Raw genomic sequence first — 119,935 nt, forward strand, 5'->3', positions numbered from 1 at the left:
CGGACGGGAGGGATATAATACAGAAACCCGACCAGGCCCAGATCCCCGTTATTCGTAGGAGAAGGAAACAGATTTCGCAGAGAGCGATCAGTGCCTTGTGAGGAGCAAGTGACGAGTGGCTAATCTGCCCTTGCCTTCCGTCCTGCTAGCTAACATTCAATCGCTGGAAAATAAATGGGACGAACGGAAAGCACGTACAAAAAAGAAAGCCCCTGCACATTGACTCTGTATATAGCCCCACTATTGTTATTTACTGCTATTCTTTAATAATTTGTTATCCTTATCTCATTTAAAAATATATATTTTCTTAACACGGAATTGTTGGTTAAACTTCTTAGGGCTGCAATCCCGTTAACGGGATCGATATGACAACAGCCAGTGAAAGTGCAGGGCGCCAAATTCAAAACAACAGATCTCATAATAAAATTCCTCAAGCATACAAGTATTTTATACCATTTTAAAGGTAATCTTGTTGTTAATCCCACAAGTGTCCGATTTCACATTGGCTTTACAGCGAAAGCACCACAAATTATTATGTTAGGTCAGAGCCAAGCCACAAAAAACAGCCATTTTTCCAGCCAAAGAGAGGAGTCACAAAAAGCACAAATAGAGATAAAATTAATCACTAACCTTTTGATCTTCATCAGATGACACTCATGGGACTTCATGTTACACAATACATGTGTGTTTTGTTCGGTAAAGTTCATATTTATATCAAAAAATCTCAGTATACATTGGGCGCGTTATGTTCAGTAGTTCCAAAAACATCGGGTGAATTTGCAGAGCGCAACAACAATTTACAGAAATACTCATCATAAATGTTGATGAAAATACAAGTGTTCTACATGGAATTAAAGATATACTTCTCCTTAATGCAACCGCTGTGTCAGATTTAAAAAAAGAAAACCATGCTATAATCTGAGAACAGCGCTCAGAGAACAAATACATATCCGCCATGTTGGAGTCAACAGAAGTCAGAAATAACATTATAAATATTCACTTACCTTTGATCTTCATCAGAATGCACTCCCAGGAATCCCAGGCCCACAAATGTTTGATTTATTCGATTATGTCCAAATAGCTACTTTTGTTAGCGCGTTTGGTAAACATCAAAACTCACGAAGCGCGTTCACTAGTTGCAGACAATGTCCAAAAAGTTCCGTTACAGACCGTAGAAACCTGTCAAACGATGTATGGAATCAATCTTTAGGATGTTTTTAACATAAATCTTCAATAATATTCCAACCGGAGAATTCCTCTCTCTTCAGAAAAGCAAAGGAATGGGAGATACCTCTCATGTGAAATGCGTGTGACCAGCGTGTGACTGCTGGCAGACCTCTGACTTAATCCACTCTCATTCGGCCCCACTTCACAGTAGAAGCCTCAAACAAGTTTCTAAAGACGTTGACATCTAGTGGAAGCCTTGGGAAGTGCAAGATTACCAATATCCCACTAACTTCAATAGGGGCTGAGTTGAAAATCGACCAACCTCAATTTCCCACTTCCTGGTTGGATTTTTTTCTCAGGTTTTTGCCTGCCTTATAAGTTCTGTTATACTCACAGACATCATTCAAACAGTTTTAGAAACTTCAGTGTTTTCTATCCAAATATACTAATAATATATATATATATATATATATACACTGCTCAAACAAATAAAGGGAACACTTAAACAACACAATGTAACTCCAAGTCAATCACACTTCTGTGAAATCAAACTGTCCACTTAGGAAGCAACACTGATTGACAATACATTTCACATGCTGTTGTGCAAATGGAATAGACAACAGGTGGAAATTATAGGCAATGAGCAAGACACCCCCAATAAAGGAGTGGTTCTGCAGGTGGTGACCACAGACCACTTCTCAGTTCCTATGCTTCCTGGCTGATGTTTTGGTCACTTTTGAATGCTGGCAGTGCTTTCACTCTAGTGGTAGCATGAGACGGAGTCTACAACCCACACAAGTGGCTCAGGTAGTGCAGCTCATCCAGGATGGGACATCAATGCGAGCTGTGGCAAGAAGATTTGCTGTGTCTGTCAGCGTAGTGTCCAGAGCATGGAGGCGCTACCAGGAGACAGGCCAGTACATCAGGAGACGTAGAGGAGGCCGTAGGAGGGCAACAACCCAGCAGCAGGATCGCTACCTCCGCCTTTGTGCAAGGAGGAGCAGGAGGAGCACTGCCAGAGCCCTGTAAAATGACCTCCAGCAGGCCACAAATGTGCATGTGTCTGTTTCTGACCGTTTGAGCAGACTCCATGAGGGTGGTAGAGGGCCTGACGTCCACAGGTGGGGGTTGTGCTTACAGCCCAACACCGTGCAGGACATTGGCATTTGCCAGAGAACACCAAGATTGGCAAATTCGCCACTGGCGCCCTGTGCTCTTCACAGATGAAAGCAGGTTCACACTGAGCACGTGACAGAGTCTGGAGACGCCGTGGAGAACGTTCTGCTGCCTGCAACATCCTCCAGCATGACCGGTTTGGCGGTGGGTCAGTCATGGTGTGGGGTGGCATTTTTTTGGGGGCCGCACAGCCCTCCACGTGCTCGCCAGAGGTAGCCTGATTGCCATTAGGTACTGAGATGAGATCCTCAGACCCCTTGTGAGACCATATGCTGGTGCGGTTGGCCCTGGATTCCTCCTAATGCAAGACAATGCTGGACCTTATGTGGCTGGAGTGTGTCATCAGTTCCTGCAAGAGGAAGGCATTGATGCTATGGACTGGCCCGCCCGTTCCCCAGACCTGAATCCAATTGAGCACATCTGGGACATCATGTCTCGCTCCATCCACCACCACAGACTGTCCAGGAGTTGACGGATGCTTTAGTCCAGGTCTGGGAGGAGATCCCTCAGGAGACCATCCGCCACCTCATCAGGAGCATGCCCAGGCGTTGTAGGGAGGTCATACACACTACTGAGCCTCATTTTGACTTGCTTTAAGGACATTACATCAAAGTTGGATCAGCCTGTAGTGTGGTTTTCCACTTTAATTTTGTGTGACTTCAAATCCAGACCTCCATGGGTTGATACATTTGATTTCCATTGATAATTTTAGTGTGATTGTTGTCAGCACATTCAACTATGTAAAGAAAAAAGTATTTAATAAGAATATTTCATTCATTCAGATCTAGGATGTTATTTTAGTGTTCCCTTTATTTTTTGGAGCAGTGTATATATATATATATATATATATATATATATATATATATATATATATATATATATATATATATATATATATTAGCAACTAGGACTGAGGAGCAGGCAGTTTACTCTGGGCACCTTTTCATCCAAGCTACTCAATACTGCCCCTGCAGCCATAAGAAGTTAAGGGCTTTGTAAATAAGCATTTCACTGTACACCTGTTGTATTCAGCGCATGTGACACATGCAATTTGATTTGATATGCAATTTACATTTTCCCAAGGACAGAGGAAGTAAGTATTTGACAGCCATGCAGTCTTTGTTATTTTATTTTTTAAATCATCACTGTATGTCTAATAAATCACTGTTTATTTAATGAAAATAAATTATCAAAACATATGAGTAATTTCCCTGAGACTCCTTTGGCCCTTGAAATGCTCAGTCTGATCATGTGCGCATTAGGAAACACATTTAAGATATTTACATACACAGCCCTGATTGGCTGATAGGATGGTCTAGAGCCCACCCCCTTACCCAGATGAACAGTCATTGGTCTATTATAACCAGATCACATTGTTGTGACACCATGTGGGCCAAAAATTCCATACCACCTGAACATTATAATTTTCTCAATTTCAGTGTTATTTTGACCTTATAGTAGGGCCGGAACGATACCAGTATCGTGGCAAGGAAACAAAACACTTAGCGAATTTAACTTCTTTAGGAAAATAGCCCTAATGTTGGAAACAAACATCATTATGTTGTCATCCAGAGTCACATTTATTTATTTTACTACTGCCATGGAAAAACATTGCGATCCTAATATCAACCTGGCCCTACCTCATAGTGTGTGTGGAAATATCATTAAAAAAACTGGAAAATCACCTTTTTAACTGCACTGCCCCTTTAACAATGTTATACCGTGCCAGACTGACTGATCGCACTACCATAATACTCATGGCCTTCCCAGAAACAACCCCTAGCCCCTACTGCCCAGAGTCTAGACACTTGTGGAGATCTGAGAGGGATTGATGGGTGGTAACATGGTGAGAGCTGCACCGTACCCTCTAAAAGGCTTGGTGGAATTTTAGCGGTATTGCTGACACCTGTCCAATCCTCTCAGATCTCCACAAGTGTCTAGGGGTAGGGGCTGATCCTGGACAGGACAATCCTCCGGGTATGTGGTGGACCTACTGCACGACTTGAGGCATTGGTTGGATTTTTCATTCCATTTCTATACACACGGATTTGCACAGGTGCAAGCTGGACGCACCCTATCAGGCTGATCAGACAGTTCTGAGTAGCTGAAGACCTGCTGTAAACAGTGAAAGGATATATTTATCATTGAACAAGATTAGCAATGGTTAGTTAGATACCTAGGATATACCAGTCAGCTAACCATTTACTGTAACAGCAGTCACACTAAATCTTACGCAGAAATGAAGAAATCATACCTTATTTTGGCACTGTAGCTCAATTAATTAATAGATTCATAGAATGGAGTTAGAAGGGTCAACTCCTACTTTGAAAGGACAGAAAGTGTTGGCTGTGCACTTAACCAATGACATGTATTCCACATTTAACCCCACCCATGTGAAAATCTAAATATCAAGTTGTTTTTGGGGTTTTATACAGAAAAACAAAAAACAAGCCTTTAATATTTCAATTCAAAATGAATAAAGCTGTTTTCATGTTCCGATTGCTCCATTTTAATTTGGAAAACAAAATCTAAATTTACATGAACCGTAATCTTACCTCAGGAATCTTGACAATGTTGTCCACGACATAGGCTAATTATCTTGACTACCGTAACAGACAAATGTTTTGTTAATTCTCCAGATCAACATTAATTCCCGCACTTTGGTTGCTGTTCAATCGTGTGCAGTATCACACCTGCTCTTGACTGTCATTCAGAAAATCCTTTACCCACGTAACTAAATAGCTAGACATCTAATGCGCATCAAACAACTATTATGCATTATTTGATTCATCTGGTTAAAGTTGGTCTTTCTGTTAGAAGCATTAGATTTTGCAATCCATACATTATTTGGGATATGTGTGCCCATAAACTGTTGTCACACCGTAACATAGGGAGACATTACAAGGTTAGTGCACTTCCGAGATCTCCATACAAGAGTCCAACAGCAATATTCAGGAATTTTACAGGATCAAATTCAATGTGTAAATTAAATTGATAAATGCTTAGTATATGATATGACAAACAGCAGTATCATAAATCTAAGGAAAGAAAGGTAGAGTTTTATGAAGACTCCAAGCATGAGAAAGGGTTTAAACATGGGTGATTCAACTCATTATGTTGAATGTATCTATGTCCCCCCTTTTATATCCTAAATGTATTCACGTGAAAAAAAAGGCTAATTATTATTAATGACTTTAACAGCTCCAAACAGATGTTCACTACAAGAAATGCTCACTGGTACCCTAGTTTATAGAAAGACCCATAAGCTGAATCAGGTTAGTTACAACTGTGGTTGGAGCGAAAACCTACAGGAGGGTAGCTCTCCAGGAACAGGTTTGGTGAGCCCTAACATACAGCGCATTCGGAAAGTATTCAGACCACTTGAATTTTTCCACATTGTTACAGCCTTATTCTAAAATTGATTAAATGTTTGTTTTCCCTCATCAATCTACACACAATACCTCAGTGACAAAGCAAAAACAGGTTTTTAGACATGTTTGAAAATGTATAAAAACAACGGAAATATCACATTTACATAAGTATTCAGACCCTTTACTCAGTACTTTGTTGAAGCACCTTTGGCAACAATTACAGCCTTGCGTCTTCTTGGATATGACGTTACAAGCTTGGCAGTTGTATTTGGGTAGTTTATCCACTTCTCTGCAGATCTTCTCAAGCTCTGTCAGGTTAGAAGGGGAGGCTCGCTGCACAGCTATTTTCAGGTCTCTCTAGAGATGTTTGATAAAGTTCAAGTCCAGGCTCTGGCTGGCCACTCAAGGACATTCGGAGACTGTCCCGAAGCCACTCCTGTGTTGTCTTGGCTGTGTGCTTAGGGTCGTTGTCATGTTGGAAGGTGAACTTACGCCCCAGTCTGAGGTCCTGAGCACTCTGGTGCAGGTTTTCATCAAGTATCTCTCTGTGCTCTGCTCTGTTAATCTTTCCCTCAATCCTGACTAGTCTCCAAGTCCCTGCCGCTGAAAAACATCCCCACAGCATGAAGCTGCCGCCACCATGCTTCGACGTAGGGATGGTGCAAGGTTTCCTCCAGACGTGAAAATCGGCAATCTTGGTTTCATCAGACCAGAGAATCTTGTTTCTCATGGTCTGAGAGTACTTTAAGTGCATTTTTGGCAAATTCCAAGTGGGCTGTCATGTCTTTTACCGTCTGGCCAGTCTACTACCATGAAGGACTGATTTGTTGGGAGTGCTGCAGAAATGATTGTCCTTCTGGAAGGTTCTTCCATCTCCACAGAGGAACTCTGGAGCTTTGTCCGAGTGACCATTGGGTTGTTGGTCACCTCCCTGAACCAAGGCCCTTCTCCCCCGCTCAGTTTGGCCGGGCGGCCAGCTCTAGGAAGTCTTGGTGGTTCCAAACATTTTCCATTTAAGAATGATGGAGGCCACTGTGTTCTTGGGGACCTTCAATGCAGCATAATTTTTTTTGTACCCTTCCCCAGATCTGTGCCTCGACACAATCTTGCCTCGGAGATCTACGGACAATTAATTTGAGCTCGTGGCTTGGATTTTGCTCTGACATGCACTCCCAACTGTGGAACCTTATATAGACAGGTGTGTGCCTTTACAAATAATGTCCAATCAATTGAATTTACAACAATTGGACTCCAATCAAGTTGTAGAAACGTCTCAAGGATGATCAATAGAAACAGGATGCACCTGAGCTCAATTTTGAGTCTCATAGCAAAGAGTCTTAGTGCTTATGTAAATGAGGTATCTGCTTTTTATTTGTAATGTGCAAAAAATTCTAAAAACAAGTTTTTGCTTTGTCATTATGGGCGATTGTGTGTAGATTGAGGACTTTTTAAATTTATTTAATCCATTTTAGAATAAGGCTGTAACGTAATGAAATTTGGAAAAAGTCAAGGGGTCTGATTACTTTCCAAATGCACTGTAAAGCATAAATGCTGATTCTGAAATTGATATTTGTCCATGTTGACATACTGCTTTCATCTTTCCATGCCAAGTAAGGTACATTATGGTTTCTCTGAATACACATTTTTGTTTTAAAAAGTTTAATAAACTTAGGCAACCTTAACAGCAAACAAATAGCAGGCAACCTTGTACAGATAAAATGCCATTCAAACAATGTTCACAGAAATGCATTATTTATATTGAAAATACTACTCTTATGGAGAGACAGTTAAAACTATAAAAAGTTATTAGTGTCAAACATCACTGCAAAAATACAAAAATGATCTGATATTTGATAATTTTTTAAATAAGGCATGTATATATATTTATTTAACTTATGCTTAATATATTAAATTTGATTACAGCTAACGTAGAATGACGGGCAAACTTCACAGAACACAAACATATCTTATAAATGTGCAGAGGTACTTGATTTGGGTTTAAAATCTTGGTCCCTCTGGCAGGAAAAGAGCCTGTAGTCCTCTCCTCACACTCATTATCTCCTCGTCTTGCTGAGGAGAGACACACAAACACAGCCCTCAAATACACTTGCAACACCTCAGGGGATGCAGTCTCAGTCTGCGCTAATAAAGGTAGCACTTTTGAGTAGGACTTTCAAAAGAGGGACCTCTTTAATATCCCATAAATCTAAGCTGGGGGGGTTCTACTAAACTATATGTAATTGAAGGACATAATTTAGCTAATTGATTTTTAATTTTAAGATCCCTAGAAGTATATAAAAAAATATATTTTTGGCCTTACTGCTATTAGCCCATACAAACGGATTGAATAACAGATTGTCCCCCCCAAAAATCTGAAGGAAGTTTGTTCTGAAGTGTATATATATAATTTATTTTATTTTTTACATGTATTTAACCCCTTATTTGTGGCACTAAACAGTCTCCAGATTTTCTTTCATTCATTTTTTCAACTGGTGCCGGTAACCTTCAGACGAGTCTTGTGAGGCCTGTGGGCATCCTAGAGCAAAACAATCGACGTGTTCGTGAGAGTCTCACCTTTCCACAGAGGGGTCATATTAGTGTGTAACCCAAACTGTTTGGACGCTACAGACAGAAGTTGGCATATCAGCTGTACCGACTTCAGACGAGTCCCAAGACTCTTGTGGGGGTCATAAGAGCCTCATCTTTCCATAGGGGTCATAATAGTTTGTGGGCCGAACCTGTTCGGACACTACAGACAATTTTCGGGATGTCTCATGGTCTGACAAACGTGTTGTGAACTGAGATGCATCCATTACAAAAAAAACATATCTCTAGCTTTAAACTGACAGATTTTTTTTAGGGGGATTTAATGCCGTGCGGTGGAAAGAGACATGGGTCTAATTGTTTTTTAGTGCCTTGCCTAGTCACAACTGTCATTTCCACTCACCATTTCCTTGAAGAGTCTGTCCTGAACTGATTTCATGTCTTTCCTCATCAGGCACATCTGAAAACAGTGGGTGACAACAAATACTTGTTAAGGTTTGAACTCTTCACAGTGGCACACGGCAGAGAAAATGGGGATAAGCATAATGCCATACTGCACAACACAGGACTGAAATCCTATTGCTTAAAACTGAGCTCAGATGAGCTGAGTTTCTGGTAAAAAACAACATTGTAACAGGTACGCCTGTGAGACATAAGGAATGCATGTTGATCAAAACATAAGGTGACATGTACTTTAGATTTCGTGGGTCGGCTGTTCCTCTTTCCCTATTCTCTGTACTTGTGCTGTATGGAATTGTTGTGTTTATGATCAACATAGTGGGCTACAGTTTATATGAAGCGGGAGGCTACAGTGTAGATGAAGTCTAGCGCTAAAGTTTGGATGATCCACACCTGAGAGGTGAAGATCCTCTCCTCGTACTCCAGGCTGTGACACACATCGGTTTGGAAGGTACTCTTGAGGCTCTGCAGTCTGAGGAGGGCAAAGAACGAAAAGGTGAAGAAGAGCACATGAAAGAGCAAATGAGCCATGGGTGAGAGAGAGCGTGCGAGCGGGAGAGAGAGGGAGGATAAAATGAAATATAAAAATACTAAACCTTTACCACTATCACATTTGTGTGTTTTTGTTGTATTGTAAATAAAAAAACACCAGTTGTTCATAAATAATAAAAAACAATGAGGCACATGAATGTATCAGGGACATGACCTCACAGTGGTGTTGCATTGTTTAAAGTAGAGAAGTCAGGTTAGAACTAGGACAATAAACTGAAAATTATTGACACTGACCATACCGATCACTTATTGCAGGAATTTTGCTGATATCGTTCATTACGAAAAGTAGCCTATACTAGAGAACTGTAAAGTTTGAAATGAAATAAGTTTGATAATATGGGGCGATTGTTACAACCATCAAACTAGTAAATCATGTCACATGCACCGAATACAACAACCTCACCGGGAAATGCTTATTTACAAGACCTTAACCAATAATGCAGTTCAAGAAAAAGAGTTAAGAAAATATTTACTGAATAAACTAAAGTTTAAAAAAAGGCTATATACAGGGGGTAAAGGTTAGTCGAGGTCATTTGTAAAGTGACTATGGATAGATAATAAACAGAGTAGCAGCAGTGTAAAAACAAAAGGGGGGGGGGGGGGGGGTCAATGTAAATGTTCGGGTGGCCATTTGATTAATTGTTCAGCAGCAGTCTTATGGCTTGGGGGTAGAAGCTGTTAAGGAGCCATTTGAACCTAGACTTGGCGCTCCGGTACCGCTTGTCGTACAGTAGCAGAGAAAAGTCTATGACTTGGGTGACTGGAGTCTGACAATTTTTGGGGCCTTCCTCTGACACTGCCTAGTATGTAAGTCCTGGATGTCAGGAAGCATGGCCCCAGTGATGTTCTGGGCCGTACGCTCTACCCTCTGTAGCGCGTTACGGTTAGATGCTGTGCAGTTGCCATACCAGGCGATGATGCAACCGGTCAGGATGTTCCTGATGGTCCAGCTGTAGAACCTTTTGACGATCTGGGGACCCATGCTAAATCTTTCAGTCTCCTGAGGGGGAAAAGGTGTTGTCGTGCCCTCTTCACAACTGTCTTGGTTTGTTTGGACCATGATAGTTCATTGGTGATGTGGACACCAAGGAATTTGAAACTCTTGACCCGCTCCACTTCAGCCCTGTCGATGTTAATGGGGGCCTGTTCTGGCTCCACTTCAGCCCTGTCGATGTTAATGGGGGCCTGTTCCACCCTCCTTTTCCTATAGTCCACGATCAGCTCCTTTAGTCTTGCTCACATTGAGGGAGAGGTTGTTGTCCTGGCACCACACTGCCAGGTCTCTGACCTCTTCCCTATAGGCTGTCTCATCTTTGTCTGTGATCAGGCCTACCACTGTTGTCGTCAGCAAACTTAATGATGGTGTTGGAGTCATGCTTGGCCATGCAGTCATGGGTGAACAGGTAGTGCAGGAGGGTGACTAAGCCAGACTACGGTTTGCAACTACACATGGGGACTAAGATCGGACATTTTGAAGAAATGTCCTCTGGTCTGATGAAACAAAAATAGAACTGTTTGGCTATAATGACCAATGTTATGTTTAGAGGAAAAGGGGAACGCTTGCAAGCTGAAGAACACCATCCCAACCGTGAAGCACGGGGGTGGCAGCATCATGTTGTGGGGGTGCTTTGCTGCTGGAGGGACTGGTGCACTTCACAAAATAGATGGCATCATGAGGAAAGGAACATTTTGGTGGATATATTGAAGCAACATCTCAAGACATCAGTCAGGAAGTTAAAGCTTGGTCGCAAATGGGTCTTCCAAATGGACAATGACCCCAAGCATACTTCCAAAGTTGTGGAAAAACGGCTTAAGGACAACAAAGTCAAGGTATTGGAGTAGCCATCACAAATCCCTGACCTCAATCCCATAGACAAATTGTGGGCAGAACTGAAAAAGCATGTGCGAGCAAGGAGGCCTACAAACCTGACTCAGCTACACCAGCTCTGTCAGGAGGAATGAGCCAAAATTCACCCAACTTATTGTGCGAAGCTTGTGGAAAGCTCCCTGAAATGTTTGACCCAAGTTAAACAATTTAAAGGCAATGCTACCAAATACTAATTGAGTGTATGTAAACTTCTGACCCACTGGGAATGTGATGAAAGAAATAAAAGCTAAAATAAATCATTCTCTCTACTATTATTCTGACATTTCACATTCTTAAAATAAAGTGGTGATCCTAACTGACCTAAGACAGGAAATTCTTAATAGGATTAAATGTCAGGAATTGTGAAACTGAGTTTAAATGTATTTGGGTAAGGTGTATGTAAACTTCTGACTTCAACTGTATATACACACTTATACAGTACCAGTCAAAAGTGTAGACACACCTACTCATTCCAGGGTTTTTCTTTATTTTTTACTATTTTCTACATTGTATAATAAATACAAAATTATATCAAAATTATGAAATAACACATATGGAATAATGTAGTAACCAAAAGTGTTAAACAAATCAAAATATATTCAGAATATATATATTTTTCTTGCCTTGATGACAGCTTTCTTGGCATTCTCTCAACCAGCTTCATGAGGTAGTCTCCTGGAATGCCTTGTTAAAAGTTATTTGTGGAATTTCTTTCCTTCTTAATGCATTTGAGCCAATCAGTTGCACTGTGACAAGGTAGGGGTGGTATACAGAAGACAGCCCTATTTGGTAAAAGACCAAGTCCATAATATGGCAAGAACAGCAGTCCATCATTTTAAGACATGAAGATCAGTCAATCTGGAAAATTTCAAGAACTTTGAAAGTTTCTTCAAGTGCAGTCACTAAAACCATCAAGTGCTATGATGAAACTGTCTCTCATGAGGACCGCCACATGAGAGCTGCTGAGGATAAGTTCATTAGAGTTAATTGTACCTCAGATTGCAGCCCAAATAAATGCTTCACAGAGTTCAAGTAACAGACACATCTCAACATCAACTGTTCAGAGGAGACTGCTTGAATAAGACCTTCATGGTCAAATTGCTGCAAAGAAACCACTACTAAAGGACATCAATAAGAAGAGACTTGCTTGGGCCAAGAAACACGAGCAATGGACATTAGACCTGTGAAAATCTGTCCTTTGGTCTGATGAGTCCAAATTTGAGATTTTTGGTTCCAACCTCCATGTCTTTGTGAGACACAAAGTAGGTGACGGATGATCTCCGCATGTGTTGTTCCCACTGTGAAGCATGGAGTGGGAGGTATGATGGTGCTTTGCTGGTGACACTGATTTATTTAGAATTCAAGGCAAACTTAATGAGCACCACTACCACAGCATTCTGCAGCGATACGCCATCTCATCTGGTTTGCGCTTAGTGGAACTATCATTTGTTTATCAACAGGACAATGACTCAACACACCTCCATACTGTGTAAGGGCTATTTGATCAAGAAGGAGAGTGATGGAGTGTGACATCAGATGACCTGGCCTCCACAATCACCCGACCTCAACCCAATTGAGTTGGACCGCAGAGTGAAGGAAAAGCAGCCAAAAAGTCCTCAGCATATGTGAGAACTCCTTCAAGACGGTTGGAAAAGTATTCCAGGTGAAGCTGGTTGAGAGAATGACAAGTGTGTGTAAAGCTGTCATCAAGGCAAAGGGTGGCTACTTCGAAGAATCTCAAATATAAAATATATTTTTATTTGTTTAACACTTTTTTTGGTTACTACATGATTCCATATGTGTTATTCATAGTTTCGATGTCTTCACTATTATTCTACAACGTAGAAAATTGCAATTAGCACAATTTTTAAGAACTTTGACCCAGTTTGAGATACTTTTCTTTAGTTCTAAACAGTCATGTGAATAGTCATGCTATGACCACATCCCGGAGAAACAAATAACTCAGTTCTTTTGAGACAGAGATCCGGCCTCATTCACAACAGAGATACTTGTATTTTTGGTCACAGTTAATTTCCACCAGGTTTAAAAAAAAGATACAATGTGTTATGTGGTCCTTTTGTAATGGAGCAGGGGAGGACTAGAGGCTAAATTGCAATCTTTGCAGTGTGTCCGTTTGAGCGGGGGGGGGGCAACAACATTTTCCCACCTGGGACTTTTCACTCCTTGAATGTGGCAGAAAAACACACACACCTTCTAGTCTCTTTCTCCTGGTAGGAATGGAAAGCCACAGACTGCTTCCTCCAGTATGTCTAAGGAGAGAGAAGTGAACTGATAACACTGATTAAATCAACATACAGTCAACTAAAGCATGGGAGGATTTCCCATAGACAATCCAAACCTGAAAGGGTTGGAATACCGGTATACTGCATTGTCAGGGAGGCCTCTTACTATTAAATACGGTTAATGTAGGAGTTTAACAATGTTAAATTCGTTGTGCTAGGTTGATTTACCATTTTAAAAGGAACTCATATATCCATATTATAAGGGCCCTGGTCAGTTTCCACCACATACATGCGACCAACTGAGCGTCTGCTAAATGACTACAATGTCAATGTAATGTAAGTAATCCTACAGTAAGTTCCTTCTCCATGTTCTTTAGAGTGGATTCGTCCTCCTCCAAGTTGTTGATCTCCTTCAGCAGAACACTCCTGACCTGTTCCAGCTTCTGAGACCTACACACACAGACAGGGGGAGGAGGAAGGGGAGAGATATTGAGGAGACCAAGAGAGATTACATGTCCACAATTTGTCAGAAATTGACATATTCTTGTATACTACACAATGCAATCTTTATTGGTCGATTATACAGACAATGGACATTTGGTAATTTTTGCTGTCACAGTACCCAGCCCCACCACACACACAACAGGCTGGGAGCAGCACAGGGTCAGCCGCAGAGCAGCGCCCCTGGGGCAGGTAAAGGGTTAAAAGTGCCTTGCTCAAGGTTACATAGGCAGTCAGTGGCACCTGAGATATTGATGTCAGCAACCCTGCTGTTGCCAGTTCACTATTTAGTGTACACTAACTGACCTGTAGTTTTGAACTCTCATGCTGATGGAAGAGACGTGCTGCTGGACGGTCTTCAGAGACTGCTTGGTGTACAGCTCCATACGTCTGGAGCGATTCTGACGCACATAACAGAGGTAAGTAGAACATATTTAGGGTCTCCCATAGAATACAAAATCCTATTCACAAAGGCCAAATCACCTTTAAGTGACATCAAACCAAATATGGAGAATTTGAAAAGGCCAGGAAATTTCAACAACTGAACACATGCCCCATTCACTTCCATTGATTGTTAGCTAGTGGTGGCTAAAGTTAGCTGAAGATTGTAGTGGCTGGATTACAGTTTCTCCTGGCTCAGAGACTACTTTCAAGGTAAGGAATAATCTAACATTAAATTGTAAAATCCTGGATTTCCCCTTTAAAGGCCTACGGAACTTTTGCAGGGGAGCTACACCGGGGCATCACCTTGTCCCTCCTCACCTTGTTTTGGGGGCCCGTGGTCCACCCTGGATAATATTTTGTGTAGAAGGTCTGAGAAGCTCAGTTCCGGTGACTTATTAAAAGGACTTTCTCATCCAAAATGAATTAAAATAAAATGATGCTGACACAATTTCCACCTCCAGAAATTAGCTGTGTTGTCAAGTGTTGTTGCCATGCTATGTTGTTGTCTTAGGTCTCTCTTTATGTAGTGTTGTGTTTTGTCTAATATATATATATATATATATATATATATATATATATATATATATATATATATTTTATCCCAGCCTCCGTCCCCACAGGAGGCCTTTTTCCTTTTGGTAGGCCGTCAGTGTAAATAAGAATTTGTTCTTAACTGACTTGCCTAGTTAAATAAAATAAAACATTTAAAAGCCCAAAAACATATTGGTAAAACATTTTGTTAAAATTATTCCTTAGCTAGATCCCAAATGTGATCCTTTAGAGGGTCCAATGTAGTCGTTTCCATTTTCTTTTATAATTTCTGGGTACAAATTAAGTACCTTACTGTGATTGTTTTCAAATAAGATGGTCAAAAAGAAAGAAAAACAACTTCTTAGCAAAGAGCAATTTCTCAAGCTAAAATGTTGCTAGGACTGTCTGAGAGTGGGTGGAAAACTGAAAATGTGCTGTTATTGGCAGAAAGGTTTATAATTCTATTTCTTATCGATCTATTAATTAATTTACTGCATGCTGATGCCACAACTCCCTCCCAACAAACAGTTCTTACACTAAAAGGGCATTATCATCAATGTCTTGGAGGTGATATTTGTGCATCTGTAACTTTCTCACTCATTATTATTCACAAATCATTCAGGACTATCCGTAATCATAGTAGTATCCACATTAATGTAAAAACGTTTAGAAACATATCCTCCTGTGAGTTTGTGTCCAACCAAATACATAGATATCCTTCCCATTGAAGTCAATGGGTCAGTGATGGGTGGACCAGCAGCCATATTGAGTGTACCCATAGCAGTAAAGCGGGAAGTTAAAAAAGCATTCTATTTTCTATGGGTGCAACCTGGAATTTCCTCTGGAGCTCGGAGCTGAACTGGCGACACATGTTGCCCATGTTGTGAGGGGAGCGACCCAGCTCACCCTCCACCTCGGCCTCCACGTCGGCCTCCCAGCTGGATGACGTCACCATGTGGGACGACACCACCCGGCTCAGGTCCCCCTCCGGAGAAACGTCCATGACTAGGGACAACACACAAATGTAGGCATATACAGTTACGAATACACACACATGCAGTCATGAACAAACATATAAAGAGGAATAGTATGCTAACAATAGCACCCACCCCATCTCACACACATATCTACTGGATGTGCAAGTGCATCCTTCTGCAAACTGCTCAGAGTTAAAGCTGCAATATGTAACTCTTTGGGCGACCTGATCAAATTCACTTAGAAATCTGAGTTATAGACCTGTCATTCTAATTGAAAGCCAGTCTAAGAAGCAGTATATCTGTTCTACGTGCTCCATTTCTATGCTTCCCATTCTTAAGTTTAGTTTTTGTGTCTTTTACTTTCGGTTTCGTACACCAGTTTCAAACACATGAAAATACAATATTTTTGGTTATTGAAAATATATATTTCAGTGATTTAGATGCTACAATGATTATCTATACTTGCTTGTTTTGTCACAAACTGAAATTAGACAAACTATTAGAATTTTAGCAACCAGGAAATGGCAGTGCGATTTTTGAATATTGCACCTTGAAGATAAATATAGCTGTTGGTTTGACTAATCATTACTATAACTATGAATTCAAAAGCAGTGCCTTTTGTGAGACCTAGAGCTTGTTCTGGAAAACCATGGGGGCAGGTGGAGCTGTTTGTCCTAAGGTTTTGTAGATCGCCGTACCCATAGAAATGCATCTATTCAAATCTATGGCTGTACCTGTGTCACGAGCGCTCTTGCTGCTCTGGATGTGGTGATATATTTTCGTGGTTGCCAGCGAGGCCCTGTCCTTTGTTCCATTTCCTTTCTTCTCCTCTTCCTCCTCTTCGTCAGAGCTGCTCTGTTCCTCCCATGCCTGGGCCTGAGCGTGGAGGTTGGGCTTGGCTGCTGAAGTGGAGGGAAAGAATTGAATGAAAGAGAAATTAGTTGAATAAAGGGCTATTTTATGAAGTGAGAACTGGTTCTCCAATTATGTGAACATGAAAACCATATATTGTTGAAAGAATATATATATATATTAAATGTCGTTCTCACTGGGTTTAAACAGTTTCCTAGGCCTCATCTTGACCGCCTGCCTCCCTCTTCGTGTGCCGCTCTTTCCCTCCTCCTCCGAGTTACTGGACGAGGGGCGGGAGTTGTGGCGCTTGCGCCCGGTGCAGGGACCTATGAGAGGGGAATCAAACGATTGAACCAGACCAAACCAGTAGAGCCTGACCAATAAACCGGTGAACTGATATTATCTGCCAATTATAATGGTTGCCTGAAGAGGGCGCTCTACGGCTGATCATAGAACATCATTCAGCCCTAGGTCACGACGTGAGAGGAAGTGGTTTGGGGGAGTGGTTTGACGGTGAGTAGATCGCGTACTTGAATAAGTCAATTATCAAAAGTACACTTCACCAACCAAGAACACCAGGGGTGTAATCATTAGCCAAACAGTTGCAAAACTAAAACGAGAGTTTCTATTGGACAAATGCAGGAAAGTCCTTCCCCGTTTCATTAGGTTTAAGAACCTTTTTTTCTCAACAGAATAAACATAATGAAGACGCCCCTGTACTCCTCACATTTACACTTAATTAACGTTAGCTGGCCAGCAATGTAGTTATGCTCTATCTAGCCAGTAAGATACTGTAGTTAGCCTAGCTCAGGGGTCTCCAACAGGTTGATCACGAGCTACCAGTAGCTCGCAGTGCACCGCCAATTTTTTTGAAAGTACATGCAATTCTATGTTCCACTGCAAACTGTCATAAAGAAATTTCACAAGTATCAGACTGCGCAAGCTCCCAGCTACTATCTTATCCAGTGTTTCCCAAACTTTTTATAGTCCCGTACCCCTTCAAACATTCAACCTCCAGCTGCATACCCCCTTAGCACCAGGGTCAGCGCACTCTCAAATGTTGTTTTTTGCCATCACTGTAAGCCTGCCACACACACACACACACGCACACTATACGATACATTTATTAAACATAAGAATGAGTGTGAGTCTTTGTCACAACCCGGCTCATGGGAAGTGACAAAGAGGACAAGGGCACAAATATATAGGACAAGGGCACAAATAATAATCAACAACTTTGGTTTGAGTTCATTTGCACACAAAAAAATCATACAATGATGGAAAAACCAGTGTGTTGTCCTTGTTAATGCAGACAGAGAAAAGCTACAACTTGTCCTGCACATTGAATATAGTTGTGGAGAGTCCCTGTAATCCTAGATTCAGATCATTCAGGTGAGAAAAAATATCACCCAGATAGGCCAGTTGTGTGAAAAATTGATCAACATGCGAGCGGTCAGACAAGTGAAAATTATGGTCAGTAAAGAAAACTTTAAGCTCGTCTCTCAATTAAAAAAAATGTGTCAATACTTTGCACCTTGATAACCAGCGCACTTCTGTATGTTGTAAAAGCATTACATGGTCGCTGCCCATTCCAATGCATAGTGCAGAAAATACTGAGAGTTCAGGGGCCTTGCTTTAACAAAGTTAACCACTTTCACTGTAGTGTAAAAAAATGTTTTTCAAGCGGTCAGGCATTCCCTTGGCAGCAAGAGCCTCTCGGTGGATGCTGCAGTGTACCCAAGTGGTATCGGGAGCAAATGCTTGCAAGCGCGTTACCACCACACTATATCTCCCTGTCATGGCTTTTGCGCCATCAATACAGATACCAACACATCTTGAGCACCAAAGTCCATTTGATGTCACAAAGCTGTCCAGTACTTTAAAAATATCCTCTCCTGTTGTAATGGTTTCCAGTGGTTTGCAGAAGAGGATGTCTTTGTTAATTGACCCCCCATAAACGTAATGGACATAGAGTTGAAGTCAGAAGTTTACATACACCTAGGTCAGAGTCATTCTACAAATTTCACTCCACAAATTTCTTGTTAACAAACTATAGTTTTGGCAAGTAAGCTAGGACATCTACTTTGTGCATGACACAAGTTATTTTTTACAACAATTGTTTACACACTGATTATTTCACTTATAATTCACTGTATCATAATTCCAGTGGGTCAGAAGTTTAGTATAAACACCATGGGACCACGCAGCCGTCATACCGCACAGGAAGGAGACGCGTTATGTCTCCTAGAGATGAACGTACTTTGGTGCAAAACGTGCAAATCAATCCCTGAACAACAGCAAAGGAGCTTGTGAAGATGCTGGAGGAAACAGGTATAAAAGTATCTATATCCACAGTCAAACAAGTCCTATATCGACATAACCTGAAAGGCCGCTCAGCAAGGAAGAAGCCACTGCTCCAAAACCGCTTTTTGGAGAAATGTCCTCTGTTCTGATTAAACAAAAATAGAACTGTTTGGCCATAATAACCATTGTTATGTTTCGAGGAAAAAGGGGGAGGCTTGCAAGAGCCGAAGAACACCTTTGCTTGCTGCAGGAGGGACTGGTGCACTTCACAAAATAGATGGCATCATGAGGAAAGGAAAATTATGTGGATATATTGAAGCAACATCTCAAGACATCAGTTAGGAAGTTAAAGCTTGGTTGCAAATGGGTCTTTCAAATGGATAATGACCACAAGCATACTTCCAAATTTGTGGAAAAATGGCTTAAGGACAACAAAGTCAAGGTATTGGAGTGGCCATCACAAAGCCCTGATCTCAATCCCATAGAAAAGTTGTGGGCAGAACTGAAAAAGCGTGTGCGAGCAAGGAGGTCTACAAACCTGACTCAGTTACACCAGCTCTGTCAGGAGGAATGGGCCAAAATTCACCCAACTTATTGTGGGAAACTTGTGGAAGGCTACCCGAAATGTTTGACCCAAGTTAAACAATTTAAAGGCAATGCTAACAAATACTAACTAACATTCCCCACTGGGAATGTGATGAAAGAAATAAAAGCTGAAATAAATCAATCTCTCCACTATTATTCTGGCATTTCACATTCTTCATTTAAAGTGGTGATCCTAACTGACATAAGATAGAGAATGTTTACTAGGATTAAATGTCAGGAATTGTGAAAAACTGAGTTTAAAGTTATTTGGCCAAGGTGTATGTAAACTTCCGACTTCAACTGTATACCAAGAGCTGTGCCAGGCCAGCCAAGTCTGTTGACTCATCCAGCTGTGACGCATAGATTTCACTGGCTTTTATGCGAAGTAGTAATTATTTCAAAACATCTCCTTCCATGTCACTGATGCGTTGGGAAACAGTGTTGTTTGATGAAGACATTGTCTGTGTAGTTTTTTGGGCCTTTTCCCCCAGCATTGTCCCAGCCATATCTGCGGCAGTAGGAAGAATTAAGTCCTCCACAATAGCATGGGGCTTGCCTGTCCTAGTCACTCGGTAGCACACAATACAAGACGCTTCTAGCCCCTTCTTATTAAATGGTATCTGTTGCCTTTATACATGTCTTACTACTCGAAAGTCGTCTTAATTCTCGCTCAAAAAACTCCTGAACAGGCAGTTAACTGTTCCTAGGCCGTCATTGAAAATAAGAATTTGTTCTTAACTGACTTGCTTAGTTAAATAAAGGTTAAATGGCCCAACGTCCCTGTCTGTTGTTCAGTGCTTTTCCGGGTAAGGGGGCAGTAGCTCTTCGGCTGCATCAGATTCACAACTGCCAGTGTCCATGCTAGCTGGGCGAACAACAAATGTAGATTTACTGACTTGTGGAAGCAGCACATCTAATGCTAGCATCAGTAAATCTACATTTGTTGTTTGCCCAGCTAGCATGGACACTGACAGTTGTGTCGTCGACAACCAATATGTATGTGTCTCTATTAATTTTTTTAACCATTTGTGTCCCGATTCAGGACGCAAGTCATGACTTCACAGGAGAGCCTTTTGAACATACTTTTAAAAAAAATATTAAAATCAAAATGCGTTTTTTGGCAGAAATGCCTTCTCGAACATGTGAACTTTTATGTGCCTTAATATCAAACTTGTATGTCATCTGTAAATATGAATAAATTTGTTAAATTACGAGCCTAGTTGGCTTAGCCACAGAGAAAAAGCAGCAACCTTCCTGCTAGCGATGATTGGCTGAGATAATCAGTGAGCTGGACATGCCGAGAGATGAGTTTGGATTGGTCTGCAGTGTTGCATCTTGTGTCTATAAAATGAGCTGCTCGTAATGCGTAGATAAATCCTTTCTACTGCATTTTAAAAAAAAAGATACTGTTAGCCATGGAGAACTGCAAATATGTTGCTACTGCTCTCAATAACATTGTTGCCCTGAATTTATCAGGCATTATCGACAAAGGTCACTATGAAAAGGTTGCGATGGACTACTTTCTGGACGACGAATGCTGACTCTCTCTCACTCTGAAAATAACATGTTTTGAAATCAGCGGAACACAACGGGCCAAACAACCTGTGCAAACTAAACGGAAACAACACAGGATGTCTTATAAAAGGGGTTGCAGTCTCCCGTAAAGCTTTCATCCATGTATACAGGTAAGAATCTAACAACAGATTCAGATATTATACGTTTCTAATTTTGTCAGAAAGTTGTTTTCATTGCAAGCTAAAGCTTGCTGTTAGCTAGCCAGCTGGAGATCAATGGCTTGCTTGCTAACTAATAACATTAAACCTAACGTTATTTGGTTAACTTTAGCTTGCTATTCCAATCGGTTTGTATTGCTAGTAACGTTACTCTATGGATTGGGATTATAGTTCATTCATTAGCTAGCTAACGTTAACGTGACATGTCTAAACAAAATATCCAAAGTTAAAGCTTGCTGTTAGCTAGCTAACATTAGCGGAGGTTAGGTGGCTGGCTTGCTAGCTAACATTAACTTGTGTGTACGAGGTGTGTGTAACGTTAATTATATTTTCACAGAATGCCATTTTGCATTGCTAGTTATAGCCTGTTAGCTAGCTAACTAGCTAACATTGAACCTATTGGTTAACTTCAGCTAGCTATGACAATTGGTTTGTATTGCTAGTTAAAGCTTGCTGTTAGCTAGCCAGCTGACATTAGATGGCTGGCAAGCTACAGTAGCTACCGTTTACCTGTATGAACTGTGTGTAGTGGATGTTATCTCAAAATTTCGCAACTATTGTATAATAATGCTAAAATATTTGTATCTGGAATCTGTCTTTCAGCATCAATCACTCATCATCATAATCCACCAGTCATACAGTCATCAAAAAGAAAGCTAGCACAAGCAAGCAAAGGCAGCAGCGCAGTCATCAACTACATGCACCATTTCCTCACCAACTACGGAGTTGGGAAAATTCGTGTGGACCTGTTTTGTGATAACTGCAGTGGCCAAAACAAGAACAAGTTTGTGCCTGGTGGACCATGCCCAAGCTCCACTACAATCTGGACCTTCACTTCCTGATCACAGGCCAGACCAAGTTTTCCCCCCGACTGCTGCTTCGGCCTCATCAAGCAGCCATTCAGAAAGACCAGAGTGAACACTTTATCTGAGATTGCTGATGTTGTGAAGGACGGCACTGTGACAGAGGTCAACATCACACAGCTGGTTGGACTGGAGGATGGTACGGTGCTGGTGGAAAGCTATGGCTAGCAACAACACCTGACTCTGTACTTCAGGCCGCTGCCACAGATCAAGCAGTACCAGCACTTCAGGTAAACTGGGGAGGTGAATTGATGTTGTGCAGGGTTGTAATGTCTTCTGATTTTTTGTTGATATTCCCTCTTTTACAGCTTCAATGCTCTGGAGCCTGGTGTCGTTGCCAAGGAGCGTTCGGACTGTCAGGACCAGGTTTCAGCTGCTGCGCAACGCTAACATCCTTCCTCCCATAAATGATTTGCCCTTAAAAGCACCACCTGGACTGGACACAGCTAGACAAACTATCTTTTTGACAAGATCAGGGAGTTTTCCGACGAAGAGGCTATGGACATCACATGCCCTGCACCAAAGTCAAGGACAGGACAGAAACAGGCTCTCCGAATAGATTAGCTTGTTCATGCGTGGTTTGGACGGACCAGTCATCAGCACTATCTGCAGTGTCTCTATTCACATGACTCTCTCCTAACACACACACCATATGTTGCTGCTACTATTTTTTTGTTTATCTCACTGTTCAGCCACTTTACCCCGGATTGCATACATATAACTCTCATCTATCACTGATATCATTATTGATATTGTTCTTGTACATACTGTATATTTTATTTATATTGACACTATCTTTTTCTGATATTGCTACAATGCAAGTAACCATTTGGCTGTACCTTTTACACCTTCTGAAGAGACCATCCAGTTAGCAAGACTGAGGAAAATATTGATAGCTAAAATTAATATTGATGTGTGGTCGTAACACGATTTTGTGACATACCACAACAATATCATGTGACCGTATTAAGTGTCCACCACATAAATATATGGCGCATGCATCTGTTAATGCACTGTACATGTGCAAAAAAAAAACAAAAAAAACTCAGGTTTCATGGCCTTATCACATAGTATTCCATACATAAGTTAAGTGCATGTGTAACAGTATATAAAGTATGCTAATATAATGGTGTGAAGGCATTTGGGCAATGGTGTAAAGTACTTAAGTAAAAATACTTTAAAATACAAATTAAGTAGTTTTTTGTGGTATCTGTACATTACTTTACTATTTATATTTTTGGCAACTTTTACTTCACTACATTAGTAAAGAAAATGATGTATGTTTTACGCCATACATTTTTCTTGACACCCAAAAGTACTCGTTACATTTTGACAGGAAAATTGTCCAATTCACACACTTATCAAGAGAACATCCCAAGTCATCCCTACTGCCTCCGATCTGGCACACTCACTAAACACAAATTCTTTGTTTGTAAATTATGTCTGAGTGTGCCCCTGGCTCTCCGTCAATAAAAAAAAATGAATAATAATACAACTGTGCCATCTGGTTTAATATAAGGAATTTGAAATGATTTCTACTTTGTGGCAGACGGCAGGGAGAGGTGAGGGGAGTGGTTATTGAGGGGAGATATCTTGCAGCCCGCTGGCTCCAGCCCCGAGCCTTATATGGACTTCCTGCCCCAACGAGGCGAGCAACTGCAAAGTAGGCTTACCTGGCAGAAGTATATCATGAGTAAGTATAGCATTTGTATCTATTTATTATTTGCAAACTTTGCAATGAAATTAGCAGCAGCAGAACCATCACTAGACCAGCAGATTAGACGGCACATTCCTCACTTGCTAGATGTGCAATTTAAAGTGTTAGTTTTCTTCCACCCCAAAGAAGGTATTCTGATGCGATTTATGCTTTAACATGGACTCAGAACATCCAATTGTATTGTTTCTCTATGAACCATTGTAATTGAGAGTGAAAAACAAAAAAATATATAAAACCAGTTCAAATAAAACTGAGAACATTAGTTTGAAAAATATAAAACATTATTTGGGGTAAAAAAAAAATAATGTTTTTATAGGGCCCCCTTGGAGTTGTTTAACCATTATTTTACCAGATATATCTTGTACACTAAAGACCCAGGGGAGAGAAGAATGTAAAAAAATTGTAGCTTGCGACATGTTTTATTTAAAAGAAATAGCTCTCATGCTAGAAAAGGTTGGAGACCTAGCTAGCAAGCAATCTGCTACTTATGTATGAACACTCATCCTTGATCCAAAAATAACACGGTTACTGTATGGGCTTATTATGTTAGTGAGTTTATTTATTTAGTTTTCCGAAGTGTGCAATCTGCATAAAGCAGGCCATGTGCTTGCAATCATAAGATTGTTAGCTAGCTAAATTAGAATGTGTGACTAAAACCAGTGTGGCAAGCATTTTCAGTCATCAGCGCATGCCATTTGCAGTTGAACTATATAGCCAATAGATTTTGTATTGAATAACAATGTAACTGACATGATGGCTTCAGCAAGAAAACATTGTCTTAACGAACAGCTAGCACATGCTTGTCATAACCATTAAGCTATAAAAGAACATAACACACTTTAATTGCAAGGTTGCCATAAGGTATTTGTTTTCGTAAAGCACTGTAGTGAATCCACTCAATAAAAATGCTGACGCTGACACCTATTTGGTGACATTACAAACTGCATTTCACTGAATTGGTTGTGAACTTGTGACTAGCGACGTTTCAGATTTACTTTGAGAATAAGTTTAATTAATTCAGCCCATGTTTATTAGTGTGCTTGTGGTGCTTCAGCACAAACACTTCTGCATTATTATCCACTGCCATAGATGTTTAAATTGTACCTATACAAATGTAAATTGAACAAGTGTTTTGAATTTAGTTTGATATTTATAAGAGGATATAGTTGTTTTTGGTGGTCATCATGTAAAAAATTATAATATTCATTTGGAAATAACACCAGGAAATCAGCTTCAAGTGATTTGAATTTTGGAAATCCGTTTCCAAGTTTTCCCACACATAAGAGACACGTGATCGTATACAAATGTAAGAAAGTTTTGAAACTAATATGTTTTAGTAAAATATTTTATCCGTTTGGGCTTATTGTGGTCAATTTGCAGTGTATAAATGTGTAATTATGTTCCGGCCTCAAGGCCATCCGCTCAAGAGAAAATCGGCCTGTGGCTGAATCTAGTTGATGATCCCTGATTTAGAGCACAATTTGTGCCTAAAAAAAAAGTTTTTCATTCCAACTCTAAAATAACAATATATTGGCAGATATATAGGTAAATGTTAACTTTTGCCTCCCTAAAATCATTATCGGACCCAAAAATCCCAAATTGATCGGGCTGTAATAAACCAGCCCAGACGATGCTAGATTACAAGATCAGCTGAATGAACAATTTCTCCACATTATTACCACCCATCTTTCTCTTTGTGGACACTGGTGTTAATAAGATAATTTTCTTTCAGAGCGTTACAGCTGTGGTCTTTTACCTGACAGGTGAAAGCTGCGTTGATCCAGCTTGTGCCTTCGCTCAGAGTATGGGGTTTTCTAGGGGAAACACAGTCATACGTTAACCCAGAAGTTTGCGTTAGAAATATGGTGTTGGTCCTTTTGACCAGATCCCTATGGTCATAAATTGTGCACTACATAGGGAAAAGGGTGCTATTTCAGACACAGCCCTACAGTTATTTCCTGGTTATGAAGTGCTCGGGCAGACACTGCAAATTAGTGCCTACTACCCATAAACCCTGTTTCCCGGACACAGATTAAGCCTAGGTCTGGGCGACAATGCATGCTCATTGGAGAATCTACATTGAAATAACTTTTTATTCTGGGACTAGGCTTAATTCTTGCAAACTGGCCCTTAGTATCCGTACCTCCAGTGCGGTTGTCAGGGCTGCCGGGTTGACCACCTCCACTCGGGTCGATGACATCTCTGACCTGGACGAGGACTGGCTCAACTTCACTCTGGAGACAAGTGACTCCTTGTCGAAGGACTCGGGCAGGCCCAGCTGGCCTGGGGAGCCAAAATTGAGGGCGAATTGATCAGTCTCTCCTGGAGAGGGCTGTGATTGGAGAAGAGGGGAGGGCAGCACTGACTTCTGGAGGGCCGTGGAGGTCAAGAGGAGCTGGGAGGGAGGGCAGAGGAGGGGAGACTGGGCTGGGGAGAGAGCAGGCTGGATTGGGCTCAGCTGGGGTGGCAGAAAGGAAGAGAGAGAGTGAGATATGTAGAGTATGTGGGAAGCCAATTGAGTTGGTCCTACAAATCATACATTTTTTAAAATAATATTGATAACTTAAAGATTGTACAGTTTCTTTCAATTTTTGCCTAAAATGACATACTCAAATCTAACTGCCTGTAGCTCAGGACCTAAAGCAAGGATATGCATATTATTGATACCATTTTAAAGGAAACACTTTGAAGTTTGTGAAAATGTGAAATTAATGTAGGAGAATATAACACATTAGATGAAGTTTACAAACACCTTAGCCAAATACATTTAAACTCTGTTTCTCAAAATTCCTGACATTTAATCTTAGTAAAAATTCCCTGTCTTAGGTCAGTTAGGATCACCACTTTATTTTAAGAATGTGAAATCTCAGAATAATAGTAGAGAATAATTTATTTCAGCTTTTATTTCTTTCATCACATTCCCAGTGGGTCAGACGTTTACATACACTCAATTAGTATTCGGTAGCATTGCCTTTAAATTGTTTAACTTGAGTCAAACGTTTCAGGTAGCCTTCCACAAGCTCCCCACAATAAGCTGGGTGAATTTTGGCCCATTCCTCCTGACAGAGCTGATGTAGCTGAGTCAGGTTTGTAGGCCTCCTTGCGCACACACGCTTTTTACATTTTCTATAGGCTTGAGGTCAGGGCTTTGTGATGGCCACTCCAATACCTTGACTTTGTTGTCCTTAAACCCATTTGCAACCAAGCTTTAACTTCCTGACTGATTTCTTGATGTTGCTTCAATATATCCACATCATTTTCCTTTCCTCACGATGCCATCGATTTTGTGAAGTGCACCAGTCCCTCCTGCAGCAAAGCACCCCCAAAACATGATGCTGCCACCCCCGTGCTTCACGGTTAGGATGGTGTTCTTTGGCTTGCAAGCCTCCCCCTTTTCCCTCCAAACACAACGATGGTCATTATGGCCAAAGAGTTCTATTTTTGTTTCATTAGACCAGAGGACATCTTTGTCCCCATGTGCAGTTGCAAACCAAAGTCTGGCTTTTTATGGCGGTTTTGGAGCAGTGGCTTCTTCCTTGCTGAGCGGCCTTTCAGGTTATGTCGATATAGAACTTGTTTAACTGTGGATATAGATACTTTTGTACCTGTTTCCTCTAGCATCTTTACAAGGTACTTTGCTGTTGTTCTGGGATTGATTTGCACTTTTCACACCAAAGTACGTTCATCTCTAGGAGACAGAACACGTCTCCTTCCTGAGCGGTATGATGGCTGCGTGGTCCCATGGTGTTTATACTTGTGTGCTATTGTTTGTACAGATGAGTGGTGCCTTCAGGCGTTTGGAAATTGCTCCCAAGGATGAACCAGACTTGTGGAAGTCTACAATTTTTTTTCTGAGGTCTTGGCTGATTTCTTTTGATTTTTCCATAATGTCAAGCAAAGAGGCACTGAGTTTGATGGTAGGCCTTGAAATACATCCACAGGTACACCTCCAATTGACTCATGATGTCAATTAGCCCATCAGAAGCTTCTAAAGCCATGACATCATTTTTTGGCATTTTCCAAGCTGTTTAAAGGAACAATCAACTTAGTGTATGTAAACTTCTGACCCACTGGAATTGTGATACAGTGAAATAATCTGTCTGTAAACAATTGTTGGAAAAATGACTTGTCATGCACAAAGTAGATGTCCCAACCGACTTGCCAAAACTATAGCTTGTTAACAAGACATTTGTGGAGTGGTTGAAAAACGAGTTTTAATGACTCCAACCTAAGTGTATGGCAACTTCCGACTTCAAATGTAAGTACATTATTTACCTTCAGAGGTGAATGTATTAAACCAGTTGCCATGATAAGTTTGTTGTTGTGCATACTCCTCAAACAAGTGTGGTATTTTTTTCACTGTAATAGCTACTGTAAATTGGACAGTGCAGTTTAGATTAACACACATTTAAGCTTTCTGCCCATATAAGACATGCCTATGTCCTGGAAAGTTTGCTGTTACTTACAACTGTCATGCTAATCACATTAGCACACGTTAGCTCAACTGTCCCGGTATAGGGACACCGATCCCGAAGAGGTTTTAAAAAAGGTAGTGAAAGATTATCACACCTACTTACAGCAAAATTGTAAAAAAATAATTCTTAAGGTTTCACGAGAAAATCAATTCATCCCAAATGATGAGGAATAGCCCATCGCTACAGTAGAATCACATCTGTCACAACAGTAGTAGACATTCTCATTAAATGTGACTTGTATAGGGTGAATAGTAAAATATCTTCGGCAGTGAGAAAGAATCACAGCCATAGCCTACAGTTCGATCTACAGTTTTCAAAACATTTCAATACTATCGTGCAACATGCAGGAGTAGGCTACGTTCAGTTCGTACCAATACCAGCTACACACACAGCACACAATAGGGATGGGGGGAATTGACATGTGAATTGTTTCCGCGGGCTACGGTCACACTTCCTCAATTCAACAACTATCAAGTAAAAAATACACCTATAAATTCCACCTCAAAGTTTTTTCCTTCACTATTTGACTGAATAATTCAACTTCTGTTGATTGTGGGAAGAAAATCTATCCATTTCTCCAACTGTTTATTTTTGTAGACAAACAGAAATCCCAATGAACAGAATATATTTATTTTGTGGTATCCCAGGAGGTCTGCCCTTGGGTTTGGTGACAGAGGAGAGGTACGTGCAGCAATGTTGCCTCCCGCTGCTGGGAGTACACGGGCTGGCTGGGCACCCTGACACTGATGGCCCAAAGTAGAGGGAATTAGGGGAGAGTGCCAACCAGTTGTGCAGGCCACATAAAGGGAGCACCATGGCACACCGCAAAGAAAACCGAGAGAGAGGCAAAGAGTGAGCCTACGGACGGGAACGAAGCTCCCGGGGGTAAGGAGCCGAATCTGAGAAGGACTGAGCCAAACCTAAGTTAATTTGTTGTTGACTAGTAAAGTTGTGTTTTCTGACTAGAACCTCCCCGTCTCTGTGTTCATCTCTGCACGCTCAACCCAAACGCTTCAATAAGACCCTAAAGCAGATGCTGAAGAAGGTCACCGAGAGAAACGGAAGGAACTGGGACCAGCTGCTGCCCCAGTTGATGTTCGCAAGGTACCCCAAGTGTCCACTGGGTTCTCCCCCTTTGAGCTTATGTATGGCCGCGGACTGCTGGGCCTAGCCAAGGAGGTCTGCGAGGACCAACCAACCCCCCCCCCCCCCCCCCCCCCCCCCCCCCCGCAGCGTGGTGGAACATGTGGAGGACATGAAGGCGATTTGGCCAGTGGTGAGGGAGCACATGTCCCAGGCGCAACGCACTTAGGAACGTGTATACAACCGGGGGGCCCAACCACGAGAGTTCCACCTGGGTGAGAAGGTCTTGGTGCTGATCCCCACAAAGGAGAGCAAATTCCTGACTATGTGGCATCGTTGAGCAGGTAGGCGACGTCAATTATAAGGTCCGCCGGGCGGGGAGGAAACCCCTCCAGCTTTACCATGTGAACCTACTGAAGTGGCACGCATGAGAAGCGCTGTGAGCAACATGGACCTGGCCACAGCAGAACCCACCCTCTGTCGAAATGGGGGAAGACCTCAGCCCGCCCCAACGACAAGCGCTCTGAGAGTTGGTCCAGCAGAATACGGCCGTGTTTTCTGAGGTGCCGGGGTGCACAGATCTCGTGGAACATCATATCCACACACGTACTGGAGAAAAAGTGCATAAACAGACATACCAGAAGCCCAGAGGGCGGCGGTCCAGCAGGAACAGGGCTCCAGCAACCTTTCAGCGTCCTGCGCCCGCACTGTGAGTAGGCTGCTGCTTATTGGGATGATATAATCGTGCACAGTGACATTTGGGAGTCCCATCTCTGTAGGTTACAGGCGGTGGATGTGCTGATCGCGAACCCCCAAAGGTGCAAGCTGGACTACGCCAAGGTGGAGTACCTGGGCTATCAAATAGGCTTTTTTTTGCCGCCATTAGGGAATGGCCAGTCCCCCGAACCCAGAGGCAGGTGAAGTCGTTCCTGGGATTACCAGGCTACTACAGTCGATTTGTACCTAACTCTGCCCCAATAACTTCTCCCCTCACTGACATAACGAAGGCACGCCTACCCCAGAGGGTGCGATGGACGGATGACACAGAGGCAGCTTTATAGGCCCTGAAGGATGCGCGTTGTTAGCACCTGGTACTCGTCGCCGAAGACTCCTGGTCCAGACAGACGCGTCTCACACGGGTAGGGGCCGTCTTGTCTCAAGAGCAGGGAGGCGAGGAGTTTCCCCATCATGCATGTCAGCAGGAAGCTCCTCCCGAGGGAGAACTACTCCATTGTCAAGGAGTGCCTCACTGTGAAGTGGGCACTGGACACCCTCAAGTATAACCACCTCAGGAGGAAGTTCACTCTAAACACTGACCTTGCCGCCCTTGTGTAGACGGTAAGAGGTAAGGGCACAAATGACCGCGTCACAAGCTGGTTCCTGTCATTACAGCAATTTTCTTTCGGTCATCCACAGGTTGGGGGCCCAGCACAGCAATGCTGCCACCCTCTACAGAGAGAGGCAAGGAGTGAGCCTATGGAAGGGAACGAAGCTCCCGGAAGCATGGAGCCGAATCTAAGAAGGACAGAGCCAAACTTAACCAAATAACTTATGTTTATTTTGTTGCCAAAAAAAGTCATGTTTTCTGACTAGAATCTCCCTGTCTCTGTGGTCATCTCTGCAAGCTCACGCAACACTGCACTGTTTACCACAATATATATATATACAGTCGTGGCCAAAAGATTTGAGAATGACACATTCATTTCCACAAAGTTTGCTGCTTCAGTGTCTTTAGATATTTTTGTCAGATGTTACTATGGAATACTGAAGTATAATTACAAGCATTTCATAAGTGTCAAAGGCTTTTATTGACAATGATATTAAGTTGATGCAAAGAGTCAATATTTGCAGTGTTGACCCTTCTTTTTCAAGACCTCTGCAATCCGCCCTGGTATGCTGTCAATTAACTTCTGGGCCACATCCTGACTGATGGCAGCCCATTCTTGCATAATCAATGTTTGGCGTTTGTCAGAATTTGTGGGTTTTTGTTTGTCCACCCGCCTCTTGAGGATTGACCACACGTTCTCAATGGGATTAAGGTCGGGGGAGTTTCCTGGCCATGGACCCAAAATATCGATGTTTTGTTCCCCGAGCCACTTAGTTATCACTTTTGCCTTATGGCAAGGTGCTCCATCATGCTGGAAAAGGCATTGTTCGTCACCAAACTGTTCCTGGATGGTTGGGAGAAGTTGCTTTCGGAGGATGTGTTGTACCCTTCTTTAAACATGGCTGTGTTTTTAGGCAAAATTGTAAGTGAGCCCACTCCCTTGGCTGAGAAGCAACCCCACACATGAATGGTCTCAGGATGCTTTACTGTTGGCATGACACAGGACTGATGGTAGCGCTCACCTTGTCTTCTCCGGACAAGCTCTTTTCCGGATGCCCCAAACAATCGGAAAGGGGATACATCAAGAGAAAATGACTTTACCCCAGTCCTCAGCAGTCTAATCCCTGTACCTTTTGCAGATTATCAGTCTGTCCCTGGTGTTTTTCCTAGAGAGAAGTGTCTTCTTTGCTGCCCTTCTTGACACCAGGCCATCCTCCAAAAGTCTTCGCCTCACTGTGCGTGCAGATGCACTCACACCTGCCTGCTGCCATTCCTGATCAAGCTCTGCACTGGTGGTGCCCCGATCCCGCAGCTGAATCAACTTTAGGAGACGGTCCTGGCGCTTGCTGGACTTTCTTGGGCGCCCTGAAGCCTTCTTCACAACAATTGAACCGCTCTCCTTGAAGTTCTCGATGTCCCGATAAATGGTTGATTTAGCTGCAATCTTACTGGCATCAATATCCTTGCCTGTGAAGCCCTTTTTGTGCAAAGCAATGATGACGGCACGTGTTTCCTTGCAGGTAACCATGGTTGGCAGAGGAAGAACAATGATTCCAAGCACCACCCTCCTTTTGAAGCTTCCAGTCTGTTATTCAAACTCAATCAGCCTGATCGAGTGATCTCCAGCCTTGTCCTCGTCAACACTTACATCTTAACAAGAGAATCACTGACATGATGTCAGCTGGTCTTTTGTGGCAGGGCTGAAATGCAGTGGAAATGTTTTTTGGGGCTTCAGTTCATTTGCATGGCAAAGAAAGACTTTGCAATTAATTACAATCACTCTTCATAACATTCTAGAGTACATGCAAATTGTCATCATACAAACCGAGGCAGCAGATTTTGAAAATGTATATTTTTGTATAATTCTCAAAACTTTTGGCCACGACTGTACAGTACCAGCCAAAAGTTTAGACACACTTCATTCAAGAGTTTTTCTTTATTTAAAAAATTTAATACATCGTAGAATAATAGTGAAGACATCAAAACAATGAAATAACACATATGGAATCATGTTGTAACCAAAAAAGTATTTGAAGATTCTCAAATATATTTTGATTTGTTAAAGAAGGCACCCTTTGCCTTGACAGCTTTGCACACTCTTGGCATTCTCTCAACCAGCTTCATGAGGTAGTCACCTGGAACGCATTTCAATTAACAGGTGTGCCTTGTCAAGTTAATTTGTGGAATTTATTTCCTTCTTAATGCGTTTGAGCCAATCAGTTGTGTTGTGACATGGTAGGCGTGGTATACAGAAGATTTGGTAAAAGACCAAGTTCATATTATGGCAAGAACAGCTCAAATAAGCAAAGAGAAACTCTGAAAATTTCAAGAACTTTGAAAGTTTCTTCAAGTGCCGTCGCAAAAACCATCACACACTATGAAACTGGCCCTCATGAGGACCGCCACAGGAAAGGAAGACCCAGAGTTACCTCTGCCCGAGAGGATAGGTTCATTAGAGTTACCAGCTTCAGAAATCTTCAACTAACTGCACTTCCGATTGCAGGCCAAATAAATGCTTCACAGAGTTCAAGTAACAGACACATCTCAACATCAACTGTTCAGAGGAGACCGCGTGAATCAGGCCTCCATGGTCGAATTCCTGCAAAGAAACCACTACTAAAGGACACCAATAAGAAGTGACTTGCTTGGGCCAAGAAACACGAGCAATGGACATTAAACCGGTGGAAATTTGTCCTACGGTCTGATGAGTCCAAATTTGAGATTTGTGGTTGCAACCGCCGTGTCTTCGAAATGCAGACTAAGTGAAAGGATGATCTCCGCATGTGTGGTTCCCACCGTGAAGCATGGAGGAGGAGGTGTGATGGTGCTTTGCTGGTGACACTGTCAGTGATTTATTTAGAATTCAAGGCACACTTAACCAGCATGGCTACCACAGCATTCTGCAGCGATACGCCATCCCATCTGTTTTTTGTGCTTAGTGGAACTATAATTTGTTTTTCAACAGGACAATAACCCAACACACCTCCAGGCTGTGTAAGGACTATTTCACCAAGAAGGAGAGTGATGGGAGTGATGCATCAGATGACCTGGCCTCCACAATCACCCAACCTCAACCCAATTGAGATGGTTATGGATGAGTTGGGGCACAGAGTGAAGAAAAGCAGCCAACAAGTGCTCAGCATACATGGGAACTCCTTCAAGACTGTTGGAAATGCATTCCAGGTGAAGCTGGATGAGAGAATGCCAATAGTGTGCAAAGCTGTCCATCAAGGCAAAGGGTGCCTACTTTGAAAAATCTCAAATAGAAAATATATTTAACACTTTTTTTTGGTCACTAAATGATTCCATGTGTTATTTCAGTTTTGATGTCTTCACTATTATTCTACAATGTCAATTATTATTCTACCATTTTTTTAATTATTTTTTTATTATTATTTTTTTTTACAAATAAAGACAAACCTTGGAATGAGTAGCTTTGTCCAAACTTCTGACTGGTACTGTATATATTATTTTTTGAAAATGTGTCAGAAGGCCCATTGGTGCAGTATCAGTCTTGAATCTTACCTCTAAGGCACTGGGTCTCTGGGCGCGGAGGCCAGGAGTCTTGCCAGTGGGAGTAAGGGATGGGAGAGAGGGGAGGGATGGGAGAGAGGGATCCTTAGCTTTGCGGTCACTCTTCCTCCCAGGGGCGCTGTAGAAGGAGGAGGGCTGGAAGCCCGCGCTGCTGCGAGGGTGTTCGGGGGGCAGCTCCAGGGCAAGGGGTGAAGAGGGGCCGCTGGCAGGGGAGGCGGACAGGGAGCCCTGCGGGGTGAGGGGCGACCGGGGTAAGACTATCAGCGACCTCTCGGATGCAGCTATGTGGGGGTCAAAACACAACCGCAGATGCTCAGACAGCTGGCCAAGGTATTCGAGGTCAATAGTACATAGATACTTTTCCTCATCCACTTACAGTAAATATGTTATATATCTACTACACCCCTCAAATTCACATCTGGACCTTGAAGCCAGTTCCACTTCTTTTTATTATTATTCCCCTCTAATCAGGAACTGATTTAGACCTGGGATACCAGCTCGGTGCAATTAATTATCAGGTAGAACAGAAAATCAACATTTCTTCGGACTTCGCAGGGTAAGATTTGAATACCCCTGTACTACACTGAAGTTAGTGTTCGATTCAATCCGTAGCCCTGAAGACCTGCGCTACTGTCGAATAGAAATGTAAAGGTCAATGTTCCCATGTTGGCGGAGACTGCATTCACAGTAAACGCTGCATATGTAGGCACAATCGCAAATTACCTTTAAATTGCACTACAGAGCTGATCTTCAGTGCAACATATTGAATTAAGCCCTTAGGTTTCTTAAAGTGATTGCACCAGGGATAAATAACTAAGGGGTGAATCCTAACTAAGTCCAATTTTCACTTAGTCATGCATTGATGTCAATGAATAGGAGAATAAGTGAACATTTTCCAGCGATTGCATAGTGCCAACAAAAAAACAATATAATTATTTTCAATGATTGTAGACAGAACCACAGAATTTGAATCATTATATGGACAGAATACACAGGTGAAAACCAGTTTCAACTGGTCCTTGGTTGGTGTAGGTGGGCTGGGTTTGCCGTGGGTTTGCCTTACCTCTCATCCTCTCGATGGCAGGCGGGGAAGGATTGAAAGAGGCCAGCCGGGCAGCCCAAGAAGACTCTTTCGGTACATTCGTCTGTTCCTTGGCCGGGGTGGTTGCCTTTTTCTTCTTCACCTCGACAGCCTCTTGGCAAACCTTCTCAATCTTTTCCGCTGGTCCGATGGAGCGCTTCTGTTGGGAGAAAATAATCCCATAACATACTTTTATTACAAGTTGGTCATGTAAAAAGTGGTAAAAAAACAACTATCCATTATTTATTCCACAGCAACTAAATGTATTGTGATCTGATTGATTTTAGTCTGCCATCTAAACTAAAATATAACAATGTAACTGATTTCACCTTTATTACTTACTACCAACCAAAAAATTATTATGTCTAGAAGAAGCGTAACGTGAACTCATTGCCTATATTATTTAATTAATACTTTATTTCATTATTCTATTTAAATCAGTAATAGAGCCTAATCATGGGGAAAGGGCATATGTGTGAGGGAAGAAAGCAGGACCTTAGGAGCTGGCGGCTCTTCAGTCTCTGATTGGCTGGCGCTGTCGGGCTCCCTGTAGCTCTTGGCGTTGGTGGCGGCGGCTCTCTGGGGCCTCCTGGCTGCTTGACTGGTCCCTGCCGCCACCAGTGCCGCTCCACGGTTCTCTTTCTGCTCTACACTTCTCTCCTTCACCCTCTGTCTCTTCTGAAAGGCGAGCATGACACACTGTGGCCGACAGAGGCAATGCTGACTGATACAACCATACAAGTACAATTCCACCCATCACTCACCCATTGATTTGGATGTGGAAGCCCATTTTAGGAATCCTATTTCTAGGTTGCAACAGAGCAGTAGTAAGGATGAAAAGTTGATTAACTCACTTTGGATTCTAAGGTTTCAAGATACAAGGCTGGTTCCGATTCCCCATCCCTTCTACCCGAAGTGTGCACTAGCTCATTGAGATTCCCTCTCGTTGATTTAAAACCATTGGATTGTCAGTCTCACCTTCTTTGGCTTGGCTTTCTCCTTCACAGGCTTGGGTGAGCTAGGTGGTAAGTCTGGGGACTCATCTAAAATAGAAAAGAGAGAGAGATAAGGTAGCGGCAGGTCGCCTAGTGATTAGAGCGTTGGGCCAGTAACCGAAAGGTTGCTGGATTGAATTCCCGAGCTAACAAGGTAAAAATATGTAGTTCTGACCCTGAACAAGGCAGTCAACTCACTGTTCAACAGTAGGCCATCATTGTAAATAAGAATTTGTTCTTAACTGACTTGCCTAGTTAAATAAATAAAAATATTAAAAGGGTGTAGGCTATGTTTGACTAGTGAGTTCACTCAACGCAACAGACACAGACTGATTAAAACTATAGGACCAAACCATACAGTGTTGGCTTGGATTTATTCTTTTCACATTGTCCTTAAATTTCCAGCACAGTTCCAGCAACTATGGTGGATGCTTAACCAGGCCAGCCCAATACAGTTTGGCTTGGCTCGGTTAGGTTTGGCTCAGTAGTGTGGAAAGGTTAAGTGACGTATCGTGTGAGCGTACATGTGGTGTTGGGGGCAGGAGGGTGGAGCCGGGGCTGACGGCTGTAGTCGATCACTTTGGGCTTGGGCTTCCTGCTGGACTCTTTGAGCCAGCTGATCTCCATCATGGCGTCTGTGTCTGTGTCGCTGAACAGGTGCTTCTTCACGTGGCGCCGCGGAGCTGCTACCTGGGACTGCAGCGACAATTCAGTGAGGTGCACACACACATGGGTACACATACGCAGGTTTACAAATGTATACATACGCGCACACACAGTCTCACACACACACACCCGACAAGAGTACAGACACCTTCACACACCGAGATAAGAGAACCACACACACACACAAAAGGAGGCAATCTCCATCTCTCCATTCAAAAGTTCTCCCATCATATTGTGTCAATTAGTGTTTGCCTCCATACCTTGACTGCTTGGCCCTTCTTGGCAGTGCTGGGGAATGCCCAGGAGTTGTGAGTAGCACTAGGGGAAAAAACGGCAATGAATCACATCACATTGACATGAGGGATTATTTACCGCAACACTAGAAGACACTATTACAACACAGATGAGACCCAGGGTCTTTCTCAATTAATCTGTCCTTGATTCCTAACATCCTATCTCCTTGACTCCATCTCAACCATATTGTAAGATAATCTCCCCAAGGTCCCTCCCCATGTCTTCTCCAATGAGTTTTGAGAAGGAGGCAAGAAGAAAGGATACAAGGAATCAAGGAAAGACTAATTGAGAGAGCCCCAGTCAGATGTAACCAAATGAGTACTGCCTTCAAATAGCTCCTACCTGCTATCAATGGCAGAGGTGTCCGAGGACATTTTCCCCTCCCCCTAAAGAGAGCAGAGAATTAGAAACCATCATCCACCTGTGCATGAGAATACTATATGGAATCATTTCAAATATCTAAGCTGTGCTTGATTGAGCTTGCCTGTTGCGATGGAACCAATTGAAAAGGCCTGGGTTCAAATGCTATTTTAAATCTTTCAAATGCTTCAAGTATTTGCTGTAGCCTGCCTGGAGTGCTAGGTGGGTGGGTTTGCACTTTGGGGATGCTTCTATTGGTTCCATTGCAACAGGCAAGCTCAAACCAGCACAGCTTAGGTATTTGAACCCAAGTCTGCTAACAAATAGTAGGCCTAATTCATTAATTGGATTTACGTAGATCAAATATATATTTATTTACCCCAGTGGTCATAGATGTATCCACTTTGAACGCAAAGACGTCATCTCTACACAAAGAAACAATGGATGAAATCAACAATACCATTCACAAACAGGAAATAAGAATCAACATTTTAGGCATGGGATCAGGACAAAATAATAAAACAATTATTATTTTGTCTAAAAAAATTGGTCAGTTTCTATGATATTTGAATAGAGGATGTCCTGATTAAAATTCCTGATTAATCAAATCCCCCAAAATATAGATTTAGCTAAATTCATTTTTCAGACAAGTTGTCATGGGTTATCAGATATAAGATACACTGGTTGTGTTGCAGCATGGGGAGAATTTGAATGAAACTGGACAAAAATAAATACCCTTGTTGTTCTGCAGAGGGCTTCTTGGAGTTAGTGTAGGACTTCATATATCCTGGTGCTTTTGCCCTTCCCACCTATGAGGGAGAGAATTCAGGCACTAGCTTGTGAACGCATGAGGGGAAAACACGTCTTATGCAACCCTAACAAATCCTCCAAATCAAATTGTATTTGTCACTTGCGCCGAATACAACGGGTACCGACCGTCCTGTGAAATGCTTACTTACAAGCCCTTAACAATCAATGCAGTTTTTTTTTTTATTGTTAAGAAAATATTTACTAAATAAATGAAAGTCAATGTGCGGGGGTACAGATTAGTTGAGGTAATGTAGGTAGGGGTAAAGTGACTATGCATAGATAATAAACAGCGAGTAGCAGCAGTGTAAAAATAAAGGGGGGTGTCAATGCAAATAGTCCAGGTGGCCATTTGATTAATTGATCAGCAGTCTTACGGCTTAGGGGTAGAAGCTGTTAAGGAGCCTTTTGGAGATAGACTTGGCCCGACGATACCGCTTGCCATGCAGTGGCAGAGAGAACAGTCTATTATTTGGGCGACAGGAGTCTTCGACCATTTTTTGGGGCCTTCTTCTGACACCACCTAGGATAGAGGTCCTGGATGGCAGGAAGCTTGGCCCCAGTGATATACTGGGCCATATGCACTACCCTCTGTAGCGCCTTACAGTCGGATGCCGAGCAGTTGCCATACCAGGCGGTGATGCAACCGGTCAGAATGCTCTCGATGGTGCAGCTGTATAACTTTTGAGGATCTGGGGACCCATACCAAATCTTTTCAGTCTCCTGAGGGAGAATAGGTGTTGTCATGCCCTCTTCACAACCGTCTTGGTGTGCTTCGACCATAGTTTGCTGGTGATGTGGACACCAAGGAACTTGAAGCTCTTGACCGCTCCACTACAGCCCCATTGATGTGAATAGGGGTGTGTTCTGCCCTCCTTTTCCTGTAGTCCACGATCAACTCCTTTGTCTTGCTCATGTTGAGGGAGAGGTTGTTGTCCTGGCACCACACTGCCAGGTCTCTGACCTCCTCCCTATAGGCTGTGTCACCGTTGTCTGTGATCAGGCCTACCGCCGTTGTATCGTCAGCAAACGTAATGATGGTGTTGGAGTCGTGCTTGGCCACTCAGTCGTGGGTGAACAGGGAGTATAGGAGGGGACCAAGCACGTACCCAACGGGCCCTTGTGTTGAGGATCTGCGGGGTAGCAAAACAGTCCTCTAGCGTAGCATCCACGTCATCTCACCACTTCCTTACTAGTCACTAGTACTTCCTGCTTTAGTTTTTGCTTGTAAGCAGAAATCAAGAGGATACAATTATGGTCAGATTTGCCAAAAGGAGGGAGAGCTTTGTACGCGTCTGTGTGTGGAGTAAAGGTGGTCTAGAGTTTTTTTTTCTCTTCCTCCTCTGGTTGCACAGGTGACATGCTGGTAGAAATTAGGTCAAATGGATTTAAGTTTGCCTGCATTAAAGTCCCAGGCCACTAGGAGCGCTGCTTCTGGATGAGCAATTTCTTGTTTCCTTCTGGCCTTATGCAGCTCGTTGAGTGCGGTCTTAGTGCCATCATCGGTTTGTGGTGGTAAATAGACCGCTACAAAGAATATAGATAAACTCTCTTGGTAGGTAGTGTGGTCTACAGCTTATGATGAGGTACTCTACCTCAGGCGAGCAATACCTCAAGACTTCCTTAATATTAGACATCGCGCACCAGCTGTTATTGACAAATAGACACACACCACCACCCCACTTCTTACCAGAGGTAGCTGTTCGGTCTGCTACCACGTTCTGCTACCTAAATTCATACAATTAAAATGAATATTACTTATTCTGTTTAACAATCAGAAAACAACAGCTCAGGCACTCACCATCGATGGCGGCAACCAACTCTTCTCCAAAACAGATCTACCACAAAGGAAAGAAAATTGTAATTATTACACTACAGCCAGGGATTGAACCCCGGTCTCCGGGGGAAGGGAGTGTGTAGTGCTTTTCACAATGCAAATAGTTTAACATCCATCTGTAATAGGCATTTTATTACATTCTCTGATGAAACTGACTCTACATTTTTTGTTAAAAGATATACACGAATTTGCAAATGGTTGTCCTCAAGAGCTTTTGACAGTGATTTGGTGGTACCCGGAAAGGAAATGTTTGGGAACCGCTGCGCTAGACCAAACTTCTGCACATCATTCTACCATGTTATATGTTCACTTGGTTTTGTTTCCTGCAGTACCTGTTGCTGCAGTACCTGTTGGTGGGTGGAAGGGGCCAGCGAGGGACAGACTCTACAGGGGATTTAATGGTGGTGGATGATGTGCTATTCTCGTAGTGGCTGGAGATTAACCTCATCATGGTGCCCGTCACCACCTCCTCTCTCTGCAGAGGATGAGGGGAACATGTGAGAAAGGGTGTTTTATTGTTATTATAACTCCAATATACTATTACTACTACTAAACTTGAGACACTGATAGACCAATGCTATGGAATGGTTATACTACTGTGCCATTGTACAAAAGCAAGGGAGCAAGGTGCAACCCATTGGCTACAGTTCACTGCCTCCATTTAATAAGGAAGCTCCAACTCGGACTGGGACGGGGTATTCAAACAGCTTTGCGCCAAGCTCAATTTCCTATTCAATTGCTCTTAACACTCTATATCCTCACCTTGTCTTTACTGGAGTTTGACCCAGTGGCCTTAACCTTGGAGTTAGGTGTTGCCCTCTCCTGTATATCTTTAGCTGGGGTGGGTTTGACAGGGGCTTTCCCTGGGGTGGCTTCAGTTTCCTGAGACTTCTGGCTCTTAGGTTTCCCCTTGGTCTGACCAGGCCTTCCTGCATCCTGCCGTGACACTTTGGCACCTCTCCCAGTGGGCTCACCTCGCTCCTCAAGCCCTCTTCCTCCCTGGGCTCCATCTTGCTCCTCAGGCCCTCGTCCTCCCTGGGCTCCACTTTGCTCCTCAGGCCCGCTTCCTCCCTGGGCTCCAGCTCGCTCTCGGGACCCTCGGTCCTGTGGCCTACCTCGCTCCTCAGGCACTCTGATCTGGACTCCAGCTCGCTCCTCGGGCCCAGTACCCCGGTCCCTCTTGCGGAGGACCTCCTCCAGGCGCTGGGTGAGCTGGGCGTGGAGCTGCTTGTGGCTGACTGCTGACCCAGGGACCGACCCAGAACCTCTCTGGGCCGATGACGGACGCTCCTGTTGCTCTACGTTCTCAAGTTCTGGAGACCGGAGAGAAACACTTTCAGTAAAACCTCAATGTAGACCTTATTCACAGATGAACACTAACATAAACGGCTAGTGCAGGTAGCTAATGAACGGGTCGTCTTTTAAAACCATGGCAGACGGCAATGAAAATGCATGAGAAATGTTCTTCTGAGTTCTTCAAATCGAATGATATTGTCTGTGTCCGAATACCCATGCTAGCGTACTACATAGTTAAACTGCATACTATGTACTTATCGTCGCACACAATTTAGTATGTACCATTTAGTAAAAAGTATGCAGTATGCTATGGCCGCAATGCAGTTGCAGCTCCTGACTGGGTGAGTAGGTAGGGCGGGGCCGAGGCGGGTGGATTTTATCAAATTCAACAGACATGTATCACATTAACCAGCCTGATAATGGCTCATTTCCAATTAGATTGATTTCTCTAAACTCTAAATATAATAGGAATGGAGTTATAGGCCTACTCAGGCTGGTTATAGGCAGACTACCACATTCAACCTATACCATAGCATCTATCCTATTTAAAAAGTACTGAAGAAAAAAACAGAATTTGGATCCATTTCAACATATTTATTACTGAAGACATGAAGGTCAGTCAATCCTGGTAAGTTTCTTCAAGTGCAGTCGCAAACACCATCAAGTGCTATGATGAAACTGGCTCTCATGAGGACCGCCATAAGAAAGGGAGAACCAGAGTTACCTCTGCTGCAAAAGGATAAGTTCATTAGAATTACCAGCCTCATAAATTACAGGCCAAATAAATGCTTCAGAGTTCAAGTAACAGACACATCTCAACACTGTTCAGAGGAGACTGTGTGAATCAGGCCTTCATGGTTGAATTGCTGCACAGAAACCGCTACTAAATGACACCAACAACAAAAAAAGACTTGCTTGGGCCAAGAAACACGAGCAATGGACATCCTAAATTGAGATTTTTGGTTCCAACCGCTGTGTCTTTGTGAGACGCAGACTAGGTGAACGGATTATCTCTCCATGTGTGGTTCCCACCGTGAAGCATGAAGGAGGTGTGATGTGCTTTGCTGTTGACACTGTCTGTGATTTATTTCGAATTCAAGGCACACTTAAACAGCATGGCTACGAGAGCATTCTGCAGCGATACGCCATCCCATCTGTTTTGCTACTAGTGGAACTATAATTTGTTTTTCAACAGGACAATTACCCAAAACACACCTCCAGGCTGTGTAAGGGCTATTTGACCAAGAAGGAGAGTGATGGAGTGCTGCATCAGATGATCTGGCCTCCACAATTCCACGACCTCAACCCAATTGAGATGGTTTGGGATGAGTTGAACCGCAGAGTGAAGGAAAAGCAGCCAACAAGTGCTCAGCAAACGTGGGAACTCCTTCAAGACTGTTGGAAAAGCATTCCTCATGAAGTTGATTGAGAGAATGCCAAAAGTGTGCAAAGCTGTCATAAAGGCAAAGGGTGCCTACTTTGAATAATCAAACATCTTTGGACAAAGTTAAAACAGAGCGGGGCTGTTCTAGATTCTCCTAGGCCAACGCATGTACAGCATTAGTACAGTATGTATGGCTTATCATGTAGGAAGTGCATTGGAATGAGAGCCTTGGGGCTACTGACGAGGTGTGAGCCAGCACAGAGAATAAGGGAGAGAGGGAGAGCGTGAATAAACCTCAAGAGATTAATAAACCTCAACATGTCGGCTAAAGCGATTGAATTCAGGAATGCATTGTAGGCTAACCAATACCAAACGGCAATTCAGTGAAAAAAAAAATCTCATTGATTTATCAAGACTAGTCCCCATGCTTGTCTCAGAGCAGCACAAAATTATGCTGAAATAGTTGACCACACGTGGGTAGAATATTGCTTCAATATTGCTTCAAATCCTATTATAACAATTGGATGACTTTGGGAGTTTCAGTAAGTAACAATGTGTTGCCTTCATTAGCCTACTTTATTCAAATGTGTCTGTTATTCAGTGATATTTATTCCCATAGTAATTCCATCCAGATGTGGTTGAAGGAACTGGACCAAGGTGCAGCGTGGTAAGCGTACATTTTCTTTATTAACTCAAAATGACGGCAAATAAAACACTACAAAACCAAACCATGAAACTCAAAGGCTATGTGCCCTAAACAAAGTCAACTTCCCACGAACACAGGTGGGAAAAAGGGTACCTAAGTATGGTTCCCAATCAGAGACAACGATAGACAGTTGTCCCTGATTGAGAACCATACCTGGCCAAAACATAGAAATAGAAAATCATAGAAAAACAAAACATAGAATGCCCACCCCAACTCACGCCCTAACCAAACTAAAATAAAGACATAAAAAGGATCTCTAAGGTCAGGGCGTGACAGTTAGAAAACAGTGCATTTGGTGGACTCACAGGGACCAGGCCAAATTAGATTTGTGATGGTAAATTTAACTATTTACAAAGCAAAAGGTACATCAAATATTGTAGCCTACACCTTGTGGACTGCTATGTGTTCCATAATAATTCACCACATTTCTTTCAAGGTAGGATTATAGCAATATTGTGTTATGTTTAAGCCTATTTACATGTATATTTCTAGTATTGTACCTAATGTTGGCTGTTAGGCTAAATGTCTTTTTTTCTTCTCCAATTGCAGACAATGACCCAAAACACACTACCGCCCGGGTTTGCATTACAAATGAGGGCATAAACTGGGACAAGATACCAGCAGAGTAAGTTTCTAACTTTTCAGTCAGAAATTAAAAACACACATGATGTGTCTATATATGGAAAAATACAAGTTTAAAAACGTTGACCAATCGATTGGTTGAAAGAACAGATGACTCTTGGTTGATCAAGATTCATTTTAGTCGGGGACCCTACACAACCCTACACTATTTGTTTGTGTTTCTTACATCTGCAAACAGCTAGGTTGTTTTTTCTTAGCAAGTTGAGCCTAAATCTTATTAGCCACTAATTCTAAATCGCTAGTTAGTTGGCTTGCTAGCTAATAAAATTACTGAGTCAGCACAAACGTAATTAGTTAAACAGCCTGATAATACCAGTGATAGTGTAGGCTCTAAATCGCAAGTCAAATTGCAACATTTGGTTAAAAATAAGGCCTAGATTGTTTGCCCATATCGTGCAACCCTACGTGGCAGTGTGGAAATTATCTCAAATGAGTGCAGGAAATGCAGAAATTGATAAATGCTGCATTTTCGGGGGGCTTGAAGTTTAATTGAACAGCATAAAACAATCAGAATGGAGAATGACCCATTGAAATCACTTAGAATGTATGTGTTACCACCCTAGGGTCACGCACTACTCATTTTGATGTATTCTTTTTTATATTGTTAGACCAGAAATGTTTGTGTGTTATTACATACAGGAATAACTATTGGATATCAGAGCAGCGGTAACTCACCAGCATCAACACCAGGAATATGACTTTCCCAAAGCAGATCCTTTGTTCGCACCCCCCAGGGCAATTGAACTGATTCCAGAAACCCACCTAAAACATCGCCGGTGAAGGAAAGGTACTCGGAGTGGTCTTCTAGTCTGATTTAGGAGGCACGGACACCACCCACCGCTTCCGAGTATATTACTCGCTAATGTTCAGTCTCTGGATAATAAAGTTGACGAGCTCAGGGCGCGGGTCTCTTTCCAGAGAGACATCAGGGATTGTAACGTATTCTGCTTCATGGAAACATGGCTCTCTCAGCATATACTGCCCGAATCGGTCCAGCCAGCTGAATTCTCAGTCCATCGCGCAGACAGGAATACATATTTTTTCGGGAAGAAGGGTGGGGGTGTATGTTTCATGATTAACGACTCATGGTGTAATTGTGATAACATACAGGTAACTCAAGTACTTTTGTTCACCCAATCTAGAATACCACCCAATCAAATGCCGACCGTAATATCTCCCAAGAGAATTCTCATTGGTTATAGCCACGGCCGTCTATATCCCCCCTCAAGCTGATACCACGACAGCCCTCAAAGAACTCCACTGGAATTTATGCAAACTGGAAACAACATATCCTGAGGCTGCATTTATTGTAGCTGGGGATTTAAACAAAGCACATTTGAGAAAAGGGATGCAGAAGTTCGATCAACATATCGACTAGTAGTTCTCTTGCTGCCAAAACACTCGACCACTGTTACTACAACTTCCAAGATGCCTATAAGGCCCTCCTCAGCCCTCCTTTCGGCAAATCTGACCACGACTCCATTTTGCTCCTCCCTCCCTATAGGCAGAAAATCAAACAGGAAGTACCCGTGCTAAGGACTATTCAACGCTGATCTAACCAATCGGAATCCACGCTTCAAGATTGTTTGATCACGCAAACTATGTTCCCGGGTAGCTTCCGAGAATAATATTGACGAATACACTGATTTGATGACTGAGTTTATCAGGAAGTGTATAGGAGAGGTTGTACCCACTGTGACTATTAAAACCTACCCTAACCAGAAACCGTGGATGGCAGCATTTGTGCAAAACTGAAAGTGTGAACCAGCACATTTAACCATAGAAAAGTGACTGGGAATATGTCAGAATACAAACAGTGTAGTTATTCCCTTCACAAGGCAAATCACAGGCAAAACATCAGTATAGAGACAAAGTGGAGTCGCAATTCAACGGCTCAGACACGAGACGTATGCGGCAGGGTCTACAGACAATCACGGACTATAAAAGGAAAACCAGCCACGTCGCGGACACCAACGTCTTGCTTCCAGACAAGCTAAACACCTTCTTTGCCCGCTTTGAGGATAACAGTGCCACCGACGCGGCACGCTACCAAGGACTGTGAGCTCGCCTTCTCCGTGGCCGACGTGAGTAAGACATTTAAGCGCGTTAACCCTCACAAGGCTAACGGCCCAGACGCCATCCCTAGCTGCGTCCTCAGACATATTCAATCTCTCCCTATCCCAGTCTGCTGTCCCGACATGCTTCAAGATGGCCACCATTGTTCCTGTACCCAAGAAAGCAAAGGTCACTGAACTAAATGACTATCGCCGCGTAGCACTCACTTTTGTCATCATGAAGTGCTTTGAGAGACTAGTCAAGGATCATATCACCTCTACCTTACTGTCACCCTAGACCCACTTCAATTTGCTTACTGCCCCAATAGATCCACAGACGATGCAATCGCCATCACACTGCCCTATCCCATCTAGACAAGAGGAATACATATGTAAGAATAATGTTAATTGACTATAGCTCAGCATTCAACACCATAGTACCCTCCAAGCTCATCATTAAGGTCAAGGCACTGGGTCTGAACCTCGCCCTATGCAACTGGGTCTTGGACTTCCTGACGGGAAGTCCAGGTGGTGAAGGTCGGTGGTAAATGTAGGAAACAACACCTCCACCTCGCTGATCCTCAACACTGGGGCCCCACAAGGGTGCATTCTCAGTCTCCTCCTGTAGTCCCTGTTCACCCATGACTATGTGGCCAAGCACACCTCCAACTCAAATCATCAAGTTTGCAGATGACACAACAGTAGTAGAATTGATTACCAACAATGACAGAGACAGCCTACAGGGAGGAGGTGAGGGCTCTGTGAGTGTTGTGCTAGGAAAATAACCTCTCACTCAATGTCAACAAAGGAGATGATTGTGGACTTTAGGAAACAGCAGAGGGAGCACCTCCCTATTCACATTGACGGGACCGCAGTGCAGAAGGTGGAATGCTCCAAGTTCCTCGGCATACACATCACTGACAAACTGAAACGGTCCACTCACGCAGACAGTATGGTGAAGGCGGCACAACAGCGCCTCTTCAACCTCAGGAGGCTGAAGAAATTTGGCTTGTCACCTAAAACTTTTACAGATGCACAATCGAGAGTATCCTGTCAGGCTGTATCGCCGCTTGGTACGGCAACTGCACCAGCCGCAATCCAGAGGGTGGTGCGGTCTGCCCAATGCATTACTGGGGGCAAACTACCTGCCCTTCAGGTCACCAACAGCATCCAATGTCACAGGAAGGCCAGACAGATCATCAAGGACAACAACCACCTGAGCCACTGCCTGTTCACCCTGCTATCAACCAGAAGGTGAGGTCAGTACAGGTGCATCAAAGCTGGACCGAGAAGCTGTTTTTCAGTCTCCATCTCAAGGCCATCCGACTGTTAAATAGCCATCACCAGCACATAGAGGCTGCTGCCTATATACATAGACTTGAAATCACTGGCCACTTTAATAGATGGAACACTAGTCACTTGAATAATGTTTACATATCTTGCATTACCCATCTCATATGTATATTCTGTATACTATTCTACTGTATCTTATTCTATGCTGCTTTGACATTGCTCGTCCATATATTGTTATATTCTTAATTCCACTCCTGCACTAGATTTGTGTGTATTGGGTATATGTTGTGTAATTGTTAGATATTACTTCTAAGATATTACTGCACTGTTGGAGCTAGAAGCACAAGCATTTCGCTACACCCCCAATAACATCTGCTAAACACGTGTATGTGACCAATAAAATGTATTTGATAAAGCAAATATATAACTTTTATTATTCAAAAGCATAATACTGTAATACAGTCTATATTTACTTTTTTAAATACTGTAATATTATATTTGGGCTATATCGCCCAGCCCTAGTTCAATCAAAAGACCTGATTAACATGACCTCAATAACGCAGCCACATGCAGAAATATATATATAATATTTTGTTTAAAAGCTCTGATGAGACCAAGAGAACAATAAACACTTTTCAATGAAAAAACAGAAATCCACTTTGGGTAAAAAAAAATAATAATAATAATTTTAAACACTTCTGTTTTCAAAGATGTAGCCTACGTACGATGCAATACTTGTGATCATTTTAGGAGAACAAAAACGACTTAGCCTACATTTGAACACCACTGCAAAAGCTGAACATGGTCAGTCAATCAACAATGGCCGCAGCGTGAATAAAGTCTATTGGAGACACTGTGCATGCATGGTTCTCATGAGACATTTCAGTAATAGCAGCAACTGTTATGAGTCTGTTGATGAGTGTGGATTTAGTAAGGCGATTACTAAAGCTTACCTAACTACCTACTCATAAATGCTCATAAATCTAAATTCAGTTACATACTGTATTCCTATCAACATTTTTATAATTCTAAAAGTATTTATTTGAAGTTGAACTCTTTTTAAAAAACTAAATAGGTCCTGTACATGTTGTGAAAATAACTGTAGAATACTGTAGGGGATTGGGAGGAGGAAGTTCTTGGGGCAGATTACCTGGTTTGGGCAGTGCCTTCTGGAAGCCTCTCTGTACCGGCAGCAGCATCTCAGATACAGACACTTTCCTCCAGTGGGAGAATCTGTTCGAACACACACAGATGCACGCACGCACACACGGTCTAAAAGCTCCTCTATGAGTAAACATGTCTGATTCAAAATCAGATTTTAAATCAATTGTAATTTGAATGACAGAGACCATGTACTTACATAGTACTCTCTGTTTTCATGGTAGGCTGGGAGTCAGGGACAATGCTGCTGTCTGTTAGATAGAATGAGGGTAAAGGGAAATAAACGGTGTGTTTACAGTCATTACATTTATGTTACATTTATGGGAGATGTATTACAGAGAAAATGTAAATGCCCAAGTGACTGTCACAACCTATCTACATTTGTTTTTAAATGACATGTTGTCATTAAGCAGACACTTATCTAGAGCGACTAAATAGTCAGTGCATTCAATTTAGTTAGGACAACCATATCACAGTCATTGTATACAGTATATAAAGTGTGAAGGAACTGTACCAAGAAGCTCCTCTTCCTCTGCCTGGTCAGTTTGGACCATCTCCACCACTTTGTCCACTGGGATGTGCTGCAAGACGAGTACCGGTACAATAATTAAACTACTGCTACTACCTCCTGCTACTGCTCCTCGTTAGTCAGCTACAACTAATAATGATAGACTTATAGAATTACCACTACAGATGCTACTACTACAACCATAGCTATATATAATGTGGCGCCGGACAACTTGACCGGGAAGATTTTAATTTACCGGCCATTTGAGGAATTTACCGAACCCATATGCATTGGGTGCATAACTCATTATGGCGTCCACCTACGGTGCTCAAAATGACAGAAATCTGATTTAGATGATGATAATGCATCTTAACAGAACAAGTAAGGAAGCAGCCAATAAATGCAATTTGCAGGAAAACAGCGCACCTGATAGCGGTTCCATATGTGAGAGATGCAAATCTCTGTTAAACTTAGAAAGAGGGGGGTGTGAGTATAATTTTTCTTGAGTAGAATTTAAAATGTTAAGACAATTCTTGCGCATTCATTGTTTCATTGTGTGAATCGCTTGCCCGTGGATATTTTTTTTTTAACCAATTCCCCATTACATGTCACCAGTAGTAAATATACCCATCATTTGGTTATACACATTTCTGTTGGTGCATGTATTAATTACAGTCATGTATCATTCTCATTCTCGGAGTGGAAACGTTGTTTGCAGAGTTCACAACCTGCTACACTTGTGAGAAAGAAGTTTTAGTTTATTTCATAACCATAATTTACAAGATTTGTTTTTGTTTGTTTGGAGTGCTCCATGTAAGCAATGAGTATGTGTCAGGTTTCTCTGTCCTGATTATTTCGAGGGAGCGCAAGCGCCTGAGCACACATAGAAGTACCTCGCCTGCTGCACAGAAATATAGGATTTTGTATTTTATTTTTTACATCCACTGCAAATGAGAATATTTAAAACATGATATATACACAGTATATATTCTGGGGGGGGGGGGGGGTATTTTACCCCCTTTTCTCCCCAATTTTGTGATATCCAATTGTGATCTGGTCTTATCGCTGCAACTCCCAACGGGCTCGGGAGAGGCGATGGTCGAGTCATGCGTTCTCCGAAACATGACCCGCCAAACTGCACTTCTTAACACCTGCCCGCTTAACCTAGAAGCCAGCCGCACCAACGAGGAAACACCGTTCAACTGATGACCGCAGTCAGCCTGAAGGCGCCCGGGCCCCCCACAAGGAGTCACTAGAGCGCGATGAACCAGGTAAAGCCCCCCTTGCTAAACCTTCCCCTAATGACGCTGTGCGCAGCACTACGGGACTACGGGTCACAGCCTGTGGTGACACAGCCTGGGATCGAACCCAGGTCTGTAGTGACGCTTCAAGCAATGCGATGCTGCGCCACTTGGGAGGCAAATAATGATATATTAAATCTATAGTTTCTCACCGTAATCGATTTTGAAAATCGTTCCAACAATCTCCCCGTTGATAATCACCAATCCTCAGTATGAAAGAGCAATTAAAGTTACAGAACTAATGCTCCATTGGCCTATAGGCTTTGACTTCCATGCGCTCATTTCTTTAGCATCCAATGGATCACGGTGTATCAATTTCCATTAATGAATAAAAAGCATTATTTTGCAATGGGATTTTCTTCCTCCCGGTCATTTTGGCCAGCAACAGTTTTCATTTATTTTTAGGGGGCCAAAAGCCGGTAATTGCCGGCTAACAGAAACCCTGCTATAAATGTATAATAATTACTCCAATATTACCATTGTTGGAATATCGCAATGTCACTACTATTAGGAGCGTACTGTCCAGGCGGTGTACTTGTACATAAAGCTGACGCATGCTACAGGAACAGGAGATTGGCCCAGAGGACAGTAGCCTTTCTGGCACGGACAAGGCTACCTAGAACATACTTACTACAACTATTGCTACAGCTACTAGTACGATTATCAATGAAAAACTACTATCCGTTGTACTACCACTCCTAACAGTTAGGAGAAAGACCAGACCAACCCTGCGGTATTTCTCTGCCACAGGTCCAGCTCTGGTGTCCTGCTTGGTAGCTTTGCTCTGTGATAGAGCAACCACCGCATCCATCTGGGGAAAAAAATAATAAACTTTTAGGAGCAAATCCCAACTTCCACTCTGTCATATACGAGAGATATTTCAACTGCCGTTGGTGTTAGGACTTCCCCCTCAGTGCTGCTGCCTATGCTACAGGAGGGTTTAGCTTCCATCTAGTCTCAAGTACATTACTCTAAGGGACAAATCCTTACTTAAATTTAAGTTGAATTTTCACTTAGTCTCCCATTGGTATCGATGTGTTAGGGTGAGAATTGCAGTATCTATGTAATGGCAAAGTGCATCTGGAATTTTTACTCAAATCTCCCATTGACAGTGAGAGATTGACTGTCAGTTACACAAAATAGTTACAGTGCCTTGCGAAAGTATTCGGCCCCCTTGAACTTTGCGACCTTTTGCCACATTTCAGGCTTCAAACATAAAGATATAAAACTGTATTTTTTTGTGAAGAATCAACAACAAGTGGGACACAATCATGAAGTGGAACGACATTTATTGGATATTTCAAACTGTTTTAACAAATCAAAAACTGAAAAATTGGGCGTGCAAAATTATTCAGCCCCTTTACTTTCAGTGCAGCAAACTCTCTCCAGAAGTTCAGTGAGGATCTCTGAATGATCCAATGTTGACCTAAATGACTAATGATGATAAATACAATCCACCTGCGTGTAATCAAGTCTCCGTATAAATGCACCTGCACTGTGATAGTCTTAGAGGTCCGTTAAAAGCGCAGAGAGCATCATGAAGAACAAGGAACACACCAGGCAGGTCCGAGATACTGTTGTGAAGAAGTTTAAAGCCGGATTTGGATACAAAAAGATTTCCCAAGCTTTAAACGTCCCAAGGAGCACTGTGCAAGCGATAATGTTGAAATGGAAGGAGTATCAGACCACTGCAAATCTACCAAGACCGGGCCGTCCCTCTAAACTTTCAGCTCATACAAGGAGAAGACTGATCAGAGATGCAGCCAAGAGGCCCATGATCACTCTGGATGAACTGCAGAGATCTACAGCTGAGGTGGGAGACTCTGTCAATAGGACAACAATCAGTCGTACATTGCACAAATCTGGCCTTTATGGAAGAGTGGCAAGAAGAAAGCCATTTCTTAAAGATATCCATAAAAAGTGTTGTTTAAAGTTTGCCACAAGCCACCTGGGAGACACACCAAACATGTGGAAGAAGGTGCTCTGGTCAGATGAAACCAAAATTGAACTTTTTGGCAACAATGCAAAACGCTATGTTTGGCGTAAAAGCAACACAGCTGAACACACCATCCCCACTGTCAAACATGGTGGTGGCAGCATCATGGTTTGGGCCTGCTTTTCTTCAGCAGGGACAGGGAAGATGGTTAAAATTGATTGGAAGATGGATGGAGCCAAATACAGGACTATTCTGGAAGAAAACCTGATGGAGTCTGCAAAAGACCTGAGACTGGGACGGAGATTTGTCTTCCAACAAGACAATGATCCAAAACATAAAGCAAAATCTACAATGGAATGGTTCAAAAATAAACATATCCAGGTGTTAGAATGGCCAAGTCAAAGTCCAGACCTGAATCCAATCGAGAATCTGTGGAAAGAACTGAAAACTGCTGTTCACAAATGCTCTCCATCCAACCTCACTGAGCTCGAGCTGTTTTGCAAGGAGGAATGGGAAAAAAATTCAGTCTCTCGATGTGCAAAACTGATAGAGACATACCCCAAGCGACTTACAGCTGTAATCGCAGCAAAAGGTGGCGCTACAAAGTATTAACTTAAGGGGGCTGAATAATTTTGCACGCCCAATTTTTCAGTTTTTGATTTGTTAAAAAAGTTGAAATATCCAATAAATGTCGTTCCACTTCATGATTGTGTCCCACTTGTTGTTGATTCTTCACAAAAAAATACAGTTTTATATCTTTATGTTTGAAGCCTGAAATGTGGCAAAAGGTCGCAAAGTTCAAGGGGGCCGAATACTTTCGCAAGGCACTGTACATACATCTCCAGTTAGGATTGGGACACTACTGAGTAGTACAGTAAATACAATAAAATAAAAAACAGTGCATTTGGAAAGTATTCAGATGACTTAACTTTTTCCACATTTTGTTACGTTACAGCCTTATTCTAAAATGGATTAAATTGTTATTTTTCCACATCAATCTACACAAAATACCCAATAATGACAAAGCAAAAACAAAATTATGAAATATCATATTTACATAAGTATTCAAACCTTTTTACTCAGCACTTTGTTGCATTACCTTTGGCAGTGATTACAGCCTTGTCTTCTTGGGAATGACCCTACAAGCTTGGCACACCTGTCGTTGGGGAGTTTCTCCCATTGCTCTTTGCGGATCCTCTCAAGCTCTGTCAGGTTGGATGGGGAGCATTGCTACAAGGCTATTTTCAGGTCGCTCCTGAGATGCTCGATCGGCTTCAAGTCCCGGCTCTGGCTGGGCCACTCAAGGACATTCAGAGACTTGTCCCAAAGCCACTCCTGTGATGTCTTGGCTGAATGCTTAGGGTTGTTGTCCTGTTGGAAGGTGAACCTTCACCCCAGTCTGAGGTTCCTGAGCAATCTGGAGCAGGTTATCAACGATCTCTTCGTACTTTGCTCTGTTCATCTTTGCCTCGACCCTGACAAGCCTCCCAGTCCATGCTGCTGAAAAACATCCCCCCACAGCATGATGCTGCCACCACCACGATTCACCGTAGGGATGGTGCAAGGTTTCAACGTAGTGATGTGACGCTTGGCATTCAGGCCAAAGAGTTCAATATTGGTTTCATCAGACCAGAAAATCTTGTTTCCCATGGTCTGAGAGTCTTTTGGTGCCTTTTGGCAAACTCCAAGCGGAATGTCATGTGCCTTTTACTGAGGAGTGGCTTCCGTCTGGCCTCTCTACCATAAAGTGCTGCAGAGATGGTTGTCCTTCTGAAAGGTTCTCCCATCTCCACAGAGGACCTCTAGACCTGACAGAGGTCACCTCCCTGACCAAGGCCCTTCTCCCCCGATTGCTCAGTTTGACCGGGCGGCCAGCTCGAGTCTTGCTGGTTCCAAACTTCTTCCATTTAAGAATGATGGAGGTGTGTTCTTGGAAACCTTCAATGCTACAGATATTTTTTAGTACACAATCCACACAATCCAGTACACAATCCACAATCCACAATCCTGTCTCCGAACTCTATGGACAATTCCTTCAACCTCATGGCTTGGTTTCTGCTCTGACATGCACTGTCAACTGTGGGACCTTATATAGACAGGTGTGTACCTTTCCAAATCATGTCCAATCAATTGAATTTACCACAGATGGACTCCAATCAAGCTGTAGACACATCTGAAGGATGATCAATGGAAACAGGACGCACCTGAGCTCAAATTCGAGTCTCATAGCAAAGGGTCTGAATACTTATGTAAATAAGGTATTTCTCCTAAAATGTCTAAAAGCCTGTTTTTACTTTGTCATTATGGGGTATTGTTTGTAGATTGCTGGGGAAAACATGTCTCAATCCATTTTAGAATAAGGCTATAACGTAACAAAATGTGGAAAAAGTCAAGGGGTCTGAATACTTTCCTAAGGCACTGTATATCTGTAATTAATGCATGAATGTAAATGTAACTCCATTTCTATGGTAAGTCCTTCTGCACCTGCTCCCTCCTGCTGTGGCTCAGTGTAATGCCAGGGGCGGCATTGTAGTAGGGTTTGGCCGTCCTCAGCTCCCCCAGGCCCGACTGGCCTTGCCTCTCACACGACCTGACCAGCTCTATAGCCGGCTTCACTTTGGGCCTGCTGCCTCTGGGAGTGGCTAAAGTAGGAGGGGAATCCATCAAAGACCAACATTAAAAACGCACAGACACACACACACGCAGGTGCATTCAACAAAAAGAAAGCAAAAAGACAAATCGCTTTCAACAGAACTAAATAACAAAGTAGTATTCCATTTTACTCTATTCCACTCTATTTAGGTTGAGGCAGATGTACACTACAGGCCAAAAGTATGTGGACACATTATCGTCAAACATCTCATTCCAAAATCATGGGCATTAATATGGAGTTGGTCCCCCTTTGCTGCTATAACAGCCTCCACTCTTCTGGGAAGGCTTTCCACTAGATGTTGAAACATTGCTGCGGGGACTTGCTTCCACTCAGCCACAAGAGCATTAGTGAGGTCGGGAAATTAGGCCTAGCTCACAGTCGGCGTTCCAATTCATCCCAAAGGTGTTCGATGGGGTTGAGATCAGAGCTCTGTGCAAGCCAGTCATGTTCTTCCAAACCGATCTTGACAAACCATTTCTGTATGGACCTTGCTTTGTGCTGGGGGGCATTGTCATGCTGAAACAGGAAAGGGCCTTCCCCAAACTTTTGCCACAAAGTTGGAAGCACAGAATCATCTGGAATGTCATTGTATGCTGTAGCGTTAAGATTTCCCTTCACTGGAACTAAGGGGCCTAGCCCGAACCATGAAAAACAGCCGCAGACCATTATTCCTCCTCCACCAAACCTTACAGTTGGCACCATGCATTCGGGGAGGTAGCATTCTCCTGGCATCCACCAAACCCTTATTGTCCATCAGACTGCTAGACGGTGAAGTGTTTCCAGAGAAAGCATTTCCACTCCTCCAGAGTCCAATGGCGGCAAGCTTTACACCACTCCAGCCAACGCTTGGCATTGACCATGGTGATCTTAGGCTCGTGTGCGTGCGGCTGCTCGGCCATGGAAACCCATTTCATGAAGCTCCCGACGAACAGTTCTTGTGCTGACCTTTCTTCCAGAGGCAGTTTGGAACTCGGTAGTGATTGTTGCATCTGAGGACAGACGATTTTCATGCACTTTGCGCTTCAGCACTCGGCGATCGTGTTCTGTGAGCTTGTGTCGCTTACCACTTTGAGGCTGAGCCGTTGATGCTCCACTTCACAATAACAGCACTTACAGTTATCAGGGCAGGTGTTCTTGGAAAGATGGCATCCTATGACGGTCCCACGTTGAAAGTCACTGAGCTCTTCAGTACGGGCCATTTTGCTGCCAATGCTTGTCTATGGAGATAGCATGGCTGTGTGCTCGATTTTATACACCTGTCATTAACGGGTGTGGCTGAAAAAAATAGAATCCACTAATTTGAAGGAGTGTCTACATACTTTTGTGAGGGGTACCCACATGCTGCCATAACAACGCTAAAGGGGCTGGCTCCTGTCCCCCTCCCTCCTCCGCTGCTGGTGATGAACGTGCTGGACTCAGACACCCTCCTCTTGGCTGGAGTCACCATCTGGGATAACAAACAGTGTGTGTATGTGTGCATTTCATTATAAGACCATCCTCAGTTAGAATATCACACAAGCCACCAATGGTATGTACTAACTGGTGTTCTGCAGTCTTTGTTCACTTACAGTAGTACACTGTGCCAAGCTTTACATGGCATTAAATACTCCACACCAGCAATGATTTCCTGCTAACTCAGATAACTAGCTAGTTACTTCCCAGTGGTTATCAGCCACCTGTAAGGGTCCAGAGGGGCGAGGGGGTAGCAGACAGGGGACACTGTCCCTCTCTCTCTCCACGTCAGCGTCGGGGGACATCTGACTCTCGGGAACAAGAGCCTGTTTGGATATGACTGTCTGTCAGTCTCACTTTCTAACATTTCCCAGGCAATGCAATCCCATAGCGCAAATACATTGGTATGCATGGTGGTTGGAAGACATTTGCTGTGTGTTGGAACACCAATACTGTTTTATATTCAAGGAATAACTCACTCAAAACCCCTAATTCCTCTGATTTACATTGTTAAATAACGCAAATATGCCATTTGTTTCTGCATTTCGCCGTTATAAGTTAGGGAGCAACACGAAAATTGTTGTGGAAATCCGCAAAGCTCAAGTGGAATACAAAACCCACAATGCACTGCTCTCTCTAGAAAGGCTGGCTAGCCAGGTAATTTTTAAACACATGTGTAACTGTTATTTCCTGCAATCTAGAGCTAAAATAAATACCCCATTAGGCTGTGGTGCTTGGCAAAGTAAAAAAATATATACATCACCAGTAAAAAGTTTGGACACACCTACTTGTTAATTTTTACTATTTTCTACATTGTAGAATAATAGTGAAGACATCAAAACTATGAAATAAAACATATGGATTCATGTAGTAACCAAAAAAGTGTTAAAAAGCTTTGCACATTCTTGGCATTTTCTCAACCAGATTCACCTGGAATGCTTTTCCAATAGTCTTGAAGGAGTTCTCACATATGCTGAGCACTTGTTGGTTGCTTTTCTTTCACTCTGTGGTCCAACTCATCCCAAACCATCGAAATTGGGCTGAGGTCGGGTGATTGTGGAGGCCAGGTCATCTGATGCAGCACTCCATCACTCTCCTTCTTGGTCAAATAGCCCTTACACAGCCTGTGTTGCGTCATTGTCATGTTAAAAAAACAAATGATAGTCCCACTAAGCGCCAACCAGATCGGATGGCAAATTGCTCCAAATCAAATCAAATTTTATTTGTCACATACACCTCCATGCTTCACGGTGGGAACCACACATGCCGACATCATCCTTTCACCTAATTTACGTCTCACAAAGACACGGCAGTTAGCACCAAAAATCTAAAAATTTGGACTTTCACCGGTCTAATATCCATTGCTCATGTTTCTTGGCCCAAGCAAGTCACTTCTTCTTATTGGTGTCCTTTAGTAATGGTTTTCTTGCAGCAATTCGACCATGAAGGCCTGATTCACACAGTCTCCTCTGAACAGTTGATGATGAGATGTGTCTGTTACTTGAACTCTGAAGCATTTATTTGGCCTGCAATTTCTGAGGCTGGTAACTCTAATGAACTTATCCTCTGCAGGAGAGGTAACTCTGGGTCTTCCTTTCCAGTTGCGGTCTTCATGAGAGCCAGTTTCAACATAGCGCTTGATGCTTTTTGCGACTGCATTTGAAGAAACGTTCTAAATTCTTGAAATTATCTGGATTGACTGACCTTAATGTCTTAACCTCTCTAGGGTACGTGGGACGGTAGCATCCCACCTGACCAACATCCAGTGAAATTGCAGAGTGCCAAATTCAAATACAGAAATAATGATTATAAAAATTCTGAAAACATACAAGTGTTATACTTAGGTTTAAAGATTAAGTGCTTGTGAATCCAACCACAGTGTCAGATTTCAAAAAGGCTTTACGGCGAAAGCATACCATGCGATTATTTAAGAACATCGCCCAGCAGACATATCATTACAAACAGTAACCAGCCAAGTAGAAGTTACACAAGTCAGAAATAGAGATCCAATTAATCACTTACCTTTGATGATTTTCATATGGTTTCACTCAGAAGACATTCATTTACTCAATAAATGTTTGTTTTGTTCGATAAAGTCTCTCTTTATAACCAAAAACCTCAGCTTTGTTTGCGCATTTTCTTCAGTAATCCACAGGCTCAAACGCAGTAAAATTGATAGAAACATGTCAAACGACGTTTATATTCACTCCTCAGGTTGTTTTTAGAATAAATAATCAATAATATTTCAACCGGACAATAACGTTGTCAATATAAAAGGTAAACAAGAAAGGCGCGCTCTCGGGATTGCGCATGAAAAAGCTCTGTGACACTTTAGGGTCCAGTCATTCAGACTGATCTTACTCCCTTATTTTTCAGAATACAAGCCTGAAACAATTTCTAAAGACTGTTGACATCTAGTGGAAGGCATAGGATCTACAATTTGAGTCCTAAGTCAATGGATACTGTAATGGCATTGTATAGAAAACTACAACAACAAAATAAATCCTACTTCCTGGATGGATTTTTATCAGGTTTTCGCCTGCCAAATCAGTTCTGTTATACTCACATACATTATTTTAACGGTTTTGGAGTGTTTTCTATCCAAATCTACCAATTATATGCATATCCTAGCTTCTGGGCCTGAGTAGCAGGGAGTTTACCGTGGGCACGCTTTTCATCCTTCCTTACTTGAGCTGTCCTTGCCATAATATGTACTTATTCTATTACCAAATAGGGCTATTTTCTGTATACCACCCCTACCTTGTCACTACACAACTGATTGGCTCAAACGCAAATGAACTTTTAACAAGGCACACCAGCTAATTGAAATGCATTCCAGGTGACTACCTCATGAAGCTGGTTGAGAGAATGCCAAGACTGGGAAAATCTCAAATATATTTTGATTTGTTTCACACTTTTTTGGTTACTAAATGATTCCATATGTGTTATTTCATAGATTTGATGTCTTCACTATTATTCTACAATGCAGAAAATAGTAAAAAATTAAGAAAAACGACTGGTACTGTATATATATATTTGTTTTTTGCAACAAAGTCCACAAGGTAGGACAGCGCCAATCTTATAGTCTTTGGGGAGAACCCCGTATGAACTATCATTACAATCCGAGAGCGCAGATTTTTGTTGCCTTTCCACTGTAAAATTTCTGTCTACTTGTAAGATGAACAGGGAGTAGAATACACAAGATGCAAATGCTTACCTGGGAGCAGTTGTCATCCATAACAATCTTGACTGTGGTCTTCACGACAGAGGTTCTTCTCTTGCCCACAAACGACTGACAGGAAACAAGGAAACAGGCCTTTGTATCAGTATATCACCCCCAAGATATGCAGACTATTTGGAAAGTATTCAGACCCCTTGACTTCTTCCACTTTGTGTTACGTTACAGCCTTATTCCAAAATGTATTAAATACATGTTTTCCCTCTTCAATCAACAGACAACAACCCCATAATGACGAAGTGAAAACGGGTTTTTAGACATTTTTTCACATTTATTAAAAATAAAAAACTGATACTTTACTTAACTATTCAGACCCTTTGCTATGAGACTCAAAATTGAGCTCAGGTGCATCCTGTTTCCATTGACCATCCTTGAGATGTTTCTACAACTTGATTGGAGTCCACCTGTGGTAAATTCAATTGACTGGACATGATTTGGAAAGGCACACAATGTCCCACAGTCGACAGTACATGTCAGAGCAAAAACCAGGCCATGAGGTCAAAGGAATTGTCCGTAGAGCTCCGAGACAGGATTGTGTCGAGGCACAGATCTGGGGAAGAGTACCAAAACAATTCTGCAGCATTGAAGGTCCACAAGAACGCAGTGGGCTCCATCATTCTTAAATGGAAGAAGTTTGGAACCACCAAGACTATTCATAGAGCTGGCCGCCTGGGCAAACTGAGCAACCAGGGGAGAAGGGCCTTGGTTAGGGAGGTGACAAAGAACCCGATGGTCACTCTGACAAAGTTCCTCCGTGGAGTCCCTCTGTGGAGATGGAAGAGTCTTCCAGAAGGACCACTATCAATTCAGCACTCCACCAGTAAAAGGCACATGACAGCCCGCTTGGAGTTTGCCAAAAGGCACCTCTGGTCTGATAACCAATATTGAACTCTTTGGCCTGTCTGGAGGAAACCTGGCACCATCCCTACGGTGAAGCGTGGCGGTGGCAGCATCATGCTGTGGGGATGTTTTCAGCGGCAGGGACTGGGAGACTAGACAGGATCGAGGGAAAGATGAACAGAGCAAAGTACAGAGAGATTCTTGATGAAAACCTGCTCCAGAGTGCTCAGGACCTCAGACTGGGGCGAAGGTTCACCTTCCAACAGGAAAAAGGCCCTAAGCACACAACCAAGACAACGCAGGAGTGGCAGGAGTCTTTGAATGTCCTTGAGTGGCCCAGCCAGAGCCCAGACTTGAACCCGATCAAACATCTCTGGAGAGACCTGAAAATAGCTGTGCAACGACACTCCCCATCCAACCTGACAGAGCTTGAGAGGATCTGCAGAAAAGAGTGGGGGAAACTCCCCAAATACAGATGTGCCAAGCTTGTAACGTCATACCCAAGAAGACGCAAGGCTGTAATCATTGCCAAAGGTGCCTCAACAAAGTACTGAGTAAAGGGTCTGAATACTTACGTAAATGTGATATCTGTTTTTAATTTGTAATAAATTTGCAATATGTTTTGCTTTGTTTATTAGGGGGTATTGTGTGTAGAGTGATGTGGGACAAAAACTTTTAGAAATGATCCATTTTAGAATAAAGCTGTAACATAACAAAATGTGGAAAAAATCAAGGGGTCTGATTACTTTCCGAATGCACTTTAAGCCTCCAACAGTTAGGCCAAAAAACACATTCATTATCATGGATTGATTTGTGAAATCTGCGGGGGAAAAGCTGTAAAAAAATATTTTATGATCAGTTTTGCCTTGTAGTTCACAAAGAATAAGATTACATAGGGCCACAGTTCTCAGGCTTAGGGGCCATCTTGTCTCCTGTTAGCAGGGTAGTATTCACTAGAAACCAAACAGAACAAAACCTGCCGAACAGGAGAAGGACATACCTGAACTTGTCCAATAAGAAACTTTTTGTGTTGGAAAACGTTCGTTGCAAAATGTTTTCCTATAAACGCTACCTACTTTGTTCTTGTTTCCGTAGACGCTCCTGGCTGCCTGCATGATGTCCAGGGAGGAGCTGAAGTGGATGGTGAGGTGGGAGCCCTCCACCCCACTCACACACAACGGCTCTGTCAGCTTTAACTTCAGCACCCTCCTCCTACCCTCCTCTGGACAGAGAGCACACATGTGAAAGTACACAGCAGGGTGTTTCCCGAACACACACAAGGGCATTTTCAGTGCACACACACAAGGGCGTTTTTAGTAATATGAAATGTGCAGAAACTTTGCAGATATAAATGTATTGAATAGAGTTGACGCCATGGCGGACAGTCATATCTGTTCTATGCAACACATTCTTTCCACCCTACTAGATGGGCATTAGATGGCTAGCTTTGACTTGTGGGCTAAAATAAAAGGTGAGTGTTTGTCCATATACGTTTGGTTACCTGTGACCGTGTAACTGTGGACTTCATTCTCAGGGATACAGGCTGTGTCCCACTGACCCTCCTGTGGAAAAATTCCAATACAATTTTTTTGCTGACCTGCAAGGGTAACCAGTCCTACCACTGATCCCCCTAATTCTGAATCTATCCTATCCACCTAACTCGGACTCTAGACTCTGAGGGAAAGTCAATTCCAAATATAGCACGTAATGCTGCCAATGGTAGAGTGAATAATTGATGCCTATATTATACAGATTATACAAAATAGAAAAAGTAAGCCATGTGGCTACGGCAAGTAGATTTGATCAACATTCAGTTCAGGACTCATTTCACTTTGTGCATTACTGTACGTCAAATAAACCTTGGTGATGGTCAGTAAGGGGTGGTTTCCTGGATCCAGATTAAGCATAGCTCTGGACTTTAATGGAGATTCTCCATTGAGAATGATTTAAAATCCAGGACTAGGCTTAATCTAGGTCCGGGAAACCACCCCTTAGTGTTCACAGTCATGTCAAGTGTCAGCGGTACCTGTGCATCCTCATCGGCGAGAGAGAAGTAGAAGGAGACGCTCTGACTTCCCAGGTTGAAGTCGATCCAGAACTCCTCCAGTTTCTCATCAGAGGGCATCAGCAACTGGGGGCACACATCACAGTTGACTCAATCGGCCAAATTGAACATCTCTTAAGCAAACTGAAAAACATTTGGTTTGCATGCATTAACTGTGTGTGTGTGTGTGTGTGTGTGTGTGTGTAGGGACTGACCTCATGTTTGTCCAGAAACACCTCCAGACAAGGGTAGGAGAACACTCTGGGAGAGAAATAACAGGCATATGTTGTGATATAGTAGTAGAGCCGTGTGAGTTTTACAGTATGATCACTAATCAAATGTATGTCTGTGTACCTTCTCCCATCTCCCTGCATCCCATTCAAAAGGTTTAGAAACCTGCGGCAGTCCTGCAAAGACACGTTGCATTGTCCCATTAAGCATTATAGAATAAAACGTACATAACTGAACTTGACACAGATGTCAATTCAACCAGTTGTGTAAATTACTTAAGTAAAAATACTTTCAAGTACTACTTAAGTCGTTTTTTTTTAGTATTTGTACTTTACTTTACTATTTATATTTTGGACAACTTTTACATTTACTTCCCTACATTCCTTATGAAAATAATGTACTTTTTACTCCATACATTTTCACTGACACCCAAAAGTACTAGTTCTATTTTGAATACTTAGCAGGACATGAAAATGGTCCAATACACACATTACCAAGAGAACATCTCTTGTCATCCCTACTGCCTCTGATCTGGCAGAATCACTAAACACAAATGCTTAGTTTGTAAATGATGTCTGAGTGTTGGAGTGTGCCGCTGGCTATCCGTAAATTAAAAAATAAAATGGTGCCGTCTGATTTGCTTAGTATAAGGAATTTGAAATGATTTATACTTTTACTTTTGATACCTAAGTATATTTTAGCAATGAAATGTACTTTTGATACTTAACATTGAAAACATTGAAAACCATAACATTGAAAACCAAATACGTCTAAATGTAGCATTTTATTGGGTGATCCACTTTTACTTGAGTCATTTTCTATTAAGGTATCTTTACTTTTACTTAAGTATGCCAATTGTGTACTTTCCCACCATTGAATTCAACGTCTATTCCACGTTGGTTCAATGTAATTTCATTGAATTGAAACAACGTTGATTCACCCAGTGTGGCCAGGTGGGATGTTGTTTGAATCCCGGCCTGGGTTTTGCTATAACGGCCAGGCTTTACCGTCTCAAACTCAGAGTCCTGAATTTTGCTGAAGGTGCTAGCAACAAACTCCATGGAGAACCAGTCGTCAGCCAGCTCCTTCCTCTGGGCACGGGTGGTCATCCTGCACAGGGCTTCCATCAAGGCTATCTGCAGGTCATAATCTACAGAGAAGAAAGAAAAAGAGAGAGAAAAGGGGGGGGTGGGTAGCGAAAGAGAGCGAGAAAGAAAGAGAAAAGGAGGGGTGGGTGGGTAGAGAAAGAGAGTGAGAAAAAGAGAAAGTGGGCGAGAGAAAATGTTTGTATATGTGTGTGGCCTCTAATGTAAGCATCCCACTGGGCAAAAACTGGTTGAATCAATGTTGTTTCCATGTCATTTCAACAAAATAATTCAATGTGATGATGTTAAATCAGCGTGGAAAACTGATTGGATTTGCAAAAAGTAATCAACGTAAAGGAATTTTGTATTTTTTTCACCCAACTTTTAAACTAAATGTATTTAATGGTTTTTATTTTATTTAACCTTTAACTAGGCAAGTCAATTCTAAACCAATTCTAGGCCTCCCGGGTGGCGCAGTGGTTAAGGGCGCTGCAGCGCCAGCTGTGCCATCAGAGTCCCTGGGTTCGCGGCCAGGCTCTGTCGTAACCGGCCGCGACCGGGAGGTCCGTGGGGCGACGCACAATTGGCCTAGCGTCGTCCGGGTTAGGGAGGGCTTGGTCGGTAGGGATGTCCTTGTCTCATCGCGCACCAGCGACTCCTGTGGGGGCCGCAGTGCGCGCTAACCAAGGTTGCCAGGTGCACGGTGTAGCCTCCGACACATTGGTGCGGCTGGCTTCCGGGTTGGATGCGCGCTGTGTTAAGAAGCAGTGCGGCTGGTTGGGTTGTGTATCGGAGGACGCATGACATTCAACCTTCGTCTCTCCCGAGCCCGTACGGGAGTTGTAGCGATGAGACAAGATAGTAGCTACTACAACAATTGGATACCACGAAATTGGGGTAATAAGGGGTAAAAATTTAAAAAAACATTTATTTTTAATAAAATTATAAACAAATTCTTATTTACAATGATGGGTTAGGGTTAGGGTTAAAATCCTCCCCTGGCAAAATCCTCCCCTAACCCGGACGACGTTGGGCCAATTGTGCGCCTCCCTATCACAGCCGGTTGTGATACAGCCCGGGATCGAAAAAGAGTCTGTAGTGACGCCTCTAGCATCATGCCTTAGAACGCTGCGCCACTTGGGAGCCCAAAATGACATGGCCCAATGACATGGTGAAATGTTTTGCTGATTTCACATTGAATTTACATTGAATTTCTCAACATAGACTTTGGTTGAACAGGACACTGGAGGGGCAGAACAGGACACTGGAGGGGCAATTACCTCCACCCTCTACAATTCGACTGGCCAGGTTGTTCCTGTGGAATGAAGCAGACAAACCAGTCAACCAATCAACCAACCAACCAATCAATAGAATTCACGACATGCCTCGCTCATATCAATATCATATTGAATTATTGATATAGGTACCCACCACTAGTTATTATCTACTGTGGGGTTCTGTTGATACAGGGCATTACAGATTGCCACAGTGAGATGATAAATAGATTACACCCATCATTTGAAGTAAAGAATTTAATGTATCAGGATACAGCCCTCTGCGTCACATACATTAGATCCGAGGCCTCTTGAGATGATAAGATCTTCTTCTCCTTTTTGAGCTCCGCTGGGATCTTATCCAGAATGATGTTCAGTTTCCGAATAGCCTGTTAAAAAATGACATGGACTCAAGTCAATGTACCTGAAAAGCACGTTTTAAAAGTCATTCAAAAATGATATTGAAGTGTAAAACCATGTCACTGAGCTACACTATCCCATTCAGAGACTTGGACAATGAGACCCAAGTTGGTTCATTTGCCTCAATAATGCAAAAAATGATATAATCCATTATAGTAGTAACTTACGCAGCTGAACCCACGTAGATTGCTTTATAGGACATATTCTTTATACACTTCAGAAATTTGGCATTATTTTGGTCAACATTGAAATAACTCTCCCTCACCTCTTTCTGGATCATTATGTGGATTCTTGGGTCTGCAGCCAGCTGGCCAATGAGATGTAGAAAGCATTCAGTGACCTCATATGTTCCTAAAAAAAAGAATCAGTCATAAATGTAGTTAATTTAATGTATTGGACAAGTTATCAGTTAAACACAGACATGCTTGTGTCCTAGCATGTTTTATGATAAGACAATAGAAGCAAAAACTTCAGGATAAGTTTTTAAAAAGTGCACACATACCCTCTAGACTTGTTTCATGAACAACCTATTGGAGGAAAAACAAAGCTGCAGATAATGGTAGCTAAAGTGCAAATTTAGAAGAAGAAAAAATTGCTAGAAAATAAACTACTTAAGTTCTTTAACTATATTATAAACAGCAATTGTCTGGTCAAGCACATTTGACTATTTCCACATTCAATGCTCACCATTACAGAGTCAAATAAGTCTTCAGCTAGGTTCAGCAAGGTCTCATTCCTCTGTGTGCATGCCTCGATCCACAACAGCCTTGCTTTCTCAAACCACTGCACCATGTGCACACAGACAGATACTCACTCAATCCACCACTCAATATAAATATATTCACATAATGTATAGCTCATACAACAAACATAAGCCTGCTATAATATGGTTATAAATGTAGGGTGGCCATATACGCAGTGGCCAGTTTATTAGGTACACCAACCTAGTACCGGGTCAGACCCCCTCTTTGCATCCAAAACAGCCTGAATTCTTCAGGGCGTGGAAACATTGTTCCAATTGGTATCAAGGGACCTAACGTGTGCCAGGAAAACATTCCCCACACCTCAAAACCATCACCAGCCTGTACCGTTGACACCAGGCAGGATGGGGCCTTGGACTCATGCTACTTACGCCAAATCCTGACTCAGCCATCAGCATGACTCAACAGCAACCGGGATTAGTCGGACCAGGCTGTTTTTCCACTCCTCAATTGTCTATTGTTGGTGATTGCGTGCCCAATGGAGCCCCTTCTTCTTGTTTTTAGCTGATAGGAGGTGAACCCCACTCCTGGTGTGGTCGTCTGCTGCAATAGCCCATCTGTGACAAGGACTGACGAGTTGCTGTTCTGGACAACCACAGTTGTACTGTGTTGTTATTTGCCTGTTTGTGGCCCGCCCATTACTTGCACGATTCTTGCCATTCTCCTTCGAACCTCCAATCAACAAGCTGTTTTTCGCTCACAGTACTGCCGCTGACTGGATCTTTTTTGTTTGTTGCACTATTCTCTGTAAACCCTAGACAGTGTTGTGCATGAAAAGCCCAGGAGGCTGGCTGTTTTTTAAATACTGGAACCAGCACTGACGATCATACCACGCTCAAAATTGCTTAGGTCACTCGTTTTGCCCATTCTAATGTTAAATTGAACAGTAACTGAATGCCTCTGCCTATCTGCCTGCGTATATAGCAAGCAACTACCACGTGACTCACTGTCTATAGGAAAAAACTGTTTTCATGAACGGGGTGGTATACCTAATATACTGGCAACTGGGTGTATAATAGGGTTGAAATACTTATCTTTTTGACAAGACCTTGGAGTACCATCCCAGATAAGCCTTGACCTCCAGGTAAAGCCAGGTTTTTCCCAAATTTGTGCAGGATTGTGAGTCCCAAACAAGCATGCTTGACATTTCTGTGATCTAATTCCTAAACAAAGAAAATTAGAACCACATAAAACACTAAACCAAAACATGGAAGAATGTGAACAGACTGTCCTTAGCTAGCTACTTGCAAATAAAGTAAATGTAATCACAAGTAACAAGTGGGATTACTCCTGGGCAAAAGCATCCAAAGACATATAGAACTTGTGAGTTGAGCAGAAGAATGTAACGTTACAGTCCATCCTTACCCTACTAACAAGTTTGTCCAATTTGGCGAGGAATTGTTTGGAACATCTCCAAGTTGTTCCCTCATCATCTTGCAAGAAGTCACCCAATGCCTGAAAATTGCTGTTCTTAAGCACCTCATCAACCAGCTTCTCCAACTGCAAGAACAGGGTTAGCAGATACATGTCATCGCTAGCTAGCAGATACCAAGTTTAAATTAATAGAACTAACGTTACAATTTTCACATACTAGACATACTTTGAACCGTTTTTTTTACCTGTGGGTCCTGAGGTGGCGCCATCATACATTCACCCACTGTGAAAGATCATTAAATGAAAGTGGATCTTCTTTAGATAAGTGTAATCCTTAGCTAAAGCTGGCTAGCTTACAATAAGTGTCATGCCGTGTTGTCACCACAGACGTAAAAAGCAGGTTGTCACTCAGATATAAGATAGCTAACCTTAGCTAGCGACGTTAGCCAACTAACGTTAACAGTTAACGTTACAGTCGCTAGCTAAAGTTGACAATTCAGAGCATAGCGTTAGCGTGTTCATTTCCCTGTACATTGAGCATAACAACATTACACACTTAATTTTGTAAATACACAATGGTGATCGTAAATAGTGTGACTGAATAAATTTAGTTTTTGACAAAATAGATGTTATTCTAGCTTGCAAACGATCAACATTGCTAGCTACCTGTCAGTTTTCCTCAGTGAAGTTGTGAGTCGAGTGATGGATGCTGGAGCGCGCGAAAATAATGGTAGACCAGCATGCGCACGGTGTGTCTGGTGCGCAGATCCTGCACACAAAGTGCGTCTCTTTTCTCTCGAAGTGTACACTCGTTCACTACTTCACACAAATCTGAAAGCAATGGATTAGTGGAGGCATTGGCTAGCTAGACGGAGTTTCCAACATCACTATACCAGTCAAATCAGTTACGTATCAAAAGTAAATGTAATTGCAAAAATATACTTAAGTATCAAAAGTAAAAGTGTAATTCATTTTAAATTGCTTATATTAAGAAAACCAGACGGCCCAATTTTCCTGTCTTTATTTTATTTACGGATAGCCAGGGGCACACTCCAACACTCAGACATAACAAACAAAACATTTGGGTTTAGTGATTCTTGTCAGATCAGAGGCAGTAGGGATGACAATACTTTAAGGTATTTTTACTTAAGTACTTTATACCACTGGTGAGCAGCTTGCTCTGGCCAGTGATAGTCTGGACGTTTTAAAGTTGTTTTGGTGTTGGTAGAATTTACGGTTTTGGCGCTACAGGTGGCAGCGCAGTAGAATAATAATTCTAATCATAAGTATGAACAGTTTCTAAAGTTGTGCTTTGCTTCCCGTAAGATCACCTAAATATTGTATGCTGATGACTCCAGGTGAGCAATCAGAGCTTTTGAGGATGACTGGGTGAGAGATAGTAAAATGGGTAGTTGAGTGAGAGGGGTCATTCCACCAATTCGGTGCATTTTGAGAAGTGTAACTTGGTCAAATAATACTTTTTGTTTCACCTAATTTTAACAGTCTGTCATAAAGAGCACATGTTCAACTTGATAAAAACAAGTTTTCCCTATCAAGAGGTTAAATAAAATAATGAAGTAAGTGCAAAAACAAAGTAACAGGATTTCATCTTAAACCAGCCATAAATCCCCTTGTGACAGGGGGATGGAAGCTTGTTGTGTGCATCAGGAAGTGGCAATTGAATGCAAGCTTCACTCCCAAAAATAAATGGTTAAAAGATGTATTGCCTGTCTACCTATGGGTAACAGGGTTGACCTGTTATGCTCAACCCGTTCAGTTTTCCACCACAAAACACCAGAAAATGGCCAGGCATTATCCAAACACATTGGCACAGCATCAGTGAGATTTGAACCTATAATCTTCTGTTTTCTTTCCATGGAATTAGTCCACTCCGCCACCAGGATGGAACTAGCATACCATGTTTTTTAAATCATACAAAGCTGTTCATTTTAGTCTATTAAAACAGACCACATTTCAAAGGAAACAAGCACTCATTAGGTGGGTGGGTGGAATTAGTGTGCACGGCCAACACACCTGAACACACTTAACAGGGGCACGCACAATACCATCGGGGGTACGACAAATAAAAATCAAGGGCCAAAGTATTGACACGTTTTGTTGAATTGAGAGGCTAGATTAAAGTTTACTTTACTGACCATAATTTTCACTTGTCTGACTGCTGGCATGATGACGAGTTTCTCACACGACTGACCTATCAGGGTGATGTTTTTTCTCACCTGAATGATCTGAATCTAGGATTACAGGGACTCTCCGCAACTATATTCAATGTGCGGAACAAAATTGAGGCTATGGTTAAGAAGTTGGAGCTCTTCTCTGTCTGCATCAACAAGGACAACACACAGGTCCTTCCATCATTGTATGATTTTTTGTGTGCAAAAAATCAGATAATGTCTCATGTGATATAGCGAAGCACCTGAGTGAGTTGGGGGCGCAATTACCCAGGTACTTTCCCGAAACAGATGACACAAACAACTGGATTCGTTATCACTTTCATGCCCTGTCTCCAGTCCACTTACCGATATCAGAACAAGAGAGACTCATCGAAATTGCAACAAGCGGTTCTGTGAAAATTTTATTTAATCAGAAGCCACTGCCAGATTTCTGGATTGGGCTGCGCTCATAGTATCCTGCCTTGGTAAATCGCACAGTTAAGACACTGATGGTCTTTGCAACCACATACCTACAGTATGTGAGAGTGGATTCTCAGCCCTCACTAGCATGAAACCTAAATGCAGGCATAGACTGTGTGTGGAAAATTATTTAAGACTGAGACTCTCTCCAATACAACTCAACATTGCAGAGTTATGTGCATCCTTTCAAGCACATCCTTCTCATTAACCAGTGGTGAGTTATTCACAATTTTTGATGAGCAAATAAGGTTTTATATGTAAGATGGTTAAATAAAGAGCAAAATTATTGATTATTATTATATTATTATTTGTTCCCTGGTCCGATAACGAGACGGGTTGTGACAAAAACTCACTCGTTCTTATGTTTAATAAATGTATCCTATAGTGTGTGTCTGGCAGGCTTACAATGATGGCAAAAAACAACATTTGAGAGTGCGCTGACCCTGGTGCTAGAGGGGGTACGCAGCTGGAGGTTGAATGTTTGAAGGGGTACGAGACTATAAAACGTTTGGGAACCACAGATAGAGGATAGAGAAAGTTTTGTTGATGCTGAGAACAGAATGTATACGTTTTAAAATAACATTCGTAGAACATTCTCTGAACGTTACTAAAGTTCTCTTGTGTTTTTTATGTAACGTTTTCTTAATGTTCCGTGAACAATTTAAGAACATGGCTTTAAATAGAACAATGAAAAAACCTGTAGGAAACATTATGCCAAAGTACTGAAATGTCCACAGAAGAATTCTGTTTCACACCATTCTCTGAACTATTTGAGAACATCCCCAAAGTCAAACCAGTTGGAGAACGTTCCTAGAACATTAACAAAATTGAAATGTAACTATGTTTGAACTTTTAGGAAACATTATGTTAAAGTAATGAAATACCAAGAAAATTACTTTAGCAAGTCTTTATATTCAGATTGATTCAATTCTCCATATGGTCTTTATTAACGGGCACTTCATTTAATATAACATACTTTTAACATTCAGTATTGTAGCACAATTTCTACTTAAAATATCAAAGGTTACGCAAAAGGCACTCTTTTCGTGGAACGACCCAGAGATAGTTCTATGGATAGTTGGAGAAAGCCTAATCTACAACTAAGTTGTCCTTTCCATCATATAAGGAAAAATATCAGACAGTTCCCATTCCAAAGGTCTCGTGGGTAGCTCTGCATTCACCAAACATAACAAGAACCAAACCTCTTTACTTTCACCAAAATGTGATTAGTAGGCCTACACCTCCTTCAGTTAATTTCATAATTACAGGAACATTTCATTTAGTTTAATTTAGCTCATATAGACAAAAATAGTTGTTGACTACAATTTGACAGAAACATTTGTGACCTAGGCTATGAACAATGTCCACAACACTCTGTAATAAAACATACAAAGACCACAAACATCTAAGTCTAGGGAAATAACGCCCCTTAACAAATGTTACATTAACAGATAAGTTTTTCTTCCACTTTTATGCAAAAAACAAAGGTTCAGGCACAAATTAAAACTGAACACATACAAAAACGTTCATGTATTTAAAGTGAGGCAATTTGGATAGAACCATAAACAGATGTAAAAAAATATATATATAAAAAACTATTTCTGATTTTCAAATTAATATATTTTTTGCAATCAGTGTGTGATGATTCACTCTTGATTAATTAAGTCTAGTTTACAATGTTTGTGAACCAGTTTAGGAATATTCCATCAATATTTACATGATCCTGTACATGACTAGAGTGTATCAATGTCACAGTGTTCATTGTGTGTGTCTTGTGGCACACACCCAGAAGTTAGCTCTACAGTACAAGCCACCCTCACAGCCACCCCACCCTCACAGCCACCCTTGGCAGAACGTCCAACCGGCCTCACAACCACAGACCACGTGTAACCACGCCAGCCCAGGACCTCCACATCGGGCTTCTTCACCTGCGGGATTGTCTAAGATCAGCCACCCGGACAGTTGATGAAACTGAGGAGTATTTCTGTCTGTAATAAAGCCCTTTTGTGACAAAAAACTCATTCTGATTTGCTGGGCCTGGCTCCCCACCCATGGCTGCACCACTGCGCAGTCATGTGAAATTCATAGTTTAGGGCCTAATGAATTTATTAGAAATAGGAATGACTTCTATTTTAGCCCTTGGCAACAAAGACGCTCGTTGGCGCACACGAGCAGTGTGGGTGCAATAATTGAATAACATGGAGTTCTAACATTCGGAAAGTATTCAGACCCCTTGACTTGTTCCACATTGTAAGTAACCTAATGAATGTCGATCTAACTGCCATGAATGCCTCTGCTGATCCTATAGCGACTGTATGCAGTAATCATTTGCCTGTATGCAGTAATCAAAATGCATACATAGTCCCGTGAAAAAATATGCCAGCCTATGGAAATCAAATGCCCGTTCAACTGATTTATTCTGCCTCCGAAGATGTGACTATGTGGACTACAGATAACACAGTATGATTTGAGGTTCAAATATGTCTAAAATCCTGTTTTTACTTTGTCATTATGGGGCATTTTGTGTACAGTGATGAGGAACATGTTTTATTTAATCAATTTTAGAATAATGCTGTAATGTAACAAAATGTTGGAAAAGTTCAAGGGGTCTGAATACTTCCCGAATGCGCTGTACGTTATCGTGGACTATTTTGAACACTTTTCTGGGATGTTTGATTGTTTTCATTGCTTTACTGGGAAGCTTAGCAGAAGTAGACAAGCTCATGTTATTTATGTTAGTGCAGGGTGAGCTTCACACAGTGGACTTCCTACCAGGGCACACCACCTCAGTGCTAACAGTATCACTTTGGTTCATAGGCAAATGATTACAACAGCTATAGGATCAGTAGAGGCATTCAGGGCAGTTTGAGGGACTTACATTAGGTTACTTAAATTGTGTCTTCTAACGCCCTTGGGATAATGTACATTTGCTGAAGCATTATGGAAACTCAGTGACACAATGGTAGGGATTAACTGAGCTGGGCCTGGGTCATTGATAAGTCATTGTCTCAACGCAGCCTTATAATGCTGTGAAAGGATCCAGGAACCCAAATGATCCCATCCACCTTATAAATTGAGGTTTGTTTCCAGAAGTTATCAAAAATGTTATACTGACAGAACTACAATAGTCTCGTAGCCAGTTATGGAGGGCTAAAAGTAATCTGAAACGTTCAATGCCACGATTTAGGAAGAGTATAGGGCCAGATATTGTGGGGCGTTTGTTGGTGTCAAGCAGAGACTCAATCAGTTCTTTAAAATCCATCTTCAGCTGTTCTGAGCTGCCCTTCATAATGTCATTGAATCCCACATGAACTATGATGGACAACATTTCCTGATGCAGGTTTTTGCTCCTGGGACTGAGACTTTCTCACCATTTAACTGCCCAATACAACAGCCGGAGAAAGGGATGGAGAAATCTGCCCATCCCTACCCTTCACACAATTCGTTGAACCTTTTGTGGGCCCACGAGAACATAACATTTTCATTATATGGATAGTGTTTATTTAATCTAGAACTGTTGAACATTTTTCCCTTATTCAACAATTATAGGAATACTGACCTCAGTGTCTCCAGTTTACAGTGTGGATTCCCCAGTGCATCAGAGAGCAGCTTCACTCCTGAGCCTTGTAGGTGATTGCCACTCAGGTCCAGCTGTCTCAGATGTGAGGGGTGTAACACCAGAACAGAGACCAGAGAAGAACAGCCTCCCTCTCTGACCTTACAGCCTGCAGAGTTGATCATCATTTTAGTCAACACACTACTACGCTCTAGTGGTGTAAGGGAGAAATGCTGTTCAACTGATATTAATGTCATCACATTTACAAAATGTTTATGTCATAAATTATTTGTATTATATGGAAAATTAACAGAATTCCCAGGTTTTGGGTGATAATAGTCTCGGATTATACTCTTTCCCCAGTAAAAGGCCATGTTACACAGCCCTGGTTACAGTAAATATTTTTGCTCTACAATATGCAGACAACTGACAACTGTTACACAATGCATCATACTTACATTGGCCTCTATAAACACAGGGACAATTATTACTTGTTGAACAATTACAGGAATACTGACCTCAGTGTCTCCAGTTTACAGTGTGGATTCCCCAGTCCATCAGAGAGCAGCTTCACTCCTGAGTCTTCTAGGTGATTGAAGTTCAGCTCCAGCTCTCTCAGGGCTGAGGGAGTTAACATCCGAGCAGAGGCCAGAGCAGCACAGCCTTTCTCTCTGACTTTACAGCCTGCCGAGTTGCTCATGATTTTAGTGAACATACTACTACCCTCTGGTGGTGTAAGGGAGAAATGCTAGCTATGTTCTCCCCATCATTATGAGCTCATACCAGTACCATATGCAGTTCACCTCTGTGATCTTACCTGTTCAACTGATATTAATGTCATCACATTTACAAAATGTTAATGTCATAAATTATGTTTATTCTAATTAGAAGTGTATAATCCATTTGTTTAGGGTGGTTGAACAGACACCACAGGCTTTTGGTGATGTTTACTATATACTCAGTTACAGTGCCTTGCGAAAGTATTCGGCCCCCTTGAACTTTGCGATCGTTTGCCACATTTCAGGCTTCAAACATAAAGATATAAAACTGTATTTTTTTGTGAAGAATCAACAACAAGTGGGACACAATCATGAAGTGGAACGACATTTATTGGATATTTCAAACTGTTTTAACAAATCAAAAACTGAAAAATTGGGCGTGCAAAATTATTCAGCCCCCTTAAGTTAATACTTTGTAGCGCCACCTTTTGCTGCGATATAATAATAATTTTGCACGCCCAATTTTTCAGTTTTTGATTTGTTAAAACAGTTTGAAATATCCAATAAATGTCGTTCCACTTCATGATTGTGTCCCACTTGTTGTTGATTCTTCACAAAAAAATACAGTTTTATATCTTTATGTTTGAAGCCTGAAATGTGGCAAACGATCGCAAAGTTCAAGGGGGCCGAATACTTTCGCAAGGCACTGTAACTGAGTATATAGTAAACATCACCAAAAGCCTGTGGTGTCTGTTCAACCACCCTAAACAAATGGATTATACACTTCTAATTAGAATAAACATAATTTATGACATTAACATTTTGTAAATGTGATGACATTAATATCAGTTGAACAGGTAAGATCACAGAGGTGAACTGCATATGGTACTGGTATGAGCTCATAATGATGGGGAGAACATAGCTAGCATTTCTCCCTTACACCACCAGAGGGTAGTAGTATGTTCACTAAAATCATGAGCAACTCGGCAGGCTGTAAAGTCAGAGAGAAAGGCTGTGCTGCTCTGGCCTCTGCTCGGATGTTAACTCCCTCAGCCCTGAGAGAGCTGGAGCTGAACTTCAATCACCTAGAAGACTCAGGAGTGAAGCTGCTCTCTGATGGACTGGGGAATCCACACTGTAAACTGGAGACACTGAGGTCAGTATTCCTGTAATTGTTCAACAAGTAATAATTGTCCCTGTGTTTATAGAGGCCAATGTAAGTATGATGCATTGTGTAACAGTTGTCAGTTGTCTGCATATTGTAGAGCAAAAATATTTACTGTAACCAGGGCTGTGTAACATGGCCTTTTACTGGGGAAAGAGTATAATCCGAGACTATTATCACCCAAAACCTGGGAATTCTGTTAATTTTCCATATAATACAAATAATTTATGACATAAACATTTTGTAAATGTGATGACATTAATATCAGTTGAACAGCATTTCTCCCTTACACCACTAGAGCGTAGTAGTGTGTTGACTAAAATGATGATCAACTCTGCAGGCTGTAAGGTCAGAGAGGGAGGCTGTTCTTCTCTGGTCTCTGTTCTGGTGTTACACCCCTCACATCTGAGACAGCTGGACCTGAGTGGCAATCACCTACAAGGCTCAGGAGTGAAGCTGCTCTCTGATGCACTGGGGAATCCACACTGTAAACTGGAGACACTGAGGTCAGTATTCCTATAATTGTTGAATAAGGGAAAAATGTTCAACAGTTCTAGATTAAATAAACACTATCCATATAATGAAAATGTTATGTTCTCGTGGGCCCACAAAAGGTTCAACGAATTGTGTGAAGGGTAGGGATGGGCAGATTTCTCCATCCCTTTCTCCGGCTGTTGTATTGGGCAGTTAAATGGTGAGAAAGTCTCAGTCCCAGGAGCAAAAACCTGCATCAGGAAATGTTGTCCATCATAGTTCATGTGGGATTCAATGACATTATGAAGGGCAGCTCAGAACAGCTGAAGATGGATTTTAAAGAACTGATTGAGTCTCTGCTTGACACCAACAAACGCCCCACAATATCTGGCCCTATACTCTTCCTAAATCGTGGCATTGAACGTTTCAGATTACTTTTAGCCCTCCATAACTGGCTACGAGACTATTGTAGTTCTGTCAGTATAACATTTTTGATAACTTCTGGAAACAAACCTCAATTTATAAGGTGGATGGGATCATTTGGGTTCCTGGATCCTTTCACAGCATTATAAGGCTGCGTTGAGACAATGACTTATCAATGACCCAGGCCCAGCTCAGTTAATCCCTACCATTGTGTCACTGAGTTTCCATAATGCTTCAGCAAATGTACATTATCCCAAGGGCGTTAGAAGACACAATTTAAGTAACCTAATGTAAGTCCCTCAAACTGCCCTGAATGCCTCTACTGATCCTATAGCTGTTGTAATCATTTGCCTATGAACCAAAGTGATACTGTTAGCACTGAGGTGGTGTGCCCTGGTAGGAAGTCCACTGTGTGAAGCTCACCCTGCACTAACATAAATAACATGAGCTTGTCTACTTCTGCTAAGCTTCCCAGTAAAGCAATGAAAACAATCAAACATCCCAGAAAAGTGTTCAAAATAGTCCACGATAACGTACAGCGCATTCGGGAAGTATTCAGACCCCTTGAACTTTTCCAACATTTTGTTACATTACAGCATTATTCTAAAATTGATTAAATAAAACATGTTCCTCATCACTGTACACAAAATGCCCCATAATGACAAAGTAAAAACAGGATTTTAGACATATTTGAACCTCAAATCATACTGTGTTATCTGTAGTCCACATAGTCACATCTTCGGAGGCAGAATAAATCAGTTGAACGGGCATTTGATTTCCATAGGCTGGCATATTTTTTCACGGGACTATGTATGCATTTTGATTACTGCATACAGGCAAATGATTACTGCATACAGTCGCTATAGGATCAGCAGAGGCATTCATGGCAGTTAGATCGACATTCATTAGGTTACTTACAATGTGGAACAAGTCAAGGGGTCTGAATACTTTCCGAATGTTAGAACTCCATGTTATTCAATTATTGCACCCACACTGCTCGTGTGCGCCAACGAGCGTCTTTGTTGCCAAGGGCTAAAATAGAAGTCATTCCTATTTCTAATAAATTCATTAGGCCCTAAACTATGAATTTCACATGACTGCGCAGTGGTGCAGCCATGGGTGGGGAGCCAGGCCCAGCAAATCAGAATGAGTTTTTTGTCACAAAAGGGCTTTATTACAGACAGAAATACTCCTCAGTTTCATCAACTGTCCGGGTGGCTGATCTTAGACAATCCCGCAGGTGAAGAAGCCCGATGTGGAGGTCCTGGGCTGGCGTGGTTACACGTGGTCTGTGGTTGTGAGGCCGGTTGGACGTTCTGCCAAGGGTGGCTGTGAGGGTGGGGTGGCTGTGAGGGTGGCTTGTACTGTAGAGCTAACTTCTGGGTGTGTGCCACAAGACACACACAATGAACACTGTGACATTGATACACTCTAGTCATGTACAGGATCATGTAAATATTGATGGAATATTCCTAAACTGGTTCACAAACATTGTAAACTAGACTTAATTAATCAAGAGTGAATCATCACACACTGATTGCAAAAAATATATTAATTTGAAAATCAGAAATAGTTTTTTATATATATATTTTTTTACATCTGTTTATGGTTCTATCCAAATTGCCTCACTTTAAATACATGAACGTTTTTGTATGTGTTCAGTTTTAATTTGTGCCTGAACCTTTGTTTTTTGCATAAAAGTGGAAGAAAAACTTATCTGTTAATGTAACATTTGTTAAGGGGCGTTATTTCCCTAGACTTAGATGTTTGTGGTCTTTGTATGTTTTATTACAGAGTGTTGTGGACATTGTTCATAGCCTAGGTCACAAATGTTTCTGTCAAATTGTAGTCAACAACTATTTTTGTCTATATGAGCTAAATTAAACTAAATGAAATGTTCCTGTAATTATGAAATTAACTGAAGGAGGTGTAGGCCTACTAATCACATTTTGGTGAAAGTAAAGAGGTTTGGTTCTTGTTATGTTTGGTGAATGCAGAGCTACCCACGAGACCTTTGGAATGGGAACTGTCTGATATTTTTCCTTATATGATGGAAAGGACAACTTAGTTGTAGATTAGGCTTTCTCCAACTATCCATAGAACTATCTCTGGGTCGTTCCACGAAAAGAGTGCCTTTTGCGTAACCTTTGATATTTTAAGTAGAAATTGTGCTACAATACTGAATGTTAAAAGTATGTTATATTAAATGAAGTGCCCGTTAATAAAGACCATATGGAGAATTGAATCAATCTGAATATAAAGACTTGCTAAAGTAATTTTCTTGGTATTTCATTACTTTAACATAATGTTTCCTAAAAGTTCAAACATAGTTACATTTCAATTTTGTTAATGTTCTAGGAACGTTCTCCAACTGGTTTGACTTTGGGGATGTTCTCAAATAGTTCAGAGAATGGTGTGAAACAGAATTCTTCTGTGGACATTTCAGTACTTTGGCATAATGTTTCCTACAGGTTTTTTCATTGTTCTATTTAAAGCCATGTTCTTAAATTGTTCACGGAACATTAAGAAAACGTTACATAAAAAACACAAGAGAACTTTAGTAACGTTCAGAGAATGTTCTACGAATGTTATTTTAAAACGTATACATTCTGTTCTCAGCATCAACAAAACTTTCTCTATCCTCTATCTGTGGTTCCCAAACGTTTTATAGTCTCGTACCCCTTCAAACATTCAACCTCCAGCTGCGTACCCCCTCTAGCACCAGGGTCAGCGCACTCTCAAATGTTGTTTTTTGCCATCATTGTAAGCCTGCCAGACACACACTATAGGATACATTTATTAAACATAAGAACGAGTGAGTTTTTGTCACAACCCGTCTCGTTATCGGACCAGGGAACAAATAATAATATAATAATAATCAATAATTTTGCTCTTTATTTAACCATCTTACATATAAAACCTTATTTGCTCATCAAAAATTGTGAATAACTCACCACTGGTTAATGAGAAGGATGTGCTTGAAAGGATGCACATAACTCTGCAATGTTGAGTTGTATTGGAGAGAGTCTCAGTCTTAAATAATTTTCCACACACAGTCTATGCCTGCATTTAGGTTTCATGCTAGTGAGGGCTGAGAATCCACTCTCACATACTGTAGGTATGTGGTTGCAAAGACCATCAGTGTCTTAACTGTGCGATTTACCAAGGCAGGATACTATGAGCGCAGCCCAATCCAGAAATCTGGCAGTGGCTTCTGATTAAATAAAATTTTCACAGAACCGCTTGTTGCAATTTCGATGAGTCTCTCTTGTTCTGATATCGGTAAGTGGACTGGAGACAGGGCATGAAAGTGATAACGAATCCAGTTGTTTGTGTCATCTGTTTCGGGAAAGTACCTGGGTAATTGCGCCCCCAACTCACTCAGGTGCTTCGCTATATCACATGAGACATTATCTGATTTTTTGCACACAAAAAATCATACAATGATGGAAGGACCTGTGTGTTGTCCTTGTTGATGCAGACAGAGAAGAGCTCCAACTTCTTAACCATAGCCTCAATTTTGTTCCGCACATTGAATATAGTTGCGGAGAGTCCCTGTAATCCTAGATTCAGATCATTCAGGTGAGAAAAAACATCACCCTGATAGGTCAGTCGTGTGAGAAACTCGTCATCATGCCAGCAGTCAGACAAGTGAAAATTATGGTCAGTAAAGTAAACTTTAATCTAGCCTCTCAATTCAACAAAACGTGTCAATACTTTGGCCCTTGATTTTTATTTGTCGTACCCCCGATGGTATTGTGCGTGCCCCTGTTAAGTGTGTTCAGGTGTGTTGGCCGTGCACACTAATTCCACCCACCCACCTAATGAGTGCTTGTTTCCTTTGAAATGTGGTCTGTTTTAATAGACTAAAATGAACAGCTTTGTATGATTTAAAAAACATGGTATGCTAGTTCCATCCTGGTGGCGGAGTGGACTAATTCCATGGAAAGAAAACAGAAGATTATAGGTTCAAATCTCACTGATGCTGTGCCAATGTGTTTGGATAATGCCTGGCCATTTTCTGGTGTTTTGTGGTGGAAAACTGAACGGGTTGAGCATAACAGGTCAACCCTGTTACCCATAGGTAGACAGGCAATACATCTTTTAACCATTTATTTTTGGGAGTGAAGCTTGCATTCAATTGCCACTTCCTGATGCACACAACAAGCTTCCATCCCCCTGTCACAAGGGGATTTATGGCTGGTTTAAGATGAAATCCTGTTACTTTGTTTTTGCACTTACTTCATTATTTTATTTAACCTCTTGATAGGGAAAACTTGTTTTTATCAAGTTGAACATGTGCTCTTTATGACAGACTGTTAAAATTAGGTGAAACAAAAAGTATTATTTGACCAAGTTACACTTCTCAAAATGCACCGAATTGGTGGAATGACCCCTCTCACTCAACTACCCATTTTACTATCTCTCACCCAGTCATCCTCAAAAGCTCTGATTGCTCACCTGGAGTCATCAGCATACAATATTTAGGTGATCTTACGGGAAGCAAAGCACAACTTTAGAAACTGTTCATACTTATGATTAGAATTATTATTCTACTGCGCTGCCACCTGTAGCGCCAAAACCGTAAATTCTACCAACACCAAAACAACTTTAAAACGTCCAGACTATCACTGGCCAGAGCAAGCTGCTCACCAGTGGTATAAAGTACTTAAGTAAAAATACCTTAAAGTATTGTCATCCCTACTGCCTCTGATCTGACAAGAATCACTAAACCCAAATGTTTTGTTTGTTATGTCTGAGTGTTGGAGTGTGCCCCTGGCTATCCGTAAATAAAATAAAGACAGGAAAATTGGGCCGTCTGGTTTTCTTAATATAAGCAATTTAAAATGAATTACACTTTTACTTTTGATACTTAAGTATATTTTTGCAATTACATTTACTTTTGATACGTAACTGATTTGACTGGTATAGTGATGTTGGAAACTCCGTCTAGCTAGCCAATGCCTCCACTAATCCATTGCTTTCAGATTTGTGTGAAGTAGTGAACGAGTGTACACTTCGAGAGAAAAGAGACGCACTTTGTGTGCAGGATCTGCGCACCAGACACACCGTGCGCATGCTGGTCTACCATTATTTTCGCGCGCTCCAGCATCCATCACTCGACTCACAACTTCACTGAGGAAAACTGACAGGTAGCTAGCAATGTTGATCGTTTGCAAGCTAGAATAACATCTATTTTGTCAAAAACTAAATTTATTCAGTCACACTATTTACGATCACCATTGTGTATTTACAAAATTAAGTGTGTAATGTTGTTATGCTCAATGTACAGGGAAATGAACACGCTAACGCTATGCTCTGAATTGTCAACTTTAGCTAGCGACTGTAACGTTAACTGTTAACGTTAGTTGGCTAACGTCGCTAGCTAAGGTTAGCTATCTTATATCTGAGTGACAACCTGCTTTTTACGTCTGTGGTGACAACACGGCATGACACTTATTGTAAGCTAGCCAGCTTTAGCTAAGGATTACACTTATCTAAAGAAGATCCACTTTCATTTAATGATCTTTCACAGTGGGTGAATGTATGATGGCGCCACCTCAGGACCCACAGGTAAAAAAAACGGTTCAAAGTATGTCTAGTATGTGAAAATTGTAACGTTAGTTCTATTAATTTAAACTTGGTATCTGCTAGCTAGCGATGACATGTATCTGCTAACCCTGTTCTTGCAGTTGGAGAAGCTGGTTGATGAGGTGCTTAAGAACAGCAATTTTCAGGCATTGGGTGACTTCTTGCAAGATGATGAGGGAACAACTTGGAGATGTTCCAAACAATTCCTCGGCTACCTGCCGCACCAGGACATCTTTACCAGCATCTGGGAACCAGAGGAAATGACCCAGAGGTACAAGGATGCTACCATTGTTGCCCTGTATAAAAACAAAGGCTGCAAAGCAGACTGCAACAACTATAGAGGGATTGCATCTCTCCATAGCTGGCAAGATCCTATCTAGAGTCATCCTCAACAGGCTAACTTCCATCTTAGATGAGAACCTTCCAAAAGTGCAATGGGGTTTCAGGCCTGGTCGCAGTAAAACGGACATGAGATTTACCATCAAGCAAATACAAGCAAAAATGTATTGAGCAAAACATGGACCTCTGCTGCATGTTTATAGACCTCACCAAGGCTTTCGACACTGAACAGGGAGGGGTTATGGAAGATCCTCCAAAAATGTGTCTGCCTGCAAAAACTAGTCAACATCATCCGTCTACTCCATGACGGAATACAAGGCCAGGTCCGCTGTGGTGGTGACATTTCTGAAGCCTTTCCCATCTCCAACGTACTCAACCACACTACTAAGGACCTTAACAAATGCATCTACGTCAGATACAGGGAGGGTAGTTCAATCTACGATCTGCACAGGCTCCGAGCAAAGACAGGCTTCTCGCGCGCACAGAGACGGACCTCTAGTCATTGGCAGACTGCTTTGATGTACCTTGCAAGAGTTACGGTCTGACCATCAGCTTGAAAACAATCTGTAGTCCTCAGTAAACCATCACCCCTGTCAACCCAGTGGCCCTCAGCATCCACCTCAGTGGATCTGAGCTCCAGAATGTCGACCAGGACGGCTCACTCGACAAGAAAGAACAAACAGAATTCAGAAAGCAAGCCAGTCATTGGGAAGGCTGAGGAAGAGGACGCTCAACCGTCACACCATCACTTTCCACAAAGATGAAAATCTAAAATGCGGTAGACATCACAACCCCGCTGTATGGCTTTGTAACGTGGACCCTGTAGTCACGTCAAACAGCCGGAGATATTCCATTCACGATCTCTAAGATCTATTATGGGTATCCGGTGGCAAGACAAAGTCTCCAACCTGGAGGTTGGCCCACCCACTTGGGAGCCAGGCTCAGCAACATCTCTGTGTGTGCACTTAGTGAGAAATAATCATTTTGTGCGCATAGAACATTTTTGGGGTATTTTATTTCAGCTCATAAAACATGGGACTAACACTTTACATGTTGCATGTATATTTTTGTTTAGTGTATATCACACGCACTGAATGACAGGCCGACCCATAAGCGTTTTAAACACAACCTCATGTTCTGCAATACGCAGCCCAGTCAACTCACAAATGTCACCTCCTCCTGATCCACCGTGAACTCCCAAACCCTCACAGCAGTCGACCACTGTTCAGAGTCTGCCCTTCAAAACTCAAACTCCTGAGCCATTCAAGAACCCACAATAAACCGAAGTTACTGCAGCAGTCGTCATTAAAACCGACCGACTACCAGAGAGAGAGAGATTTAGCTAATCACTACGGTCCTCATTTCCAAGCATTTAAATCTAACATTAAAGTACAGAACCTCAAATCATGTGAGATACTGTACACTCATAGAGTAACATTTGGCTCCATATGCTCTCTGGACACTGTGTTAAAAAACCTCCAGGCGAGCTTCAATGCCATACAACACTCCTTCCGTAGCCTCCAACTGCTCTTAAATGCTAGTAAAACTAAATGCATGCTCTTCAACCAATTACTGCCCGCACCCGCCCGCCCGACTAGCATCACTACCCTGGACGGTTCTGACTTAGAACATGTGGACAACTACAAATACCTAGGTGTCTGGTTAGACTGTAAACTCTCCTTCCAGACTCACATCAAGCATCTCCAATCCCAAATTAAATCTAGAATCGGCTTCCTATTTCGCAACAAACCCTCCTTCACTCATGCTGCCAATCATACCCAGGTAAAACTGACTATCCTACTGATCCTTGACTTCGCCGATGTCATTTACAAAATAGCCTCCAAAACTCTACTCAGCAAATTGAATGTAGTCTATCACAGTGCCATCCGTTTTGTCACCAAAGCCCCAAATATTACTCACCACTGCGACCTGTATGCTCTTGTTGGTTGGCCCTCGCTACATATTCATTGCCAAACCCACTGGCTCCAGGTCATCTATAAGTCTTTGCTAGGTAAAGCCCCACCTTATCTCAGCTCAGTGGTCACCATAGCAACACCCAACCGTAGCAGGTATATTTCACTGGTCATCCCCAAAGCCAAAACCGCCTTTGGCCGCCTTTCCTTCCAGTTCTCTGCTGCCAATGACTGGAACTAATTGCATAAATCACTGAAGCTGGATACTTATATCTCCCTCACTAACTTTAAGCATCAGCTGTCAGAGCAGCTTACCACTGCACCTGTACACAGCCCACCCAACTACCTCATCCCCATATTGTTATTTATTTATTTTTGCTCTTTTGCACCCCGGTATCTCTACTTGCACATCATCATCTGCACATCCATCACTCCAGTGTTAATGCCAAATTGTGATTATTTTGCCACTATGGCCTATTTACTGCCTGACCTCCCGAATCTTACTACATTTGCACACACTGTACATAGATTTTTTCTATTGTGTTATTGACTGTACGTTAGGTTTATCCCATGTGTAACTCTGTGTTGTTGTTTTTGTCACACTGCTTTGCTTTATCTTGGCCAGGTCGCAGTTGTAAATGAGAACTTGTTCAACTGGTTAAATAAAGGTGAAATACATTTTTTTATTTAAAAAATATATTCATTAAGTCTGAAGGACAGAGGTGAGTATGTTTTTACGTTTTGATTCACAGTCAGGACTTTTCTTTCAATGTATTGTTTAGCTGTTATCAAATGCAAATAAACTTGTGGATCTATTGAACAATTGCTAACCCTTATATTTAAAAATGACAGAAATATTGACCTCAGTTTCTCCAGTTTACAGTGTGGACTCCCTAGTCCCTCAGAGAGCAGCTTTACTCCTGAGTCTTTTAGAGGATTGTAGCTCAGGTCCACCTCTCTCAGGTGTGAGGAGTTTAAAGCAGATGCCAAAGCTTTACAGCATTTCTCTGTGAGGTCACAACTTTCCAACTTATTTGAAAAGTCAAATGTCATGTCACTTAAGAGAAAAGATGAATGACACTTTGTTTCATGTTATATATACAGTGTGGTCTGAAATTATTGACACCCTTGATAAAGATGAGCAAATATAAATAAAATAAATAATTTAATTTCTGAGCTATAATGTATGCTAAAAAAATGAGAATGCATGAGCAGAAAAGAACCCCATACCTACTGTAAAATATCATGGTAGACCTTTGATGTTATGGGGCTATTTTGCTTCCATTGGTCATGGGACCCATGTTAAAGGTCAACGGCATTATGAATTTTAATCAGTACTCGGATAGCCAAAAACATCGTTGCCTCTGCTACGCTGCAAGTGGATCTTCCAGAAAGACAATAACCAAGCGTACATTAAAATCCACAAAGAAATGGTTCATTCGCCACAAAATCAACATTTTGAAATGGCCATCTCAGTCTCGGGACTTGAAACCTGTGATTGAATTTAAGAGGGGCAGTCCATAAGAGCAAACGAAGGACATCAAGGATCTGGAAAGATGCTTTATGGACGAATAGTCTAAGATCCCTTCCAATGTGTTCTCCAATCTCATAAAACATTTTAGAAAAAGGCTCAGTGCCGTTATCCTTGCATGGTGAGGTATTGAAAACAGGGCTGTCAGTAATTTTGACTCCTACCTTTTTGAGAAAAAAAATATTACTTGTTAAACAAAATCTCTTTCTCTGAGCAATTGTATTAGTATACAATAATATATATAATTTCCCAATTTTGGGGGGGCATACAATATATCTACGTATTTGAATGTTGTATTATATACAAGCATTTTTACTTATCTTTATCAAGAGTGTCAATAATTTCAGACCCCACTGTACATACATATATTTTTGTTGTTATGACTATAAAACTTTGAATAGCCATGTACTGTACTTACTGAGCTGTTCTGTAGGCTTTGACCACTGGCAACAGTCTCAAAAGACCATCTGACCTGGAGTATTTTCTCAAGTCAAACACATCTAGCTCCTCGTCTGATGTAAGCAACACAAAAGACCAGAGTGGACCACTGTTCAGGAGACAGTACTTCTCTGGAGACACTGCCTGAGCTCAGGTAGCTTTAGATCTCCTCCACTAGAGAATGGTCATTGAGTTCATTCAGACAGTGGAACAGATTGATGCACCTTCCTGGAGAGAGATTCTCCCTAATCTTCCACTTGATGTACTTGACTGTTTCAGCATTGGTTTGTGAGCTGATTTTCGTCTGTGTCAGTAGGTCTCGTAGGAGAGTATGATTGGACTCCAGTGTGAGGCCGAGAAGAAAACGGAGGAGCAGGTCCAGGTGTCCATTCTCACTCTGTAAGGCCTTCTCCACTGTGCTTACATTGAGGCAAAATGTAAAATTGTTTTTGAATGGCGTAAGTACTTCAGGAGGTTGATTTGGGTTGAACCATTAGATTCACACCACTGTTGTTGAATGTGAGAAACACGTATACAGCAGCCAGAAACTCCTGAATGCTCAGATGCACAAAGCAGTGCACCTTCTGCTGGTACAGCCCACTCTCTTCTTTAAAGATCTGTGTGCACACTCCAGAGTACACAGACTCCTCGCTGAGGTCAACGCCGCACTCTCGCAGGTGTTCCTCATAGAAAATCAGATTTCCTTTTACCAGCTGTTGAAATGCCAGCTTTCCCAGTGACAGAATGCTCTCTTCATTCCAGTGTGAATGTGTCTCATCGTTCCTATGATATTTCTCAATCATCTGTTTTTGACTTAGTGGTGGGTACCACGGTTTGAGGTCAGGTGCTATGGGCCAGGACATATTGTAATCAATAGGATGTGTAAATAGCCACTACTAAACCCCAGCAAACTTTCATAACAGCTAACCAAAAACCATCCTTATCATGTACAAAATTGCATGGCCAAGGTGAAGGTACTTAGGGATGATCTGGCTACAAATTCAGGTTTTTGGATGTCGCAGGATAAGGATGTTGTCAGCTCCTGCAACAGGACAATGATGCACCTGTCAATTGAAACAGATCTGAAATTAAATTGCAGGATAATTATAACAGAGCAGGAGAGCTTATAAATCATCGAAAATCGTTCAAATACCAAACAGAGGTGCTCTTCCAGTACTTTCTTAGTGCCAAATTCAAGTCCAAGCACCTTGTAGTACCAAGAACACCAACACTTCATTAACTTAACATTCCCCATTTATTTTGAACACAACTAAAAAATAATACATTTCAGAAATGTATGCAACAGTGCAAATCATACACAAAAGAACCGTTCAGGTTGATACATGATTTAAATTAATAAATATACATGACTTATTTTACACTTTGAGATGCTACAAGCACTTTTCACAGTTATATAACATTGTCCACATATCTGACACTCAAGCCAGTCTGCTATGAAACGGGGGAAACTACATCAATCCCAGGTTACAACAATCTTTCTAGGATTAAAACAAACAATGAATACTGTTTTACAAACATTTATCCCAATTCTAAAACAAAACATACCCTGTTTTGGTTACCCTTCTTTCTCTGATTCATTTTGTGAGCCAACAGTGAAACTTCAATATGTATACACAGTATGCATGTTATCTATTTAAGTTTAGAAGCTATGTTGATTATTCTTCCAAGTATATTAATCAAACTTTTGCCACATGTATATTATCAATCAAGACACAGGTTCATTCTATGAATTACACAAGTTGCCAGTAGGTAACATCTTAACAAATAGACAATGACCTGTTAATGTTTTGTATTAACCTAAAAACACAGAAAACTGCTTATACACCCCAATGTCAGGTGAATGGATTGAATGAAATAAAATAACCACATTTCTCCAGTAATTAAAACATCCCCAAAACCCTCTTCATTCAAGAGCAAGATAAACATTAACAGAAGATACTGTAAAGTATATCTGTACGACGGAATTCAATAATAGTACACTGCCCATTCGATGACTAATGCCTCTAGAAAACTAAAGTTTGATATTGCTCCTATAGCCTACAGGTGTTTCTTTGTCTATGAATTTGAGAGGGGTTACAATTCACCAGCCCCATTCCTCAGCTGTATACCAAGACAAGTGGCGGGCTGCAGTTTTGCTGTAAAACAAATCCCAGAATGTAGCTTTAATATGGGCCATTTCAATATTTTCCATGAACTTAAGCACCTCGCAAATGTTTTTTATGACCCCAACAGCAGCAAGTTATCGATGGGGCAGTGTGTATGCAAAGAAGGTTCCCATTATAACATACTTTTACTCGTCTCTTAAACTATTTGAAAGCAAGCAAAACATATGAAGAACACCTGAAAAGCACTTTTATTTGCCTTTGTTGGTTTAATATTGATAGGAGTGAAGGACGAAAAAAACAAATCTTTGTGCTTTTTAATTTGGGATGAAATTGTGTAATAAAATAATTTAAAACATTTTTTTCCCTTTCCAAATCTCAAGTGCTTAAATCTTCACTTGCACCCAATTACCAACTGAAAAGTGAAACGTCATCGACAAGAAAAAATTAAGTCTTTCTAAATTCTCATGGCATAGCCAGAACATTTCAGTCATTAGAAAAGGGGATAATAGGAGACAATTTATAATTACTGTCGAGAAATTGAAATTAATTTAAGCCCCATTTACTGTAGGTTCCTAGTGCAGGTTTCTTGTCTCCCATAATCCATTAAATTAAACTCATTACATAACATTTTTCCTAAAACATCTCTAAATAATTGATTCCCTTTAAAGATGGAAGTGTCACTGTCCGCCCCACAGCCGTTGTTATTGCTTATGTCGACGAAGCAGAGGTGGGAAGTGTATCAAGGGGGAAAAAATACAGTGTTGTTGTTTGCAGTAACTTCTTTGTTGTTGTAATATTGTACATGAACGTGGCAGCTTCACCCTTAAGGATTCTAGCTTTAACTAATAAATAGGATGATCACATAAAATATGCAAAAATATACCACTAGTCGTTAACAATTGTTACTGGGATGTAATGCTTGATATTTGAAGAAAACAATTGATCAATTACCAATTGTCTTAACATAATATGAAACCATCTCCACATGCATAAATATTGTTCCATTGTTAACCTTTTCACCTTCCAAGAACAAGAAGTCCAATAAATTAAACTGGTTAAGCCATTGCTCGTAAAAAACACTAAAAGTGCCAGATGTTCATCAGTTAAAATTCACTTTTTTTTCATGGAATTAAAGTAGTCTGGGATCTGATCTATTGTAATTTCAATTATTGATATCTATACAGTCAAACATTTGGACACACCTACTCATTCCAGGGTTGTTGTTTTTTTTTGTGCCATTTTCTACATTGTAGAATAATAGTAAAGACATCAACACTATGAAACACCACATATGGATTCACTTAGTAATCCAAAAAGTGATTCTTCAAAAATAGCAACCCTTTGCCTTGATGACAGCTTTGCACTCTGGGCATTCTCTCAACCAGCTTCATGAGGTAGTCACCTGGAACGCATTTCAATTAACAGGTGTGCCTTGTTATAAGTTTTGTGGAATTTCTTTCCTTCTTAATGTGTTTGAGCCAATCATTTGTGTTGTGACAAGGTAGGGGGTGGTATACAGAAGATAGCCCTATTTGGTAAAAGACCAAGTCCAAATTAGAAATATATTTAGATTCGTTTTTTGGCTACTACATGATTCCAAATGTGTTATTTCATGGTTTGATGTGTTCACTACTATTCTACAATGTATAAAATAGTAAAAAATAATGAAACTCTTGAATGAGTAGGTCTCCAAACTTTTGACTGGTACACCATATATATATTTAATTATTGAAGAATAGAACTTGCAGTATAAATGCTTTACCAGCTTAGCACAGCTGTCTACCACAGCTCAAAATATGCCTTTATTACTCAATTGTTTACAAACAAAAACGTAACAATGAATTGCTTCAAAATATTAAAGGATTTGGCTTTGTGCAGCGTAATATATCTTCCGTAATCCACAATTAGGTTTCTGCAGGTTTGCATGGGATTGAAAAATGTGCCTAAATTGACCTAATTGTATATAAAAATGTGCAAAAACTCCTTGATTATGGCTGTTTAGCTTAACTGGTCATAACAACCTCTCCATTGTTCACATAGTCTGCTGGCTGAACAGGAAGTGCCTAAACAAGTGGCAGGGCTGCCATTTGGTTTTTGAAATCTACTGTCAAAAAAACAAAACAGCCGCCCTGCCTCCTAATTTAGTATACAGCGGAGGGATGGGGCTAGGGAAATGTAGCCCTCTCAAATTCATACACACTGATCTAAATGCAAGGACTGACGGTCCATGACAACCACATCAGTTCATTTGTTTGTGATGCTTTTTTGTTTACAATTACAAACTCATATTTTGGACTATGATTGGGTAAGGCAGTTAATGCCATACGCTAATGCAGGTATGTAGAAGTTATATTCTTCAAAAATCATGGTCTGTATATAATTAATTTATGGATATATCAATCCCAGACTCTAGCTTTAAGGGCCTTCAAGATGTTTAATTACTTACAGAATTCCCCTTTAAAGCGGAGATCCACATTGGGCGAAAACAGCACCACAGAGGTTTTGCAATGTTAATTGTTTTCTTAGCTCACGATGAGTTATAACTGTCTTTGAATTTGCATACAAGCTATATGGAAATCCCTGTGAACTAAGCATTGCATGTAATGTGAGTATGAAGCCTTGCCTAAAGTAGCTCACATAATTCAATTCAAGTTATATTGTAACAATATCAATAGCGAATATCCGTGTTTGACATTGAATGAAAGATTTCAGAACATAACTTTTTAGTCTAGGTTTTTATAGGGCTGGGCGATAAGGCCCCCCAAAAAAACTCCATTTTTTTCAAACAAAGCTTCGAATCACGATATACGTCATTTAAAAAAAAAGTTCTCTAAATAAGCATTGTTGTACAATTAAAGGTAAAATACCCTGCATTTAAAACAGCAGCAATAATCTAAAGAATGCATGGCTTGTGAAATTATACCTAGAGTACATATAATCCTTCCACAACCATAAGACCCACTAATAATGTCATTATTTAAATTGCTTTTCTGCAATAATCACTGATCTGGTTTTCAAGTCTTTCGTTAAAAATGTAACCAGAACCATGCATCATGCCCATTCACTAATAATGAGCAACTTCTGTAGGAGGCATTTTAGAAAATTATTAACACTGGTCTCATAAACTCTCTCTCAATGACAAGTCCACGACGAACAGTAGACTGGGGTCCCCGTCGGTTTGAGATAAGTATCTCAAACAGACCATTTAAAAATGTTTTAAAAAACTTGCCATTTCCTCAACGAGGATGATGTCATCTTCCTGAGGAGGATGAGCTGGCCAATCAGCGGTCTACTCGCATGAATCATTTTAATGACTGGTATACACCCAGCTGTTTTTTAACATAATTCAAAAGAATTGGAAGAAAAAAATATTTAACTCGTATTGTAATTAAATATAGATCATATTTCATAGACATCTGGAAACACTGGACAGCTACTTTAAAAAAGGTAGACTTTGGACAAAAACTCTAAAATAACAGCTTTAAACTGTATAACTGATGCACCATAACAATGCACCATAATTCCAAGGTCGTGTAATGCGTTAAAAAAAGATATACTGGTGAATAAGACATTTGGCTTTTGAAGTTCCATTTCTTACCAATCTCTACAGCTTCCGTCGAAAAACAAAGTGTGAAATGACGTCAACACATACTGGAGGAGTTACTGGCGAGCTAGAAGTGGCTAACAAACAAGCTACGTCAGTCACGCCGCGCATGATCAGAATGACATTGATTAACCACCCAAGGCACACCCAATTTCTGTTTGACAATAAGTTGGACCGTTTATCGCACCCAAAGTCAACCGTTAAAGCAAATTTCCTGCCATTATTTATGAGTGTTCATATGCTATCTGGGGCTCCCTAACCTCCAGGAGGTCCCCATTAGAAACATTACTTTACTATAATAGAGGAGATTAACCTTTTTATGTGTTTTGGTTTCCATATGACAGATTGTCAGACCAAACCTCAAATGCAAATGAGAGTTGAAACCACTGTCAGAGAAGAAGAGGTGATCTCTCATCTTTGTCGTTGTGAGTGCCAGGGGGCTGGGCTTGGTGTGTGTAAATGCGAAGGTACAACATGAGAAACAGACAAATGCTCATGAAAAAATATATAAAAACAAAAAATGGATTCATGAGATACAGGCATTTGGAATATCGCGCCAGACATACATTCCAATTAATCTCATATCGCCCAGCTCTAGGGTTTTATACTCACATTCCATGCATTGTTTACCTCTCAGGGCTTTCCTTGGAGCTTGTATTAAAATTCTAAGACAGCCACATAACTCCTCGAGGTATGACAATTATTACGATTACGTTAAACATTTGGAAAACTATCCTTTTAAGAGATCCAGAGTTTCACTTGTTGATGATCATTCAAACCTAAAAAGTGTGGTTTGAAATTGGACAGACTGAGTGAGAAAGGGGCAATCTAGTACTACAATAAACTGGTAGCATGCATTTAGGTTCCAAATAAAAAGGCCACATAACAGTACACATATAGCTAACTGAAAAAAAAAATGTAATAACTGCATGCCCCTATGATTGCCACTTGCAAACCGCACTAGTTATTCATAGGGATGGGCTTTTTAAATTATTTTTTTCAGATAATCATCAAGATGACTTGTTCTGTGATGCACGTGCCCATCACAGGTAAAGTTTCTCAAAGTGCACAGCAGTCTTTTCCAAACATTCTGTGAAAAGGACAAGAAATGCACAACAAAAATGTTCTCTGAAAGCCTCCATACATTGTCCGATTGCACCTACCCACTGCTGCATTCGCCATCTCTTCTTGCATTTGTATTTCTTTCATTAAGCCTCCACAAATGTATCATGATCCTCAACTTTCCACTGTCTGAAGCAGTCCATTGGATGAATCTCAAATTGAAGGATCCTGAGAATATAAAAATTAAATGTGAGAAAAGGTGCAACTTTAATTAATCCCCCTTAATTACAAGTGTACACTCGTAAGTCAAATAGGGGGTGCCTTTATTTGTCGTGTTTCACACATGTACATGGGTGTAACCTGTACAAGTGTGAGGTGTGAAATGCAAATGTACTTTTTGCATATCCCACTCCAAGACACTGATCACCGCCAGGGATCAGCCATTATCTGTGTTTTCCATCAGCGCTAGCCATCGGCTAAATAGCTGATAAGACTCTGCAAGCCGGCTACTTTTTGCACTTCATTAATTAACTAGGCTTCTTTTCATATAAAAGTTTCAATTCGCTAGTCAGACAAGTCAGAATAGCCTTCTCCCGGAATGAACGATATGCATCTTCTAGTGATCTATTGATAGGACAGGGAAAAACTGCTGGTTTGTCAGTCCCCTGTCTGTCCCTCTCGGTACCGGTGTTATTTTTGTGCGCTGTGGTTGACTTTGGTCAACATTTATTTTCATAGAGGGAGAGCATGATGCTTCTTCATTGTCTCCTGTGAACTCATTTTTAGGTGTTGTGTAATGTAAGTGGTAACTATGAGTGGAAATCCACCGAATTGTTGTTTTGTGCCACATTCATTTATTTTCTTTTGCATGTTTCATAGGCCTACACAGCCACGGAGTCAGGGCGCAGAGGCTACATGCTACTGTGCACTTTGATTGACAACCGAACAACAAGTGTTGACTAGTTCAGTGCCAGGTTCCCAACTCCGGTCCTCTACCGCACCCAAAAGTACACAATTGTGTTGTAGCCCAGGACAAACATACCAATGGACTAGTTTATAAAAAGGTGTCGAACTGATTTAATAAACAGTTATTTGTCAACGGTATTGCATCGGGACAAGTAAACCAAATATCTTGTTTGTATTTTCATAGGAAATCGAAACCCATGTGGATACTTGCCAGTGACCGCTAAGGACTCTCAGTGTGATGAGTTGTTTGTGAACGGCTCTTTTTGAACAAAACTGCAGATAAATGATGAAAACATTTGATGAAGATGTTGAATCCGCACTGCGGGAACAATAAATAGGTAGTGGCGAAAGGGACTCATTCAAGTCTAAAATATGAAAAAGAAAACACATGACATTATTAAATATATTGATATAGGCTTACTGATTTGATTAAAGTGTCGACAATGGAGTAGTCAACATGTTAAACACGTGCTTCATTCTTAAATATAGTCATGCTACCTAGCTAGCGACCTGAACTTGACAACTGACTAAACTACGCACAAATGTGGATGGCACAGGAATAACTGAGAAGGAATAGGCTACTGAGAACAAGTGTGTGTAAAGTTACCTGAACAGTACAGATTAGTTACAGTGTTTTCACAACATTGTTGGACAAGTTAAAAAAGCTATTTGTTCTTTGAATCCATAGAGCCAGTTCTTTCTTCCTATAGTCACACTCATTTAGAATGCCTGAAGCTTTAACAGTACTTAAAGCTGTGTGTGTGTCCGTGTACTGTGCACATGTATCACAAGAACATTGATAAGAGGGAGTAGGCCTACTTAAACATTGGGAGCATTAATAGCTGTATGTTAGTGACTGTAGTATTGTTTAAAGGTGAAAATGCTATTAAAACATTCTGATGTAGATATTGTGTTTCCGTAACTTATAATCAAAGCATAGTATGCCTGTAACTCAAGGCACTGCTTTGAGTTGCCTTGCTAAAGAACGATGTAATGAAATCCACATGGGCTGATTCACTTGACCCCTTCTTAATACAGCGCTCTGCCCTACTCATTGATGTACCTTTAACTTGTATTTTTTTACTTGACAATTGGTACTGGTGTTTTCCCTAAGATTTAGAAAGCGTCACATGTCCTCCCCCTACATAAAAGGCGGAGATCCTTCTGACTTAGATAATTAACACCCAATCGCCAACTTATCTTGCCAAGTTAAGGTATTAGAATCCCTGACCAACTCAGCTAAGAACTTTGGTAACTTCACTCTATTCTAAATATGCACCAATCTGGTATTAGATCTGGACAATGCTGTTTCAGCCACTATGCTTGTTTTAGATTGAATTGCCTAGATCATAAAAAAAAAAAAAACATTGTACTGCTTTATTTACAGACCTTTCCTAGGCATTCGACACCATTTCTCGTCAAAAACGGTCTGAAATGGGCCTGGATGAGAGGTCTTGACAGACAGGACACATTGTTTGCTTTCTGATGGTGTCAAATCTAGTTTCCTCGATATTACGAAAGGTGTACTGCAGGGGTCAGTATTGGGAGCTGTTCTCTTTACTATTTATTTAAATATTATTGGTCTATGTATTAAATCCAGTAATATTCATCTGTATGCAAACGATACGGTTATGTATGCCATTGCACCGACTGTTGATAAAGCTAAGTTCGAGCTGCACTCTGATTTGGTTATATTACAGAAAGCTCTTGTTGATTAAAAACATTTACTTAATGCAGGCAAAGCTAAATATATGTTCTGTGATTCACAGAACAATTTCTCAGATGGTCTACATATTCACTTATTGGATACTTCGCTCATGGAGCCGGTCGCTGCCTATAAATATCTGGCCGTTTGGATTGATAAAGATCTAACGTTAAAAAACAACAACTGATGAGCTAGTTAAAAAGCTAACGTTTAAAGTGGGCTTATATTTTAGAAACAGATGTTGCCAATCCATGAACAGCAGGAAGCAGATTGTGCAGTCAACTTTCCGGCCAGTTCTTGACTATGGTGATACTATTTACCAGAATGCGGCAGCAACTACTCTTAAACCTTTGGATGCATTCTTCACTTTATTACAGATGACAGTTTTAATACTCATCACAGCATCCTGTATCAGAAGGTCGTCTGGGCTTCACTAAACTCCCGTAAATCACTTCATCACTTCATTATCCCGGAACTCTCTGGCTGGCAACTTTTTATATTTGGCTGGCTACTCCATGTACACTCCACTGCATTAAGGGTTACGTGTGCCTTGCTCAAAGGCAGATCGACAGATTGCACCTAGTCGGCTCAGTGATTCGAACTAGCAACCTTCCGGTTACTGACCCAATGCTCTAACTGCTAAGCTACCTGCCACACTTGTTCACTCATTCCTCATGTATTCAAAAGTATTGGATTGATGCAAGCATGGCTGGAGATGAATCTCGACCATATTCCTCACACCAGTCCGTTATTTTTAAATCCATGAGGGGGAATGTATGAGTGCACACTTCGGGAGAAGGGTAGAGAATTGTAATGTTAGCCATGATTTCATGCATAGAATACCTGCAGATCCCCTGGTGGCTCCTGACTGGTCAGCTGTTCTTCCTTTGCTGAATCTGTGACGACAATCTGCTGTAGACTGCGGGTCACTGGTCCCCTCACCCTTCCACTCTGACTGCAGGGGTGCTCATAGAGTTGTTGGTGGGATTTCACCATTGTAATGTTAGAACGAATTTCCTTCACACCATGCTGCATCCTACTGCCTTGACGTTGTGGGGAGTTGAAAGGGCGAACAAGAGACAGTGCAGTCAGTTTGGGTGCCTCCTGCGGTGTTTGGACACTTGCCATTGCAATGATGGCTTTACTTTTTTTGTTTGACAGGACTTTATGAGCTGGTAATATGGCTGTCCTCTTTGTTGGACTTGAACTATGGGCTCTGCTTTTCTGTTCATGGTCAGATTTCTCTTCCAAATGAAGGACTTCTCTGCGAAGGTGGCCGTTATTTTCCTTAGTGTAAGAGATACTGCCATCTTTTCTTTTCTTGGCCTCTTTGGCAGCAGGTTTCCTGGGGCAGACGGCCATGTGCTTGGTCCGGCTGCGGCGGTATGTGAATTCTCTAATGCAATGTGGACAGACATAGATCTCTTGCTCCTCATGGACTAGAGAAGAGGTTTTCTTTGTCAAAGAGGTAGACTTACCCCTCTGTGAAATGGCCCTCTGTACCAGCTGTTTTTTCCTTTTGTTGAGTGCATTAAGCTTCAACTTGGCAGGTGGCTCCTGATTGAGTTTGGGACGATTTGTTTGACTTGTCGTGTGTAGAGCATTTTGGCCATTTGTGGAATTAGTAGAGGACAGTACTCCATTTTGGGCTTTTGCAAAGTGACGAAGAGGAATGGGGTTCTTATTGGGTGTATAGCGTCTTTTGTCACTGGCATTTGCACAGGCAAGAATGTGTTTGTGCAGCTCTGGCATGTTATCAAAGCTTTTGCCGCATTTAGTGCATCGGATAGCAGTGCTGAAGGTTTGTGGGATGTTGTGGGTGGTGAAGTTGGTAGCTGATGCTACAGAGCCAACAGGTGTCCGGTTGTGATAGGGAAACGGAGGCGGCTTAAAACTGGGATAGTGTTGGTTGATGCCAAGGCAAACATCCAGGCCTTTGGGTTTGCCTCCCTCAGAAGCCATTATCTTTATTGTGGTAAAGAGTTCCTCAGTAGCGTCGTCTAATTCTCCCTCATCTTTTATGACAGGTTTATTGGACTCCGCCATGGCACAGTAGGACAAAGCCTCTGTGCTAACTTTTGTTGCATTGTTATAGTTCTGGGGTCGTAGCTTGCCATTTTCTTCCTCTGTGTATTTGCATTCCTGGCCAGGGTGCAACTCCTTTTGATGATGTTTCAGGTTGCAAAGATAAGCAAATTCCTTTGTACATGCGCAGCAAACATAGCTCTTGCCGACGCCATGGAGGGTTGACCTGTGATCAAGCAATGCCGTGGGCTTTCCAAAGAGTAGCACACAGAACTCACATTTGTATGGCCATTCATCAGAATGCTCACTTACATGATGACCCAGTTCCTTCATTGAATGAAAAAGCTTATCACATACATTGCATATGAATTCCTTAGTGAAAGTGTCTTGTAGCTTGGAGAGGGTCTCATTTGAGGATTCTTCCACTCGACTTGTGCCCTCAGAGGGTGGCGGCGTTTTAGAGGGGCAGATAGATATGTCCTCTGATACTACCTTTTGGTTTGATTCCGTTTTAATAATGGCAGGAACAGGGGAGGAAATTGATTCTTGACGAGTTGGACATTCAGATATGACTGCAGACAGCGTTGAAAGGGTAACCGATTGCTCTAAAGAAGATACTAAAATAGTAGGGTCAATGGTTTCATGAGGCAAGGACAGAGGCTGCTGCTGATTTATGACAATTTGCGCAGGTGCTGTGGATTCAAAATTATTCTCTTGGAAATCAATTGTGGTAGGGACAAGGTTCTCTGGGGTTTCAAGAGCAACTGTGCATTCAATTAAAACAGTATTACTAGTAATGTCAAAGGAGTTGATAAGGGAATCGTTTAGAGTTAAAGCTGGAGAGCATGTTGGCACTTCAAATCCAATGTTGGATTCAACTGTGGTAGTGTTCAGAGCTATTTGATTTAAAGTGTGATCTGTGAGAAACACATGCCCTTGTAGATTGAGAGTTGGGTCAAGGGGTTTAGAGATGGCAAGTTGGCTTGCAGAATTAGAGGTAGCCCAATCTGGCAAAGCAGCTCTCCACTCACACTCAGCTGAATTCAATGAATCTTCTGTGCAGATTATTAAAGGATTAGGAGATATCTTAGATGCCAATACTTGAAGGATAGGTTGATTTGTGGAATTGCTATAGGAAGATGTTGGTGGTGCTAAAACAGTAATTAGCGACGGAGCAGTGGGTAAGATTGGATGTGGAGATGGGGAAGCAAGTGCTATGGTGCATGGTGAGATTGATTGCCTGGGGACTGAAGCTAGAGAGGAAGGGGATGGACTAAGTGCTGCAGAGGGAAAAGTTAATCCGAACACCTCGCCTTCAGTAGCAGGTGACATATCCGAAGCAGTAACTATGGCAAAGTCTGTAACTAACGGTGCATCATGATTTTCTAATATACTTAATTCTTGCTCTGCAACAACCTCTAGGTTTGCATACTCATTCATCAGCACCTTCTCCAACATGCTGGTGTTTGGCTTCCTCTTTTTATTTAAGGGCTGTGGAACTAAAATTATCTTTGCTTCCGAATCTGCACTCTTTCTGTGCACACTCAAGTCCAACACAGCTTCCCGCAGGGCTTCGTCTTCACTTTTCTTGACAGCATTTGAGAGGTCCAAAGGTTGCTGGTTGCAGGAACAACCCCCACTCATTGGGGACCATCCCTCTGGCAAGACACGAGTTGTCATTGCATTGTTTACTGGTGGACTTTTGGAGATCTCACTCTCATCATTGCTGGATAAACTGCATGCGGGTGAACTGCATTGGCTCTCTGACGTTGGGGCATTGACAGCAATAGAAACACCCACATCGGTTGTTGTGCTTTCAACATTTGACATAGGGCTTTGTTGTGGTGAGTTTGGGGGAGACCCGGTCCTTCTTTTAAACCTCCCCAATCCTGCTGGGAGGACAGTCAGGGAAAGTGGTGAACACAGCTTCTGGCCTTCTGTGATCAGGGCAAAGCTGGGTTTGAGGCCATCTTGCATCTGTAAGAGCTGTTTCAGCTTAGGTGACAGATAAACTGTTCTCTCTCTCTGAAGGATAGTAGACTCTGTGTTCTGAGGAATGAGACTTTCTATCAAAGATGACACAATTGATGAAGAAGAGGACAAAACTTCCGATTCTAATTCCGTTTTGATTTGGGGTAGAAGAGGTGGTGTGGCAGTTCTCCTTTTTGTCAAGGGTTGACCAGATATCCCTTTTCCTGTGTGAGTAGCAGTCTCTACTTTAAGAGCCTGACTGATCTGGGCAGGATTAATAATCACAGCATTTAGTCCGACTAAAGTAGCAGATCCAGAGTTCACTTCAACTACCTCACAGCCGCTGACAGTGCTTGTTGATACAATCTTCCCATCTATATAAAAGCTGAGGTTCTCAGAGATGTTACCAGAGATATCCAGCATATATTGCTCCTCTTGGTCACTTTCGATCTCAAGAACTGCTACTGGGCTTGTGTTGTTGGTATCCTGTTGAGATTTAATAGGGGGTAGCTTTGGATGTTTTGCTTCCTGCAACAGTGGGGCTTCCTTACCTTTGAGCCGGAGATGGCGCTCGTGGATCCTGCGCTGATGTCGTCGCATGTTTGTATGCGTGCTAAAAACCTTTTTGCAATACTTGCAAGTGTGACCACCCTGTAATTCTCCATGTTCATCTGACGTAGACGCCTGTTCTCTGTCTGCCAAAACAGAGGCACTGGAGCTACTTGGAGAAGACACACATTCTGGACCGTTGCGCTGTAGGGCAGAACTTGGAGGCTCCACAGGCTTTATCAAAGATCCAGGCCTTGCCTTTGCATTTTCATGTCTCCTCTCATGCCGTCGCCGGCCAATTTTTGAGCCAAAGGACTTGCTGCAGTACTTACACTTAAATATGTGTGTGTGGTGGTTAGCTAAGGTGTGGATGTGTATGTGACGTTCTAAGCCTTGCTTGCTGGTAAAATTTCTTTCACAGAATTGGCAGGGAAATGAGTCCTGGAGCTCTACATCAGGGTCATGGTCAGGATCCTCTGGGAGCTCAGGGGTTGCTGAATGGGAGACCGATCCTAAATCCTGCTTCAGGCCACAGCCTGAAGTTGCCTCAGGTTTTTGGCAACTAGTGTTTGAATCTGCCAGCTCATCCGTTTCCATGGACATTAAATAAAGACTGCAGTGAGTTTCCTCAAGCTCCTTATCCTCCATCTCCTCCTCTAAATGGTCATCGTCTCCCAACTCTGAGATGTATAAAGTGTGAGAGTCTTCCATGGCCTTGGGAAGCTGCGTACTCTTCTCTTTGGAGTCCTCTGACACAGCAAACTTTTGTAGGGATCGGCAGGTGGGAGAACCTCTCAGCTCAGACCTATGATTGAACAGATATACAAATTAAGATCCTGTCATTTAATATCCATTTAGCCCCATATTGACAGCTCAAATCACACTAGTCAGGGCTCAACATTCCTATTTGCCTGCTTGCACGACAACGTCTTCCGAACCCCCAGTTAATCAAACTTTCCAATGGCCTGCTCGGTGCAGTACATTTTAAAACTCTAAAACAGGAAAAAAATATATATATGTTCCATTTATATTTATCAAAGGGTCAATGTGTAATTGGTACATACATTTCTGGACAACTATAGCTTCAAAACAAGGGCTGGGTATTGCCAAGGATCTCACGATATGAGCACGATACTTAGGTGCCAATAAGATATGTATTGGGAAAGGCCATTTGAATTCAATCACTTTTTGATAACACCCCTTTTTATTTGAACGAAACCTTTCATACAAAATGTGTCCTTGTAGAAGATGAGTTCAGAAAGTGACTTTTTGTACCTGAATGCCAAAACAGTCAAGAGATAAAGGTGCCCAGACATACATACCCCAGACATCCATGCCTTATTCATCACGGGAAAAGTTAAACGGTTGAGATTGTTATCATTTAAAAGCTTACAAAACAGGGTTGTCAAACTATTTCATAATTTCTTGATTATTATATTAAATTTATGAAATGTATGTAATTTGTTTTTACCATGGGGAATGGAAACACTTCAGGAATTAAAGCTAAGCAAAGAGACGTATTCAATCCACTAATACTAAACATGCTTGTAATATAAGAAACACCTATTTTTTGAATTTTGATCTTGAAAAATGTTTAGAGTTATGGGGAGCGCCATCTTGAATTGCCATAGTAATGACTACCATGTCTCATTGGTAGGAGTGAATAAATTGTGAGTTTTTGCGCGGAGAAAAAAAACTATTTGATTTATTTCATGAATATTCATTAGTCTCGACATAGAACTCGTCGGGTGATTGGTTGAGCCTTAAGTGCGTGACATCACTCTGAGCACTTATCAAAACATGGCGGACAATCTCTCTCACCTCGGATCTGAACCTAGTAGTAACCACCAACTTCAATAGCTATGTTTCCATTAACTTGTGCAGTGATTTTTTTGTTGACATTTAGAAAGTTTGCATTGAAAATATGACAATTTCCTTCTAGGGTGCGTTTCCATTTACCCATCGTGTCGATCAAAACAGCTGGATGAAATGGCGTCACACCTAAAAAATATATATAATAATTACAACCTAGTGTCCAATAAAAGAAATGTAGTGGTTGAAGTGTTTCCATTGCCCATTTTGGCAAATTACTCATTAATAAATTGCCGACATGTACAATGGGGCAAAAAAGCATTTAGTCAGCCACCAATTGTGCAAGTTCTCCCACTTAAAAAGATGAGGCCTGTAATTTTCATCATAGGTACACTTCAGCTATGACAGACAAAATGAGAAAAAAAATCCAGAAAATCACATTGTAGGATTTTTAATGAATGTATTTGCAAATTATGGTGGAAAATAAGTACTCGCGACAAATCTAGCGACTTTTTCTGGTGTTATTGGAGACTGACGTGAAAGCACGTATCGTTCTTACACTTCGAGGGCCCCACCCCGTTCCAAAACACTCACAGGCCAGTACCTCCCAGCTGCAGTCAGAGCAGGAGATGTTCACCCCTCCGTGACCAGACTGCAAATGAATTGCGCATGCGGGAAGCCGCCGCTGGCTGATCCTGCCCTGGCTTACATTCAGGGCGGGATGTAAATGTGCTAAAACAAAATAAAAAACTCAAAATTAAAAATTAAAATAAAAAACTAAGTAACTCCGCCAGAGTGTCTCCTTTGGGTCACTTTTGCTGGTCCCAAGCCCGGATAAAGGAGGGTTGGAATTGTGACATAAAAAACAAGAACCGACAGAAGAAAGTTCATTTGTAGTTCTAAACATATTTATGGTGTTTTTTACTCACTTTTTGTCTCTCCCACGATATTATTCCTCTCTCCTACAGCGTCCATCACAATTACACGCACATGGCCAATTAATCGATGACATAATTTAGCGACTTTCAGGACAGCCAATATCTACTTTCCTTACTGAGAAAGTGAGTGAAGAGTTGGCAACACGGACTGGGATTAGATAGGAGACTACAATAGACTACATGGCAAAGAAGACTACAATAAACACCCCTGAACACAAATGATCGTGTGTGTGTGTGACAGTCAAGAATCGAGGGATTACACTGGCCATGAAGTAGCCAACTAGCTAGCTAATCGTGGATGCCAAAAAAAAAACACAGCTATCTAGTCTTTGTAGGTCAAGGGCACACAGGCTACACTAGCCAACTGGTTAGACATGATTACACCATGGGCAACAATAACTGGTGACTAGTTCATTTTCAGGCAACTATTTTCAACTTGACCATCGCATTTAGGAGGATAGGTCATTACTGAAATGCAGCTAGCTAGATCACTGGCCAGGCAGTAGTCACTAACTAAATCGTGGACGCATGACCCATTCTTTGATACATATGGGTTAACTTGCTCATTATCAAGCAACATGTAAAGATGGTTTGTGGAAAGATAAATATAGTTTTTTGAATGATCGCACGGTGAAACTAAAATAGATATGTAGCTACCTGGTGAGGCTTTCATTTACTTCACTCTATAAAGATGTCAGAATTCCGAATTGAATGACCCCCCCCCCCCTCCCCCCAAGAGTTCCCAGTTGTCTTGAACATGGTATAACAAGACAGATGGCTCTGTAGAGCAGTGGTTCCCAAACTGAGGGGTCGGCAGGGGGGGTACGTGTAGGCTTACACTGACGTTTTGATAACCGTGTAAATCTTTAGGACAAGGTGACTTATCAATATAGTCGCCTGTATTTAAGTGGCCCAGCCAGAGCCCGGACTTGAACCCGATCGAATATCGTCAGTCCCATCCAACCTGACAGAGCTTGGGAGGATCTGCACAGTAGAATGGCAGAGACTCCCCAAATACTGGTGTACCAAGCTTGCAGTGTCATACCCAAGAATATTCTATGCTTTAATCGCTGCCAAAAGTGTTTCAACATAGTACTGAGTAAAGGGTCTGAATACTTATGCAACTGTGATATTTCAGTTTCTTTTATAAATTAGCAAACATCTCTAAAAAAAAGTTTTTGCTTCATTATGGTGTATTGTGTGTAGATTTTAGAATAAGGCTGTAACGTAACAAAATGTGGAAAAGGTTGAGGGGTCTGAATACTTTCATTAATATACAATACCAGTCAAAGGTTTGAACACACCTACTCATTCAAGGTTTTTTATTTTAGTTCACTATTAATTTACAATGTAGAATAATAGTGAAGACAAACTATGAAATAACACATATGGAATCATGTAGTAAGTAAAAAAAAAAAAGAAGTGTTAAATCAAAATACTTTACATGAGATTTTTCAAAGTAGACACCTTTTGCCTTGATGACAGCTTTGCACACTCTTGGCCTTCTCTCAACCAGCTTCATGAGGTAGAAATTCCGCAAATTAATACCTTTGAGCCAATCAGAAGTGACAAGGTGGGGTTGGTATACAGAAGATAGCCCTATTTGGTAAAATATCAAGTCCATATTATGGCAAGAACAGCTCAAATAAGCAAAGAGAAATGACATCAACTGTTCAGAGGAGAATGCTTTAATTAGGCCTTCATGGTCGAATTGCTGCAAAGAAACCACTACTAAAGGACACCAATGAGAATAAGAGATTTGCGTGGGTCAAGAAACACAAGCAATGAACATTAGACCGGTGGAAATGTCCTTTGGTGTGATGAGTCCAAATTTGAGATTTTTGTTTCCAACCGCTGTGTCTTTGTGAAATGCAGAGTAGGTGAATGGATGATCTCTGCATGTGTGGATCCCACCGTGAAGCAGGAAGTGTGAAGGTGCTTTGCTGGTGACACTGTCAGTGATTCATTTAGAATTCAAGGCACACTTAACCAGCATGGCTACCACAGCATTCTGCAGCGATACGCCATCCCATCTGGTTTGCGCTTAGTGGGACAATCATTTTTTTTTCAACAGGACAATGACCCAACCCACCTCCAGGATGTGTAAGGGCTATTTGACCAAGAAGGAGAGTGATGGAGTGCCTCATCAGATGACCTGGCCTCCAAAATCACCTGACCTTAACCCAATTGAGGTAGTTTGGGATGAGTTGGACCGCATAGTGAAGGAAAAGCAGCCAACAAGTACTCAGCATGTGTGGGAACTTGTTCAAGACTTCTGGAAAAGCATTCCAGGTGAACCTGGTTGAGAGAATGCCAAGAGTGTGCAAAGCTGTCATCAAGGCAAAGGATGGCTATTTTGAAAATATATTTTAGATTCTTCATTTGTTTAACACTTTTTTGGGTACTACATGATTCCATTTGTGGTATTTCATAGTTTTGATGTCTTCACTATTATTCCACAATGTAAAAAATAGTAAAAAATTAAGAAAAACCTTTGAATGAGTAGGTTTGTCCAAACTTTTGACTGGTAAAGTAATGTACTATCCAGACAACAGTTAGCCAAATAGCTACTCTCAACTTAACTATTTAGAAAAGTAAAATAGCTACCCTAACCGTCTGCATTAATCCTTTTTGCACTATATGTTTTGACTCATCACATATGCTGCTGATTCCTAGTTATATGTACATATCAGCGGAGGCTGCTTGGGGGAGGACGGCTCATAATAATGGCTGGAATGGAGTCAATGGAATGGAGTCAATGGAAAGGCACATGTTTAATACCATTCCATTAAACTCCATTCCAGACATTATTATGAGCCGTCCTCCCCTCAGCAGCCTCCGCTGATATGTACATATAACTAGGAATCAGCAGCATAATATGGACTTGATATTTGTGCACTGCTACATATATACCTCAATTACCTTGTACTGGTATCCCTTGATTATAGCCAAATTATCGTTTCTCATTGTGTATCTATTACGTGTTTTACTTTTCTATTTTCTGCATTGTTGGGAATGGCCCATAAGTAAGCATTCACTGTTGGTCCACACCTGTTGTTTACAAAGCATGTGACAAGTAACATTTTATTTTACTGGTGAGCCTATATATCATTTGCAGTTACACCTCATGGATGTGAAATACAGATTAAATGCTTGGTATGTCACATTGTCTTGAAAAACACCTACTTACATTTGTATTTTCAGATAAGGGTGACCTAAACTACATTTTTTGTGTTACAAACCTGAGGATAGATATGATAAAACACATTTCAATTAGATTTAGGTTGAAGTAGTCCACCGCATGCTTACCATCTTCAGAATCGGTTCACTGCATCATTTTTGACTTTGCTTGTTTTGACCAGGCTTCTGTCTGTAAGAAGTGACAAACACATATATGAATAAAGAAAATAGTAAGAGACTAGCAGCAAAACACCATTGTACATGACCTGACAATCTTACTGTAGTAGAAACAGCAGTGTTTCTTTGCAAGCTCGCCTTGCTCTTTTGAGCCCCTATACAAGAAAATGGCAACGCAATGATGGCAGAGAAAAACAACCAGAACTACAGTTTGAAACATTCTGTCAGTGTCTAACATCGGGGTCACCAACACATGCAAAGCAGGACCAGGGGAGAAGCTTTTGTCAAGGTCATTTGGACTGATTAGTAGGCTATTGTAACAATTTTACAAAATGTACAGTAAATTTGGCAATAGTTTGGATGATGAATCCCTAACGTTAACTGTTTGACAGTACCAGTCACATTTGATTAGGAATGTATGAAAGTTACCATGACTAAAATGTTTTGTAGCAGAAAGGCCTTTGTTAGCTAATTCAATTGAAATGTAACTATTAGCTAATGCACTTGTCAAGACAAAAGACAAGGGTAACTAACGTTAGATATCGAGGCTAATGCACAGACTAGTCTCTAGACAGACAAAAAAAAAAGCTAACTAGATAGGGCTAGCCATTATTGTTAACAATGGGGCTCATGCTTCACGATAGGGCCTAGTCATCAGACCTTACAAAATGTTCTCTGAATGTTAATAATGATTTATTTTCATGAGATTGGTGATCACTTGAGTTAATGCAGCTAAATTAAGATTGAGGCCCAGTCGACACATACCGTGCCATAGCAGAGCCTGTACTGTACTGTTACCTCGTCCAAAAACCAGCCTTAATTGTATGAATAGATAACTATAGTTAGATACCAAATCAAGTTTCATATCATAATGCTCTATCCACATATTCTTGTTGGATCGCCTGCTGCATCACTTTAACGTTAACTATCTCCAAAACAAACCAGGTTTCCGATATTGACATACTAACTAGCTAGTTATTACAACACGGTTACCCTACGTAAGATATCATCAGCTGCACATTAGTCGCATCAACGTCACGGTTAGCTAGCACTTCCAAGCTGGCTAACGAGAACACCTCGAGCTGTAGCTATCAACTCAAAAGGTCACTTGGCTGCAAGCTCATTGCGGACCCATTCCACTCGCCAGTTAGCTAACAATACAGCTAAAACACACCGATAATCATTCTACAGCCAATCTACCAGCTGTCATTGACCGTTAACACAACAAACGTGTGGCTAGCTAACGAATGCTTTAGCTAAAGTTAGCTAACTGAGCAATGATAAGAGGTCGATGACATTACATGCACTTGAATGCATTAGCTGCTATGCAGTTGATATTCTTAGGGTATTTACAATTTTTCAAAATACTTTCCTGTAGAATAATCTTGAATAAAGCTTAGGGTATTCTTCAGTTGTAGGCTTGCATCTGTTATTGTCTTCCTTATGGTGCCATAACATAATTGTTTCCGAAGTGTTCATTGGCTGCAATGTGGAGGTCAGAAATTTAGGACCAATCAACAATAGGTTTGTTGGGCTACGAGAGAAAAAAAGTCAGGGCTATATTCAAGATGTGCTGACATTTTGCAGCATTGCCAGTGCCTGGTCAACACACAGTACACATTACAATAAATCAACTTATCCACATGTGGATTGCAATTTCATTCCAATTTGCAATAAATGTCCACTATAACATAAAAATGAGCTGGAGTGAACAAAAAAGAATTAGGCCAGTGTTTCCCCTGTTATTGCATAGGTGGGACTGCCCTTACTAATACAGTTTATAAGAGTTTGGCTTCTGTTGGTTGGTTTGACAACATTGACAAGTTTGGTGCCTAATTGTTCTAATCAGCTCATCAACAACATAGTCAAATTGACTGCACATTCAAATAGACCCAAGATAAAATGATGCATCTGGTTTGTCACCTCTAAACAAAAAGTCCAACAACGCCTTCCTGAAAGCTGCAACTGACCTAGCAGGACTAGTATTTTTTAGACTCACCAAATCTCTTATTTCAGGGGTAATCAAATCCGTGCCTTTGAGGTCAGCAATGCTGGTAATTTTAATCAAGTCATTGTAATGTCATTGACTAATCAAAGCCCACTCACCTGGGGCCTCATTTATAAATGTTGCGTAGGCACAAAAGAAGGCTATGCCACTCTCTTACGCAATTGGGTAACTGTGACAATCAAATGAGTGGGTATAAAAAGGCATGCAATTACAATGCAAAATGACGCACAATGGCTGCTTTGGCACTGTTGGAAGATTTGGCGAATGGAAGAATTCAGAGTGAGCGAATTTTCAGAGAACAGCAAAATTTACTGGCCATTGATGATGAGTGGCTTATGAGCCGGATCCGATTACCAAGAGCTGTTGTCTTTGATATCTGTGCTGTAGTGGGCCCAGCTTTACAGAGAAGGACCTGCACTTCAACTCCCATTTCAACTCCTTGGCAACCTCGTTAATCGCATCGATGGTGTCTCTTTGCGTTTGCAGGACTGCATCTGTGAGGACACTGCTGCTGGAGGGTTGTGACGCACGAGGTGCAGTGGAGACAGGGGGCTGGGCGACTCAGCTCCTGCTCAGCTGCAGCACCACCGACCCCGCTGAACACACAGTGACTAAAAACAATGGAAAATGTCCCCATTGTTTGTGTAAATAAATGTTTAAATACAACTTGAATGCATTTGGTTTACTCTTCAAACGAGGGAATACTAATTACATACCTGGATCATCCGGTGTGTCTTGCATGTCCGTTTCCCCCTCCGTCACTACTCGGGAGGGATTCCCCTATAACTGGCAAGACGCCCATCAAGGGGGTTGAGCTACGGTGTCCCTGCCCCCCGCCTGTGGCACAAACACTTTGTCTGTGTAAGGCTATGCGCCTTATGGCCTCCGCTTTTATGTCGGACCACTTTTTTTTCTGAGAGGGTCCGACCTTCTGAGCCAGCAGCAGTAACAGCGTCCGCCACATGCTGCCACTAACGCCTTGTTGTCATTTGTAATGCCCACACTGTGTCCACCAAACAATATATGTTGTCTTGCTTCAACTTCCCCTACAATAACTTTTATTTCACACTGGGTGAAATTTATTTTTTTAGCCTTTCTGTCGGGATTTGCCATCATTGTCATCATGCAGTCAAGTATGGATGAATATTAATTAAGGGCATTTCACTATTTATAGGCAACTATGGGCGTTAAAAGGGTGGGACAAGAAGCTCGCTCACGCGCGCCAAATTTAGAGTTGATTGTGATTTATACATGGGACTTATGTACACACTGTGTTATAACTCTGAATATTCGTCCTTAGGCCACCTTTTGACGTGAATCCTCCACACAGTTTCATAAATGAGGCCCCTGGTGTCCCAGGTCTAAATCGGTCCAGGTCCCAAATTCGAGAGAAGGATGAAAACCAGCAGTTCTGCAGACACTGATTAGACATGCATTAGCTTCATTCTCCACCTGAGTGCACTATGTCCCAATGTATAGAAGAAGATTGACATCACTTTCTCCGTCTGACAGCATCTGATGCTGCAGACTACATCTGTCAAAGAATACCTTGCTTTGTTTGATAATATATAATTATGTGGCTCATTATACAATTGCAGATAGTAGAAAATAATAGTAAATGTTATAAGTAAAAGTGGTTAACATTTGGAGGCTTGTTGAATCGGTTGTATCCTAGATAGGTCTACACTTACATTGACCTTTCTTTCTTCACAAACGTATATTGTGTCAAGTAGTCTACAATCAAACACTGGATAACTTATGAGTGTTTATTTACATGTAATATTTTGTAAACATGCAATATTTTTAGCAGTACCGTATGTTCCTTTGGTGGATTCATTTTCGTAGTTTACAGACAGAAAAGAAAGGAACAAACACAGCAGACCAATTTAACCCACAATGGCTGTTTGGGGAATGTCTTTATTGCATCCAACACTTACCAGACCTGTTTTCTCAACAATTGTCAATTGAGCCACAAGCTGCCTTGCATTAATCCAGCACCTAAAGTACACTGATAGAGCAGCTGTTCTCATGGCATATCTCCCGCTTTCATATTCATGTCAACATACAGAACATTCTTTGCGAGGGCTATATGAATACCTGCAAATGTGAGACCGTCATATCGTTGGAGACGCTTTTTATCATGTGATCAATGAGGAGGCGGGGTTCTTTTCATGTTGTCGGTCAGTTGGTTATCCATAGGGGGTTGTTCCGATATCAAAACCCTGTAGGCCAAACTAAACATTGTGATGGTAGTACGAGGCCGCGACTGGAGCTGCTGCTGCTCTCACACACTTGACTGTAAACTGGGCTCAAGAGCCTGACCTCCCCACCTTTGCAATGTAAGCAAAAGTAGCCTGAGGTGCATGAGGTGCATGTGCCGGTTGACTAAAGGGGATTCCATGGAGAAGAAAGATATAAAAAAGATATAAACTATGGCACAATTGTAAACTCTGTAAGTATGGATGTACTTGATGTGTCAGTCTCACAACGTTGGAGCATTTTTTGTGTGATGTGTGGTAGAATTTGACTCAATAGTTCTGCGTTTGCTTAAGGTTCACGTCTTGCGAGTATATTTGTTGTACATCAATCGATTATTGTAACTTAATTAAAAAAGCATCAAAATAATACATAATCATTTATTTTTTTTAAAGCAAGAAAAAAAGCTATACTTTCATATAAAAGTCTCACATTGTGCAATTGGGCTCAACCTCCCTTGACTTGTCAAATTGAGTTACAGGGATCATGTGTGTCAAATGTTGCCACCACATGTAGAGACGAGTGCATGCATGCCATCTTTTGTGACTTCTAAGAAACGAGTTTAACCATATGATAAATGTCAGTGGCCCTCTGCCAAGATGAGAACTACTTTTACACACTACTACTTTAAGGTTAACACACTACTTTAATACTTCTTCTACATCAGTATGAGGGCAGGACCCAATATATACTGACCCGAAAGCAAAGTTCACCCAATTTTAAAGGTGCAATATGTAACTTTTTGGGCAACCCGACCAAGCTCACATTCTTATTGAAAGCAAGTCTAAGAAGCTGTAGATTTGTTTTATGTGCGCTATTGCTATGCTTCATTTCTTCCATTTCGTTTTTGTGTCTTTAACTTTCGATTTTGTACACCAGCTCTAAACTGCTGAAAATATTTTTGGTTATGGAAAACATATTTCACTGCGGTTTAGATGGTACAATGATTCTCTACACAATGACTGCTTGTTTTGTCACAAACTGAAATTAGGTGAACTATTAGAATTTTAGCAACCAGGAAATTGCACCTTTCAAATAGGCTACTCTCACAGATCTTGAGGCTGAATATGACTTACTAGGACTTTATGGGGCAAAGGATGATCTAAGTAACGGAACTGTTGTTGGAGAAATCAGTAAAACTGGGATGAAATATGCCACTGATTTAAATGCATGGGAGAGTATCCTGTCGAGGCAGATACAGGCTTGTGGCAATGACACATGCACCAAACTGTAGCCACAGAAGTGTGGGGGGCCGAGGGCCTACAATGCCACTGTGTATCAGAGCCCCGTCAATGTACAGTGTTTTGGCCAAACAATAGGCGTCTCTTACAGACACTGAGTGTCACACGACGGCGATCCATGTTCCCAGCTGCCAGGCACAAAACCATGCCTCTCATGACAGTACAGTCATGTCACTAGAACAGAAAAACACTTCTATATATCCCAGCCCACCAGATGTGCAGCCAAAGGACGCTCCCACACGAACGTGCACAAAGACATGTACGTGCACAAAATCACACACACACTTATACAAACACACATACCACCTGTCCTGGAATCCTATTTTGATGGTAGAAAAGCTAGGTGTTGTCCGGAGTGGAGGTTGGCTCACCTTTTAATTTTTTTAAACGTCGCAGACACCCCGGTATATTGTATCATAATTTGGGCTTAAGTCTCCTAAGTCCCATGGTCCTAGTTCCCTTAAAACAACACATTTACATGTACTGTACATACACACCACAAGCAGTGCTCTGCCTGTCACGTCTCCCATACACACAGACACATAGACACATGTGCATGTGCGCCCATGCACAAACACACACACCCTCTGCCCCAGCTGTCTGCTGCAGTCAAGGCCTATGGGCTGACATTCTCTCCATTACATCAGGATCTCATGTACTTTCACATTCAGGCATGTGTCACTCCCTCTCATGTGCACACGCTGGCCCATCAAGCCCACGGCAGAGCAGGCCAGGCATTCATGCCAACTCCATGTGGAGGATATGGGCATACTAGCCACATGCATGGAAAAATGCACACATTCTTGACATGGATGACCTGCTGACACAGGGAAATATGTGCCCACTTAAGATTGTAATGTACATTGGTCCAAATGATGGTCGGGAAATATTCTGTTGTTTTTTGTCATGTAAAATAGATAGTATTGTCTGCTGGGACTTTTAACGTGAAATTATCTTTCTGATGAATATAACCTCTATGCTATTTTTTTGTTATTTTGCCACATAAGTAAACATCAATTCATTATTGTATATTTTAAATACACATACACAATGTCATACACAAGTAGACCGGTATAAAACGACTTTATTAATGTATGTGCCATGTTTTCCTTCATAGTTTCCCTCAAACTCAATTTCCCCCAAATCAACTAACATCCTTCGTTTTGAAGAATCAATGGATATAACTTTCGTTATGCTCCTTTCGTTATCTGCCTCAGTGAAAATCGATTCATACAAATTATTAATACATTTTTGTATATTTGAAGTACACAAATACAATGATATACACTGAACAAAAATATGAACGCAACATGTAAAGTGTTGGTCCCATGTTTCATGAGCTGTAAAAGGGGCTGAGGGGCTGGCTTACTGGGGCTCTCTCATACCATCCCTGGGAGGGGTGCGTCACCTGAGTGGGTTGAGTCACTGATGTGATCATCCTGTCTGGGTTGGCGCCCCCCCCCCCCCCTTGGGTTGTGCCGTGGCGGAGATCTTTGTGGGCTATACTCAGCCCTGTCTCAGGATGGTAAGTTGGTGGTTGAAGATATCCCTCTAGTGGTGTGGGGGCTGTGCTTTGGCAAAGTGGGTGGGGTTATATCCTTCCTGTTTGGCCCTGTCCGGGGGTGTCCTCAGATGGGGCCACAGTGTCTCCTGACCCCTCCTGTCTCAGCCTCCAGTATTTATGCTGCAGTAGTTTATGTGTCGGGGGGCTAGGGTCAGTTTGTTATATCTGGAGTACTTCTCCTGTCCTATTCGGTGTCCTGTGTGAATTTAAGTGTGCTCTCTCTAATTCTCTCTTTCTCTCTTTCTTTCTCTCTCTCAGAGGACCGGAGCCCTAGGACCATGCCTCAGGACTACCTGACATGATGACTCCTTGCTGTCCCAGTCCACCTGGCCGTGCTGCTGCTCCAGTTTCAACTGTTCTGCCTTATTATTATTGGACCATGCTGTTCATTTATGAACATTTGAACATCTTGGCCATGTTCTGTTATAATCTCCACCCGGCACAGCCAGAAGAGGACTGGCCACCCCACATAGCCTGGTTCCTCTCTAGGTTTCTTCCTAGGTTTTGGCCTTTCTAGGGAGTTTTTCCTAGCCACCATGCTTCTACACCTGCATTGCTTGCTGTTTGGAGTTTTAGGCTGGGTTTCTGTACAGCACTTTGAGATATCAGCTGATGTATGAAGTATTTGAAGTATTTACGTACTGTCAAGAGTTTAAATCATAATTAACAGAGTACACAAAGTTATATTCAGGGAGGTACAGGGAGGAGTTAACAATTCAATATTATCATGTTATACTCATATAAAAGACAATGTCCTCCCCTCTTCCTTACCAAGTAGGTCAATTATTTAGCATGAAGAACTGTTAAGATCTGTTAGAGCTTGGCATTTTCCATCCCTCTTTTCAACCGTGGAGGCCCAATCTTTGTTTATCACAGCCACTGATCGCTCTAGACTGGCAATATCTTGAAAATATGATAACTACATTTGTGGTATGTGTGTATGTACCCTGTTTACCTTCCTAGTTTACCTCAAACTCCAGCCGGGCCTCAGAGCCATACGAAATATACTTGACATATTTCTGAGCACCTCCAAGACGTATGACACCTACTAAAGGTCTAGTTACTCGAGACAGATACTAAAGTATTCTAAACCTAACCCAATTCACCTAACCTGCTACGTAAATTCACCTAACATTTGTTGTTTTAGTTCTCCTAACCTTTGTTTTTAGTTCCCCTAACCACCAACATAAATGATCCTCGTAATTCTTGTTTATTATTATTACCTGTTATTACCTGTCTCCTCCCCATCATCTACACTGATTTAAGTGGATTTAACATGTGACATCAATAAGGGATAATAGCTTTCACTTGGATTCATCTAATCAGTCTATGTCATGGAAAGAACAGGTGTCCTTATTGTTTTGTATACTCAGTGTATATGCCATTTAGCAGAAGCTTTTATTCAAAGCGACTTAGTCATGCATACAAACATTTTACCTATGGGTAGTCCCGGGAATTGAACCTATTATCCTGTTGTTGCAAGCACCATGCCCTACCAACTAAGCTACAGAGGACCACCTAACCTCTGTGCAGTAGATGCTGGACAAGCTAGGTTGTTTTGTAGCACAAACACCATTTTATAAATAAACTCAGCAAAAAAAAGAAACGTCCTCTCACTGTCAACTACGTTTATTTTCAGCAAACTTAACATGTGTAAATATTTGTATGAACATAAGATTCAACAACTGAGACATAACCTGAATAAGTTCCACAGACATGTGACTAACAGAAATGGAATAGTGTGTCCCTGAACAAAGGGAGGGTCAAAATCAAAAGTAACAGTCAGTATCTGGTATGGACACCAGCTACATTAAGTACTGCAGTGCATCTCCTCCTCATGGACTGTACCAGATTTGCTGTGAGATGTTACCCCATTCTTCCACCAAGGCACCTGCAAGTTCCCGGACATTTCTGTGTGGAATGGCCCAAGCCCTCACCCTCCAATACAACAGGTCCCAGACGTGCTCAATGGGATTGAGATCTGGGCTCTTCGCTGGCCATGGTAGAACACTGATATTCCTGTCTTGCAGGAAATCACGCACAGAACGAGCAGTATGGTTGGTGGCATTGTCATGCTGGAGGGTCATGTCAGGATGAGCCTGCAGGAAGGGTACCACATGAGGGAGGAGGATGTCTTCCCTGTAACGCACAGTGTTGATTGCCTGCAATGACATCAAGCTCAGTCCGATGATGCTGTGACACACCGCCCCAGACCATGACGGACCCTCAACCTTCAAATCGATTCCACTCCAGAGTACAGGCCTCGGTGTAACGCTCATTCCTTCCACGATAAACGCAAATACAACCATCCCCCCGGTGAGACAAAACCCCAACTCATCAGTGAAGAGCACTTTTTGCCAGTCCTGTCTGGTCCAGCGATGGTGGGTTTGTGCCCATAGGCGACATTGTTGCTGGTGATGTCTGGTGAGGACCTGCCTTACAACAGGCCTACAAGCACTCAGTCCAGCCTCTCTCAGCCTATTGCAGACAGTCTGAGCACTGATGGAGAGATTGTGCGTTCCTGGTGTAACTCGGGCAGTTGTTGTTGCCATCCTGTACCTGTCCCGCAGGTGTGATGTTCTGATGTACCGATCCTGTGCAGGTGTTGTTACACGTGGTCTGCCACTGCGAGGACGATCAGCTGTCCATCCTGTCTCCCTGTAGCGCTGTCTTAGGCGTCACACGGTACGGACATTGTAATTTATTGCCCTGGCCACATCTGCAGTCCTCATGCCTCCTTGCAGCATACCTAAGGCATGTTCACGCAGATGAGCAGGGACCCTGGGCATCTTTCTTTTGGTGTTTTTCAGAGTCAGTAGAAAGGCCTCTTTTAGTGTCCTACGTTTTCATAACTGTGACCTTAATTGCCTACCGTCTGTAAGCTGTTAGTGTCTTAATGATTGTTCCACAGGTGCATGTTCATTAATTGTTTATGATTCATTGAACAAGCATGGGAAACAGTGTTTAAACCCTTGACAATCAAGATCTGTGAAGTTATTTAGATTTTTATGAATTATCTTTGAAAGACAGGGTCCTGAAAAAGGGACGTTTCTTTTTTTGCGGAGTTTATCATACATTTGCATACATACATGTACAAACTTTATTACATTAATGCCAGGATGCAATCCGATCGGGTGCTGTAGCGTGCTTGACATTTAAAGGTCATTTCCGATTGAGCTGACATAAACAGTGTTTACCGTGAATTTCAAACTCTACGAATGTGGGAACGTGCATTGTCAACAACGCCTGGTCGGAATTGAACCCTGGCCTATAACACTATCACATTTCCAGTCACAAATTAACTCACTTCTGCATAGTGGGTGCTGGATAATCTAGGGTACATGTATTGTTTTTTCTCCACAAGATCTATTGGGACTTTCTATTGGAATATTTCTGCTTGCCTGGGTTACTGTAGTGCTGCATATTTTCCTTCTGTTCTGCCATCCTGAGTCTACAGGCCTGTGAAACAGTCTGTCACCTAGTGAACAGGACAGGGGCCTGTGGTCGAGGGCTGTGCATGTGAGTGAATATTTAGGTTGGGGGGGGGGGCAACCATAAAAACCCAGGCAGGAGGGCACAAGCACAAAGCTTTATTTCACACATACACACACACAAAGCCCATGTGTGTGCAGACGGACATGATAGATTTTTTTGTGTGGCTGTCTGTGCCTCTCTGGGCTTCTGCATGAGTGCTGTTTTTGTCTTTGTGTGTGAACTGCACACGTGCGTGCGTGTATTTGTACAGTATATACTCGCGTGTATACAGTGCATTCGGAAAGTATTCACACCACTTGACTTTCTTCACATTTTGTTACGTTACAGCCACCATACCCCATAATAACACAGTGAAAACAGGTTGAGACATTTTTACAAATGTATTAAAAATAGAAAACAGAAATACCTTATTTACATAAGATTCAGACACTTTGATATGAGACTCGAAATTTAACATCCTGTTTCCATCCTGTTTCCATCTTGTTTCCATCGATCATCCTTGAGATGTTTCTACAACTTGATTGGAGTCCATTCAATTGATTGGACATGATTTGGAAAGGCACCTGTCTATATAAGGTCTCACTTGAGAGTGCATGTCAGAGCAAAAACCAAGCCATGAGTTCGAAGGAATTGTCTGTAGAGCTCTGTATTGTGTTGAGGCACAGATCTGGGGAAGGGTACTAAAAAATGTCTGCAGCATTGAAGGTCCCCAAGAACTCAGTGGCCTCCATCATTCTTAAATAAGTTTGGAACCACCAAGACTCTTCCTAGAGCTGGGCGCCCGGCTAAACTGAGAAATCGGGGGAGAAGGGCCTTGGTCAGGGAGGTGACCAAGAACCCGATAGTCACTCTGACAAAGCTACAGAGTTCCTCTGTGGAGATGGGAGAAACTTCCAGAAGGACAACCATCTCTGCTGCACTCCACCTATCAGGCCTTTATGGTAGAGTGACCAGACGGAAGCCACTCCTCAGTAAAAGGCACATGACAGCCTGCTTGGAGTTTGCTAATGTCTAATATAATATCTAATTGAACTCTTTGACCTGAATGCCAAGCGTCATGTCTGGAGGAAACCTCAAACCATCCCTACGATGAAGCATGGTGGTGGCAGCATCAAGCTGTGGGGATGTTTTTCAGCGGCAGGGACTCAAAGACTAGTCAGGATCGAGGGAAAGATGATCAAAGCTAAGTACAGAGAGATCCTTGATGAAAACCTGCTCCAGAGCGCTCAGGACCTCAGATGGGGGAGAAGGTTCACCTACAAAAGGACAACGATCCTAAGCACACAGCCAAGACATTGCAGGAGTGGCAAGTCTCTGAATGTCCTTGAGCGGCCGAGGCAAGTCCTGGACTAGAACCCAACCTAACATCTCGGGAGAGACCTGAAAATAGCTGTGCAGCAACGCTCCCCATCCAACATAACAGAGCTTGAGAGGATCTGCAGAGAAGAATGGGAGAAACTCCCCAAATACAGGTGTGCCAAGCTTGTAGCATCATACCCAAGAAGACTTGAGGCTGTAATCACTGCCAAAGTAAAGGGTCTGAATACTTATGTAATATATTTATATTTCAGTTTATTCTTATTTTTTTTACACATAATTTATACAAATCTGTTTTTGCTTTGTCATTATGGGGTAATGCATGTAGCTTGATGAGGGAATTGTATAATTAATGTTCCATTTTAGAATTAGGCTGTAACGTAACAAAATATGGAAAAGTCAAGAGGTCTGAAAACTTTCCGAATGAATTGTATGAGAGTCAAGTGTTTGTCTCTGTACATTATAATGTCTACAGTTGTGGTGTACATCTGCATTGGATATGTCTTATGTGTATGTGAGTGTATGCATCAGCATGAGGCCAGCCCAGGAAGTGACTCCACCCTGGAGCAATGTACAGAATTTGACGTAGCACCTCCTGTGGGTCGTGGGGGGAAGCCCATTTAGGCTACATGTGTACTGGCAGGAGAGCAGAGCTGGTGAGCTTCACAACAGCCCATAGCTTCTCCATCTTCTTCCTCTCAAAAGACTCCATTGTTCCCAGTGTGGAGAGAGAGAGAGCAGAGCTAAAGGGGGCTGAAGCTGGCGGACTGGGGCATTGGGCGTTGGGATGCTGCCTAAAACCACATGGAGGAGAGAGCAAGACACAGGCCAGCTCTGTGTGCTTCACAGCTCACTGTTGGAGTGCTGCCCCAAGTTAGCAGTGTCGTATGAAAAACTCCACAACACATCATAAAAAATACACACCTAACTGTCAGAGAACCACCCTGGGTGTCGACAGCAAACCAACGGACTTAACGGTCTCAAGCAACCCATACAACCCCCCCGGGGACTGCATTTGACTGTTGTTTGTCTTGATTCACTGGAGCAGTGTTGTAATTTTGTGCATTACCTGACTGGACCAATCAGCTTTCACCGCCGACTTCTGCAAGCTGGGTAGTGGTGTGTGCTACTTTTACACTA

At 41.7% G+C, this 119,935-nt stretch overlaps 3 protein-coding genes and 2 long non-coding RNA genes across 5 annotated transcripts; 1 reads left to right on the forward strand and 4 right to left on the reverse strand.

The window, feature by feature from the left end:
* Positions 1–7,581: 7,581 nt before the first annotated feature.
* LOC139417272 (synaptonemal complex protein 2-like) lies at positions 7,582–37,722 on the reverse strand. Its single transcript, XM_071166530.1, has 18 exons — positions 37,684–37,722; positions 37,308–37,365; positions 36,906–37,077; positions 36,365–36,429; positions 35,882–36,064; positions 35,369–35,546; positions 34,297–34,586; positions 26,030–26,344; positions 25,643–25,700; positions 16,882–17,010; positions 16,567–16,734; positions 15,685–15,860; positions 14,187–14,281; positions 13,730–13,829; positions 13,348–13,406; positions 9,111–9,189; positions 8,662–8,718; positions 7,582–7,784 (listed from the first exon to the last, which is right to left on the reverse strand). The coding sequence occupies exons 1-18, from the start codon at positions 37,713–37,715 to the stop codon at positions 7,713–7,715; spliced, it is 2,286 nt and encodes a 761-aa protein (XP_071022631.1). The 5' UTR covers positions 37,716–37,722; the 3' UTR covers positions 7,582–7,712.
* LOC139417271 (uncharacterized) lies at positions 20,891–23,849 on the forward strand. The gene is made up of 3 exons (XR_011635172.1): positions 20,891–21,258; positions 21,910–22,399; positions 22,478–23,849. It is a non-coding gene; the product is annotated as an uncharacterized lncRNA (long non-coding RNA).
* A 22-nt stretch (positions 37,723–37,744) lies between the features above and the next one.
* Positions 37,745–66,385, reverse strand: LOC139417561 (synaptonemal complex protein 2-like). The gene is made up of 24 exons (XM_071166801.1): positions 66,366–66,385; positions 66,129–66,214; positions 65,738–65,832; positions 65,450–65,484; positions 64,092–64,234; positions 63,208–63,260; positions 63,069–63,114; positions 62,836–62,940; positions 62,311–62,371; positions 61,886–62,031; positions 59,949–60,023; positions 56,956–57,057; positions 56,618–56,726; positions 55,111–55,268; positions 51,418–51,501; positions 49,396–49,462; positions 49,081–49,132; positions 48,871–48,953; positions 41,108–41,658; positions 40,693–40,820; positions 40,310–40,346; positions 38,437–38,510; positions 38,081–38,126; positions 37,745–37,762 (listed from the first exon to the last, which is right to left on the reverse strand). The coding sequence occupies exons 2-24, from the start codon at positions 66,141–66,143 to the stop codon at positions 37,745–37,747; spliced, it is 2,283 nt and encodes a 760-aa protein (XP_071022902.1). The 5' UTR covers positions 66,144–66,214; positions 66,366–66,385.
* Positions 66,386–67,660: 1,275 nt separating this feature from the next.
* LOC139416456 (uncharacterized) lies at positions 67,661–74,291 on the reverse strand. Its single transcript, XR_011635100.1, has 4 exons — positions 74,209–74,291; positions 68,244–68,281; positions 67,990–68,124; positions 67,661–67,787 (listed from the first exon to the last, which is right to left on the reverse strand). It is a non-coding gene; the product is annotated as an uncharacterized lncRNA (long non-coding RNA).
* A 13,750-nt stretch (positions 74,292–88,041) lies between these two features.
* On the reverse strand, positions 88,042–106,972 carry LOC139416454 (PR domain containing 2, with ZNF domain a). Its single transcript, XM_071165072.1, has 3 exons — positions 106,867–106,972; positions 97,106–101,612; positions 88,042–93,819 (listed from the first exon to the last, which is right to left on the reverse strand). Exons 2-3 carry the CDS (start codon positions 101,516–101,518, stop codon positions 93,805–93,807), a joined length of 4,428 nt encoding a protein of 1,475 aa, XP_071021173.1. The 5' UTR covers positions 101,519–101,612; positions 106,867–106,972; the 3' UTR covers positions 88,042–93,804.
* Between the last annotated feature and the right edge of the window lie 12,963 nt (positions 106,973–119,935).

This window comes from Oncorhynchus clarkii, chromosome 9 (genome assembly GCF_045791955.1).
Source record: "Oncorhynchus clarkii lewisi isolate Uvic-CL-2024 chromosome 9, UVic_Ocla_1.0, whole genome shotgun sequence".
Taxonomy (NCBI): domain Eukaryota; kingdom Metazoa; phylum Chordata; class Actinopteri; order Salmoniformes; family Salmonidae; genus Oncorhynchus; species Oncorhynchus clarkii.

What these genes read in the sequence shown, in the direction of transcription:
- LOC139417272 (XM_071166530.1), bottom strand. Translation starts at nt 37,715, where the DNA reads ATGTCCTCGGACACCTCTGCCATTGATAGCAG. An exon ending in CAAGAGCGCTCGTGACACAG is followed by an intron (nt 15,861 to 16,566) that starts GTACAGCCATAG and finishes TGTTGTCCCTAG; the next exon opens with TCATGGACGTTTCTCCGGAG. An exon ending in AGAGGATCTTCACCTCTCAG is followed by an intron (nt 8,719 to 9,110) that starts GTGTGGATCATC and finishes CACTGTTTTCAG; the next exon opens with ATGTGCCTGATGAGGAAAGA.
- LOC139416454 (XM_071165072.1), bottom strand. Translation starts at nt 101,518, where the DNA reads ATGGAAGACTCTCACACTTTATACATCTCAGAGTTGGGAGACGATGAC.
- LOC139417561 (XM_071166801.1), bottom strand. An exon ending in TCGAATTGTAGAGGGTGGAG is followed by an intron (nt 64,235 to 65,449) that starts GTAATTGCCCCT and finishes TCTTCTCTGTAG; the next exon opens with ATTATGACCTGCAGATAGCC. An exon ending in TGGCAGAGAAATACCGCAGG is followed by an intron (nt 49,463 to 51,417) that starts GTTGGTCTGGTC and finishes CTCGTCTTGCAG; the next exon opens with CACATCCCAGTGGACAAAGT.